This window comes from Haliotis rufescens, unplaced genomic scaffold (genome assembly GCF_023055435.1).
Source record: "Haliotis rufescens isolate VD_foot unplaced genomic scaffold, xgHalRufe1.0.p SCAF_13, whole genome shotgun sequence".
Lineage (NCBI taxonomy): Eukaryota > Metazoa > Mollusca > Gastropoda > Lepetellida > Haliotidae > Haliotis > Haliotis rufescens.
The window spans coordinates 15036427-15180605 of NW_025963813.1; the positions used below are offsets into that span (position 1 = coordinate 15036427).

The 144179-nt window shown below is 41.0% G+C and overlaps 1 protein-coding gene and 1 long non-coding RNA gene across 2 annotated transcripts; one reads left to right on the forward strand and one right to left on the reverse strand.

Annotated features, from left to right (window-relative positions):
• The first annotated feature begins 10763 nt into the window (after window positions 1-10763).
• Window positions 10764-47473, forward strand: LOC124123184. The gene is made up of 2 exons (XM_046486472.2): window positions 10764-10941; window positions 46931-47473. The coding sequence occupies exons 1-2, from the start codon at window positions 10843-10845 to the stop codon at window positions 47135-47137; spliced, it is 306 nt and encodes a 101-aa protein (XP_046342428.1). The 5' UTR covers window positions 10764-10842; the 3' UTR covers window positions 47138-47473.
• LOC124123182 lies at window positions 47453-105577 on the reverse strand. The gene is made up of 2 exons (XR_006859277.2): window positions 105165-105577; window positions 47453-47753 (listed from the first exon to the last, which is right to left on the reverse strand). It is a non-coding gene; the product is annotated as an uncharacterized LOC124123182 (long non-coding RNA).
• Window positions 105578-144179: the final 38602 nt, after the last annotated feature.

Below are 144179 nucleotides of genomic sequence, written 5' to 3' on the forward strand. Positions count from 1 at the left end.
GAGTTCAGATACAACTGTCATTTTGTGGAACAGTCAATCATTCAAGCGGAGGGAGTTCAGATAAAATTGTCATTTTGTGAAACAGTCAATTATTCAGACGGAGGGAGTTCAGATGCAATTGTCATTTTTGTGAAACAGTCAATTATTCAGACGGAGGGAGTTCAGATATAATTGGCATCTTGGGAAACATCCGATTATTCCGGCGAAGGGAGTTTAGATACAATTGTCATTTTGTGGAACAGTCGATAATACACATTAACGAAGTTCAGATGCAATTGTCTTCTTATGAAACAGTCAATTATTCATGAGAAGGGAATTCAGATACAATTGTCAATTTGTGAAATAGTCGATTATACAGACGAAGACAACTGACGTCTTGTGGAACAGTCGGATATTTAGAAGGGAGTTCAGATCACATGGTCTTCTAAACCAAGAGCTCAGACATTGTCGCCTTGTCTTCATCATGTGTTTTCAGTGCTTCGATAATTCGAAACACCAGGTCTTACAAATCTAGTCATGCGATCTTCCTACGATTTCGTATCGGGTGTCTCTTTTCAATTTCCCTTCATTCTGGCTCGCTTAGTGCTGTTCCCTAAATCCAAGCTAATTCCATCCTGCAACACCGTGTCCTGGGTGTACACAAATATACACTTAATGACAGGCACTGGCATAGACTGAAATTTTGTCAAAAGGGCAGACAAGGGTAATCTTTGAGCGTATTCTCAGCGACAACGTCTGCTTTATAATAACTTTCAACAAAAGACTGGGTCAGCAAATATACTGCGCTTTCGTTGGGTTTCATGTTTACAAGCATTTTGGCTAATCTGGGGAAATTTAAGGATTTTTTTCCACCAAAACAGATTCAATTTTCTGTTTTTTTCTAATAGATCTCTCGGTCATTTTGGCCTTTTGAAGTCTAATACGGGTTAATTCAGTTGCTTGTGTAATGGTTGCTTGTTGCAAACCTCGCTATGGAAAACGTCAGAGCCTGGCAAAATGATGCACCGAGTTGCTTGTGGAGTGAGATTTGGAGTGAGTGAGTAAGTATTTATAAAGTTGGGAAGGACAGTCCAATCTAACACAGCATGAATGAGTGAGTCGGACGCAAACACAACTTACCTGAAGTATAGCGAGGGGTACGAAAGGTAGACTAACATCTAGTCTCTGAAAAGAACATATCGTACAGAAAAAACAGTTGTTCAGTTATCTTAATAAAAATATAATAAAAGGGAGCCCAGTGACTCTCTTCATTTTCAGACCTGATACTGCAGTAATCTAGACTTGCCAAACATTATAGACTTGCATGGGCTGTATTTGATATATATTTGTATCAGGGTCTGTAAGACAGACTATACGAAGGGGTAAACTAGCAAATGGCCAAAACGAACGAATAACAAGAATAAAAATATGTGACGTCATAGCGGTCAGGGCATCATGCGGAAATCGTGTATGACATCATATGACAATGTAAGTCTACAATGCTGGCAATTGGACAATTGCCATGATAGATTAGATCTAGAGTCCCCCATATATTTTCTTAGTAGTTTTAGTATGATGTTATCTAAATCGAAGGTTATTTACATCGAATTTATAAAGGCCTTGAACCCTAAAGATGATTGAAGAGCATTTCTTTCCATAAAGCAAATAAGTACAGTAAACTACGTTTATAACGAACACGCTTATAACGAACTGACGATATAACGAACTTACTTTTCTATCCCGACTATTTGTGGTAGTTATGCTGTATATGTGCTTATAACGAAATACGGTTATTACGAACTAAAATTAGTGGTCCCTTTGAGTTCGTTATAACCGTAGTTTACTGTACAGATTTTGTCCTTTTTTAACAGCCTTTCTATCAATTAATGTCACTTGACCACATCATGCGTGTTTGGTTACGATATGTTTATCTACAGAGAAACATCAAGGCAACATATCACATGTGTATTTTCACAGCACAATACATGACGTCGGCTTGTAGCGAGTGGCAGCTGCTGTCGCTTTGAAAGATACATTGCCATTATTTTTCCAGTGTTTGTTTTGCAATGCTGTATGGGCCAATTCAGCAAGAATCGATGTCATTGACCGCGGAGGGGCACGTGAAGGGTTCTAACAAGACAGTCTAAAGTGGAACAGTAAACCCATCTTGATGAAGCTTGGTCAAACTGACCAATGACTACACTGCTTGCAACTCAACCAAACCATCAGCAGTGTTTCTGGGATAAAACCGCATTGGGAAGTTACATCGTTTGAGCTGATCTTACCAGGGCAGTGATGTAGAAACGCGTTGTTTTTTATTACAAGATGTTTTTTAAATAATAACAACACTCATATTTTAACTGGTAGTTTTAATAAAGAAGAAGAAATATCCGGTTTTGCTGCCGTTCTGAGTGGGTGAGTGAATTATAAGTTTAGTAGGAAAGTCTCAAATGGCACAGCCTGAGTGAGTGAGTTTAACGCAACTTACGCATTATTTGACTCACTCACTCACTCACTCAGTTTTACACTGTCCATGGAAATTGACATTTATATCTGAACATCCTTTTCTGTACTCGACAGCACCTTTTATTATCCAAAACTGGCTCCCAGAGGAGATATCGCTTGGATTAGATCAAGATATATCTACACTGTAGATACCGCTGCAATGAAATTACATCACAATGCTTTGCAGTCCATGGTGACGTCACCGGTTACCATGACGTCACAATCAAATGACATCACTAATGGCTCTGCTACTGAAGCTGTTAGCAGTACTTTTTACACTGCTAATTACTTTCTACAAATTGAAAAAGTTGGAAGAATGATGTTGGATGATAATTAAAATCTCACCCTCGTGTCTTTTGATATCAAATATATCAACACTCGTTGATAAAAGTGGCAAAAAATCCTCGGAAAACCTCGGAATTTTTCCACTTTTATCAACTCGTGTTGATATATTTGATATTAAAAGACACTCGGGTGAGATTCTCTATTTCTCAGACCAGCGTTCTATGAACACATATTCACTCGCTCGTTTTCACTTTATTAAAAATCAGCATCAATCCACTCCCATTTACTTACTTGTAAATATTATCAGAGACAATATGATATTGATTTGTGACTTTTGTTTTTACACAGCAGTCCACAATACACCATATATAGCCCGGTATAGCTCGGGTAATAACTGGTCGTCAGCACAAATGGACGATCCACACGGTCAGGGTACGATAACACAGAGTTCATTTTGCCCATCCGATCCTCAGTTCAGTCGACAGGGAACTGGAGACGTGCACTGATCCGGAATCCCCGTGAGAGTACCATGCTAATAGCACCGGTGAGTGCTGTCAAGACTTTCCGATAATACAGTTATTGAAATATGATTTCCAGTTTGATTTGTCTCGTAGATGGATTTGTCTGCGTTGGCAGCGGATATCCTGATCTTTGTGATAAATCTGACCAGTCAATTATAAGGTTACTGTACATTAGAGTACGCTGAGAGAAATAAATAAATGGAATACTGTTGATTTCTGGTAATATGATATAGTGTTGTGGTTTTTCTCATACAGATCAAATGCGCTTGAAATGATGAATGCACGCCCGGGTACTCTCCCAATATCAGTCAACAGATTGGGAGGTACCAAACCTAAGGCACCGGGAACAATGCAGAGTCGGACAACTTGGTACTTGGGATGCAAGCGTGACATTTCGAAAGCATATTTGCCATGTTTTCCCCCAATCTTGTCAATCACATTGGTATCAAAAGGGACAGAGAATTCAATGATATATATGATTTCATTGGATATTTGACAAAGGATAAGATAAGGTTTGTTGGCCTGGATACGTCTGAGGCTGTATACGGGCCTATTCCACAGAATGGGTGGACCTCTGTGTCAAAACCACAAGCATGGCGAAGACGGTAATAAAAAGATCAAGCCACGCCATCATGTCGCTTAAGATACTGTGTTTGTTCTAAAGCTGGGCATCCAATGACAATGTGTTGGACAGTCTCTTTGAACTCATTGCATAATCTACATTCCATATTTACATTTTGATGCAAAATCACACATTGACGCATTGAGTGGGAAGTGACTGGTCCTGAACAGCGACCAAAAAGCCTTCTGTTTCACTTTTCAGGCCAGACGATCGCGACTTCACCCAAGCGAAGGACATTGAGAAAGTTTCCCCCATCCTTGGCTCGTTTAATGCCTTGTTTTCATCATGAGTCTTGACATGTTTCACACGAGGGTCAATTCTATCATGAAGAGCCCCAAAGTTCATCAAACCACGCCCTCCCATTATGATTGGTAAATATTAGCGATTGAGGAAAGATTGAGGCAACGAAAACATAACGTTATCGCCGTATTAGTGGACAGATCGTGGGTTTGAATCCCTGGTTCGCCCCAATTAGAATTCTTGGTCTGAAGGCGCCACTTCCGTGTTTCCATTTTTTTCCCGATAAACGACCTGCGGTCACCCTTCCTTTTGCACTAAACACATCCCACTCACCCACTCACTCAATATCTTTTCAAACATTAAAACATTATGAACGCCAAAAACCGTCATCTCAATTATTCAAATCACCTATGTATAAAACATTCGTTTTCTTACATACACCAAGACGTTTGAACACGTCCACGATTCCATTAACGCCACTATGACGCATCACCGTCAAGACAGCGGTTCCGTTATGCGATTGACACACTCAGACCCAGCAAGATACTGAATGTCAGAACTCATAAATCTATAACCCGATGACACATGGTTCACCTTTCATGCATGGGGATCTCAGTCCTTATCCTAAAGGCCGTATTCACGAATGTCAAAAAAAGCCCTGTGGTCAAATACAGCATAACCTGTCGTGATCGATATGTGCTCCCAAATTCGTACCCAAAGGTCTAGCTCTGGAAAACAGCTAATGGTATGTTCACCCGGACCAAAATGGTGGAATAGATTGTTAACTTCCACGAAAGACATAAGACTGAGTGAGTGAGTTCGGTTCAACGCCGCTTTTAACAATATTCCAGTTATATCGTGTCAGCTTAATGTGGGAGGAAAGCCCGAATAAAGCAGGTATTATACTTTTACCACTTCGGTGAAACCCACGAGCACGGGTATGATGCTGACAAACCTAGAAACATAATTGGGGCGAACCGGGATTCGAACCCACAATCATAGGTTTCTGGCGTGCCCAAGGGACGCAACTCTGCACAGCGAATCACGGCGCCTTAGACGACTGGGCCACCCGTACCCCCGAAAGACATAAGAAGCCAAAGGAAGCCGAATAAAGGAGACAAACCTGTGACTTGCTTTCGTTTCAAAATCAATTTTGTTTTCTTAGATCTTTTAGACGTTAACATTGTTCACCACCGGCCTTTAAATTACGTGACATTTAATAGCAAATATTGACACTGCGACGTTGTTTATTTACAAGAAAAATGGCCATGCCACTTTAAGCTGAACAATGCGGGGCGGTCAGGTAGCCTAGTGGTTAAAGCGTTCGCTCGTCACGCCGAAGACCCGGGTTCGAATCTCGACATGGGTACAATGTGTGAAGCCCATTTCTGGTGTCCCCCGCCGTGATATTGCTGGAATATTGCTAAAAGCGGCGTAAAACCATACTCACTCACTCACTCACCGAACAATGCTTGATGTTGGAAGGAACGGAACACGAGACTGAAGAGTGAGTGAGTATAGATCTACGCCGCTTTTAGCAATATTCCAGCAACATCACGAAAGGGACACCTGCGACTTGCTTCACACTTTGTTACCATGTGGGTAATAGAACCCGGATCTTCGGCGTGAGGAGCGAACGCTTTAACCGCTAGGCTACCCGACCGCCCCCCTGTGGCGTACAAGGATACCCCATCGCCCTCATACTTAAAGGTATTTTAACCTGCATGGATATGTGATAAATATTAATGTTTGATATGTACATTTCATCTACATGTATGTTAGATTGTGAATATAAATTGCCAGTGCAAGAGAACAACCACTCTAAATTAACCACCGAAACAGATTCCATTTGGCGTAAAGGGCAAAATGGCTGTGAAAATTATATGAATATGAATGGACCACTGAAAATCAGTGATGACACAAGGTGTTCGTGAAAAGGGCAAGCATGTCCTGCCCTACAGGTAGAACCCGTCATCCACACAATTTGTAAGTACTGATTGCCTTCACACCGTAGGCACATGTGCATGAATTGAGTTCATAGTTGTGGGTCAGTTGTGGAACTGAATTAAAATCAACTTCAGGACTTCACGTATATTGTCTATTCCAGTACCTTAACCTCAGATACGTTTAACGTTCTATTTTAATTTTTATATGACGACGTGTCAGTGTCATGTCGGAGAAAAACAAAACAGAAACCGAATTAGGATTCGGGGAATGTGTGTGTGTGTGTGTGTGTGTGTGTGTGTGTGTGTGTGTGTGTGTGTGTGTGTGTGTGTGTGTGTGTGATGGATTAGTACCACAGATCAACAGATCCTTGAATGAACAATGTACAGTAAACTACGGTTATAACGAACTCAAAGGGACCACTAATTTTAGTTCGTTATAACCGTAGTTCGTTATAAGCATATATGCAGCATAACTACAGCAAATAATAGGGACCAAACAAGTAAGTTCGTTATATCCGTCAGTTCGTTATAAGCGTGTTCGTTATAACCGTAGTTTACTGTATTCAATTATGCATATAACCCGTGAAGATCCGGGTCTTCAGCAACCAATGCTTGCCGTAAAAGTCGACTATGCTCGTCGTGAGAGGCGGCTAACGGGATCGGGTGGTCAGACTCGCTGACTTGGTTGATGCATGACTTTTTTTGTCATCGATCCCAATTGCGTGGATCGATGCTCATGATTTCAATCACTGGATTCGATTATTTCCAACCGTGAGGCGTTAAACAACAAACAAACAAAATATAATCAAATATGCATATAGAATTGCGACACATTCGACAGGTTGCACATTATGTTTTTTCGAGTCAAAATATGAGGGACGGACGGGTAGCCTAGTGGTTTAAGCGTTCGTTCGTCACGCCGGAGACCCAGGTTCGATTTCCGAAATGGGTACAATGTGTGAAGCCCATTTCTAGTGTTCCCTGCCGTGATATTGCTGGAATATTGCTAAAAGCGGCGTAAAACCATACTCACCCAGTCACTCACCGAGAATGCTTAATTTATTCATGTTTCCTTTCAAAAGCTTTAAAAGTTATACAACAAAAAACATTAAAAAGTTTTGTGAAGATGTTTTGCGGAGGTTGACACGTGAATATAAGCATTATATCATAAGTGATCGTTTCCCCTGATTGTGCGAATTTAATTCTTCTTCTTGAATTGACGTGAAACTATGGACACCTTCCTACTGATTTAAAAAACGCACTTGCCTTTCTTTTTAATTTAACAGATATCATTCGATGGTACTGTCTGCAGCTCAAAGAAAACGTTTTAAGGCGTCAATGATAAATGATCGCCTGTCTATTCGGACGTACCAGTGAATAAAAACAATATGTGATTGATATAATTCATAGTTATTTTGTTGAGGAGGATGTCACACACAGTAATCATATCAAAATGAAAAATGTAGAAAATGGTGTTTTCATGTTAGAGATAGGCACTTTCCCATTTTGCGTTTGTTTGATAGATGATTCTATCAAATTACAACGAAACGTACATTAGGTTTGAGCCGAGCTACTCTTCAGTTTGCGAAATAGTGAAACAGACACGCTCTCAAATGACGTTGACATCTGAATGGGTGTATGGGGACCATCGTGAGTTATTGAGTGTGTGTGCACGTGCCCAACTCTCGCGCTAAGTCCCGCGCTCGAGACCACTCTACGCGCTGAGCAGCAAATTACTTCAGACCATTTCGGGGCTGCATTTCCTGCCAAGAGAGATGTGATCCATATGGTCGGCACGAGTTATGATTTATATGAATTAGTGATACACGTTCTTCTGTTTTGGGTAAGTGAGGTAGGCGGGTGGTTGATATGGATGATTGATGATCTGCGTTTTGTTGTTTACGTTACGTTTTCACCTACTTAAATGTATCATAACACACTGAATTCATGAATTCTAGTTTTAATAGATTTATTCTAATTTTTTTAATGGAAGACCTCTCTTCGAAACAAGTCTGCCTTGTCTCATATTCCGGGGCAATAAACCGCCGAATAAATCTGTAAGAAACCCCGACACTAAAAGGTTGCACGTCAATGACAGAGAATAACCAGTCTCGATCAGTGTCCACCGAAACAGATTCGAATGGACGTGAAAGGAAATTTTGCAGTGAAAATGATATAATTGGATCAATAAAAGACACATTTGTTCCTTTTTTTAACATGGCAAGAAATAGAATAAGTAAAAGTTTATCGATGATTGCCATATGAAAGGCACGCTGACACTTATGAATAACCATGAACAGAAGAAATATATGAATATGCATTTGGGAATAGCAACGAAGATGATCAACAATAAGCACTACTTTCAACTTTCGTGAAAATTAAGACCACAGGCAACTGTTGTGAAAATTATGTTTCTTTGTTTGTTGTTTAACGCCTCACTCAGAAATATTCCAGCTATATGACGGCGGTCTGTAAATAATCGAATCTAGTCCAGACAATCCAGAGATTGACATCATGTGCATCGGTCCACGCATTTGGGATACAATGATACCAACCAAGCCTGACCACCCGATCCCGTTAGTCGCCTCTTCCGACAAGCATAGTTCCCTTTTACGGCAAGCATGGGTTGATGGAGACCTATTCTACCCCAGATATTCACGGGTCGTGACAATTATGGAAAACACCGCGTATAAAACCACATAATGATTCAGTTATACAGTAAACTACGGTTATAACGAACACGCTTATAACGAACTGACGGATATAACGAACTTACTTTTTGGTCCCGACTACTTGCTGTAGTCATGCTGTATATGTACTTATAACGAACTACGGTTATAACGAACTAAAATTAGTAGTCCCTTTGAGTTCGTTATAACCGTAGTTTACTGTATATCAATCTGGTTATTTCCCCTCTTATCCGCTTCATGTATTCCTGTCAACAGTATTAATTATCAAAGATGAATTGACCGCCTCTGAGGTCTGGTAGATGGAGAGCCTGCCCAGAGAGCGGAAGGTCGTAGGCTCGAACCCCTGGCAGCGTCATACTAAAAGACAGACTTAAAGGCGGTTCTTCCTGTTTCACTGCTTGGCGCTCATAAATGAGATAAAACTAGGACTGGTCGGCTCGGAGTGGTATCTGAGTGGGCTAGCGCTATAACATTCGTCACCACTCGCCCCTTTCCGTAACCACTCGCCCCTTTCCGTAACCTGCAAGAAGACTCGTCCCCCTGTCGATGAATGTTATGTGCGAAAATACGACAAACCAATCAGAATGCGCGTATGATTTCAAGTTCTTCGTCAAAGAATCCCTCAGAAATAATTTTTGATTTTACACATGTCTTGCATTTAAAAATATACCCAAGGCACAGTTAAATGTGTTCAAACATACTGTATAATTCCGCATGTCCAGATGTGCTTTACATTGCATCTGAAATATACATTATATATGGGGAAATATATGTGAACCATTACGCAACGAGTTGACAATTGTTTTAGGTATGCCCTTTTGCGCTAAGACGGAACCCGGTCGCAAAAATGGCCATGAGAGGGGCACGAGTCGCTATTCGGCTTGTCCCGGAATAACACGAGTTGGTCACGAATGGCGCTATAAAACACGCATTGGTCCGAACAAGCAGTCACACACGCACGCACGCACACACACACACACACACACACACACACACACACACACACACACACACACACACACACACACACACACACACACACACACACACACACACACACACACACACACACACACACACACACACACACGCACGCACACACACACTCACACGCACGCACGCACACAGAATAAATCCCAAAGGCATTTTACATACATATTCATCAGCTAGAACCTTCACAAAAGTATCCTATAGATGTCTAACAGAAGGGGCACGGGTGGCCCAGTTGTCTAAGGCGCCGCGATTCGCTGTGCAGAGTTGCGTCCCTTGGGCACGCCAGAAACCTATGATTGTGGGTTCGAATCCTGGTTCGCCCGATTATGTTTCTAGGTTTGTCAGCACCATATCCGTGCTCGTGGGTTTCACCGAAGTGGTAAACGTCTGAGACCTGCATCACTTGGGGCTTTCCTCCCACATTAAGCTGACACGCCGTGATATAACTGGAATAATGTTAAAAGCGCCGTTAAACCCAACTCACTCACTCACTCACTCACTAACTCCATGCCCAGATAGACAGGACCTTGAGGCAAGCTCAATATGGCCATTTTATTATCACGAAATTATGTTTAGGCCTCTGATGTTTCTACATCAATCCTCTGACATTCTAAAACTGTGTACTTGTGAGGTAAAATTGGGTTAAAAGTCGCGTTTGTGATTATAGGTCTTATATAGCAACGTGTGTGTGTGTGTTTTTTCAAACAGTGTGTAGGTGAAGACAGCAAACCATCCTATATTTGTGTTCAATAGTTGCCCAAGAATTTGTACTGAGTGATCGCCTGTTATTATCCAGTAATCCCCCAGATGACAGCCACGGGAACCAAGGGGGTTGGAGGTAGGACGGTGCATATGGTGACGTGTGGGAGCCATCTATGACACCACTAATTTGCTTGGTCATTCCTTTTAACAATCCCTACGTCAAATCGACTCGCCCACTCTGGTGCGTTCCCCGTGGGGATGTATAAATGACCGGGTCCCATACAATCCCGCCAGCAGAACATTAGCATAGGCCTAGGTTGTACCTTTCACAACTCGAGAACTTTGCAAGAAATTCCAAAATGAGATCCTCGGTATTCTTGGTAGTTTTGGTGGCATTTGTGCTGCTTTGTCAGGTGGTGGCATGTATGTCGGAGTCGGAAAAATCAGCACTAAGTGGGGTGAGTATTGTAGAGTGTTTTATCGATTACTTTCATCTCATTCAACAATGTACATTGGCACAGAGGGTTTCTTGTTTTAAAACATTATTCAGCATCATGCGTGGTCATATTTGACTTGGAATCATTGAGAATTTGCCCTTTTCATAGAGCCATCATTGAAATGAAGCTGCCACATTAAAAAAACTCATTTAATGATTTTCCTTCAGGGAATTCTGTTTCGATTTTCTTTGGTTTGGAACTACAGTCCAAAATCGTATCTTAAGCGGATCTAAGTAAAAAATCGCAAAAGATATGTTCAATATTTAAAAAATAATTATGATAGTTGTAATACAAAAAATGTAAAGATGCAAAATCTATAAAAGTAAATTAATGTAATTAATTTGTTTTTTTAAAATCACGTTTTCTTGTCGTTTGTGCAAATTGAAGGTACACTCCATGTAAAGAGATTCAGTTCTGGTATTTTTTTGGAACCGTTTGATAATGTGTGTGTATGGTGAGGGGGGGAGGGGGTGGGGGGGGGGGGGGGTGGGGGGGGGTGGGTGGGTGTCGAGTTTAGACACTTTTCAGCTATAGCTGCAAATCCAGATACTTTTATGAACAGATTTAACTATGAGCCGGCACTTTTTTAAAGAAAAACACCTTGCAACAATGTAGTTTTTGTGGCAGGTAATTTCTTTTTTTCCCAGCAGTCTCAGGTATAATTTTTTTTTTTTTCCGTCACACTACCAAATAACGCCCCCCCCCCCCCCCCCCCCCCCCCCCCCCCGAACGAAACTTTGGCATTTGCCTTTATGGAACGGTCAGATTTTGTAACCTGACCGCTTGGCGAAGTACCCCGAAGACGCGGATCGTTGCTCATGGAAATGATCACAGGTTTGTCTGGTTTAAACCCGATTGTTTACAGGCTGTCCTCGTATGGCAGGAGTATCGCTGGTGGGCGTTCGGCAACAAACAGTCACTTAGTTTTTAATGAAAATTGTGTGAATGGCAGGACACGCTTACCCTTTTTATAATTGATTTCATTGATCAATTCATATCTTTTTCATAACTATTTTATCTTTTATGCGCTTTTGAATCTGTTGCGGCAGATAATTGAGATTGATTTCGTTTCTGGCGTGAACGTTTTCAATTGCTCTAAACGGCCGCCCGCACTAACGCCTAAGTCAAATATCTTAGATGAGATAAACTGTGATATTGATAGGAATGAACCGCAAAAGAACTTTCACTTTAGTTTGAGTGAGTATGGTTTTACGCCGCTTTTAGCAATATTCCAGCAATATCACGGCGGGGGACACCAGAAAAGAGCTTCACACATTGTACCCATGTCGGAAATCGAACCCGGTTCTTCGGCGTGACTAGCGAACGCTTTAACCACTAGGCTACCCGACCGCACCTCTTTAACTTTAGGATCTGCTGGTTCAAATATTATAATCGCTCCAGTTATAATCCTTGGCGTGACACTAACATGCCCTCGCTCGTGGATACACCAATATGGTAAACGTCTTTTACCTGCGTTACATCGGGTTTTAGACACATTACTTTTATACGCCATGATGATACTGAAATTCTGTCCAAAAGGGCGTTAAACCAAACTCGCTCACCGAGTACAGCTGACACGCCGTTATAGAAATGAGTGAGTGAGTATGGTTTTACGCCGTTTTTAGCAATATTCCAGCAATATCACGGCGGGGGACACCAGAAATGGGCTGCACACATTGTGCCCATGTCGGGAATCGAACCCGGGTCTTCGGCGTGAAGAACGAACGCTTTAACCACTAGGCTACCCGACCGCCCCGTTATAGAAATGAAATGCTCTTCAAAGCGGCGTTTAAAGATGTCACTTTTCCCTTTCATCATAAGGTGCATATTCTCCCACACATAACATCTTTGTCATTTCCATTTATGAAACGTTATTGCACTACTTTATAGTTATATTTTTTCACATCAACTTTAAATGTCCACTGATTAAAAAGAGACACTGATGACGTTGACATTATTTGTAATTGTATTTGACAGAAACACCCCAAATCCATTTCAACTGTCTCAAGGACACGACGGCTATGACACAAACAGTACTACTTAAAAGGAGACCCAGACAGAACTGTTTCGATCTATCAGAATCTACAGCGGGCGAGTTCGTTTGTCTTGCTTAAACATTGGAACGTTCGACTGTCTGTGATGAAAATAACACCCTCTTTATTACAAAATTCTTCTCTGTTTTTACATTTTCAACATGCTTTGCGTGCAATATGGTTTAAAGGAATATTCTACTTACATTATTTTCACGTATGGTTATAAGCTCAGGCTATGTCGACGTTAAGGTCACATATGATGTTTTTGTTTGTTATTTAACGCCGCACTCAGCAATATTCCAGCTATATGACAGCGGTCTGTAAATAATCGAGTCTGGATCACACAATCCAGTGATTTACATCATGAGCATCGATCCACGCAATTGAGATGCGATGACATGCATCAAAAAGTCAGCGAGCCTGACCACCCGATCCCGTTAGTCGCCTCTTACAACAAGCATAGTCACCTATTACGACAAGCATGGGTTGCTGAAGACCTATTCTATGAGATAACTAGTGTTTCGAGGTAGAGAAGTTGATAGGTAAAATACATGTCAGCCATGATATTAATGTTTCCATATGCCGAAGTCAACAGTAGTTTCATTTACGAGATATAGAGGGTCGTGTGTAGGTGATGGAGTTAAATGTCTAACGCCGCTTTGAACATTATTTCCTATATATCATGGAGTGCCAGTTTAATGAGGGCTGAAAACAGCGCAAAATTGTTACGTTCTCAATGCCGCTCTTCTGTGGAATTTTAACCAAAAGATATACAACAATACCAACCACGATACACGAGACTATTAATATATTTGGAAAAGGACATATATTGTGATAAATTACTAAAAAAACGGTTACAATTATTAATGGCTTCAGTACTCTTGTAAAAGTCATCTCGGTGCATCATCATCATCATCATCCTTCCTGGAAACAGAAAGTTTATGTCGTGGTTACGACTACATCGCTGGATAATGACAGTTATATTCCTACACAGTTCCACATAAATTAAATTAAAAACAAATTCCAGAAAACCGTCTTTTCAGCAGGAACTTACGAAGCATGTGACGCGCTTTGAGACGTTTATTGTTTGAGTGCCTAGCAACAAAGGGAAATTCATCTTTACTGATTCAGTGCAACACGCCATAAAGTATTTTCTTCATCCCCATGCCGTTTTATTTCGTTTCACCACACGTTCGAAATCCCACTGAAACTATTCAATCATAATAAGCCTTTATTTTATATACTGTGAATGTGATGTACTCGCATGTGTGAGGAGATTTTGCATACGTTATGAGATTTATTTGCATTCACGTATTTGCCGAAAACTTGGTCTCTTAAAGTAGCTGTTCAGTGATTCGTGAGTATAAATATATTCTTGAATCAGCTTCCGATTTGTCAGGACTTTCTGGTGATATACTACGGTTATAACGAACTCAAAGGGAGCACTAATTCTAGTTCGTTATAACCGTAGTTCGTTAAAAGCATGTATACAGCAAATTGCCGGGATCAACACAACAGTTCGTTATATCAGTTCGTTGTGTTCGTAGTAGATGCGAACATGAACAACCCAAATACGTTGACGAGTTCGTTCAGGTGAACACTTGAACACTTAGCCTTTGCATGTGTTTGTGACTAGTGCCACAAGTGGAGCAGGATGCGCTCACCTTTACCTGAACACCGAAGTCATCACAATTTCAAAGTGATTCATTGATGCATGCTTATCGTCATACTTTGGACTCCGCTTTTAGACAAGAAATATCTTATGACCATATACATAAGACAATTAAAAACATCGTGCTTTGTCTTTTATCAGAAGCCCATTTAAAAAATGAACAGGTCGTCAGGCTGTTTTCTCAGCTTGCAGAAAACCAAATCGTTAACACGACGGCAGAGCTGTAGTATTGAAATGTAACTCTTCCGTTGAAATCCGGACAAAATTCATAGAATTAATATGAAGAGCTTATTACCGGACAAAATCTCAAAATGTTGATCTCCTGAAAACCCGAACGATTAAAATGACCCGAACGATAATGAGAATATTTGTTTAAATTGTGTGATTAGCATTTAAGTTTTAACTAGGGAAGAACTCACGAAAATAGTTCATTTCATGACCTAAATCAAATAACCAACCACTAATAGGACTCTGAACACCTTGAAGATCCAATTGCAATGTCACTATTTTCAGCAAATTCCTGTTTAAGGGAAATGAAAGGTAAGAAAGTGTACTTAAACAATAATTTAAGGGGAAATCAATGAACAGTAGATGTACCATAAAACATTATTGTTCTATTTGCAAACGTCATTGTGTTATATATTCATCTGAAAAGTGTCACCATAATGTGATTTGTACAGCAAATCATATTTCCCCCAAGGGATATACATTTCTATTAACACCACATGAATTCATTAATGTTGTAATTGTTGAATCAGGCTTTGATCATGCCATGGGCCTTATATCACATTGACAAATGCAATATTGGACGCTCCATTTGTAGACGATACATGAATCTCAACATTCCTCTTTAGAAACATAGGGTTTTATGTCAGTTTTATCCGTTTATTTGTTTACTTGAGAAATCCTTTTAGTTCAATGCCTGAATTGTGACAATAACATTCACATTGTTGACCGGTGTCGATTTATTTCCTTTTTCTCTTTCTTGATACCAACACACGAAATTACAATACGCATACGACCCGTGAAGATCCGGGGTAGAATAGGTCTTCAGGAACCCATGTTTGCCATAAAAGGCGACTTTGCTTGCCGTAAAAGGTGACTTACCGGATCGAGTGGTCAGGCTCGCTGACTTGGTTGATACATGTCATCGTATCCCATTTGCGTGGATCGATGCTTATGATATCAATTACTGGATTGCCTGGTCCAGATTCGATTATTTATATACCACCGTCTGGAATATTGCTGAGTTCGTCGTTAAAGAACAAACAGACAAACGAACAATTAAACAAAACAATACGCACACACACGCAAACACACACACACACGCAAACACACGCACGCAAACACACGCACGCAAACGTAGAACAGTGTTGAGATTACATCCGATTATTTTCTGATGCAAATTGATCTAGACCAGCTTTTCTGACAACGTCCAGAATTTATTTTACTGATAGTTGATTCGATGTATGTATAATTCAGATCCTTATTTTATTGCAAATGGTACCTTAGTATTATAAGTATTTCAAACCCTTGCTAAATTTCAATTTTTTTATAGTAAATTTAAGCAACAAAATACTTTCCATAATCATAAGAAATCTTTTGTTGACGAATTAGTTTTCTGTAAGGCATTTTTATTGTCTTGTAGACTTAAATAAAAGGCCAAAGCCCTTTTTATAATCAAAGATCGCTGTGCAGAGTTGCGTCCCTTAGGCACACAAGAAACCTATGATTGTGGGTTCGAATCCCGCTTCACCCCAATTATGTTTTTAGGTTTGTCAGCACCATACCCGTGCTCTTGGGTTTAACCGAAGTGGTACACGTCTGAGACCTGCATCACTTCGGGCTTTCCTCCCACATTAAGCTGACACGCCGTGATATTACAGGAATACTGTTAAAAGCGGCGTTTAACCAAACTCACCCACTCACTCTAATTAAAGCAACGTCACGATTTGGTAATGTTAACGTCATCTAAAAAATAACTACTGGGTCTATTGGTCTCATATACAACAAAATTCTTGAATCCTTGTTTTAAAAATAAGGGATTCAAGGATTCGTATTCCCTCATATACAAAAGAAATCCTTTAATTTTTGTAATTTTACACAAAGGAATCAAGGATTCGTGTCCCCTCGCATATAATAAATTTATGGAATCCTTTGTTTTTATGTGTATTATCATTCGTCAGTTTTAATTGTTTGAAAACTCTATGGGACCAAGACACCTTCACCATCATCGATTGCACCTACATTTGTAGTACGTGTTAAATTGATTAAAAACATATTTTCCTTATTTCTATTATTATAGCTGAGTAAGTATGATATCAATTAATATATCGTTTTCATTTATTTTAACAGAATCAGTAAATGCACTATCACGTCATTGGGTTTTCTGGTTCATCGATCACATGATTGTCTGGTTTGTTTACAGGCCGCCGTCGCAAGGCAGAAGTAATTCTGTGCGGCGTCTGGCAAAAAAAACACTTCCTTTTTTACAATTTGTAGCGGGTACTACCTGTAGAGCAGAACATTCTTATCCTTTTCGCGAACACCGAGTTTTAGTGGTACATTCATATAAATTACAAGCTTTTTTCCCCGTTACGCCAAATGGAATCTGTTTCGATGAATTATATTGCCTGGCTATTCTCTTGCATTGACAATTTATATTATGTAAAACTGTACTTTAGATCATATCAATTAAAATTGAAACTCTGAAATATGCTCGGTCATTCAGTACTTAATTTTACAATGAACATATTTAAGCAATGAACAAAATCTGAGTATAAACTTATTACAATTTTTGTACCACCACGTCCCTGCCATGCAACACAATAGGACAATTCCCACACAACATAACACATACGAATAACATGCCATTTGGAAACATAACACAAACTTTCTAGCACCAGCGTACAAGATACCATTGTAACCACCACGCCAGTACCCGAAGTTGTCAATCAGTATCGATTGCTCCACCAGGCCCTACCACATTGATCAACCCATTACGGAGACCATGCCAACGTCTTCATTGTCAGTTCCTAGCATGGCTGCTTCCTTTCACAGGAACAATTACTGACTGTGGTGCAGCCTTTCCGTGACCATGTGTGTTTTGCACGTGATTTGCACCTGATTACATAGCCTCGATTAAGACACGCGGATCCGAGACGTATGGAGCATGGCATCGATGTTTAAAGTTACGACCCAAGAAGACGTTTCAAGCTGTAATGTAAAAAACAGGATATGAATGCAGTCACTTTTGATAGTGTTCTGGAAACATTGATAAACTAGTTTTCAAAAGGTCTGACGTATCGAAATTTCTGCTTCATTCGAATGATTTTGAGTAGAAAATAATACGCTTCCTATAAAAAATATGAATAATGAAATGTAGGGAATGGAAAAATGGCTATACGATGTAAGTGGGTGTTATCCGAGTTGCGCAGAAATGACACGCAGAATGAATGATATTTAAAAAACAATCTGGATCATGAGAGCAGTTACGTTTTGACCCTTTCTCCTGTTTATTTTCGTTGGGTTTGTTGTTTAACGCCACACTCAGCAGTATTCCAGCTGTATGACGGCGGTCTGTAAATAATCGAGTCTGGACCAGACAATCCAGTGATTTACATCATGAACATCGATTCATTTTAGTGAAAAGGTAAAAACATGTATTATACATGTACATTGAAAAATAAGAACAATATATATTTCATTCTTAATTGCTCAGTTCATGTGGCTATGCTTGTCCATCAACCACGCGTATTTAACGTGGTTACCCTATTTAGATGTAGTTCTTCATTTAATAATTTGCACCTTATTTGGACACACCTGATGTCATCAGTATTTGTTATACATTTATAAAAAAACATGCTTCTGGTATAACTGTAATCGTTCAATGGACTCCACGTTTACCAGATATTTCTTATGATTTCTTATACATATCTCTGACGAAAACGTATTTCTTATTTATATTTTGAGTGTGTTGCCATAAACTAGGCCACATATTACTCCTCTTATAGCACGTTTTATGAGCTTATTTCAAGATATTTAGACAACCAATTCCTTGCTAATTACAGACAACATAAACAGGTACTTGTTTTACGAGAAAAGTCAGGTCCCTTCCTAAATATATCCCTCTGTTTTGATAGGTTTCGTTTCAAATAATCTCCATGTGCAGTGCGACCAAAAGAAAAATGAAATTTTACGTTGATAGCTTTCTATCATTATTTTACCATTAAATACATCGTTAAAACCCGAAGTTTTGTCATCTCACTCCACTATATGGTAATGCTTGATAATCAATATTACTCTGTAGTAGCTTCCCCCATCACTGACACGCTGAATCCGGTGGTGAGCTGTTGTCCATATCGTGACCAACAAGAGAAAACCTTCAGACGCCGTTGTTCACTTAAGCCTTTAATCAAGCTATTGATAAACGCTGGATGGGTATGTCCGGGTACGTCAATATCAACACACAATTCAATTATTCTCTGTTGCTGAACATCAGCGAATGTTGCAGCATATTGTGTGATATATGATGCGTTATGGAGTAGGTTAAAGGTTTTTTATTTCTGACAGCGACAAAGTCTGATCGATGATTCCAGTAGGAGATATTGAACCAGGAAATAGGTGGACTTGTACACAGATAAATATTGTTATTAGGCAGATTCATTTTACGATATTCAAAATCATAACTCGTGTTACGTTTCTGATTGTATGGTGTTGTTCGTTTAAAATTATACGCCTACTGTGGTGTTTTAGAGGTCGTTTACCTTTACTTGATGGGACACTGCTGCGATGTTTGATTGAAACAAGCTTCCATGAATTGTCAAATCAATATTTTTGGATATTTACGGGGGATGACATTTCAATGAGGAGAGAAAATACTACATTGTATTAATCAGAAGTAACATTAAAGCAAGTATTGTTTATGTATCCATTTCTTTACGGAAAAAAACACTAAGTATCAACCCTTTTTTGTCTTGACTATGAATGTATATATACTGATATGGCATTTCCATAGAGATAACAACACAAATGGATCTGAAATTAATATTCCAACTGAGTCGTTTTTCATTGTCGACCAAATTTGTTTCAAGTAAAAGGTAAGATAAAATATTCCATAGATTTCGTCATTTTTTTTATTCTTAAAGATTACTGTTATATGGTTACTTTGGGAAAGTCATAAATATAGATAAATTATTTTAAGCTGAACACAACACCACTTTAATTAGAAATATGATCCATGGTTGAAAAAATAGCAGTATTTTCTACTTGCCATATTTTTTCTACTTTTCTTTTTAAAATGGGTTCACGTGTAGAGGTCAAGATTATGGAATACTGTAAGGGACATTCTCGCGATCTCGCATTCTCGCGATCTCGACCTTTGGAAACGAGGTAAATATGCCCAAAACACGAGAATGCGAGATCGCGAGAACGCGAGATTTGGCCAAAATCTCGCATTCTCGCGATCTCGCATTCTCGTGTTTTTGGTACATAGCACTTTTTGTCAAAAGTCGACAACGCGAGAATGCGACATTTTGACATGATGCAAAATCTCGCAATCTCGCAATCTCGACTTGTCAAATTAGGCCACAAAATAACGAAATCGCGAGAACGCGAGAATGCGACATTTCATTTTCTCGCGATCTCGCGTTCTCGTGTTCTCGCGTTTTAGACGCTGTCCGTGCGCATGCGTAATATCATAAGGTCAAGCGCATGCGCACGTTAGTAGTCCTTTGGTCATGCTTCTTTCATGCTCTTCATTCTCCAAGTAGCATTTAGCAAACTTATGACTTGAGCTTGAAAATGCTATGTAATTTACATACACAAAGTCTGAGTCATCTCCCGTTGTTACAGTTTCCTATGTACTTTATAATAAAACCCTCAACATGCTCAATATAATTTAACAAAAGAAATTGTGTACATGAATGTCCAATGATAGTGAAAACATTAATGTGTCCGAAAGCTGGAAACAAAACTATCACCGTCAGTGAGTGAGTAATATTGCTTAAAGTCGCATCATCAGTACTACAGTTACAGAAATAATCACAGGCCAGTGAGGTTCTCCATGAGACAATTTTATACACGACTAGCATATTCATGAAAGGCAAAATTCTCATAGACCAATTTGAAATACAAAATTAATTATCATATTTTCATCCGCTCCAACCTGACTACAAAACATCCCTCTTTACATTATTTTATAGTTAAAATGGATAAAATTATCATTAAATCGCCCGCCTGTTATCATAAATGAGCGGGCCACTGTTAAAGAAATAAACGACGAGTGGGGGTACCATACAACACTGCAGGGAGAATAAACCATGATGGGCGAGTTTTTTATTGTACAATAAACAACAACCACGGGTCGTTTAATGATTATATAACATATCAACATTATGTACAGCCTCTTTAAGGATGTTGATAAAATGTACGAGGTTTAAAAATATTTACCCCTATTTAAGGTGGGTATTTCCTGCACATGCTCACACAATCCTCAGGTCGATTACACGTACCTTTTCTCCCAAAACCGATTCTCATATTGTAACCGGGAATTGTGATGGAAATTACAATTTTAAACAGGCTACGGGTGTGAGTGTTTATTGCCAGAGTAGATAAGGACATCCTTTAATGTACAAAACAATAACATTATAAAAACAATAGTGCATAGGTTTCATACACATACATATTCACACCTTCATTCGTTTCATATAAACATACGTCTATATTCTGTACATGAACATGAACTTAATAATCAATGATATACAAAATCATTATCTTAACCCTATAATAAACAAAAAATTCATCAAGGGCGATAACTCGATCCCGACATCACTCATAAGATACAATATAAACCTGGTCCATGTTGTAAAATACACTTAACATTATAAATACAATTACCACTTTCTTGAAACTGCTGTATTTATTCAGTAACTCACATATATTTGGCACGATACACTATTTACAATTCATATTTCGAGACACGACAAACATGTAAATTACCCGTACCATGTGGGTGACACTGGGATGTTTATCGTCTTCATGCAGCCGTCTGAAAGAAGGAGATGTCTCACCATCTATGGAGAGCAACCTGACGGTCACTTCCCTCTCACAATTAATGTCGTCAAACTCACTGCGTTATAATGTTACAAGATCACATTCGAATAATCAGAAATGAGGTCATGATTAATCGTATAATACACCCCGCTTCGTTCTACAATGATCTTAGCGATTAAACGCGTAGTCATCTATAGAGTAAGTGAGAGAGTTGGGTTTAACACCGCTTTTAACAGTATTCCAGTTATATCACAGCTTGTCAGCTTAATATGAGAGGAAAGCCCGAAATGATGCAGGTCTCAGACGTTTCCCTCTTCGATGAAGCCCACGAGAACGGGTATGGTGAAACAAGAAACATAATCAGGGCGAACCGGGATTCGAACCCACAATCATAGGTTTCGGGCGTGCCCAACTGACGCAACTCTGCAGAGAATCGCGGCGCCTTAGACGACTGGGCCACCCTAACGAGGGTTGATATATTTGATGTCAGACCGCCGTCATATAGCTGGCATATTGCTGAGTGCGGCGTTAACAACAAACAAACAAACAAACAAAATCTTTCTGAAAAGTACCATTAGGTATCCATGTTGGTTATTTGACTGTTAGTTGTCAGACAATATTTGTCAAATTCAGTCAGTTCACAGGCAAGAAACGGAGCGTGTTCTTGACTTTATTATGTTACCAGTCTACATATATATTACTGTATATTCAAAAGACTTGGAAAATTTGCATTCTGACATTGTCAAGAGTCACGTGATTTTGAGCAGCCATTTTGAAATAAACTGCATAAATTTGAAAAGCAGAAATTTCTATGAACGTTTTGGTTCATCTCGTCGTTTTGATTTCAAAAGACACGAGCGTGAGATTATATTCATCATCCAACATCATTCTTCAAACTTTTTCAGTTTGTAGACAGTAATAAGCAGTGTCTTAAAGATGTTTGATACAATGGTTCGTGCGCATCTCAGTTCACGCCGTTGCACGCGAGTTTACCGTGACGAATTACCTTACAAAATAGTTACATATAACTGTATAGGCAATAAGCACAAAAACACGAGAACGCGAGATTGCGACACTTAACCAATGTCGCAATCTCGCGTTCTCGCGATCTCGCGATCTCGTGTTTTTGTGCTAATTGCCTATACAGTTATATGTAACTATTTTCAAAAACACGAGAACGCGAGAACGCGAGATCGCGACACTTGACCAATGTCGCAATCTCGCGTTCTCGTGTTTTTGTACTAATTGCCTATACAGTTATATGTAACTATTTTCAAAAACACGAGAACGCGAGAACGCGAGATCGCGACACTTGACCAATGTCGCAATCTCGCGTTCTCGCGATCTCGTGTTTTTGTGCTAATTGCCTATACAGTTATATGTAACTATTTTCAAAAACACGAGAACGCGAGAACGCGAGATTGCGACATTGGTCAAGTGTCGCGATATCGCGTTCTCGTGTTTTTGTGCTGATTGCCTATACAGTCATCTTGTGTCTCAGTCGTTTGAGTTGTCGCAATTCGTTGTGTAGAGTTGCGTCCCTTGGATGTGCTACAATGGTAGGTTTCCCCCCATTTTAAAGGGGCACTGATCTTCAGCAAGATCACTGGTCCGAGACTGGTTGTTGCCTTTGTTATTGTTTTCCCCCCGTAAGTATCCGGATGATATAGCAGATATCAAAACTAGTTCGCGACCTGTGCTGCGCCATTCGTAAGCGCATGTATCGCTTTTATTGATAGTATTTCAGTGTGGGTATATTGTTTAGCCAAAATGTATAAAGTTTCACGAAGGCAATTTTTGCAACGCCTAAATATTCAGTTATTTTACAAATTGACTGAAAATCGGTTATTGTTATTACGAATTCCAAACATTTTTATGTTTTAATTTTATCACCAAGTGACTGAAAATGATAGGATTAAAAGAAAACGAAATTCAAAGTACGTTTCTATAGTTTTGGCTTCTAATACTAGCGGAGCGGTCGGGTAGCCTTGTGGTTATTGCTGGAATAGTGCTAAAAGCGGGGTAGAATCAAACACACTCACTCACTCTAATACTAGGATAAATAGTCTATTTTTAAGCCCTTTTGAACCTCTTAAAAATTGTTAGTCAATCTGGACTTGGATTCAGTCAATTTGTATATTACTGAAATATTTAGACATTTTATAAATTGCCTGAGTGAATCACATTTTACACATTGAGTGTAACATACATGTATACACGCCTACAGGTACAAGAGGAACAAAAATGATTCTATCCAATGCAACAGCAAATGAATGAAAACAAAATGCAAATATCATAATTACGACCCACCGAAGTTTTATGTATACATTTGGGCAGCTTCCTTGTTCTAGGAATGTATCCGTGAATATTCACATATAGGAACAATATCCCATACGTCTGCAACTGTACAAATAAACTTATTCAACGTCACATGGCTCCGTTACATTCAAATATTTTAAAATATATACATATAGCCTTTCTGGATATTATAACCCGTGTTCGTTTCTCAACTGATCACTAAGTTTGTTTTTGATGTTTCACAAAGGTGTCAAGTCTCATCGGTCAGCTAAGATAGCACGTGTGACAATTATGTTCATGATGTCCATGGTGCTTTAAAAATATCCATGGAGTTAGAAAGCAATGAACAATCAATAAACGTATTATCGGCTAATCCTTTGAACCAAGTATGTTGTTTTTACATCGGCACTTCACGCCATGATATGAGTGTATTCCGTCTGCTTAAGTAAACCTACACATGTAAACACTTACAAATCCACTGTGCAAGATAACAGTGATTAATCAATGAACGTATTTTCTGTGGAACTTTTGATGGCGAGGAATGATCCGTTTACAAAAAAGTAAATGAACTGATCACTCCTCTTGCTGGGCTGCGACGTGAATATTACATAACATACATTTCACCTCACTTCAAACCTGGATTCAGATGAAATAATTACCCCAGCCACAAGACATGCCAAATGGGAACCGTTGTCAGGTAATCTGAGTAGTGATACCACTAACTATACCTGTAATAGGTTCATAACTGAGCTTCTGGTGAATGGCAACAAAGACACAGGTGTAGGGTTATGCCAGAAAACGTGGATGACAACAAGAGATAGCAATCGTATTATCCGCGCAATCCAAAATCTGAAAATGCTTTCACTGCTAGGATACCATTTGTTTTAACTATAAAAATAAACTGACGGCCAAAAGAAACGTTACCAACGATATTTCTAGGATAAAATATGACCAACACAAATTGAAGCAGCAATAACAATTGTATTGTAGAAATTCATCATTCAGAACAGTAAAATGCGAATTTACTAATTCAACAACAAAGTCCTTGACCTCCAACAGGGACATTTCTTGACAAGGGGTCATTCGTCCAGTATTCGATCAACAACATTGGTTACAACTTTAAGGTGACGACGGCCCAGACCGTTCAATACGGGATATGACCTCCATGAGCGGCAATGCCTCTTAAAATGCGGCGTCGAACTGAGTAGACAAACGTCCTCACATCGACTGCAGGTATCCGATTCCATTCCTCACGGAGGGCAACGATCAACGCTTGTCTCGTGAGGGGAGGATGTTGACGTTTCCGAAGACGACAGCCCAGCTGGTCCCAGAGATGTTCTGTGGGTGACAGATCTGGTGATTGAGCTGGCCACGGCAGGACAGTCACGTTGTTGGCGTTGAGGAAGTCTCTAGTAATACGGGCTTAATGGGGTGTGGCGTTATCTTGTTGGAACACCGTCCGTTGTTGACGCTGGATGAAAGGAAGAACCACTGGCCGTAAGATATTGTCAATGTAGCGTTGTGCTGTCAGATTGCCTTCGATGATGACAAGTTCCGTCTTCTCGTCCCCGCAAATGCCGCCCCAGACCATCACACTTCCGCCCCCGTAAGGTTCCACCTCCTGGACACAACAAGGAGCCGTACGTTCACCACGTCGTCGATAATCTCGCGTCCGCCCATCAGGTTTGATGAGTTGGAACCTGCTCTCGTCACTAAACAGCACTCGCCGCCATTCCCTTTGTTGCCATCGCTTAGTTTGCCTGCACCACGTCATTCTGGCACGTCGATGTTGACGGGTCAAGGTCATGAAAGGGCGATAAGCCCGGAGACCATAATGTCGTAGTCGTCTGGTCACTGTTTGTCCTTAGCTGTTGGCAGCTGATGACGTCACAGTGAGAAATCTGTTCCTCAGATGAAGTGCCCGTAAAAAGCGGTCATCCTGCGGGGTCGTGACCTTTGGTCTGCCACTCCGTGTTCTGTCTGCGGTTCTGCCAGTCTGTCGGAGACGTGCGACCAGTCTGGTAATGGTCATCTTGGAGCAGTTCATGTTAATGGCAACCGCTCTCTGTGTCGCTCCTATCTGCAGCATACCTATGGCTCTCTCCCTCTGGACAGCGGCCAGTCTTGGCATGTTCGTTGGTGTTAATCATCGCAACCATTGATAGGGAACAGATCCGTGCGTTATTTATACCCGGAAATTGCACGATAATTTGGGAAAGAATGTTTTAAAAAATTGCTGTAAAAACACCAATATTTCCCTAAATCCGCAAAGCCGTGCAAAGAACGACAGAGAACATGAAGGCTGTATTCGTGAAATGTGTTCTTTACTGTTTTTGAACAGGTTGGCATCTTTGTTTCAAAGTGGCAAATCAGTTAATGTTGGTAACGTTTCTTTTGGCCCTCAGCTTTTAACCATCTGGGGTATTTCCAAATAACGACATCCGATGAGCTTCCATCGTTCTTTTTGTCCGTTTGTTTAGGCTGAAGAAATTAATTAACATGCGCCCTTTGTCTGAGATTCAGAGATTACAGGTAACCAATCAGTGTTCTTGAACACGGTAGTCCAGTCTCTTGTCACGCTCAGTTGCGTCAGCGAGCAAATCGGCAGATAGTGAGCCCCAGCTGGCAGTGTTAGACAGCCGAGAAGAAGATTAGTGCCCCTTTAAACCGACAAGCCGGGATATAACTGAAATATAAATACTGTGCAAAGCAGTGTTAAGCCAAACTCACTCACTTATTCAGAGCCATGCCGGTCCCCCAGGATGGATATTGGGGGTACTTTTCCGCAATAAATTAATAGTTACAGTTTGATTGTTTTTTTAAAATCATGGGAGACAGGAGGCATTTTATTTTTTACGTTTAATTTTGTTCTTATAGACCTACTTTAGGCATTTGTGTACAATTGCTGTCGACGGATGCGATTCACATGCATCATGTGTGTTCAGTAGGGCTACGTGTACGGAGTATTTTATCAGATAAAGAAAGTAGGAACACTCATATTAACGATACTTCTATTTCTAGGAATTTAAGGGCATTAGAATAATGTTAGACAGGATGTTTTGTTTTTAGGCGGTAGCGGATGAAAATCTATTAATTAAAGTAGCGAATATGGTATCGTATAAAATAACCAATAACAACATCGGACAATATCATTTTATCCGAATGCTACAAATTGGTCTGTGAGAATTTTATTTTAATGAATATTCTAGCCGTGTATAGAATTGCCTCATTGAGAAACTCACTGGCTTGTGATTATATCTGTAACTGACAGTGTAGCCGCGAATAGCTGAAATACTGCTGATGCGGCTTTTAGCAATATTACTCACTCACTGACGGTGATAGTTTTGTTTCCAGCTTTCGGACACATTAATGTTTTCACTATCATTGGACATTCATGTACACAATTTCTTTTGTTAAATTATATTGAGCATGTTGAGGGTTTTATTATAAAGTACATAGGAAACTGTAACAACGGGAGATGACTCAGACTTTGTGTATGTAAATTACATAGCATTTTCAAGCTCAAGTCATAAGTTTGCTAAATGCTACTTGGAGAATGAAGAGCATGAAAGAAGCATGACCAAAGGACTACTAACGTGCGCATGCGCTTGACCTTATGATATTACGCATGCGCACGGACAGCGTCTAAAACGCGAGAACACGAGAACGAGAGATCGCGAGAAAATGAAATGTCGCATTCTCGCGTTCTCGCGATTTCGTTATTTTGTGGCCTAATTTGACAAGTCGAGATTGCGAGATTGCGAGATTTTGCATCAAGTCCAAATGTCGCATTCTCGCGTTGTCGACTTTTGACAAAAAGTGCTATGTACCAAAAACACGAGAATGCGAGATCGCGAGAACGCGAGATTTTGGCCAAATCTCGCGTTCTCGCGATCTCGCATTCTCGTGTTTTGGGCATATTTACCTCGTTTCCAAAGGTCGAGATCGCGAGAATGCGAGATCGCGAGAATGTCCCTTACAGTATTCCATACAAGATTGTTTCAAGCGTTCGTCATGTCAGATAGGCACACTGTGTGAAAATAGGCATAAGCAGTGGTTTGTAGACTGAAGGTAATGGAGAACGTTACTCACCGGGAAATAAGGTGAGAGAGGTGATACTGTCACTGCTCGATGGATACAAATAGTTGCCTACTCTTGTAGTAATCGATATAATTTATATTAAAACATCTGTAAATATACCCATATTTCTATAAAACAGAGCCACATGGAAGTAAACCAAATTTAACATATTTCCTCAGAAAAAATAGTATCAGGATCCGCAGATGGTAGGTTCGAGTCCGACATTGGCCCTCATGATGGGTTTGTCAGTACCATGCCCGTCATCGTTGGTTCCTCATACGTGGCTATGGCTAGGCTTGTCGTAAGAGGCGACTAACGGGATCGGGTGGTCAGGCTCGCTGACTTGGTTGATGCATGTCATCGTATCCCAATTGCGTGGATCGTTGCTAAATGTAAACTCGATTATTTACAGACCGCCGTCATACAGCTGGAATATTGCTGAGTGCGGCGTTAAACAACAAACAAACACACAAACAAACATTTTACAGTGATACATTCTTTGTCACCAAGTTTTTGCCTTTCACGCCCAAAGAAATCTGTTTCGGCGGACAATTGAGACTGCTTATTGTCTCGCGTTGACGTTTTTGTTCATATTTAACCATACCCACTCACTGTGAACATACATTGTCATTTCTAAACAAAAGTTTCAAGAAAATATCAACACAAACAATCCCCAACAAACACAAACTACAGAGCTCAGCTTGCCTCATCCAAACTGTTTGCAACGTCGAATCACTAACCATTACTTCCTCCATTAAGCATCAGAGTATATTTGATTGGACAAAAAGATAAATACGAGTCTATATCCAGATGGGGCAATGGGGCATTGATCCTTGGCTTCACATTCTCCAGGGACCATGGGGAACGCTTAACTGGACAGCGGACCATCAACGCGATGACCCTGTATGATCATTGCTGTTGGCCATGGAGTTTATTGAATTAACACTATTCGTGCCAGACTGTATTATCAGATGTTAACAAGTCTCATATTGGGTAGGTGTTTACATCAATAAAATAAATGACACGGAATAAAGTCGAGTTTGATGCAACATTCTCTTTTGGGGTCTTACAGTGCTGATGTTGCTATTGCTGTCAGGAATATAACGTCAGGCATTGATTAATACATGTACATAATACCTCAATCCGTCAAATATTCCAAGCCATGATCTTAATGATCCGAAACTAACGCACATGACCCTCCATAAGTGCTCGCTCGATTTCTGGTACTGAAGTGCCGTCGGTTCACATGACGTTCATACTCTGTATGCCAGAAGTCAATAGGAACTTGGTGGCGGTACAGGACACACATCGGGTTAAGTTGAGAAACGCTGGTCAGAGGGAGTAGGTGGAAGGGAGACCCTGTTGGCAAATGTGACCCTAAAACACATGTTACATGTGGTGTCTCCTTAGGCAGACACCCAGCAGTGAATGGGTACCCGGTAGAATAAAATAGTAATGTGACCGTTAACCTTCTAGCGCCTCACGGGGCAGCTTGGCTTGTATACTCCCCAGCAAGCTGAGAATGTAATTCGAAGGCACACTGATCCATTGAATTGGGTTACTACGAAGCGTTGAGCATGATTTAGAGCGTGGATTTTGGGGCATTATAAATATCCTCATTATCATTATTATGTAATCTAAGAAAGAAAAAAAAGAAAAAACTATGCACTTTACGAAGTCGTCAGTTTAACAGTACCTTGACACAATGAGTGAATGTGTGCATCCTTTAATAGTTTCACATTCGTTGTTTCGCCATTGTTGAATTTATGTTCAGGTCATTGCTGGACGCACTCTCCTTCAGTGAAATTACACATGGAACTAAACAGTGGTTATTCATAATGACTGGAACGGTACACAGTTAATCTGCTCGAGTGAGCAATTCAGTGTATTCAATGATGCTCGTGGTCATATTCGTGCCATACCATATCATTCACAGTTGATGATTTACTACAGGCCTCCTTAATGATACTGCCTGTCAAACTCAATACTTGTATAAACACACCATTATACATCACAGCAGGAACAGCCTTCCCTTGGAAATTAGCAGTGAGGTCAAAAGGGGACAAATCTTCGGTGACGATCACAAAGTATATCACGTGCTGGTCACAAAGCATATCATGTGCAGGTCACAAAGTATATCACGTGCAGATCCTAAAGGAGATCAGATCACAAAGCATACCATGTGCAGGTCTCAAAGTATATCACGTGCAGATCACAAAGCATGTCACGTGCAGGTCACAAAGTATATCACGTGCAGATCACAAAGCATATCATGTGCAGATCACAAAGCATATCACGTGCAGATCACAAAGTATATCACGTGCAGATCACAAAGCATATGACGTGCAGATCACATAGTATATCATGTGCCGATCACAAAGTATATCACGTGCAGATCACAAAGCATATCATGTGCAGATCACAAAGTATATCATTAGCAAATCACAAAGCATATCACGTGCACATCACAAAGCATATCATGTGCAGGTCACAAAGCATATCACGTGCAGATCACAAAGCATATCATGTGCCGATCACAATGCATATCATGTGCAGATCACAAAGCATATCACGTGCAGGTCACAATGCGTATCATGTGCAGGTCACAAAGTATATCATGTGCAGATCACAAAAACGTGACTTAAATGATGTCAGATGAAAATTCCCTACTTTGACTTCGACCATCTGTTCTCGTTACCATATGGTCTTTGTTTTTGACGGGTGCCAACTGCGAGGCAGGATATTCTGACCATCTAGCGAAAATGTGGCATCATCCCTGTACAAACATTTGATACATTATTCGTGATTCATCCAACAGACACTTATTGTACAGTCGGAATACAACGAACTCTGCTTCTAGCAGAGTCTTAGGGTTATGAAACAGGGTTTGTCGCTTATATTCATTGAGTAGTTCATAAGAAAATAGATTTTGGGAATGTCAGTTTAATAAAAGTATCATGTAACTGCGTGTGGTGTGCACAACATTTCCTCAATTATTTCCCTCGTTTCTTCATTTGAATCTAACCATCTTCATTACGTCCAAGTAAAGGTCCAATGTTGCCAACTAAATTGGCAAGAATCTTAGAATATCTAACTAAGGACGTCAAATGACGAACGGGGTCTTTGAACGTTCATTATGTGGCTTCTATGCTCGCAAATTAGCTGGAATCGGAAGTCCCACTGTCCCCGGGCCGTTTTTCTTGTCTGCAGAGTCAAGACGCAGTGACAGAAAATTCCCTGATTTCCCTCACATATCCTCAGCAATGAAGAACCTACTTAGGAGCCTATTGTTCCGAAATCCCATGATTTCAGATCTCAGAGAAAGGTCGGAAACAGGCAACGAGTACACAATAGCCTTGTTAGGTATCATTTCCTGAAATATACAACAAAGTAATTTGAGATGACTGTATTGTGCTCAATGTACTGCGTGCCACACCTTCAGTTTGTGTCTTCCATAATGAAGGATTGTTCAAAGATTTGCACCTTGTCTTATTGGACTGTGCCTTTAAAACAACATGTATATTAATCACCCCTTATTAAATTTATATTAAAATGATGGTCTCAAGGTTGAGTAAAAGTGGGTTCAATGATATATAACAAAGTCCCTTTTTATCCTCTGGATATGGTAAATTAAGGTAAACGGATTGTTTTTACCCGTTTTACCTGGTGTCCTCACTGATTTTCAGTGATCCATTTTGATAATTTTCTCTTTTGCCTTTTATGACCAATGGAATCAATTTTGGCGGATAATCGGATAATGATTTATATTCCTGGGTTGGCGTTTTACATTCTGATAATCATAATCATATGGTTACCAACTTTGTATCCTTAATAATTATTTTTTTCAGTTATCAATACATTAAGTTATTATGACAAATTCCTTTGCCTTTGAACATGTATTTCGATATTCGTGACGTAAGGCTCTCATCCGAAAGTGTAGGTGCTCACAACTGATTACAAGAGATAATACAAGACACAGAGTTCTTTAACCAGTCATAATTCACTGAGAAAGAACAATGAATTATCCATATCTTATATCCAATAGTAATAATAACTTTTCATACTTTATTCATGGAAAAATACCCGAGAATGGTTTGGTTTTGGTTTGATTTGTTGTTTAACGCCGCACTCAGCAATATTCCAGCTATATGACGGCGGTCTGTAAATAATCGAGTCTGGACCAGACAATCCAGTGATTGACATCATGAGCATCGATCCACGCAATTGGGATACGATGACATGCATCAACAGTCAACGAGCCTGGCCATCCGATCCCGCTAGTCGTCTCTTACGACAAGCATAGTCGCCTTTTACGGCAAGCATGGGTTGCTGAAGACCTATTCTACCCCGGATCTTCACGGGTCTATCTTTAAGAAAATCAGTTACAGTTAAGTGGTATTGACGTCAAGAACAATTTACATATCAATCCTTGCGTGTTTACATGATGTATTTGTAGAATCAGGGTTGCAGTCGGTGCAATGATAGCATCCACGGAGGACAATCTGCGTGCGTCCGGTTTTCAGTAGACAGATTGGTCAGCAGGTACTCTTGAAATGTCAAGGAAGTCACTTGGTACCAGTCAAGCCAATATTTCATTATACACCTAGAAGTAAAGTTTTGCATCTGCTTTTGATCACGCTCCAATGAGGATGTTGTGGACATGTTAATTTTATTGTTTGAAACCTTACGTGCTTATTTGGGCGATAACTGCAGCTATTTATAAATTCGCCCTTTTCAAATCTAGGCATTATACATTTTCACATCTCTTAAGATTTAAGAATTTAAAAAAAACATTCATTACTTCAATCACATTGTGGAACTTCGTGAAACAGAAACTATTTTCATGTGAGAAATACCTTATTGATGTATATCTTGAAAAATATTGAACGATGTATCGTTTTTGACCATGATAACGTTTGAGAAAAAAATTATTGTTGTAGGGCTACATGGTGACGTTGATAATTTTGAACACAGAAAGAGAAACTTTTGTTAACAATTAGAATAAATTATTTTTAATTATTCACCAGTTGGAGATATCACCGTTTGTGTAATACCAACACGTGCGAAAGGGACTATTTTTGGCCATCAGCTGAGTCATTCGTCACCACTCGCCCCTTTCCGTAACCTGCAAGAAGACTCGTCCCTCTGTCGATGAATGTTATGTGCGAAAATACGACAAACCAATCAGGATGCGCGTATGATTTCAAGTTCTTCGTCAAAGAATCCCTCAGAAATAATTTTTGATTTTACACATGTCTTGCATTTAAAAATATACCCAAGGCACAGTTAAATGTGTTCATTCATACTGTATAATTCCGCATGTCCAGATGTGCTTTAAATTGCCTCTGAAACATACATTATATATGGGGAAATATATGTGAACCATTACGCAACGAGTTGACAATTGTTTCAGGTATGCCCTTTTGCGCTAAGACGGAACCCGGTCGCAAAAATGACCATGAAAGGGGCACGAGTCGCTATTCGGCTTGTCCCGGAATAAAACGAGTTGGTCACGAATGCAGCTGAGTATTTGAATGGAGGCGTTGGTAGCACACTGCAGATGAACATGACGTTTACTGTGGTCCAATACGCTTAATCGATCTACTCACGGTAGACGCTTCTAATTTCCACGAAACTTGTTCCATGAGCGCAGATATGTAATATCGGGGAGTCTATATCTCCGTGGTGATATGCATGCATCTTAAAACTTATAAAGGGTCAGAGCATCACTGATAAACAAAACAGTATGTCGATGTGTCGTCACAACATTATTCGCTCTAAATAGACGTTTTGAAATACACTCGTAATAAAAAGAATAGCATCAGGCGGTGACATGTTTAGTGAGGTGAGGTGAGGTAAAATGGGGTTTAAGGTCGCGTCCAAGATTATTGAACTTATGTTTCGACGTGCATGTACGTGTGTGTGTGTTTGTGGCTGCTTGTACTGATGCCGATTTATAGTGCTGGCCCACTGAGATACCATGCTGTAGTTTAACATGAATTCCCCACTCAGACACAGTATACTGACTCCGAGCCGACCAGTCCTTGTTTTAGCCCCTTAATGCCGAGCACCAGAAAGGGTAACAACAAGTACCATCTTTTAACGTCTTTTTGGTATGAGGCGGCAGGGGATCGAACCCCGGACCTTCCGCTCCCCGGGCGGACGCTCTACCACTAGACCACGTAGGCGGTCGACAAGTTTACTAATCCATAGATCTATATTGCTGTGGCTTGGGGTGTGTATTAAGCATGTATTTGGTCTGCGTGGTAACCCACATAAGAAAACGAAGAAAATGTGCATAAATGCCCTTATGAAACACATCATAATAGATAATTATATATAAATGAAGGTTGTTACATCAGTGCAGTGTTAGCTGTCATAGCTCATGAAATAACCAACATCTATGGATAATTGACATACAAAAATGACTTGTTGGCATTTATCTAACCATTTGAGAATAATTTGAAGAGATATGATATCATGAAGTGTCAGGAAAGCATTAAAGCTTGTTGTTCACATGTCAGGTTGTAACGACATCACGTACATCAGTCACGCACATTGCAAGAAGCGTGCTGGGTTATGGGTCGGTTATTTGTCAGCAACGTCCGGTAAACATGGAAATTTGACACTAAATCCAGTGATGGTAACACATTCATGCTCAAAAGGAAGCCATTTTCCTTTGAAATTATTGTGATTTTTAAAAGTACTTATATAACTAAATATAAGATAGCTACGCGATAAATCGCAAAGAACAATGAAGAACGAAGCGTAGTTTATTTCACGATAAATAGAGAATCTCACCCGAGTGTCTTTTGATATCGAATATATCAACACGAGTTGATAAAAGTGGGAAAACTCCGAGGCTTGCCGAGGATTTTTTCCACTTTTATCAACGAGTGTTGATATATTTGATATCAAAAGACACTCGGAAGAGATTTTATTTATCATCCAACATCATTCTTCCAACTTTTGCAGTTTGTAGACAGTAATAAGCAGTGTCTTAAGTGTAAAAAGTACTGCTAACAGCTTCAGTAGCAGAGCCATTAGTGATGTCATTTGATTGTGATGTCATGGTAATCAATGACGTCACAATGGTCTGCAAAGCATTGTGATGCAATTTCATTGCAGCGATATCTACAGTGTAGATATCGCTTGATCTCACCCAAGCGATATCTCCTGTGGGAGCCAGTTTTGGATGATAAAACATAGTTCAATCATGACGTCATCTCTGGAGATTCGAATATACACTCGCAACTTGATGACGTCAAATATTTTTTAGAGGGGAGTGTCTAGAGAGTTGTTCCCCATATATGTAGCTGGGCTACGCAGATAAACGCAGTGGCCGAACGATCGCATCAACAAGTAGGAGAGATATGGCAATCGGTATCAGGAGAAAAGATACAGATAATTGGCGTGAGGATTGTGAAAATATGCGGGAAATACCAAACTTAACTGTTGGGTCTCGTGTAAGAAATAAACGACTCGTGGTCGTTGTTTATCGTACAATAAAACACTGCAGGGAGAATAAACCAATCGGGGCTGCAACCCTCATGGTTTATTCTCCCTGCAGTTTTATAGTGAAGGATAAACAACTCCCATGTCATTTTTTCTTTAATATATAACGCCAGGGCTATAATAGCTAGATATTGAATACTAAATAAACTAGAAACTATTAGCTACATACTATGTACTACTGAAAATAGATATTGAATACTAAATAAACTAGATACGATAAAACTAGACACAGAAATAATATGTACTAGATGTTACATACAATAGATATTATATGAACAAATTCTTTGTACTAGATATCAAACAAGCTAGATATTATTAGACACGATTCTGTATACTTGATTCTACATACCATAACAACGTAGATTCTAGATACTTTATGAACCAGAAACAAAACAGTATTAGGTATTGAATACTGTATACTTGATACTGGACGAAGAACGAGTCGCTATTCGCGAACACCTGGTGTCATCACTGATTTTCAGTGGTCAGTTCATATAAATTAACTCTTTTGCCCTTTACGCCAAATGGAATCTATATATATACCGTATTCAACATAATAAGCGCTCAGGGCGCTCTCAAAATTAGAAATAGGGGGCGCTTATCAGAATATTATTTTTAGTTGAAAGATCGTAAATTTCGTGGTTTATGCTAACAGCCTGAAATGTTTACATACGACAGATATATTTTTCAAGAATTTAATTGCCCATAATTAATGGTGATATAACACACGAGTGCGTATTATTCACGAATAAATAAGTCTTGCGTACATCGATCAATCGGAAGGGGTGCTGATTGGGAATGTTCACTAGCCAATATATGAGCAAATATCGCCGTGGGCGCTTATTAGAGCGGGGCGCTTATTACGTCGAATACGGTATACTAGATATTCTCTTCTATTGACAATTTATATATATATTTGATCAGAAGGGTCTTGATAAATACACGAACAATGTAACAACACAGGCTCAATACTGCACCAAAGGAACGTGTGATCCCCGTGTTATTTTCACTCACAATCGATGCCAACCCTCACACTTGCTTCTGGATGGTCGTGGGTGATGGGAAACTGATGAATTATTTCCAGAGCGTAAACTGAAAATGATGTAATGCATGCAGTGTGTATGCAAATATGCATCCTGTTTGTAATATGGTGTATGTGTTCCCTGTAAGAAGTTTGCTGTTGAAAGATATAAAAACAATAGGTACTCACTCGATTATTCCCACGTAGAGCTGAAAACCCAGTGAAAAACTTAAATCCAGTTAAAAACGCACTCACTCACTCAATCAATCACGCACTCACTCACTTACTCATGCACGCACTCACTCACTCACTCACTCACGCACTCACTCGCCCATCCACTCACTCAATCACTCACCCACTCACTCACCCACCCACTCACTCACTCACTCACTCACCCACCCACTCACTCATTCGCTCACCCACCCACCCACCAACCAACCCACCCACTCACTCACTCACTCACCCACCCACCCACCCACCCACTCACTCATTCACTGTTTTACAAGTACCAGTTCCGCATACACGTATCACTGATTTCACTGTATAAATTTGCTTGTACTGTCAACAATGTATCTTTATATTCGTGTCCATTTCTGATCGGAAAATTCAACGAACGTGGGCATTGTGTTTAAACCTCGAGATGTCGACAAGCGTCACGCAAAGATGCGACACCGTCAGAGGTGACCCATGTGGGCGCACTCGATTCTGAGTTGCCTAGAGACTTTGAGGACATTAGAGCTGCATCTTGATATGTTTACTGCAGCAATAATGAGACAGAGGGCTGTCAGCTACTGCTGCCGAAGCCATGCAATTCCTGTCCTTAGGCACACGAGCTGGTGTTTTTGTTGAAGTCCTATGCGCATTGGCCACAGCATCAGTCGAATGAAAGAGGACATAGTTATGGAATATTAATATTAGTATGAGCAACAATTTCTTTTTATGTATCCTTACAGAAGTAGTCAGGAAACCGGTTGGCCATCCATGTGTTCAAAGGAGAACCAATTTGCAAAACAAGAGTTGCGTTGTTCCATGATCCGTTGGTCGTGGTTCGAATCTCATATTCTTCCTTGTCGACACCATATCCGCGCTCTTTGGTTTCACCAAATTGTAAAGCATCCATGACCATGATCCCATGAGTTTGACTCATACATGCTGACCGGCCACTGTACGGTTGAGTGAGTGAGTCTGATTTTACGCCGCAATGTCATGACAGGGGACACCAGAAATGGGCTTCACGCATTGTACCAATATATGGAAACGGACCCGGGTCTTCGGCGTGACGAGCAAACGCTTTAACCACCAGGCTACCCCACCGCCCCTATACGACAGAAATACTGTCTGCAGAGAACTGTAGCACCTCCCAAGACCTGTTCATTATAATAATGTGTTTGTGTACAACGTAGATATATGATATGAACCACACTGTACGACATAGTCTGACATCGAAAAGTATCTGCCAAACGTGTAAATGAGACTGTTCACGCATATTATTGACAGTTACTGTCCAAGTTTGAACCCCGATATCGTAGATCTATTATTAGCAATGTTATTTATTTTGGTTTTACGAGTAGAAATATCTGTTGGTCGCTTATAAAATGTAGCGTCCTAATAATCTTATTATACTCAGAAAATATATATTCAATTTGAAATATGCTGCTTCAACCGTTTCTAATTATTTAATTTTTCATTGAATTAATATAAAAATAAAACGTCAACGCCCCCCCCCCCCCCCCCCCCAAAAAAAAGAAGAAAATATATGAAAAAATTATATGAACGTATCACCGAAAATCAGATGACAGGTGTTCGCGAAAAGGGTAAGCATGTTCTAACGGTACAAACCATGTGTATCACCATTCGCCAGCAGATGAAACAGTCGATGTATCATTTTAAGAGTATCCTAGAAACATACAGCCTTCCATTTTACCATTTCTGTTAAATAACATGGAGTCCATTCTTGTCTCCACCGTTGACAGTCAGAGTTTGTTACTTCCCATCTGTTTTATCTCGGTCTCAACCTGATACTCCAGGACCAGAAACAAATGACGTCATACACTTCAGTAATACATGACTCTTCCGCGTAAATGTTCACCGCTGTGACAGAGAGCAAGCGTTTCGAGGGAGACGCGAGACTCAATGCGGTCAAAATGAACAGGCAAATGGCGTGTGTTTGATTGGTTTTGAGGACGATTCACTGGTTATCCGACAATGAAATACGACATACCACAACTGGTTTCAGTTTCAGACGTGGCGTGAGTCAGAGTTGATGTCTGTGACTGTAACGGTATTTTATATCGTACGGAGGCGCCCGAATGACGCGCACGAAATACAGCAGACCCTGTTAACCCGGACGGAGCTTTTGCAGTGGAATCGTCCGGATTAACGAATGTCCGGATTAAGTAACCATGGGTGAAATGAATTTTGAACATATCGACTTTATAAAATTTAATACAATCATCCGAAAAGAAGGTATGCTAAATATACGGGATCCGGAATAACGGAGAATCACTGTGTTCTCTACGTAGTGTTACGATACACATTTGGATGCTTCGACGTTTACAACCTACGTGTAAAAAAAAAAAAACTCTTTAAAAAAATTATGTATTTTTTTCTCCAAATTTTTAAACAAATGTATGGAACCCTCTTCGTGCCACATACATCCATATGCGTTGTGGGCAAGAGATCTCCTTTCAAGTAGATGACAAAATCTCTTTCGTAGAAGATACCACTTATTCATTGTGCACCCAAAGGTGCCATCAGTTAGAGGGCCTGCCTGGTTACCGGGGTTCGGAATAAGAGGGTTAACCGAATACCCAACGAAATACAATGACTCAGTCATGGATTAGTCTCGTGTAGTTTAGTGGTTTGCACTTTATAAATATAGCGGCCGTGATGGGATTCGAACCACGGACCTTCTGATCCGAGGTCGGACGCCTTGTCCACTAGACCAAACAGGTTAACTTCGTCAGCTAGTTGACTAGGTAAGAATGTCATCTTTGGGATGACTCCAAGCCCTGCTACATAAACTCACTGTAATTTACATTTTCACGTTAGTGAGTGTGTATGGTTTTACGCCGCTTTTAGCAATATTCCAGCAATATCAAGGCGGGGGACACCAGAAATGGGCTTCACACATTGTACCCATGTCGGGAATCGAACCCGGGGCTTCGGCGTGACGAGCGAACGCTTTAACCACTAGGCTACCCGACCGCCCCCTTCACGTTAGTAAATAACCCACAACAGCATTTTTGCCATGACAGATGTAAAATTGTTTCTACTAGAATTATATAGAAACTCACACAATGAATACTACCATCTGGACAAGAATTCACTTTTTGAGAACAGTTGGTTTCATCATCGTAAAAGTGCCATTTTACTTACTATGGAATACTGTAAGGGACATTCTTGCGATCTCGGCTTTTAAACGAGGTAAATGTGCCAAAAACACGTGAATGCGAGATCGCGAGAATGTCCCTTACAGTTTTCCATAGAGTGTCTGTTTTCACAAAGCGTGTCTTCATGGTCTTCTTTGGCATCAAGGTGGCCCGGTGGTGTAGGGCGTGTCACAGTGCAGTTCAGAGTTGTGTCCTTAAGGCGTGCCAGGATCCGCTGATCAAGGTTCGAATCCCAGGTTTGCCCTGATTATGATCCGTGGCACCATAGACGTAAGCTTTCCAACGGGAAACGTCCGATACCCGAATCACTTTTCTCCCACATAAAGCTAACCCTTCAATATATTACTGAAATAGGAGTTACACGCAACTCACTCGCTCGCTCTAGAACATCAAGTGTTTGTACTATTTCAAAATGAAATGATACATTTCATCCATAAGAATAAGTATCAGTACACCTTCCAAACATCATTTCTAAATACCAAAAGGCGTTACGTGTTACCATGTCTAGGGCTCGGTGTTAAAGGGATAAAACAAGTCGGCTCGGAGTCTCTTGACTATGAGTGGGGTAACTATCCTTGTTAAAACTGCGGCAGTTTATTTCCGTGGGTTAGTACTATAAAACTGGCATAAGTCCAGACTTGAACATGCAGCCTAAGACATGCACACGTACGCACATATACACCCAAATCCACAAACGCACGCACACAAACGCACACGCACTCGCACGCACACACACAAACAAACACATCTCTGTAATGTTGCAATAGTTAAAACCCATTTCACCTCATCTCAATTCAACTGAACTACTCGTGGTCCAGCGGATGAGGATCAACATAGTTCAAATCGTGACAAAAGCATGAAATTTGGCATATACATGTAGGTCCATTTTGTAACCCTAGTTTCAATTAAAGCATGACTCTCTCGAAAAATGCTCTCAAATGGCGGCCATCTTGAATTTCAAGATGGCCGCCATTGAAATTTGCTCTTGTTTTGTAAATTATCATGTGTTATGTACCTGAATAATCATTTAATTAAATACTTTTTAAAATATATTTCATATTGATATTGTTAGTATATTCTATTATATTTGTGCGTTGTGTTGTTATTTTTATTTATATGGCGGCCATATTTGTTTTCAAAATCGCGTCTTCTGAGATTTTCATGAAGTGTTTGAATTCCTATTCGGTGATTTAAATTTACTTTAATGAAAAATTGAGTTTGTTTAAAATTAAATGTATTGCCCAATTTTACAAATAAGAAACAAGATTTGTATTCAAAAGAATATTTATAATATTTAACTTTGAAAAAGTTACATCAACTCTTTTTTATAAAATCTAGCAGCTTTGATATTTTCTTAGTTCAAAGATCTATCATAAAGCATATGTCTAAAAAAGTACAATTATTAATGCATTTTAAAACTTTAATTTTACCAATGAGTTCCTAAAGTCCTAACTATTGAAACATCAATATCAATTGACACTGTTTCTTGCTGACAGCTTCCCTCACATAAACAGAGCGCCGTGCATGTCAAATTGCTTTCGAGCATTTGCATTGACCTCTTCATGCTTACAATTGCAGTGGACCCGTGGAGATCCGGGGTAGAATAGGTCTTCAGCAACCCATGCTTGCTGTAAAAGGCGACTATGCTTGTCGTAAGAGGCGACAAACAGGATCGGGTGGTCAGGCTCGCTGACCTGGTTGATGCATGTCATCGATCCCAATTGCGTGGATCGATGTTCATGTTGTCAATCACTGGATGGTCAGGTCCAGACTCGATTACTTACAGACCGCCGCCATACAGCTGGAATATTGCTGAGTGCGGCCTTAAACAACAAACAAACACACAATAGTAGTGGATCAGTTCTTGACAGGCTTCAGATGCCTCTGTTAGAGTTGTCCATTGTGGTAACTAGGCTCCATGTGTATTGCACCAGCCCCATTCTGTTGGGTTGGGGAGATCAGCTGTCAGCGACATATCTAAAACACTGTTGCACAAACAGTGCGAAAATAAGAAAATTCGGGACAGAAAAACTCCAATCTCAACGACTTGGATTTCTTTGGCGTCATTCTTACGCCATGTGACTAAGGGGGAAGTGGTTGTAAACCCCTTGAGGTTAAGTCAACACTGCAATCACGGCGGTGGATTCAAGAGGCGATTTGTGTGCCCCTTCAGCAGTATGTGAGAAGGAAGCTAGCAAGGCAATTTACCTGAACGATCAATTTGTGTCAGAAGATTAAACTTCTCATTGATAACTGGGTTCCCCCTCAGTGTAGTTGTATCCTGGCAGTAAAGGATTATTGTTAGTATTTATAACGAGGGGATTTGATACTTTGTTGGAGGAGTGTCTGACTCAGTGGAGAGTGCTTTGAAGTGTTACGCTTTATATTGTTGCAGGATCCGCTGATTTTGTGTTTAAATTCAGGATTTGCCCTAATAATTATGTTTGGTTTGTCATCAACGTCTCCGCACCCGCGCCCACGCCCGTACCCTCACCTTCACTCGCGTCCTCATACTGACCCACATCCTCATCCTCACCCGCTCCCTTACCCTCACCCTCACCCTCACCCGCTCCCTTACCCTCACACTCACCTACACCTTCACCCTCACCCTCACCCGCTACCTTACACTCATCCACACCTTCACCCTCATCCGCTCCCTGACCCTCACACTCACCCGAACCTTCACCCTCACCTGCTCCCTTACCCTCACACTCATCCACACCTTCACCCTCACCCGCTCCCTTACCCTCACACGCATCCACACCTTCACCCTCACCCGCTCCCTTACCCTCACCCACACCTTCACCCTCACCCTCACCCGCTACCTCACACTCATCCACACCTTCACCCTCACCCGCTCCCTTACCCTCACACTCACCCTCACCCGCTCCCTTACCCTCACACTTACCCACACCTTCACCCTCACCCTCACCCGTTACCTCACATTCACCCACACCTTCACCCTCACCCACTCCCTTACCCTCACACTCACCCGAACCTTCACCCTCACCTGCTCCCTTACCCACACACTCATCCACACCTTCACCCTCACCCGCTCCCTTACCCTCACACTCATCCACACCTTCACCCTCACCCGCTCCCTTACCCTCACACTCTTCCACACCTTCACCCTCACCCGCTCCCTTACCCGCACCCTCACCCACACCCTCACCCGCGCCCTTACCGACACTCTCACACTCACCCACACCCTAACCCTCACCCACACCCTCTCCCTCACCTGCTCCCGCATCCACATCCGCACCCGTACTCCAAAGTGGTAAAAGTCTACTCGTGCATTATTTTGGGTTTACCTCTACCCCCAAGCAATCACCCCTTAAGGACTGAAATGGTGTTCAAAGCGGCATTAACCCTATCCACTTATGTAGTGAGTGTGGAGATGAGGTACCCCGAAGATGAAGATGATTTGGAGGCAGTGACGTTGACGACATTGACGACTATCATAATTACAATACCGTCGACGTTGACGTCAACACTGATGAAACAATCACAAATGTCCTCCAAACAATCCTCACAGACCTGCAAGGGATTCCAAGACACTACGAGACAAAGTAAAAGCCCTGAAGATCAACTGACAATCATTCCCATCAATGATAAATGACGTGTGTATGATCCGGAATGCTTCTTCAAACACTGATATATTTCTAGCAAAGTGTTATAACCTTAATGTAAAGGTCAATTGTATCATAACGATGGCCGGTACCTTCGCCAATATACGTCTGGGCCGTGTTACAGTGTTAACTAGGTCGGACGATACCGTTCTGAGAGAGATAGCCTGGCATAACTGATGTCGAGATTACGTTACTATGGCAATGTAGTCGATGTTCTCTTCTGTATTTGTTCGTAAATGTGGGTTTTCGATTTTTCATGTTCAACAACCCGTCTCCTAATATCATGTACAATAACCCGTCTCCTAAAATCATGTACAATAACTCGTCTCCTAAAATCATGTACAATATTCCGTCTCCTGATATCATGTACAATATTCCGTCTCCTGATATCATGTACAATATTCCGTCTCCTGATATCATGTATCATAACCCGTCTCCTGATATCATATACAATATCCCGTCTCCTGATATCATATACAATATCCCGTCTCCTGATATCATGTACAATATCCCGTCTCCTGATATCATATACAATATCCCGTCTCCTGATATCATATACAATATCCCGTCTCCTGATATCATGTACAATATCCCGTCTCCTGATATCATATACAATATCCTGTCTGCTGATATCATGTACAATATCCCGTCTCCTGATATCATGTACAATATCCCGTCTCCTGATATCATGTACAATATCCTGTCTGCTGATATCATGTACAATATCCCGTCTCCTGATATCATGTACAATATCCCGTCTCCTGATATCATGTACAATAACCCGTCTCCTGATATCGTGTACAATAACCCGTCTCCTAATATCATGTACAATATCCTGTCTCCTGATATCATGTACAATATCCTGTCTCCTGATATCATGTACAATAACCCGTCTCCTAATATCATGTACAATATCCCGTCTCCTAATATCATGTACAATATCCCGTCTCCTGATATCATGTACAATAACCCGTCTCCTGATATCATGTACAATAACCCGTCTCCTAACACCATGTACAATAACCCGTCTCCTGATATCATGTACAACAACCCGTCTCCTGATATCATGTACAATATTCCGTCTCCTGATATCATGTACAATATCCCGTCTCCTGATATCATGTACAACAACCCGTCTCCTGATATCATATACAATATCCCGTCTCCTGATATCATGTACAATAACCCGTCTCCTGATATCATGTACAATATCCTGTCTCCTGATATCATGTACAATATCCTGTCTCCTGATATCATGTACAATATCCTGTCTCCTGATATCATGTACAATAACCCGTCTCCTAATATCATGTACAATATCCCGTCTCCTAATATCATGTACAATATCCCGTCTCCTGATATCATGTACAATAACCCGTCTCCTGATATCATGTACAATAACCCGTCTCCTAACACCATGTACAATAACCCGTCTCCTGATATCATGTACAACAACCCGTCTCCTGATATCATGTACAATATTCCGTCTCCTGATATCATGTACAATATCCCGTCTCCTGATATCATGTACAATAACCCGTCTCCTGATATCATGTACAATAACCCGTCTCCTAACACCATGTACAATAACCCGTCTCCTGATATCATGTACAACAACCCGTCTCCTGATATCATGTACAATATTCCGTCTCCTGATATCATGTACAATATCCCGTCTCCTGATATCATGTACAATATCCCGTCTCCTGATATCATGTACAATATCCCGTCTCCTGATATCATGTTCAGTACTCCAGTCTGATACCACTGACATCATGAAAACCATTCCACGAATATTTACGTCCTTTGTCAACTCTGGCTTCGATGGACCAATCAGAGACAAGCGATGTAAGGGTCTTAACAAGGCAGTCTCAGGGTTCAAGTGGGGGTTATTGAGATGACAGGGTGATGCAATTTTACCCAACATATTTTTCTGCAAATACCACGAGTTTCTGACCTTGTCCATTGCTTTAAACAGCACATTCCTTAAATTAGCACATGCATACTGCAGTCCGCATCAATTAAGATACCGTGTTTGTGGAAGGGTATATTACAGTGGATAATACCAACCGTACGTTGTATTTATCGAGATGACAACATGTATATAATTAGCGTGAAATCAAGTCGATATCAAACGAGTCACACTCTTTCTGATTTAATGGCTTGGGCAACCCGATTTGCTGTTCAGAGTTGCGTCCCTTACACTAGCTAGACTCAGCATTCACCTGATGAAGTTGCAAGAAGTTGCTCTGAAACGTCGTGACAAAGAATAACAGAAGTTGCTTTCCGTAAAACGTGTCAAGTATTCATGTTCTCACAACTTCTTAATGTCTATCAAAGACTACACTCGCCAGAGAGTATTATCCTGGTTCGTCCCGATTATATGTCAAGGTCTGTCAGGGGGCACGTGTGGCGAAAGCCCGAAGTGATGCAGATCTCAGACGTTTACCACTTCGGTGAAACCCACGAGCACGGGTATGGTGATGACAAACCTAGAAACATAATCGGGGCGAACCGGGATTCGAACCCACAATCATAGGTTTCTGGCGTGCCCAAGGGACGCAACTCTGCGTATTTAAAACGAATTTGCCTGTATTGGTTTACAAGGATAATATATTATACAGAAGGAAAATGGAATTCTCTCTGTGTTGATTCTTGGTAACAACAGGTCCTCGGTATGCCAGACTTGTCCGATCAGCTTTCGGGGGAGGATCCGGTGGTCAGGACATCTGGTATGATCACTATTTGACAGTGATTCATAAACACAAGGTCATGATAAGCGGTCGGGTAGCCTAGTGGTTAAAGCGTTCGCTCGTCACGCCGAAGACCCGGGTTCGATTCCCGACAAGCCCATTTCTGGTGTCCCCCGCCGTGATATTGCTGGAATATTGCTAAAAGCGGCGTAAAACCATACTCACTCACTCACTCATGTGGAGACCGCCTCTGTGGTCTAGTGGTAGAGCGACAGCCCGTCGTTTAGTCTCTCACTTTCAAGATGTCTTCGAATAAGAAATTTTGGCTGACATTTAGCGCAATTTCCAAATTCGGAAACATTTAACTTGGCCAAAACGGGTACCCCTTTTATGAATTGTCAATTGTTCATGTTCTAACGTGGGTATTTGTTAATGTATAGGAAAGTTTAAGTTTCATGATATGTACATAAACATACGTGTACATGAATGTTGTGCATGTATTTGCACTTGTGTTTTGTACAATGTACTTGAGAAAACCAATTCTTATATTTTTTGGTTTTGCAGCAAGGCAGTAGCTCGGATACAGTTCTGCTCAAGAGATCTTTGAGACAAGCTTACGAGGACCAATTGGCTATGTTACAAGAGGCAGAGGAAAACCTTACTCAACAAATAGCAGCTCTACAACACCAGAGGCAGGAGATCACACAAAGGAAGAGGAGTCACTATATGTGTCTGGTCAACCTCATCACGTGTTACAGGAAACGGAAGTGAACATACCGGAAGTGACGTCCCGGAAGTGGAAAGGGTGTCGCCTGTGACATAACAAATCTGCCCAATTGTAACATGTGTTTGTAGGAGAGGAGTGCCTGGAGTTCCAGTTTCTTAGTAATGCCATAATAGAGATCGAAATAAATTAAAACTGTAATTCTGGTCGTGGATCATTTAAACAAAGAGGATTGCTGGATGTTGTTTAACCTTTCTACCATCAAACTTCTACCTGAAACCGTTCTGGTCTGAACATGCATGAAATTAAGTCTCACTGTTCAACGTGTTATCAATTTATGAAAGACAATGTAAAGACTGAACAAATAAATTGTATTTATTGTTCACATTTCCCTTGTATATTATGTGGACCCGCTGTTAACACACATCATCAATCAGAGAGTTAAAGTCACAATGCACTGCCCCAAGCGTCTTTGAGGCGGGGATGATGACGTCAGTAACACGTGACCACCGACCAATAGCACTGCCGCTGTCTTTTTCTTGGTTGGGGAACTTCTAGGCTTTTCTGTGCGTTTCGGGTGGGCGTTTCGTCAATGCGTAGTAAAAATCGAAGAAGGTTACTCGGTAGTCGAACGGCGGCTTGTCTGTTCTCGGTCTCTGGAACCTGAAACATTTGATTTGAAACGCAAAATGAAAATTCAATTGAAAATAATAAAATACAAATTATCAATGAAAGAAAATAACCAGTCTAGATTATCAGCTGAAAAGATTCCATTTGGCGTACATGACAAAATAGCTGTGTCACAATTATATGAATGGACCACTGAAAATCAGTGATGACAAAAAGTAAACTTTGGATATTACGAAATCGGATACGGTGAAAAACCATTCACACGAAATCTCTCAACTCGACGTATATTGTGACAGTATGGTCCTCCACTCGATAAGTCCTGGCAAATTAATATTTGTCTTGAATATGTCGATATACTTTAGTTAGCATGGTTTCGCTGTGGAAGTACCGATATAACGAAATCAGTCAAAATCACCGATCACCTCTAATCTAATTTAGATTTAACGAACTGCTTTTACGACAATCATGGTATTCGCTATAGCCGTAGTGAAGTCAAATGTACATGCTTTCAGAATTGGTGAACAAAGTTTGATACAGACAGGCAGACCAGGAAATAAACCCCATTGAAACGAACAATACCTTTAAATGCGGGGATGGATTTGATTAAGGTGATGGTTGCCTAACCATTGATGGAATCTGAGTGACTAAGTGAGTGAGTGAGTTGGGGGTGTGGTGTGTGTGTGTGTGTGTGTGTGTGTGTATGTGTGTGTGTGTGTGTGTGTGTGTGTGTGTGTGTGTGTGTGTGTGTGTGTGTGTGTTGGGTGTTTGTTGTTTTAGGCCGCACTCAGCAACATTCCAGCTATATGACGGCTGTCTGTAAAAAAAGTGAGTCTGGATCAGGCAATCGAGTGATTGACATCATGAGTATCCACGAAATTGGGATATGATGACGTGCATCAACCAAGTCAGCGAGCCTGACCACCCGATTCCGTAAGTCGCCTTTTGCGACAAGCAAGGGTTGCTGAGGACCAATTCTAACCCGGATACTTCAGAACTGTTGCATAACCAATCAAACGACACATTTCATCTTCAATACCCTCCCGTTTACGCGGACGGTTCCGTTTCCATTAAAATGTCTTGATTAACGAGGTTCAGACAAACGAGGTTTCACTGTAGATAGGGGTGTTCATAAGCAGCCGGTCGTTGGCTATTCAGGATGGGGTGCCCTGGGAATATTTTGAAAAAAATGTTATATGTTGAAAGTTCCAAAACACAGATAAAAAACCGTCTTGAAGCACTCAGTGAAATATAATCTGTCTCAGGAGTTCCCCCACCCCTCCTACCCATCCCATAGAATATTAAATGGTCAGCCTCTAACATCCAATCCCCCTGGATGGGCTTTTTTCCGATTAACAGGGTCGGTACTACTCCCTAAAATATGGGATTTCCGGACTGATGGGGTTAGGGTCGTCAAAGGGCAAGTATCTTAGATGCATCACATACAGTAAACTACGGTTATAACGAACTCAAAGGGACTACTAATTTTAGTTCGTTATAAGCGTGTTCGTTATAAACGTAGTTTACTGTTATGTTGCGAGACGTTCCAGGCAAGTTTTACGTTTTAAAACGTAAGATGTACCTTGGGTAGGTTCATGGGTATTTGTTGTAGGCAGGAGTCAATAGTACACATTCAAAAAATAGCTATCTACGAATGTCTAATGGTGCCACTTTGGAAGCATTATTTTTAAATTTTTTTAGAAATGTCCCTTTAATACAATGTTGTTGTTTTTTCTCGAAATGTCAAGTATTTTCTCGTTACTTCGATTATATTTTCGTACTTTCGATTTTTTTCTCGTTATTTCAACTATTTTCTCGCTGCTCCGATTTATTCTCGTTGCTTCAAGAAGGGGCAGTTGGGTAGCCTAGTGGTTAAGCTTTCGCTCGTCACGCCAAAGACCCAGGTTCGATTCCTCACATGGGTACAATGTGTGAAGCCCATTTCTGGTGGCCGCCACCGTGATATTGCTGGAATATTGCTAAAAGCGGCGTAAAACAATACTCACTCACTCAATCAATCAATCAATCATTTTCTCGAAGTTTCTATTTTTTTCTCGTTATTTCAATTATTTCCTCGTTGCTTCATGTTTTCTCTCGTTATTTCTAATATTTTCTCGTCATTGCAAATTTATCTAAAATTCTCGGAGTTCCGAATATTTTCTCGTTATTTCAATTATTTTCTCGTAATTTCGAAACTTTGAAATAAACTTGAAATTACGAGAAAATAATTAAAATAACAAATATATTTCGAAATTTCGAGCTTATGAAAATATTTGAAAATACGAGAAAATAATAGTAACAAGAAAAAAACCTTGAAATAACGAGAAAAACTCGAAGTAACGAGAAAGAAGTCGAAATTTCGAGAAAATAATTTAGATAACGAGAAATTTCGATTTAGGTGACACATTAGTATGATTAGTATCAACTATGAAGTGTGTGTCGCTTCAGTGAATATTGGCACTGCATTCGCTGAAGTTGAGTGATGGTTTTAGGAACTCATTAATGATGAATGCGTCAGAAATCCACGAGATAAACACGATAAAAAAATCTTCATGAATAAAATGGATTAAACTTAACATGCTGTGGCAGAATTTCTGCAATGTTACACACAGACAGACAGACAGATAAATTTTGTATACTTGTCCATGATGCCAATAGCACAATGCCATTTTGTTGTACGTAAACTTGTCGTGTAGCACCATTTGAATACTGAATCTACACAGATACACTTTGTGAATTTTATTAATACATTTCAGACACACAACGGGTGAATGAATCGCTGTTGGGGATTTTACGAACCTTCTTACAATAATAATAAAGGGGGACAACTCGCACAACTCCAACAAAAATCCCGATCAGAATATTTTCATCATTCGCAAAGGAATCGAGTCAATGTGCTTACTGATATTAACTGGGTATAGAAATACACCTACTGGCAAGAGAATAAACAAATAATTTCTTTCAAACAGTAATCCAATATTTGGTCGTTCACACATTCAATCGTGTTCACTTCTTGATATTCATTATCTAAAACAATGGTAGTCACGTTAGTGTCCACATGTTCTAAAATAATAAGAATATTAACGCAATATAAGTATTACTTTTTAGTGAATTACTGAATATGAACTGATTTTATATAAAAAGTTCATTGATCATCTTGTATTGTTCCGCGCTTGCATTTTATATAATTTATAAAAGGTCCTTTGAAGATTCCGGGTCTTCAGTAACCCATGCCTGTCGTAAGAGGCGACTAACGGGATCGGGTGGTCAGGCTCGCTGACTTGGTTCATGCATGTCATCGATACCAATTGCGTAGATCGCTGCTCATGGTGTCAATCACTGGATTGGTTTCGATTATTTACAGACCGCCGTCACATGGCTAGAATATTGCTGAGAGCGGCGTAAAACAACAAACAAACGTTTCATGGCGATGCGGGAAATGGACTCGAAAGAAGGATTTTAGAAGAGCTTCCTTTACCGTCAATATTTCATTATCTCGCAGCTTTGGAAGATGGAGATATGAATGTGTGGCAGTTGAATGGTAACAGGTCGAGTTCTGCTGAATGTCCTCATCACGACCGATAAAAAAGTACGCTCCAAGGAGGACACTTGTTACATGTCCAATTGAAGCATTAAAAAAATTAACACTGGTCCGGATTTCAGCTTGTGTGCGAGTTGGTTTTAATCCTGGTTTGAACGGAAGCTCAGTTCCATCACGGCGTCAGTATTCTTTTGGAGTGAGTGAGTCAGGTTTAACGCCGCTTTTAACAGTATTCCAGTTATATCACGGCGTGTCAGCTTAATGTTGGAGGAAAGCCCGAATCGAAGTGATGCAGGTCTCAGACGTTTACCACTTCGGTGAAACCCACGAGCACGGGTATGGTGCTGACAAACCTAGAAACATAATCGGGGCGGACCGGGATTCGAACCCACGATTATAGGTTTCTGGCGTGCCCAAGGGACGCAACTGTGCATGGTGAATTGCGGCGCCTGAGACGACTGGGCCACCCGTGCCTCTCTATTGTGTTGGGGGAAGAAATCGGTAAACACATGAATGAAAGTAACAGTGTTGCTGACAAATCAAAACTGTTAAACGAGGCGAACCCATGATTGGATTCTTGGCAACCTTGCAAATCGAAATGTGAGTGAGTGAGTGAGTGAGTGAGTGAGTGAGACGATACATGATATATGGCATCGCACTGTAAATTATTTGAATCTGGACCAGACAAACCTATGATTGATATTATGTGCAACTATCCACGTTGGCACGCCACCAAAGCTGACCAGTCACCTTTTACGACCAGTACCAGATGCCGGGGATCAATTGTAACCCAGAGTCCCGAAGTGACGGACGTCACGTGAATATGCTTGAATTATGTCTGAGATGAGTAGTATTTTTATATTTGTTCCTGAAATTAGCTGATGAAATATGATCAGGAGCCTGTAGAATAGTTTGAAATATTTACAATATTGGTATTCTATTTTTTATTGTACGTTTCTTTCATAAAGCACGTTATTATCGTTATCACAGCTACCTCTTAATAACGAGGGACGGTCGGGTAGCCTAGTGATTGAAGCGTTCACTCGTCACGCCGAAGACCAGGGTTCGATTCCGGACATGGGTACAATGTGTGAAGCCCATTTCTGGTGATATTGCTGGAATATTGCTAAAAGCGGCGTAAAACCATACTCACTCACTCTTCTCTCTCTTGAACGTGCGTCAGAGGCCATATTAGATTAAGGAGAAGCCTTCCAATTTTGCCGCTTCGATATTTGTGTGTTAATTAATGCATCACCCATTCAGACGAGATGTGTCCTGACAGAAACTGTGTAAATATTGTTCAGTGACGACACGACCAGTGGGGATTCCGGTCAGAATTGGTCCCCAGGAATTATTTTTTGTTGAAAGTGGCAACTCATAGTTCAGGGTAAAGGGGGCGGGTTCAGTGGTTTAGTTTATTGCATATAATCATACCCATATTGCATATCATCATAAGATCAATCACTGGATTGTCCGGTTCAGACTCAATTATTAACACGTCGTGCAGGTGGAACATTGCTTAGTGCGGCGTAAAACAACAAACAAGCAAACAAGGAGGCGCGGGTGGCCATGCCGTCAATTCGACGTGCAGAGTTGCGTCCCTTGGGCGTGCAAGATTACTATGATCGTGGGTTTGAATCCCGGATCTGGTTATGGTTTTTTGTCTGTCATCACCATACCAATGCTCATCACACACATCAAATACCTGTATCACTACGGACTTCGGTGTGTGTGTGTGCGTGCGTGCGTGCGTTCGTTCGTGTGTGTGTGCGTGTGTGTGTGCGTTCGTGTGTGCGTGTGTGTGTGCGTGTGTGCGTGTGTGCGTGTGTGTGTGTGTGCTTGTACTAGTCTGGACTCATGCCGATGTAACATGAATACAGGAGACTGTATACTGTGTCTGAGTGGGGTATCCATGTTAAACAGCGGTGTGATATCTACTTGATAAGTACAACAAACTCGCAACGTAAAGCCCCATTTCACCTCACCAACCTCCGCCTCTGTATTACAGACTCCTAGTCGACCAGTCCTTGTTTTAGTTCCTTAATGCCCACCGCCAGGCAGGGTAACAACAAGTACCATATTTTAATGTGTTTTGTTATGTCGCGGCCGGGGATCGAACCCCCGACCTACTGCCCTCTGGGCACACGCTTTACCACTAGACCACGGCCCTAAAGGTAATAAAGGAATGTATGGACAGTATAGCAGTTTACGGGGGGCACGGGTGGCCCAGTCGTCTAAGGCGCCGCGATTCGCTGTGCAGAGTTGCGTCCCTTGGGCACGCCAGAAACCTATGATTGTGGGTTCGAATCCCGGTTCGCCCCGATTATGTTTCTAGGTGTGTCAGCACCATACCCGTGCTTGTGGGTTTCACCGAAGTGGTAAACGTCTGATACCTGCATCACTTCGGACTTTCCTCCAACATTGAGCTGACACGCCGTGATATAACTGGAATACTGTTAAAAGCGGCGTTTAACACAACTCACTCACTCACTCACTATAGCAGTTTACATGAGTGGCCGTGATGTAACTAAAGCACTTCTCAAAGCGGCGTTAAAACAAACTCACCGACTCACTCACTCACTTCAATTTACACATTCTATAATGCATCGTGATCACTGCTCTTTTGATAGGAATATGCATATGAGGCTAACCTCGCTACGCACTCAATCAAGGAAAGGAAATCCCAAGACTAAGTGAAGAGACGGTCAAATAAGACTGTCTTATAACACAGACTTATCCAGCTTCCTTAGAGATTAAAGGATGACGTACCGAGGACATAGTCATAACGACCATGACAACAGCTTGACAGCGTCTGCACGACGACTGCGGTCAATGACCATCAACAGACAAGTCAGAATCTCTTATGATCCAGTTTAGTTTGTTCAAACCTCTTGGATGTCAACCCGGTAATAAAGCCATAGGGGTAGATGTTCTATTTCGCCACCATTGGTTTACAACTGGGCGCCACTGTGAAACGCATAAATTGTGAGGTGAGGTGAAATAGGGTTTAACGTCGCGTCCAAGATTATTGCACTTATATAGCGACGTGCATGTACGTGTGTGTGTGTGTGGCTGCTTGTACTAGTCCGGACTGATGCCGATTTATAGTGCTAGCTCACTGAGATACCATGCCGCAGTTTAACATGAATACACCACTCAGACACAGTATACTGACTCCGAGCCGAACAGTCCTTTTTTTAGCCCCTTAATGCCGAGCGCCAGACAGGGTAACAACAAGTACCATCTTTTAACGTCTTTTGGTATGACGCGGTCTGGGATCAAACCCCGGACCTTCCGCTCTCCGGGCGGACGCTCTACCACTAGACCACGGAGGCGGTCGAGGTGAAATAGTGTGAGTGTGTTACAGGGATCATCGTGAGTATCATAACATCATGCATCGTAACATACGTGCATCATACATTTGGCGTTTGCTGACACTGCAAGTGCATTCTAAATGATTTTAATCAAGCGTATTAGGATTGCCAACAGTGTTGGGCTCCCTATAGTATTTTTCTCACTGTTCAATTATAGCTTGATGAAGTAGAGTGCTGTCAGGCATGTTGTCTTATGCCGCATTCAGCCCTATTTCACCTATATCACAGCTGCCTTTAAATAATCAAGTCTGGTCCGAAAAACAAGTTGTTGATATTATCAGCAACTTCCCATGCGATGCCATGTCACGATGACACCCAATCAGCCGAGATACCTATTTTACGTCAATGCCCAGCTTGTCATAATGTAAGGTTGTCCTCCTGACATTTCTTTAAAAAAACAGACTACCCCCAACCTAATGCTAAGTCCAGGCCAAAAGAGGTATTCACATGTCCAGGCTAGATCAAGTACCCCCAACCCAATCCTATGTCCAGGCCAGACCAAATACCCCAACCTACCGCTTGGTCCAGACCAGACCAAGTACCTTAAAACCTAATCCTAGATCCAGGCCAGACCAAGTACCCCAAATCCTTATCCTAGGTCTGTGCCAGACCAAGTACCCCGATCTAATCCAATGACCAGACCAGACAGTGTCAGTATCATCTTGCCTTCAGAAGGCTAACAGAGCTTCAGTGCTGATGTAATCTGGCAGCAGCAAAGTCTTGGTGTTGTTCAGCCTGGGGGTATTGGTCAGCCCATGTTCTGGTATAACGCCAGTTCAATTAGCGGCATCGTCCGAGTAACCTTCACGGAGCTTGATGAAGGGTGATGATCTATATCAAAAACAATTCAGGGCATCTAGGACGAGATTGTTGATTGAGCGCGAATTTGGTTTTGTGTTGGAGCTTGATCATCGGTTGGAGTGTGTGTGTGTGTGTGTGGGGGGGGGGGGGGGGGGGGGCTGAGAGTGAGAATGGGAACGGGCGTGTGAATGAGCGTCTGAGGTAACGTGAAAGTGAGAGGGAGCGTGAGTGAGTGAGTGAGTGAGTTTGGTGTGAGTGAGTGAGTGAGTGATTGTGATGGAGCGTTAGAGTGAGAGAAAAGGTGATACTGAGAGTGAAAGTGAGTGATAGTTAAAGTGACAGTGAAAGTGACAGTGACAGTGATAGTAATGAGTGTGGATGTGAGAAGAAGTGTGGGCGAAGAAGAACCATCTACTAATATATTTTGTGCACCAAACGTTATCGATACCTTATTCCCAAATCATGTAAACCAGCTATTCACGTCGCGTGCTGTAACTCATTTTACACCGCGTTTCTGTTAACCGAGGCAGTTTGTCACACAAATAACCGTCTCTACAAACAAGTACTCCTGTATCCGCCGTAGGGCCAACAGGTATCCTTTGACTTTCATTGTGTCTTGACACATCAGTTGATTTGAAAGGATAAAGCCAATTATAACTTATTTCCGAGAGGTATTAATTACACTGACCTACTCCTTTATGACATACATCGTGTACAACCAGTGCAAGCCGAAATCAAGAAATTACCGATGACATAGTGAAAACGCAAATAAATTGAAACTTTTTTTCAATAAAAAAAAGCCGTCAAATATCATCTTCATCGCTGTCAACTCTTTAATAGCTTAGACAGCAGACAATATCCATCTTGATACACGAGGTATCTTTGAAAAGAAAACCAGCAAACCCATGTGGGTATCCCTCTGACATCCAACGTGATGGAGTCAAATCTAAATTCATAAAGCCTTCGATTAAACCGAAGGGCAATGGCGTTCATTTGTCTCAGCAATCGGTGTAAACTGGACATGATGACACCATATTTTGAGAAACGAATTTCATGTTTCTCCTGCTCTTTGAATAACAGCCTTCATGGGCCAAGAGCACACGTCGTGAATACAGATTTCAGTGACAAAAAGTATGTCCTTATTTTGAGGAGTACCCTATGTTCCCGTGTTTTTGTGTTGTTTTTTCAGGTAAACAATTGACTTGCTTGTGCATGTGTTTGTGACGTGTGCCGCCGATGGGGCAGGATACGCTCACCTTTTAGCTAACAGCTGGTATCATCACTATTTGATAGTGATTCATAAACACATGCTCATGATATAGTAGGAATCGTACTATCGACTCTGCTTTATGCAGAGATTTCTATCGGATATGGAAAGGGTTTTGTCGCTTTAATTAAGAAGTGATCAGAACATTTGGGTACGTTTTAGGGGGAATAGACGTAGAAACCGTTGTACACCCTATCTTATCCGCGTCGGGTTTTACCTGTAGACCTCCATAAACACATTTGGGGCGGTCGGGTAGCCTAGTGGTTAAAGCGTTCGCTCGTCACGCCGAAGACCCGGGTTCGATTCCCGACATGGGTACAATGTGTGAAGCCCATTTCTGGTGTCCCCCGCCGTGATATTGCGGGAATATTGCTAAAAGCGGCGTAAAACCATACTTACTTACTCACTCATAAACACATTTGCTTTAATTCTTATAGAGGAACACACCAATAATATTAACTTCGAAGATTGCTAATTTAATTTAAACACAAAAACACTGCAGCCAACAATACGCAATCAGTGACATCGTTAAGCGCAATAACACAACACCAGCCCCTCTCATTCTGGTAACCGTATTCTAAAACAGTCGTCCGTTGGTAGGCGTGGGCTGATTGTTTTTCGGTTCATGGAGACATAAACCAAAACAATTTCTTGGCTGACCAATCCAAAGCCACGGAGTGACTTGCAATGTATTTCCAGTAAGTTACATGATATCACATCACTGACACACTGCTACACATGACATGCATCTGACACAGTGCTAGCCAACCGTGCTTCTGAGTAGAATCTCTCTGCGATTCCACATTCGATGACCGGTTGTTGATTTATTTCGACGGAACATGCGAAGACATTCGGGAATACTTGGAGAAAGCGATTTGGCGGATGTGGTTATTATCTGAAGATTAATGCGTCTGACTATTAAAGAGTTTTTTGCGAGAAAATCGGTGAAATCGCAGGCTTCTCACAGTGCAGACAATTAGTTGACAATCCCAGACAGTGTAACACGTCCCTTGGAAATACTTTTTTAGAGCCGCAAACAAGGTGTCATTCATTCTGAGGTGATCAGATAACAGACGTTTTCAGCCGAGACACGGTCGCATGTATTGAACAATATTTCAAAGTCAGCTTCATGGATGTGTACCTTGAATGTCAGTGATTTAAAAAATGGACCAAACAATCATATACGTTATCAAAACGTTACTAGGCTGAAGACAGTCACCGAAAAATGATGACATCCGTATCAAATACACCATCACCATCGAATAACTATTTCTTGTTTGTTGCATTTTTGGCCACCATCGAACATGGTATACTTTCTTTTGCCCGGCAGTTTATCTGTCATACTAGATTTCTTTGGGCAGAGGGTCATTACTTGTTTGACTGATTTAGTGATTGTGACAGTGGGTCCTGGATTGGTTTGGGCAGAGGGTCATTGATTGTTTGACTGATTTAGTGATTGTGACAGTGGGTCCTGGATTTGTTTGGGCAGAGGGTCATTACTTGTTTGACTGATTCAGTGATTGTGACAGTGGGTCCTGGATTGGTTTGGACAGAGGGTCATTAGTTGTTTGACTAATTCAGTGATTATGACAGTGCGTCCTGGATTGGTTTGGGCAGAGGGTCATTAATTGTTTGACTGATTAAGTGATTGTGACAGTGGGTCCTTGATTGGTTTGGGTAGAGGGTCATTAATTGTTTGACTGATTCAGTGATTGTGACAGTGGGTCCTGGATTGGTTTGGGCAGAGGGTCATTAATTGTTTGTCTGATTCAGTGATTGTGACAGTAGGTCCTGGATTGATGTTGTTGGTCATTGATTGTTTGACTGATTAAGTGATTGTAACAGTGGGTCCTGGATTGGTTTGGGCAGAGGGTCATTATTGTGTGACTGATTCAGTGATTGTAACAGTGGGTCCTGGATTGGTTTGGGCAGAGGGTCATTAATTGTTTGACTGATTCAGTGATTGTGACAGTAGGTCCTGGATTGGTTTGGGCAGAGGGTCATTAATTGTATGACTGATTCAGTGATTGTGACAGTGGGTCCTGGATTGGTTTGTCCGGAGGGTCATTAATTGTTTGACTGAATAGGTGATTGTGACAGTGGGGCCTGGATTGGTTTGGGCAGAGGGTCATTAATTGTTTGACTGATTAGGTGATTGTGACAGTGGGGACTGGATTGGTTTGGGCGTTGGTTCATAGAGTGACAATCGTGCGATTCAGACTAGTTCTGAAGGCGGTTTGTGCTTGGTTAAGGAGAAAGGCCATGTTCACAGTAGCGTTCAGAAAATACGGTAGCGTCATACTCTCCCACGCCTTGTCAGCAAGCAGCGATTAAAGGTCTTCCCGTTAAACTGGCGTTCTCACGTGATGAAAATAACTAAAGGAGACTATTTATCTTTTACCACACAAAAATAATACTCCATACAAAAAATCTGAATATTTCGAACAGCCGACGCCAACAAAATAACGGCTTTAATGTTGCCTTGGGTCAGGGAAGCTTCCTCGGTGGGGAAGCAGTACCTTGTGGCTTCCTGAATGGAACGTTAACCTCAACCCTTTGTCTTACAATGGCTAAATTTTAAGTGTCACCAGACACACAGGAACATGGCGTTGTACGGAATCCAGAAGACCTTCAACTGATACCAGTCTGGCTGGAATAAATACTCTCATCCCTTTCTTTTGATTCAAACCACCCAACAGGATGACCTTTAATAAGATCCCATTGTCAACCAACCAAGAACATAATGTACATTCACTTCACATTGGTTCAGTTGTGTGCGGTGTACCTGGTCACATCATATCTACATCGTATATCTGTGCATTAATTGTCTCCGTCATTGATGTTGAGGTTTTTGTTGATGCAAAGCACCGTTTGATAATGAGTTTGGATATTTTATGAGAGTTTATTTATTGAAATATTTCTTTTGTTAAAAGTGATATTTAAAAAAAAAATCATTTTTGTCTTTTCAGTTTTTAAGGCAAATAGTATTTGAATATGGTATATTTCAATTCTGAAATGCATTCATTATCTGTATAGTGAGTGAGTGAGTTGGGTGAGTTGGGTGAGTTGGGTGAGTTGGTTTTTTTTAAGGCAGGTAAATATTGTGTGAAAACGGAAGTGACGTTCTTTTGATAACTCCGTTCTATTGATAACGCGACCCGTGAAGATTCCGGGGTAGAATAGGTCTTCAGCAACCCATGCTTGCCTTAAACGGTGACTATGCTTGTCGTAAGAGGCGACTAACGGGATCGGGTGGTCAGGCTCGCTGACTTGGTTGAAGCATGTCATCAACCCAATTGCGTGGATCGATGCTCATGGTATTACTCACTGGATTGTCTGGTCCAGACTCGATTATTTACAGACCGCCGTCATACAGCTGGAATATTGCTGCGTAAAACAACCAACCAACCAACTATTGATAACTCATGCAAAAATCATTCTGTTCTATTAGTATTTATTATTATACCGTATCTTTCTGTTTACCGGACAATTAATACATGACTGTCATTCTATTAAACTAATAATCAATACGAAGCCATTCCATTCTCCTGATAATAAATACCAATCCATTCGTTCTCCTGATAATTAATGTAAAAGTCATTTCATTCTGCTGATAATAAATATCAAGCCAATCCGTTCTACTGATAATTAATATAAAAGCCATTTCGTTTTACTGATAATAAATATCAAGCCAATCCGTTCTACTGATAATTAATACAAAGCCATTCTTGTCATGTCATACAAATAAAAATAAAAGACTGTGTAATGTGTCACAGTTGGTATCCATGTTAAACTGTGGCATAGCATCTGAGTTGGTTAGCACTGTGATGTGGGACTTGTGCCAGTCGTGAGTCATACTCGTACATGTTCGTTGCAAAATGTTGGTTGGTTGGTTGTTTTTTGTTGTTTAACGCCGCACTCAACAATATTCCAGCCATATGACGGCGGTCTGTAAATAATCGAGTCTGGACCAGACAATCCAGTGAGTATCTTCACGGTTCTCGTCGCAAAATGAGTTAAATAATCATGAAGGCATAATTAGACCCCACTGCACCTCACCTCACATCACCATAGCTTTACACAAATATTCATAATTGATTAAAGCTGCGATAGAGGTATACATGATTCTCTATTACAACGTCACTACCAGCTTTATATAGGAGGCGTGTAATTCATTGGGTCTGGACTAGACTAACCCAATCTCATTCAAATCAGATCTAAGTTATCGCTGCAGCTTAACAAAGATCTGAGGACATCCCATTACGGGTCACGTCAGAACGAACTTTCGCGAACTTTGACCGACCACTGAAATGAATAACAAGAGGTCGACATCAGCCAATTAGAAAGCAGCTTTCTCGAGCTTTACGGCACTCGTTTCAACCTGGCGACTTCCATTTCAGACTTGGCTTGAAAATTATGTTGACACAGTTCTCGATTAAAATTTTGAAAACTGAACAAGCGAACATTCCGGAATGCCTAATATATGGTTGAGATTGTATGGCAGTGCTTCCCACGTACTGTACAACACCTTCCCCGTTCAAATGTTTATCCCACGGAAGCGAGAGATAGACGATAATTTGGACGGAATTAGTTGCATTGGCCACAACTGTCGTTCGGAATACCCCGTGTTAACGTTTTCGAGGTTGCATGATTAGAAAACACATTCCGACAGTCACTTTCATGATCTGGTAAGCGACGCTTTGATTGGTTGCATAAAAGGTCGTTCTTACGTGACCCGTAATGGGATGTCCTCACATCTTTGTTTAGCGACAGCCAGAACAAAGGTTTGATTTGAATGAGATTGAGGCTAACCATGACACTTTGATAAACGTACCTCGAGGGCGCACGGGTGGCCCAGTCGTCTCAGGCGCCGCGATTGGCAGGGAAGAGTTGCGTCCCTTGGGCACGCCAGAAACCTATGATTGTGGGTTCGAATCCCGGTTCGCCCCGATTATGTTTCAAGGTTTGTCAGCACCATACCCGTGCTCGTGGGTTTCACCGAAGTGGTAAACGTCTGAGACATGCATCACTACGGGCTTTCCTCCCACATTAAGCTGTCACGCCGCGATATAACTGGAATACTGTTAAAAGCGGCGTTAAACCCAACTCACTCACTCACTCAACGTACCACGTCGTCGCGGTACATTGACACACGATCAAATCAGTCAGTCTTACCATCCAATACAAAGAGTACCACATACATATCCATATTTTTTATAATAATAATTGTAATAACAATACATGTGTTTGTTAATTTAATATGGAGATAATTAGTCAAATATATAGTGACTGTCTTAAGCCTTCGGCGGAGATGAAGTTGGGGTAGTAACATCAGTGACGGTGTACTACGTTTGGGCAGTTTAAAAGACAACATTCAAAAGACAGAATCCTGGTACGACTGAGGGGCGCAACTCTACATATCTGTGGAACACACGTAATTTATTTGAGTGAGTGAGTGAGTGAGTGAGTGAGTGAGAATGGTTTTACGCCGCTTTTAGCAATATCACGGCGGGGGACACCAGAAATGGGCTTCATACATTGTACCCATGCCGGGATTCGAACCTTCGGCGTGACGAGCGAACGCTTTAACCACTAGGCTACCCGACCGCCCCGTAGTTTATTTGAAGATATTCCAGAAGTGTGACTTTTGGGGAAATCCTTTATCACGATTGATAATTAAGAAAAAGGAAATGAACGGGGAGGTGAGAATGTTGTTTAATTAGGAACTATTGATGGTTTCTTTCGTCCCTCTCGTATGGTTTCATTTAATTTCTCATTACAGTTCGTACATCTACGTCCATCTTTCTTATATGGCTTCTGTTTCATCAAACATCCATGTATATGATTTGACAGGTTATTTCCGGACTGCAGATTTGACATACAGATTCTAATAATGTTTCAGAAAATTAATTCATCTTCGTTTGTGAATTCAATCATCATTATAGACTGTCATCATAGGTTTGTCACGTAATGGTTCGGATGGTCAGGATCTGGAACGTGCTCATGTTCTTCAGTTGCTAGTTAGCCTTGTAGTGATTCGGTTATATACAGGGCGTCACTCACCCACTCACTCACTCACTCACCCAAGATAAGGCTTCAACCTTTACAAACACAACAAGCATCACATAAAATAATTATGTTTTTTTAGTCCACACTCGTGATATTACATATCTATGATTTTCGGGGGATTTGAAAATAAGTTCAAAAATATAAACGGGACAAATCCGTTTTCATTATCACAAGACACGATGCTAAAGCATTGTACGATTCTAACTATATCGTAAGCCTCTGTTAATGAATCACTATTAGGTGAGGTGTGATGGGGTTTAACGTCGCGTCCAAGATTATTGCACTTATATAGCGACGTGTATGCACGTGTATGTGTGTGTGTGGCTGCTTGTACTAGTCGGGACTGATGCCGATTTATAGTGCTAGCACACTGAGATACCATGCCGCAGTTTAACATGAATACCCCACTCAGACACAGTATACTGACTCCGAGCCGACCAGTCCTTGTTTTAGCCCCTTAATGCCGAGCGCCAGACAGGGTAACAACAAGTACCATCTTTTAACGTCTTTTGGTATGACGCGGCTGGGGATCGAACCCCGGACCTTCCGCTCTCCGGGAGGATGCTCTACCATTAGACCACGGAGGCGGTCAAATCACTATTAAATTGTGACCGAAAGTACGTGAGCGGAATGTATCGACATTTGAAATGTTTATTTTCAGTTAATATAAAGAAGAACACACCATTTAACATTTGCTTTTACACATCCTATTTAAAATATAAATCCTTCACTAAATATTTTGACATTCCGTTTCACGCACACTCTCGCCAACTTGTATGGAACCAGCTTAGTAACAATTGCATTGCGCAAGCGGAGAATAATTCCTATCTGTAATTCAAAGCGAGGAGTTGTTCTCGAATTTGCAGCTCCAATATTGCTTTGAACCTTTCTTGAGCTTGAGACTATAGCATCCTTCACTCACATTCCCCATGTCGCATTGGTATTTCAATTTACATGCAGAACAATATCTTTCCGTCTCAGACGCACATCTTAAATAATGCATAATAATGTGTGTACCAATATTGCGCTAAAATTATTACCCCAATGACTGGATCAGAGTTCACTCGATTTTCATTCTCATCTCCCTGGGGAGTATACAACCAAAACTGCCTTATTAGACACTAGAAGGTAAACAGTCACATTACCATCTCAACCTACCGGGTACCCATTTTTAAAACTGGTTGAACAGAAGCATATTTCGAATCCTGTCACTTGCCTAAGGAGACACCACATGTGCTACACGTGCTTCAGTTTGAGGCAGGACCGAAGCTCTAGAAACTCAGGGGTCAAGATGTCGAACACGGTCACCCATGCAACTACTCTACGCCATCGACGCTATTTTCATCTGACCGGTGACCTCTAAGCTGTCCACAGGCCCACGTGAAGCCACAGTTTAGGCACGACTGTCCAGAGTGAGTGAGTGAGTGAGTTGGGGTTAACGCCGCTATTAACAGTATTCCAGTTATATCGCGGCGTGTCAGCTTAATGTGGGAGGAAAGCCCGAAGTGATGCAGGTCTCAGACGTTTACCACTTCGGTGAAACCCACGAGCACGGGTATGGTGCTGACAAACCTAGAAACATAATCGGGGCGAACCGGGATTCGAACCCAAAATCATAGGTTTCTGGCGTGTCCAAGGGACGCAACTCCGCACAGCGAATCGCGGCGCCTTAGACCACTAGGCCACCCGTGCCCCCTACTGTTCAGAACACGCGTCAACTCCAACCAGGTGCGATCGAGGGAATGTTATTTTTGGACAGTAGTGTAGCTATCATCAAATTTCACAGACACATGAAAAGTCACGTACTTGTTAATGTTGCAATTTTCCTATTTAAGATCGCTTCATTGTCCTTTATTTTATATTGATTACTATTTTGATGTGTTTATGATATAATCGGTATCGCACGACTCTGCTTTCAGCAGAAATTATCTCATAATTACAGATAAGGTCGTTTTATTGATTTAAAAAAAATATTCCAAATGTCAAACAATGATACACAGAAGAACCCGAACAGACTCGGATTTCCATAGGCGACATTTATACGCATGTCCTACGTACTTAAACTGGTTCAGCATACTCGGCAAATGCCGTTAATTTAACAGCTGCTCTCGGCGTTTAGAGGGTCATATAACCCGCGCTTTGAAATCCCGTTTGACGCCCACAATGCCATTACGAAAGGATGTAAAACATCTCCAGGTACCTACCGCGTTAATCTTAAGGACAGTTTTTAACTCGTTTAAAAGACTAGTCTTTTTGTCTAATTTAAGCCATAATTGCCTCTATTTCAAACACATTTGTTTATGTTTGTAAGATCACGGTTGCTATGATACTTAAAGTTGGAATTGGAATTCAGTTATTCAAACTTGACACTTTTTGTTCAGGACAATTTACGTTTTTCATAACCTCTTAAGGCATTTATTTTAACACCATGGAGAAACGGAATTTGACTTTGAAAACGTAATACACTGTACTGTAAATTAAACATTAAGTCTGTATTTCAGAAAAAAAGATGAAACTGTTTCCACTTGTTCAAGAGCATAAATGATGTAGAATTAATAATAATATATAAATTTATGAAAATATTCATACACCCTTGAGGATAATATGTTTGTAAATATTGAATAGTCTATGGTTTAATTATTGTTCAGTGTTGATATGTTATTAACGAATATACCTTCTTAACACCGATGAGACGAAAATGCAAACTTATCTTACAATTTTGATCGATGCCTCTTAGTCTTAATGTTAATACTTTGGAAATATATATTTTTAAATAGTTTTTTGCGATTTAATTATAAACTATATTCAAACAGCTACTTTTGTTGGCAATACTTTACCGGTTTCTCTAATATGCATTTAGTGAGGGTCGCATTGGAACAATTGAGCCTGAACCATATATTTCGTCATTAATGTGTTTAATCATACCATAACTAGTTTGTTACAAGTATTATCTTAATCACTGATCTCAGCGAACGAACACTCCTTTCTGTAATTATGGGCTATAAAAGACTCTTGAAATCACGTACATATATGACCTTGCCAGAAAGAACAGTGACGTCATTGACGTTGGAACCTTCACAAGCATAATCCTACATTATCATTACAAGTCGAAAGTTTTAGCCTCTAACAGAGCTCACAGCAAGCTATCTCTCCCATCTTCGGTGCCAGAGAAATGAGCAACGCAACTCTTCCTCTAAATATGGCCATCGAGCTGATGGGAATCCCCCTCAAGGGCTGATGGGAACTCGATTGACATTTTGTATGCTTTGATTCCAGGCCTCTGTGAAGCCCAATTGACAGGAGCAAGAATCCTTAATCGCCATCTTGGCACGTTTCGGAATAATTATGTCGTTTGACAAGTTCATTCATCAGCGCCTTTGGCCCCCATTAGAAACAGCCTCCAACGTCGAGGTGTTCAAGTGTAGCCAGCGGTAGAGATCTGTAGTTGAAACGAACGGATGGAACTTGAGGATTGACATGGATTGAAAACATACGGTGGTCTTGCTTTAAATATGCATCTTCCCTGGGCAAGGGAGTTAACTGAATATAAAAGTCCAGTTACCACCCTTGCCGAACTTGGCTGGAATTCGGGAGTTACAGTTTGGATGGACTAACGAGTCTAAGCATAGTCCCAAAAGAAATCGCGTAACGAACTTGACATCCGGTTCGTTAACAACATGGATTTCAACATACAGATGCTCGTCGACTGAAGGATTTGCAAAGAATGTGTACCGTCAAATGGAAACCGACTGATATTTTGCAAATCTTTTCATGTTTTGGATCAAGGTGCTCAAGTGATTTGAAGCACTTCGCGGGGTATTGTTTTATTACAATATAGATCTGAATTATTGATCAGATCATCTTCACTGGGCGCTTTCATTTTGTTTGAAGCAAATGCAAGCGATATGATCGATGGAATATTGTTGGTCAATAGGATGGACGAATAAGTGACATAATTCGTAATAGCCACTGGTGGCGCTACGATCGAGCCTGGAAATTCCAGCCTAGTTTGGAAAGGAGGGAAACTGGGTTTTTATAGTCAGTTAACGCCTATGCCTGGGGAAGATGAAAATATGTTTTTACCTGCAACCATGTTCTGTATGCAAAGGCGAACCGAGTTACCTATCGTACCAAACCCACAATGCAGGTGAGGTGAGGTGAAATGGGGTTAAACGTCGCGTCAAAGATTATTGCGTTTATATAGCGACGTGCATGTACGTGTGTGTGTGTGTGTGTGTGTGTGTGTGTGTGTGTGGCTGCTTGTACTAGTCCGGACTGATGCCGATTTATAGTGCTAGCTCACTGAGATACCATGCCGCAGTTTAACATGAATACCCCACTCAGACACAGTATACTGACTCCGAGCCGACCAGTCTTTGTTTTAGCCCCTTAAGCCGAGCGCCAGACAGGGTAACAACAAGTACCATCTTTTAACGTCTTTTGGTATGACGCGGCCGGGGATCGAACAATGGACCTTCCGCTCTCCGGGCGGACGCTCTACCACTAGACCACGGAGGCGGTCCTCACAATGCAGAGCTGCGTCACTCAAGGTTCCCCAGCTCGTGGGTTTAAATCCCAGGTTGGTCAATTATTATATATAGTACAAGGGACGGACGATTTAATATTTTGGGGCAGGGTAAGGGGCTGGATAATTTGTAATCACGTTTCACAAAACTATACATGATAAGTGTCCTGAGAAAATGTGTTATAAATATTTTTTGGGGAAAATCGGCTCCTCCTTCGACAGAAACAGAATGCGTTTTTTATAATGACTGACAAAAAGTCCTGTCTTTAACAAAAAATCCCATATTGTTTCCTGGGCACCATAATAAGTTCTAGGCCTTCACCAAAGCGAAATATCTTCATATTGATTCGCGTCTTACGTCTAAATTACACGGTTACAGAAGGCCTTAACGTGTAGTCGTAACATCCACGTTATATGTAACCCACAAGTCGCCCCAGTCATGTACATTGATCTGTCAGCACCATACCCTTGCTTATGGGTTTCACCGAAGTGGTAAACGTCCGAGACCTGCATCACTCCGGGCTTTCCTCCCACATTAAGCTTACACGCCGCGATATGACTGGAATGCTGTTAAAAGCAGCGTTAAACCCAACTCACTCACCATACTTGTCAATGGCCTGCGCCACATTAGGATTCTTCCAACATTTAGATGATAGTATTTTTCATGTAAGAGCGACAAATCCCTTACGAAATAATAACATCAGCCACAATGAGAGTTCATTGTACGATTCCCACAAAATCATAAGCATGTGTTTATGAATCACTGTCAAATAGCGACGTTTAAGTACTCACAAGGTAATACATACATACTTAACATTATAATATTATCCTTTTCTTTTAAGCATTTAGTCAATTCAATCTTGCTCAAAATCTTTGAAGGGTTGGGTAGCCATGTGGTTAAAGTGTTCGCTTTTGTTGCAGAAGGCCCGGGTTCGATTTCCATGTGTAAGCCCATTGGTGGTGTCCACCTCTGTGATGTTGCTGGAATATTGCTAAAAGCGTCTTGAGAAGAAACTCGACGCTCTAATTATGTAAGCTTCTGTGTCACATATATTGTATTCCTCTATCCATTCACCGACCGCCTCCGTGGTCTAGTGGTAGAGCGTCCGCCCGGAGAGTGGAAGGTCCGGGGTTCGATCCCCGGCCGCGTCAAACCAAAAGACGTTCGAAGATGGTACTTGTTGTTACCCTTTCTGGTGCTCGGCATTAAGGGGCTAACACAAGGACTGGTCGGCTCGGAGTCAGTATACTGTGTCTGAGTGGGGTATTCATGTTAAACTGCGGCATGTTATTTCAGTGTGCTAGCACTATAAATCGGCATCAGTCCGGACTAGTACAAGCAGCCACACACACACACGTGCATGCACGTCGCTTGGACCCCATTTCACCTCACTTCGCCTATCCATTCACCAAATCAACAACAACAGAACAAAATTGTCTGCCATCGATAACCGCTATTTCACGCTTATTCATACTGTCTCTCTAACACAGATATCACGAGAAAGTCTCACTTATACCACATTTGTGTCTTATCCTTTACGTTCGCAAGTAAGATGTTAACTCAGAAAATGAACAGCCTGTTTCCTGTAATTACCAAAGTCAGTGGTGCAAACCATTTTAACATATCCAGACAGCACACGTACGTGTTAAAATATACTATTTAGAGAGCCATTCGAATTCAAGTCACAAACACGTCAATGTGTAATCCATTGGAAAATATATTGTGACACTTTCTTTGCAAAAACCGGCACGGCTGTTATGCTTGTGGTTTTGAAATGGTGTTTTTTTTTTATAAACTAGTTTCGTTGCAACTTGTTAAAAGAAATGCCACGTGGTTGCGATAAGATCTCACTTCTAAGTATTAGATCAGGCATCCGTACCTGACGGGAACGACCACAGGCTTCCATTATCCTGGCGTTATCTTGTCCATGTTGGTTCAACTTCTTCATTTTGGATAAGAGTTCTCAATGTCTCGTCACATTCAGCCACAACAAAATAATGAAGCAATTCCCCGTTGTACATCTGCGGCTAGTGGAACCTCTGGGGCCTGTGTCAAACTCATGTGGCGGCCGTTGCACAATACTGATTTTGAACGCGAATGGGCAGCAAATTTGACAAGATGACAGGGTAAACATATGGCTTAGGATTGTAAGCCACAACGCGACCGCTTCCCTGTCAAAATGTTTAAGACTTGCTCAATGCTGTCATCACAAGGTGCAACTTATGAGGTTATTTAAGAAGCGTATGTTGTCAAGTCTAGTCTGAGATTAGTGAATTTATCATTCAGATTTCGTGTTTTAACAAATCTTGGCTCTCTCTCTCTCTCAAGGCTATTAGGAAGTTGAAGTCATCCCTCCATCTTGTCTCGTTTGTATTGTGCTCTCTCTCTCTCTCTCTTTCTCTCTCTCTCTCTCTCCCTCTCTCTCTCTCTCTCTCACACACACACACACAAGCCCTAAAATCGGACCCTTTTAGCATAGAATCTATTCATATCTTGTCTATTCTTATGATCGCTGCGGCGCATTGATACAAAACATGACGGTCAAGCGTGACGTCATCCGGCTTCCTGTTTACTACTCATACCTGGTGTGTCCCTCCACACAAAATAAGTTACAGCTATATCTATGGATTGTCAAGGCGATGATGATGATCCAAACATTCAAAAACAAAGAAAATTTATTTAACACTCTAAAACCATAATGTTTCGACACAGACGAAGGTGAATTCGACCGAAGCGCGAGAAATTTATCAATGAATTACAATAAGGAAAGTATTCGTTATAATAAGGCCTGAGGTCATCACCATGGTAATACTAACTCACAGACCTGGAATTCGATCTCAAACATAGGTTTGATACCAGTAAGGTCAAATGGGTTTCTCATATTTGAGCTGTAGTTAACATCTTTTCCCCGAAAGGAAGTGAAGTGAAGTGAAATGGCGTTTATTATTGAACTTATATAGCGACGTGCATGTACGTGTGTGTGTGTGTGTGGCTGCTTGTACTAGTCCGGACTGATGCCGATTTATAGTGCTAGCACACTGAGATACCATGCCGCAGTTTAACATGAATACCCCACTCAGACACAGTAAACTGACTCCGAGCCGACCAGTCCTTGTTTTAGCCCCTTAAGGTCGCGTCCAAGATTATTGAACTTATATAGCGACGTGCATGTACGTGTGTGTGTGTGTGGCTGCTTGTACTAGTCCGGACAGATGCCGATTTATAGTGCCAGCACACTGAGATACCATGCCGCAGTTTAACATGAATACCCCACTCAGCCACAGTATACTGACTCCGAGCCGACCACTCCTTGTTTTAGCCCCTTAATGCCGCGTGCCAGACAGGGTAACAACAAGTACCATCTTTTAACGTCTTTTGGTAAGACGCGGCTGGGGATCGAACCCCGGACCCTCCGCTCTCCGGGCGGACGCTCTACCATTAGACCACGGAGGCGGTCTCCCCGAAAGGACACAAACCCCCAAGTGGAAACTGGTTTGTGGTGTACATTCTGCAGCACACTTCCCAATATTGTATTACGATATATAAGATAGATGCGCGATAAATCGCAAAGAAAAATGAAGAACGAAGCGTGGTTTATTTAATAAAACATTGTTCAATCATAACGTCATTTCTGCAGATTCGAACGTGCGCTTGCAACTTGATGAGGTCGTATATTTGACGATGTTATTTTTGAGAGGGGAGTGTCAAGTGCGTTGTCTCCCATAGACGTAGCTGGGCAACGCAGATTAACGCAATGGTCGAACGATTGAATCAAAAAACGGGATAGATGTGACAATCGGGAATGAGAGAAAAGGGAAAAGATAATCGACGTGAGGATTGTGAGAATATGCGGGAAGTACCCACCTGTACATAAAATGGTCTTGTACGACATTGCCGAGGTCGGATTCTATTGAGGGAGTCATCATTATCTAAATACCGGTTAATATCTTTTTAAGCTTGTACATTATAGTAACATCATAAGAGTCTGTACATAATGTTGCTATCTCATATAAGAAATATACTACTCGTTGTCGTTTATCTTAATTACAATTAAACACAGGACGAAGAATAAACCACACGGGGTTGCGCCCCTCAAGGTTTATTCTCCCTGCAGTGTTTTATTGTAGATAAACAATTACCACTTGTCGTTTATTTCTTGAATAATCAACAAATATATATTTTCAGTTATTAATAACATAAGATCTGTTGGAATCCTTGAGGGACTGTTATCTGTTGGAATACTTGAGGGACTGTGATCTGTTGGAATACTTGAGGGACTGTGATCTGTTGGAATACTTGAGGGACTGTTATCTGTTGGAATACTTGAGGGACTGTGATCTGTTGGAATACTTGAGGGACTGTTATCTGTTGGAATACTTGAGGGACTGTTATCTGTTGGAATACTTGAGGGAGAGTTATCTTTTGGAATACTTGAGGGACTGTAATCTGTTGGAATACTTGAGGAACTGTTACAATGTTATCTCTAGTGTAGCATCTTAAACCATTAGTGATGTAGATGTGATGATGGTTGCCGACGACATGCGTTACTATAGGCCTTTCTACAGCATTAAGCTGACACGCCATTCTGTAACTGATACGGCAGAGGGAAAGTGGGTTAAGCCCTGGCCCAAATGCGTGTAACATACAATCTGTTCTGCGCGTTATCTCTCCACCAGGAACTCTCAGCATTTCATGACCAGACTGAGAACGATTACAACAACCATCGACAAATAACATCAGATTAGGACCTTTTAGGTCGCGATTTGCCGCCCTCATCACATCGGGACAGTTTGTATAATAATTTTTTGTTTGTTTGTTGTTTAACGCCGCACTCAGCAATATTCCAGCTATATGACGGCGGTCTGTAAATAATCGAGTCTAGACCAGACAATCCATTGATTGATATCATGAGCATCGATCTACGCAAATTGGGATCGATGACATGTATCAACCAAGTCAGCAGCCTGACCACCCGATCCCGTTAGTCGCCTCTTACGAGAAGCATAGTCGCCTTTTACGGCAAGTATGGGTTGCTGAAGACCTATTCTATCCCGGAATCTTCACGGGTCCAATAAACAAACGTTGATTACCATTAATCACAACCAGGTCTAATTATGCTAAACGGTATTTACAAAGACTAAACAACTATTTTACAACTTTTAAAGAAAATCGACAAAATTCTTCCAATATTCATAAAGAATATCTAAAAATCAATTTTACGATTTCGACTTCACCATGAGCAGTGTTGAGTGAGTGAGTGAGTTTGGTTTTACGCCGCTTTTAACAATATTCCAGCAATATCACGGCGGGGGACACCAGAAATGGGCTTCACACATTGTACCCATGTCGGGAATCGAACCCGGGTCTTCGGCGTGACGAGCAAACGCTTTAACCACTAGGCTACCCGACCGCCCCAGCAGTGTTGAGGAAGCACTAGCAAATGTAGTAATGATACAAATGTAGTAATGATACACATGTAGTAATGAGACAAATGTAGTAATGATACAAATGTAGTAATGATACATATGTAGTAATGATATAAATGTAGTAATGATATAAATGTAGTAATGATACAAATGTAGTAATGAGACAAATGTAGTAATGATACAAATGTAGTAATGAGACAAATGTAGTAATGATACAAATGTAGTAATGATATAAATGTAGTAATGATACAAATGTAGTAATGATACAAATGTAGTAATGATACTAGGTGTTCGTGAAATGTGAGCATATCCTTCCCAACCGGAAACATCAGTCCCAAACATATTTAAAATGCAGGAAAAGATTCAGGGAAAAAGCCACGATTAACTTTGAATTACGAATTATCTGCCCCGAGTGAATTAATTTAGTAAGTCGAAACCTTCAATCCTTCAAGAACAAATAACCTTTTATTCCGAGATGCGGGTTATTCTCATATTACCCATAATCCGTTTGCAGAGTAAAGTAGGTTTCCTGATTTCAAATGGAGGCTTCAGATCGGTTACTCTATTTTATTGTTCTTAGTTTAGGAAGCACTATCAAATAATGATGACACCAGGTGTTCGCGAAAGGGTGAGCGTATCCTGCCACACCGGTGGCACCCGTCACAAACACATGCACAGGCAAGTCATATGTTTACCTGAAAGACGAAACACGGGATTATGTTGTTCAGGTCAAAATAAGGAATGCATAGGACTTCGTTTGTGTCACTGAGGCGTCAAATTTGGAAATGTCCTCCACGTGTCTATCATAAAACCATATGAAAGCTTTGCTGAGGCCTTGAACTTTGTGGTTCTTTTACAATGTCGATAAAATTATGGTGTGTTTGCATACCCGATAAGGGACGTTCAACCACTTTAACATCCGGTAGATGACGTCGTTTCCAAATACACTCAAATACTCAATTATAGTGAGTGAGTTGGGTTTTACGCCGCTTTTAACAGTATTCCAGTTATATCACGGCGTGTCAGCTTAATGTGTGAGGAAAGCCCGAAGTGATGCAGGTCTCAGACGTTTACCACTTCGGTGAAACCCACGAGCACGGGTGTTGTGCTGACAAACCTAGAAACATAATCGGGGCGAACCGGGATTCGAACCCACAATCATAGGTTTCTGGCTTGCCCAAGGGACGCAACTCCGCACAGCGAATCGCGGCGCCTTAGACGACTGGGCCACCCGTGCCCCGCTCTCAATTATAACCTCCAGTGCTTATCGCCAATCTCCAAGAGACATTATATGCAGGAAAGGTACTCATTAAAACAACGACAAAGGAAATAAATCATTTACAAAACAAGTAAATGGGGATATTCGCCAAACTGCTATATGACTCAGATGCCAGTCTGTCAAACGATAAGTGGTTATGGTTATAAATGGTCGTGTGGCCGTCAAAGGAAAGAGGTATTCAAATGGTGCAATGTTCGCATGGTTGACACTTTAAAACTTTTCGATTAGGTGGAAAAGTGGCGGTTTAAGTCCCCTGCGAGAAGACTCAATTCTTACAATCAAAGGCACGTCATATGGGGATTTCAAAATCGTTTGATGGGCCTCTGTGTGCACGTAATACTATGTATTATACATTCTAGAGAGAATGCGTATGTCAAAGTATATCCATTTGTCATTCTGTTGTCATCAGCATATATAAAATGCACATAAAAATGACGTATTCACCCATGATAGTGGCTAAAAGTGAAACTGTCAAGAAATAGTTATCAGATGGAGATGTATTTGATACGGGTATCATAGTCGTGTTTTAGACCTAAAGTTTGCAGTGTTTCAGCGATTATTTTTAACCTATGAACGATGTGATGACGTTTGTCATTTTTTGTCAAATCTTATTTTCATGTGTACACTTGGTTTTGCCCAGCAGTTTACTTATAGACGGTCACACCGGTTGCGATGACGATGCATGAGTGAGTGAGTATGGTTTTAAGGCGCTTTTATTTATATTCCAGCAACATCAGGGCCGGGGACGCCACGAATGGGCTTCACACATTGTACCCATGTTGGGAATTGAACCCGGGTCTTCGGAGTGACGGGCGAACGCTTTAATCACCAGGCTACCACACCGCTTCTGACGACGACGACGACGATGATGATGATGATGATGATGATGATGATGACGACGACGATTATGTTGATGATGATGATGATTATGATGATGAAGATGATGATGATGTTTATAATAGTTCATGTAATTTGACCTGAATGGGGATGTTGATGGGGTTGTTGATGGGGATGGGATGGGGATGTTGATGTTGATGGGGGATGTGATGGAGTTTGAATGGGGATATTGATGGGAATGGCGTGCCGATGGGGATGTTGATGGGGATGGTGATGGTGCTGGTGCTGGTGCTGGTGCTGGTGCTGGGGATGGTGATGTGATAGTGATGTTGGTGGGGGTGGTGATGGTGCTGGGGCTTGGGATGGTGATGATGGTTATGTTGATGGTGATTGTGATGGGGATGGATGGTAGCATACTTTAAATTAACATTTCTACAGTGCTGCACATTGAGCTGAACCTGAACCTGAGATGGAAGATTGCAACGCGACGCGGTTGTGGCGAGAATGATGATGATATTTGTGTTAACAATCAGGGATTCACGACAGCGAGGCTATTAAAGTGCTGATAAAAAAACATAAACTGGTACAACTATTCCAGGCTATTTGTGTCGCATTAAACTACAAGGATTTCACCGTCGAACACAATATAGACTAGCAGCAATAGTAATCTAATGACATCGATCTCCTGTCATACACTAAACACGTCTATTTCAGACTGACAACGTTACGGAGTTCATGTATGAAAGCAAGAATGTAGGTTTGTGATTACCTACAAGTATCTAATTAGTCCGTTTCGCAATAAGGACTAAAATACATTTCCAATCTTCGAAAGTATTTTGTCTATCGGCCTGGAGATCAATGGGATTTGGGAATTCGTCGATTTGTCCACGTGACCATCTTACGACCCCTTGTGAAAATATGACATTTTGACGTTCTTGAACTGGGTCACCATTTGGGATTTCTACTTTGTTGTCTGCAATCCCTTTCCTTCACACCAAGCATTAGGCCATTGCGCTCTATCTTAACATTAAAAGAAGGCAGATTGACGTTGGCTTGCGTTGCTCCGTGGTAATGGTGAAAGTGCCGTGTTGGTTTACAGACAGCGCTGACAAGGTAATACTCACAAACACGGAAGTTTAAAACTAGAAAGGTATTCTCTTTGAAGATTATGTGTTGTTATTATTCAAAAGAGATAACTTAAACCGATATGACTTCTTAAGCCAAGTAACTTAAGTTAGAAATCCAAAGTGGTTTTTCATTTGGACTTTTCTGGTACGTCACCTTTTTTTTTACAATGAATGAACATAATGTAACTATATGAAGCTATATGTAGCTATACCCTCAGCACACAAGCCGAACACGTCAAAGTAAGCATATTTAAAGCAAACACAACAAATTACAAAAAGAAAAGGTTTATAAAAAAACCTTTGTCATAAAAAATATTTTTTATATCTGGAAAACTAAGTCAGAGTTTAAGAATGTAAATGATGCTACAATAATGTCCATTGTCAGTATTAATTATATTACCGATAATGGCTTGGATGCTGCTGCAGTTTTTTCAGTGTTTATCACTGAACGTTATCACATTGGTTCCATGGTACCATTGTTTGCGGATGTGCTCCGTTATATCAACGTCGTATGGAGGCTTGGACGCAAATAATTGAAGATTGCCTTATTTATTGTTCATAACGATGTAATCTGACCTACATCAGCAAAAGGATTTATGAATAACCCGCAACTCGGAAATGCGGATTACTTGTTCCAAGTAGGCTGTTGTTGAAAGTTCCTCGACTTACTAAATTAATTCACTCGGGACAAATAATTCGTAATTCAAAGTAGATCGTGGGGGTTCACTAAATAATTCCCTGCATTTTTAAATGTGTTTAAGACTATGCTTCCGGTGAAGCAGGATACGCTGACCTTTTCACGAACACCTAGTATAATCACTATTTGAAACTGATTCATAAACACATGCTCATATTATGGTCGGAATCGTACAATGGACCCTGCCTTTGTAGAATTTTTTTGAGAATATGGGAATATTTTGTCGCTTTAATTTATATAGAAATATTAAAAAAAACACTTTTAATCGAAATGTTAATAGACCTAGTGGCAGGACATATGATTCACATCAAATATCAGAATGCAGATGCAGAGCCTGGGCCGATTTGATATGGTACTTCGCTTGGTTGACACTCATTTCTGTAACGTCCAGCAGTACAGAACCATCAACAAAATCAACACCGACATTGAGATTATGTCCCACACCCTTAGAAAACTGTGGAATGCCTTGTTTTTTAGTCTTGACATGCTTCACAAGAGTATCATCAGACAAATAAATGTGTGCAGAGTGCACAAAACAATTCTATCATGAAAAGCCTCCACAATAATCAAACCACGCCCTCCCATCATAATTGGTAAATATAAGGGATTGATGGAAGAGCCCGGATTATTATTATTATCATCATCATCATCATCATCATCATCATTATTATTATTATTATTATTATGAGCAACTATGTTCGTACATGAGTATGACGTTACCAAGATGAGCATACATATACAATGTAGGAGAAAAAAACATCACCCACTATACAGACATCGATCTTCGTAACTGAAGGTCTTTGGTTAGAAGACTAGACACATTAGTTGACACGTTCTCTCACTCTAGAGTTGGGTCAGCGTGTTCCGGGTACATGGTTCGCTCATTGACTTAAACACACTTCAACCAAAGCCGTGATGGGAAGAGTGACATGTTAATTTCCACGGCGACACACACCAGGGAGATGGACGATTTGTAAACACGCTGTTCAATAAATCAATTATCTTTAAAAGAATAGGCGTGGGTTTAACCATGATCGCGATAAAGAAGAAAGGAAGGCGAGGTGGTGGTGGTTATGGTAGTTTTATTGTCCAACGACAGAATTATAAATGATGTGTAATGGAGTCGCCTGACTGACTGACTTAAAATAAATGATCAGATATTTTTCAAACGATTTCTAACCATGATAAACGACATACTATTAGCATTATCCCGTATTTAAAGTTCCAATGTTCTATCTATTGTACAACGATAGTTGCCGAGGGTCAACATGGTGGGAATAGCCAGGGCTGTTATGTTTGCCTTTCTTTATTAATGTTGGCGTGTAGACATTGCAACTTTATAATCAATAACACTACCTCTGGGCAACGGATAGAATAAATAATGAACTAATTAATCGTGTCCGAAACGGTTGTTTAGCAAAAGTCGTGACATCCTCGACAATTAGTCGGGGTCATTTAGTAAATCGATAAACAGATATTCCGTACAATTCTGGTACCCCACTCTTGTCCAAATGTGTGTGTCATCGTAGGTATATGAGATCCAAGTAAACTTGAAGACCAGCAAGGCTTCTCTCATGAGATCTTTTCCCGTCTCGATTTGTGCAATAGCCTCTTTTTTGGATCAGATTCAGAGGCTGCAAAGGCAGCAAAAAACAGCTGCATCGATTGTCGCTAAAACTTAGCCTGGAGTCTATATCTGGCCTGTTTTGAAATTCATCAGTGGCTACAAGACCAGGGGAGGATACCAGTCAGTACACAAGATCTCCCCTCCATATCCTCAAGCTCTCACCCCTGTGTGTATAACTTCTAGAAGTCTTCGTTCAACTGACAAGTTCCTCCTTACAGTACATCCCTACAAGTTAAAGAACTTTGGTGCAAGATCTTTCCAGCATTCTGCTGCAGCGTTATGGAACTCTCTACCCATACGCTTTAGATTAACCGCCTTTCAATCTCGACCTTAGACTCATCTATCTCCACAATATTTACATTTTCACTGTTTGTTTGTATCCGCTAACAGCATGACCAAGAGGAGTGGAGTTACAGCGCTTGACAGTTGGCTTGATTATCTTTCTTCTTCTTTTTATTCTTATTCTTCTTATCATGATTATTATTATTATTATTATTATTATTATTATTATTATTATTGCTTTTATTATTGATGGTAGTATTATGAATTCAATGTTTATGTCATATTTCGGCACTTCAAATTAAAGAAAGTCATCGATTCATGACAAAAGGCTGGAAGACCTTTTAATACGTCACGGTGGAATTCTCTTTCTGCCCACGCCAGCAGCACAATATCTTGATTAAACGTATTTCGCAAAAATCAATTTATTGAGTAAACAGTGTATAGTGGCCAGTGCGTGGGGACACACACACTTTGTAAAATGGACACTCGAAGGCTACTTTTATCGATTATGTGTGTGTGCACGTGTGCGTGCGTGTGTATATGTGCGCGCGCGCGCGCGTGTGTGTGTAGCAGAGATTTCTTAATATTATGGAAAGGGTTTTGTTGCTTTTATCCCAATTGTACCAACTATGTGTTTGATTGTTTCTTTGTAGTTTAACGCCGCACTCAGCAATATTCAAACTATATGACGGCAGTCTGGACCAGACAATTTAGTGATTGATCTACGCAATTGGTATCCGGTGACAAGTCAGCGAGCTTGACCACCTGATCCCGTTAGTCGCCTCTTACGACAAGTATAGTCGCCTTTTTACGGCAAACATTGGTTCCTGAAGACCTATTCTACACCGGATATTCACGGGTCATTATACCAACTTACTCTGAGAAATTACAGCTATGTTCAAAAAGATTTCGGCCATTGAAGTGACAATGGTGTACATATAACAGAATTGACTTACTGTCATATGGTGATTGTTTTATGAAATGACACACAAGCAATCCTACCTGACCAGGTTATGGATGCGACAAGAACTATGTATGTCTTATGAATTATCTGGGGAGTTATTTGGTTATGAGGAGTCTATAGGTTGGCAATAATCGGCATTTGTTGAGAAAAAACTTGTCCAAAAGGGGCAAAACATTAAGGCATTTTCCCTGTATGGCGTGCATTTTATCATGCTTGGGTTTTTAAAAGAATAAATTCTTCAAATTAGTACTGGAGTGAAATAAGTTTGGTTCAGATTTTACTGAGATAAATGACTCCATGGACATGTAGATGAACTAAAAATGAGCTAATTTTTTGTTTAGTTTAGTCACATGTTTACAAGGAGGGTTGGGTAGTTTATAGCGTCCGTTCGTGGTGTGATTCGACACATAGTCACTAAATTAATAGACATGCACAACAATGACAGATTTGCCATTTCATCTGGAAATACTTAGATGAGTTCTTGTCTCTTAAATATTGTAAAAGGCATGCTCATTATGTAATAGTGAGTGAGTGAGTGAGTTGGGTTTAACGCCGCTTTTAACAGTATTCCAGTTATATCACGGCGTGTCAGCTTAATGTGGGAGGAAAGCCTGAAGTGATGCAGGTCTCAGACGTTTACCACTTCGGTGAAACCCACGAGCACGGGTATGGTGCTGACAAACCTAGAAACATAATCGGGGCGAACCGGGATTCGAACCCACAATCATAGGTTTCTGGCGTGCCCAAGGGAAGCAATTCTGCACAGCGAATCGCGGCGCCTTAGACGACTGGGCCACCCGTGCCCCCTATTATGTAATAAGTATATCACTAATCACTGAGTGACTGATACGAGCTTTCCAGAGAGGAGTTACAAACATGTTCTCTGTAATTATACCAGTTAATCAAAATCAATTAAAAGTTAATTAATTTTATGAACTTACTAATCTAATAAATGATACTGTCTTGTCATAAGCTTTAAAATGACATGTCACAAGCTGAATACATTTCCAAAAATATATTTTCATATTTTTCAAAGTATATATATTAATTACTTGTTTAAATAGAGTCAAATTAAAATATTTTCCCCTCGATGGATTCACTAAGACTTTTAGTATAGTGTTCACTGATGTTGACTGAGTACAAAACAGCTGGATTTATTTCTGTTGCAATTTGTTTAGGGACAAACTGTATTTCTCCTGGCCTATTAGTGTGAAGCCCATTTCTAGAGTCCCACGACGTGATATTGCTTCAATAGTCTGCCTGTGCCACTCACTCACTCACTAACTCACTCACTCACACACTCACTAACTCACACACTCACTAACTCACACACTCACTCACTCACGCACTCACTAACTCACACACTCACACACTCACTAACTCACATACTCACTAACTCACACACTCACTCACTCACTTACTCACTCACTAACTCACACACTCACTCACTTACTCACTCACTAACTCACACACTCACTCACACACTCACTCACTAACTCACACACTCACTCACACACTAACTCACACACTCACTCACTAACTCACACACTCACTCACTATTTCATGTCCCTACAATGCCGGTCGTGATCGTCAATAAATCATGCAATTATTGACTTAAAGTTTAATACATTTTTTTCGAATCTTGAGGAGAATAGTTCCCAAGGCACCTTGTACACAAATCCTACTTTGACACGGCCTACACCTCGAGGTCACAACATAATCCAATGGTGTAGATGTGTTCTGAATACCCTGTGTGTACTAATAAGCCGTAATGTATTTTCACATGGAAATATTGAAGTGCAGATATGAATTACCACTGGGCCACAGGCAAGCAACATTTCAAACATACGCCAGATGCTGTCACTGTATGTAATTAGTTAATCTGCTCTAATGAAGCCCCAAGCAGTTATCCACATGTGAAATTAGGACTGACATGAATATGCACTTTTGTGTCAATTCCAGCCTCTTGAAATGTTTATGAACCTTTTAACTGTCACCGTCGTCGTGGTGAGAAGACCCCGTTGACGACGTTGACCACGGCGCAGAGTGTTAGCTGAAACGATCAAACCACTCAGGTACGGAAGCTTGTTGGGTAAATGCATTAAGCTATTACTCGGATTTCAGTCAAGGGCATTATTGGTTTTACTATAAGTCCATGTTAAACGTTAACGTAACGGCGACCTGAAGCACCAAGTTATCATTTCAAAGTTGAAATACATCAGGCAGATGTTTTTAGACAAATATATATATTTTTTGAAGGCGATGTTAATTTTAAATACATTTTAATGTTTCTTTAACTGTATCTGGCATCGCCAGGGTGATTTATTCCATATATTTGAACAAGCCATTTCATCTTCAGAAAATGGTCCATTAATATGTTTACATTCTTCTAACACACAGACATGCTCTTATCAAAAAGAACATTTTAACAGAATATATCAAAAGGGATACTTTTCGGACAAGTGGTTTCATGATATCTGTAATGCCAGCGTACCCAAAGAAACTTCGAAAATACGAAAACCTGACTGCATTTATACAGAGATGTATTACACCATAACTATTGTTAGTTAATCCGGACATTTGTTAATCCGGATTATTTCATTGGGAACGCTAACTTCCGGATAAGAAGGTTTCACTGTATATACACGTTTAACAAAAGCCGTTAACGTAACTAAGAGAGTCAGTGCATCCGCCAACTGTTATTTTCTCAAACTCCAGTCAGCTATTTACGAAACTGTGTTCACAGGCAACAAACAAACACTTATGCTAATTGTGCGAATGTGCGGTGCTTCCGGTAGGTAGGAACATGCTCAAACGTTCTTGAACACCAGGGCCCACTTGCACAAAGCGATCTTAGCGCTAAGACGATCGTAACTCCCATACTTTAACATAGGCTTACAATAGTTGTAGCGCTAAGATCGCTTTGTGCATGTGGGCCCTGAACCCACTTGCACAAAGCGATCTTAGCGCTAAGATGATCGTAACTCCCATACTTTAACATAGGCTTACAATAGTTGTAGCGCTAAGATCGCTTTGTGCATGTGGGCCCTGAACCCACTTGCACAAAGCGATCTTAGCGCTAAGATGATCGTAACTCCCATACTTTAACATAGGCCTACGATAGTCTTAGCGCTAAGATCGCTTATTGTAAGTGGGTTCAGGGCCCACTTGCACAAAGCGATCTTAGCGCTACAACTAGTGTAAGCCTAATAGTATGTTAAAGTATGGGAGTTACGATCATCTTAGCGCTAAGATCGCTTTGTGCAAGTGGGCCCTGGTGTTATCACTGATAGTCTGTGATCAATTCACATACATATCACTGCTATTTTGCCATTTACGCCCTGATTTGGTGGATAATCGAGACAGATTATTACAAGGCCTTGACGTTTTATATTAACAGAAATACATTATTTTACAAACAATATGCCATAATTAAAAGGACAGCAAATACACACAAATAAAGAAGCGCTAAATAAAAAATACACCTATCAATTAATTACTGGCTTTTAGTCCTAATTTATAATGAAATGACATTTTTTGAAGAAACAACAAACATCAAACAAAACTGACGACAGCATCCTGTGTATATTAACTGTCGATGGATGTCAAAATCAGGCATAAATGTTTTGTGGGACAACGGATATGGTGTATGGTCGAACACACAAATTGATCCTCTGTGGTGGCAATAAAATGATGTGAATAAAATCGACAAAACCCTTTCCAAAATCATAAGAAAACTGCTAAAAGCAGATAAAAGCGACAATACACAATTCCATTATCATACTTTTTCTACTAAAAGCAGTGTCCATGGACCAAATCCTACTGTATCATAAGTATGTGTAAGGTGTGTTTGGTAGGGAGGCGGGGATGAAAATCTAATAATGGATTTATTATGGCCTGAAATTTTCCTACTCAAAATAGCCCTACCAATGTCGCTGTTAACACCTGTGTCCGAGGAACGAGGAATCCTTGAGATCAATGCCCTGTTGGTGCCCGCTATGTCAATCAATGTGTTTTGGACAACGTTCAGATAAGAACTCATCATGTTGTTCAACAGCACGTCCTAATTGATTGATGGAGTGATCTGACAATTAGAACTCTTAAATGGGATTTCCGTGGAACATGGATACTTGCCTTGGGTGTGACATCTAAATTGACATTTAATGAAGGCTTTGTTGGCACAGCGATTAATGGCAGGTGCATATTGGCCGGAGACACCAGCGGTGTTTGACGCTTAAATACTTTGTAATTCAAAACGTGGAAGCGACGATTCTTAACCGTACTGTTTGCCAGGCTTGTATGTGGGGTTAACGTTTTGAAGGCATTAGTTGGGAATTGATTTTATATTATTATATTATTCCCGCAAATTCGACTGTCTATATGTGTCTGTTGAAAAATTGTTGAAAAATTGATCCTAACCACTACCTGTATAATTACATGGGAAAATAAAAGTCAATGCAAGAAAATAGCCAGTCTAGATTTTCCACCGAAACAGATTCCAACTTGCGTAAATGAACATTAATATTAGCAACAGGGATATTTATGTACAATTACAACTATGTACAATTAAAAAAAATGTTTCTAACTGCTTAGCGGGTCGTGCTGTTTCTATTTATATTCAGGGATGTAATTATTGATTTTATCCAGTAACCTTCAATATTGATATAATAATGATTACATTTTAACGGGAAATATATTTCTAGTATCTTATTGATCTTATCATTGCAATTGTCAGTTATATTCCCGTGCTGCTTTCGTTCAATTGCCTTATATATTAATTTTCTTTAATTTTGTATTGTGATGAACTAAGTAAAATAACGAAAGGATGTTTCGCATCCTGAGGTTTTGGCTGTCAGTACCAAACAAGCGCTCGTGGGTAATCGTTTATACACGAGGACACAGATCCATTCGTCTAAGTCGCCACAAGAGAGTTAACTGACTGTAAAAGTCAGTCCACCCTTGCTGAACTGGGCTGGAATTATGGAGTTATATTTTGGCTGGATTAACGAGTCTATGCATAGTCCAATCAAAATCGCGTAACGAAATCAACATCCGGTTCGTAAACTGCGGTGCTGATTTCGGTCGATTGCAGGATTTGTAAAGCTTGTGTACCGTCAACTTAGCGTCAACAGATATATTTCAAATCTTTTCATGTTTTTACTCAATGTGCTCATGTGATGTGATGCATTTCGCAAAGTGAAACCCGTTTTGTAACAATATATAGCTTGATTATCGATCAGATCGTCTTCACTTGGCGACGCAATTTTATTTGAAGCAAATGCAAATGATATCAGAGGTGCAACCTTATTGGTAATAGGAGGGACATAGAAGGCACATAATGCACTGCTGACGCAACGATCGAACCCAGAAATTGCCGCTAAGTTCGGCAAGGGTGGAAACTGGACTTTTACAGTCAGATAACTCCCTTGCCTCGAGAAGATGCAATTCGCTGTGAAGGGTTCCTTAGGTGAACCAGAAATCTATGATCGTATGTTCGAATACATTGTATTTATCTCTTCGTATGCATGCTACGCGCACACGAGAGTACGAGCAGCTCCTTGTTTTCACACAAGGTCCAGACGTTGATTCATCACGAAGACCCGTCCATAATTCATCACATTGGTACAGTTTGTACTCCAATTCTGTCGTCCTGGTGTCATCACTACGTGATAATGATTCAGAAACTCACGCTTATCATATTCATGTAATGAGTGAGTGAATGAGTATGGTTTTATGCCGCTTTTAGCAATATTCCAGCAATTTCACGGTGGGGGACCCCAGAAATGGGCTTCACACATTGTACCCATGTCGGAAATCGAACCCGGCGTGACGAGCGAACGCTTTAACTACCAGGCTACCCGATCGCCCCTCATGTAATCGAAATCGCACAATGGACTATATGGATCTTCTTTATGATTATAAAAATATTTTGGTCGCTTTTATTTAAGCATCGTAAACCGTTGTAACCTAGTACTGGCATTTACATGTATTTCTACACAAAATAAAATATGTGGGCAGTGCAGTAGCTTCTATCCTGGTCAGATCTAATTTGTCTTTATATTTGAAGTGGCTTTAATGAAACTAAGCCGGAAAACACAATAAACATGTAGCTGAGGTCGTTTTATGTAACATAATCCTAATATAATGGCATTTAAAAAACCCTTTTGTCTAAAATCAGGTTTGAAAAAGAAAGTTTTGAGGAAAAGTAGCCAGCTCCCAACCGTTGACGAAGATGTTAACTGACATTCGATATTCATTGATGGCCTTCTGTTGGAGGTTTAACTACACAAAACCAGATTTCCCCTTAGCACAACTGCCATGGGAATTTGTGTGCACCAACGAAAATAAGATATAAATCCTGTAACGTAAGCTCAGTGAGGGTTCATGAAAACCAAACGCTCTCCTTAAACCATGTTAACGTCCACAGATCCTTCAGCGACATCGGCACGACGAGGTGATCAGTTCTGCATGTCTCCTGTGTTTCCTACAAATAATGGACTGCCGGACGGTTGTGAATGGGAGAGGATCAAAGGTAAATCTCTCAATCGCCTGCTTATCAACGCTCTGATTAGGTCCCAGATGAGACGGTAACAAGTCATGATGGTTCTCCTTGCACGTTCAACGCCTCCTGATAGCACACCTTATTGGTCTCAGAGGTGAGCTTGTGGAATGGTTAGGGGAATAATAGATACTTTGATACGATAGCAAACGTTATGAGGGAGGGTTGAGTAGACAAGTTGTGTGTACTGGACAAGTAGAAACGTATGGTGCTGAAGATGTTCGGAATGCACTGTATGTTAGAGTGAGTGAGTGAGTCGTTGGTTGGTGGTTGGTTGTTTAACGCCACACTCAGCAATATTCCAGCTATAGGACGGCGGTCTGTAAATAATCAAATCTGGACCAGAAAATCCAGTGATTAATATCATGAGCATCGATCCACGCAAATGGGATCGATGACATGCATCAACCAAGACAGCGAGCCTGACCACCCGATCCCGTTAGTCGCCTTTTACGGCAAGCATAGTCGCCTTTTACGGCAAGCATGGGTTGCTGAAGACCTATTCTACCTTGGAATCTTCACGGGTCGCGTTATCAATAGAACGGAGTTATCAAAAGAACGTCACTTCCGTTTAATCACAATACATACCTGCCTTAAAAAAACGCGTTTGATAGTACTTCAGTATATCAATTATTAAGCTTAAACGACCCAGGTTGAATGCATGTACATTTTTTAGATTGGTGAAACGAGTATGGACTGAAAACCATAATCAGGTCCAATCTGGGATTCGAACACAGAACTATTGATCATGGCATCATTTCTTGTTTTAGTTTGTTTGTTGTTTTACGCTGCACTCGGCAATATTTCAGCTATTTGGTGGTGGTCTGAAATAAACGAGTCTGGACCAGACATACCAGTGATTGACATCATCCACATCGATCCTCACAATTGGAATACGATGACATGCAATAAACCAAGTCAACAAGCCTGATCGCCCAAACCATTTCATTTATTAGTCTTCTCATACGGTAACCATATGTTGCACCTGCATTCTAACCCTGAATCCCCAGGGTTTTGTTTTGTTTCAGGACAAAAATGTTGCTAATATTGGCATGACGTTCATTTGTATATGAAGTCAAATTCGTAGGCGTAGAACATACATACATACATACATATTAATAATAATGTCATTTTCTGCAAGAACTTTATGAATTAGACGTTATACTTACAATACACCTGCGAGGTAAACTGGAATACGCTCGTGAATTATTGTAATATGATCGTTTGCATTATTCTTTCGTCTTTTGAAATTATCCGTTTGAGCGACTTTATGGATGGAAATCATAATTTGAATGAGTAGTAAAGTGTGCTCGGTTCGTTATCCTAACGTTATTCAAGAGATTAATTGATTTCCGATAGTTTCTACTCTAACAAAATACTCTATACACAACGAGTTTGGACATTAACCTTCGCGTTCAGCGGTGCAAATGATGTTTTTAAATGTATTTCCTCAGGTTAATGCGTTTTAGATGGAACAGGTTACACCAGGGGATTGTCTAATTTATATTCCACATAAAAATCAGAAATTGTTAAGAGTGAGCGCTTTCCCTCTGATTGGCAACTCAGGAAGAAAAAACAAAATTAATAACACTTTTTAAAGAATATAAGAAACGTGATATCATTTAGTTTTGTAAACAATTCATCATCATTTGACTCGTTTGTGATGTGTTTGTTTGTTTGTTTGTTGTTTAACGCCGCACTCAGCAATATTCAAACTATAGGACGGCGGTCTGTAAATAATCGAGTCTGGACCAGACAATCCAGTGATTAATATCAAGAGCATCGATCCGCGCAATTGGGATCGATAAAATGCATCAACCAAGTCGCCTTTTACGGCAAGCATGGGTTGCTGAAGACCTATTCTACCCCGGATCTTCACGGGTCGTCTCGTTTGTGACTCTAGGTCGAGTGAGTGTGTTGTAGTCAATGCCACTTTGTACATCATTTCACAGTAACACCATGCCGTGTCAGCCCAATGTAGAAATAAAACCCAAAATGACTTTTCAACTTTTATGAAACCGACGAGAACGCTGAAAATAAAAGGCTGATTTCCCATTTTATTAATCAGATTATTCTCCTTGGTTATTGCCTTGTCTACTCTGGTCACAAGAATGATTTTGTATGTTATATTCGTCTACATGCGTTGCTCAGGTTTCCCCCGGTTCAATACATGTCAAATATGGCGACTGTTCTTAATATCACCCTATTGAATTTTTAGAATTCTACATGACAAGGCTATTTATCACACCGCCCACAAGCATCGAGACAGATCGGTTTCCAGTGCAAGGCAAATTGAAGGTCAATGGTGTTTTGACCTACGAAAATCTGAAATCATTTTCAATATTAAATTTACAAATTTATCATCTCGGTTCTGGAGAGTATATAACAGCGACTAAGTTTATAATATTGATAACCAATAACTGCATCAAGGATGTTTCACAAGAGAGTAGCACTCTTTCAAATACATAAAAGTGGCAAAACTCACATTCAGAAGAAATCTCTGCCAAAAGCAGAGTCGATTGTACGATTCCGAAAATATCTTGAGCAGGTGTGTATGAATCACTATCAAGGAGTAATGATACCCAGTGTTCGTGAAAAGGTGAGCGTATCCTGCACCACTGCTTCATGGGGCTTCAAAAGCGTTGGTTGAAATAACATCTAAAATGACGTCATAACAATGACGTTAAAAAACCACATTGGTTGAAAAAACGTCAAAAATGGCCAACCACGAAGTAAGTTTTTAAAGCATTGGCTGTTATCACACCACAAATTGCCAACTACTTATTACCCTTCCAAGGCATTGATTGAGATAACGTCAAAAATGGCCACCCACTCAAAATTTTCCATTCTATAAGACAAAACTGAGCAACATGAAAGTTTTCCTGTCTTTTGGAGGGTGAGGTGAGGTGAGGTGAGGTGAGGTGAGGTGAAATTGGGTTTAACGTCGCGTCCAAGATTATTGCACTTATATAGCGTCGTGCATGCACGTGTGTGTGTGTGTGGCTGCTTGTACTAGTCCGGACTGATGCCGATTTATAGTGCTAGCTCACTGAGATACCATGCCGCAGTTTAACATGAATACCCCACTCAGACACAGTATACTGACTCCGAGCCGACCAGTCCTTGTTTTAGCCCCTTAATGTCGAGCGCCAGACAGGGTAACAACAAGTACCATCTTTTAACGTCTTTTGGTATGACGCGGCCGGGGATCGAACCCCGGACCTTCCGCTCTCTGGGCGGACGCTCTACCACAGGACCACGGTCTTTTAGAGGGACGCGGGGGTTAGACGTTTATGGTGTCGCAATTCACGGCGCAGAGTCGTTCATTATTGTCATGGTCTGTGATATTAGGTTACAATGCCCGAGTCACGGGGTGGCTGAAAGGTTCAGAGCCTAACTATGATGAACTGCTTTGATCGAGTCGGTTGCTCATCAATCGTCAACATAATCCCCTCCGACGTCAACGCTTGATCCCACTGGTTTAGGTTTCCTCCCAGTGGTGTAAATTGTTCTCCACAGCTTAAATGACGTCGTCATCATTTTCAAAATAGTTGCCGGACAGGTATTTCTTAAAGTCTGGGAAGATGTGGAAATCTGACGGTGCCATATCTGGTGAATACGGAGGATGTTCAATGAGGTCAAAGTCACAGTATTGCACCATGGCGACAAAGGACTGGAACAAACCACTTGGTGAGTTTTACAACACGTTTAACCTTGATGTTCTTACGCAGTTGCATAAGCAGATTGGCATAATATTGACCAATAAAGGACCTTTCGGGAGGTACATGTAGTTCACCAGCAGGTTTCATTTGGAATCTTAGAAAATGTAAGCCGTTACCTTGCCACTGATGGACCAGACTTTGCCGTCATCTGGGCAGGAGACGATAGATGTTTTTTAACTGCTTTGACCGTTGCGTAGTCTCTGGCTGATTGTGGTGAACCCAAGACTGATCAATGGTTATAAATCGCCCAACAAAACAAGTTGGTTCTGCTCCAATACGACGGACCCGTGAAGATCCGGGCTAGAATAGGTCTTCAGCAACCCATGCTTGCCGTAAAAGGTGACTATGCTTGTCGTAAGAGGCGACTAACGGGATCGGGTGGTCAGGCTCGCTGACTTGGTTGATGCATGTCATCGATCCAAATTACGTGGATCGATGATCATGATGTCAATCACTGGATTGTCTGGTCCAGACTCGATTATTTACAGACCGCCGTCATATAGCTGGATGGAATAATAGCTGGGTGCGGCGTTAAACAACAAACCAACCAAATCCAATGCGACGTAACACAATACGAGGTATGATGAAACGGAAGAGTTTCTGATCAGGAGTCAGAGGTCTTGGAACCCAGCTTACTGAAACCCATCCATTCCTCAAGTTCTCATCTGTCTCATGAGAGATGCCAACTGTATTAGCAATGTAACGTGTCGTGAGTCCTCGATCATCCATAATCATATCATGTATTTTATCAATATTTTCTCAGTGGTGGAGGTTGAAGGTCTTCCAGGGCCCAGTTCCACAAAGCGATCTTAGCGCTACGATTGTCGTAAGTCAGTGTTAAAGAATGGGAGTTACGATCGACTTAGCGCTAAGATCACTTTGTGGAACGGGGCCCTGATCTCGATTCGTCTTCGAGGCTCTCTCTTCCCGCCTTGAACTCCGCTGACCATGTCTGAACTGTGGCGAAGGAAGGAAAATCGTCACAAGTGGACAATATGTCCTCATGAATGGCTGTTGGCACTTTCAATTGGAGATACTTCATGACGGCGTTGTAGGCAATTTTGCCAATTTTCATCAACCGAATAATACCAACTTTATTTTTATGCCTGCAGAAATATTTTGCCTGGTTGTGTATTAAGTTCAAATGTAGCATGGGACGTACTTTACGTCATACGTGGAAAGTGTTATGGTCGTGATGCACATCCTTTGTAGTGAGGCTCAGAACTCTTCAACACCCGATCCATGCACGTGGGTTTCAATGTGGTAAACGACTTGAAATACAGTCCAAGACTCACTCACTCACTCACTCACTCACTCCGATAATAGTATCCGGCATTATGAGCGTCTCTGAGAACATTGGATAGGGGTTAATAATTCAGGACATTACTTCCAGAATATAAACCCGACAAAACCTTTTCAATAATCATAAGACAACTCTGCTAAACGTCCATTGTACGATAACTACACAATACACCATGAGGACATTTGTATGTGGTTATAGTTTGAAAGGAAAGGGACTGAGGCAAGCTTAGAGGCAAAGCCATGTCCCCGGAGATGTCAATAAAGCAATGAAACTTTGTCCAGTTTTACATGATGGAATTCTTTGCATGAAGCAATGAAAATACTATACATAAACCATTATTATTTTAAGAACAACAAAACACTGTAATGTAAAAAATAGTTTCAAAAATCGAAAGCCAAAAGTAATTAATTGATTAATTGATTATGTTTCAACTTGAACTATCTCAAAACAGTTTATGAACTATAAACAACAATCACCAATGTAAACTTAATGTTGAATGATTATCAAAATGACGATCACATCGGCGAACAAAGTAAATACGTTATTGTCAGAAATTGTGTCCATCTTTGCGTCAGTTAAGAACAACAATTATCTACGTGAATGCAAATCTCTTCCGCGTGAACTCCTCTGGGGGAACTTTGAATACCGATTAAGAAGATAGAAGTGATGTTTACTTAACATGATGGCTCTCAGACAAAGAGGTGAGGGTGAGGTGAAATGGGGTTCAACGTCGCGACTAAGATTACTGCACTTCCTATAGCGACGTGCATGCACGTGTGCGTGTGTATGGCTGCTTGTACTGGTCCGGACTGATGCCGATTTATAGTGCTAGCTCAATGAGGCACCATGTCGCAGTTTAACATTAATACCCCACTCAGACACAGTATACTGACTCCGAGCTGACAAGTCCTTGTTTGAGCCCCTTAATGCCGAGCACCAGGCAGGGTCACAACAAGTACCATCTTTTAACGTCTTTGGTATGACGCGGGCGAAGATCGATTCTCCATTTTTCCGCTCTCCGGGCGGACACTCTGCAACTACACCGCGGAGGCGGTCTTATGTAAGAAAAGCGAAGTTGGAAATAAAATACTCATGTTATGTATATAGTATTACTTACAATGTGAACTGATTAATTCCAGGCTATTTTAATGCTTTAAATTGTGTTTATTACTTCATACGAAATGTCATATATCCATCATATCAGATGAACAAGCTTATAATGGATAGGCAAGATTTTTTTTATTTTTGTGAAATAGGAGATATAGAATACATTGGTATTTGCACTAAATGGACCATTCTGATATATCACCGCACATTTATATTTTCGTTCTCGTAACTTTTCATTTATGACTATTTCAAGAACTAAATAATTAATTGTAAACGAATATTTTTATAACATAATGGGTTTTTTTATCACAACCAGATAGACCAGATCAATATGCGTTTCAAGTAAATTTATATGCTGGATAGAGTAACGAAACTGAGGGGTAAAAGAAAGTTTACCGAGACTGTTTTTATGTAACTGAAAGAACTGATTTGATTATGTCTAATATTCCATCTTCCATTCCTGCAACATCTTGTAAATAGTAATCTGTGGCTTGGTAATTTTGTGTGAAAATAATGGTTCAACGATGACTGGTGAAAGAAAAGAATTTGCAACCACATGGACCGTCACATTTGAAATGTGTTCCGAAAAATAGCAATTATATTTATTTTCGAAGATAAGATACCAATTGGCTTTTGAGTATTGTGCGAAAAAATGTTTTTCAATTTTCAAAAGTTTTAAATCAAGTTATATTTTAAAAAATATAATATAACCACATAGAAATATTCTTTGAGTGCAGGTTAAGCGCCAATGCTGTTCATTTGTTTATATAATGTCGCTAACTTGAGACAGTTTGTTTGTTGTTTAACGCCGCAATTAACAATATTCCAGCTATATGACGGTGGTCTGTAAATAATCGAGTCTGGACCAGACAATCCATTGATTAATATCATGAGCATCGATCCACGTCATTGGAATCGATGACATGCATCAACCAGGTCAGCGAGCCTGACCAGCCGATCCGATCCCGTTAGTCGCCTCTTACGACAAGCATAGTCGCCTTTAACTGGCGAACAGAAATGATCCAGTGTCAAAATCCATGACACCATTCCCACTGTAAAACCGACGAAGAAACTATCCTTATTGTAATGTTCATTCATAAGGCATGATTAATGTTTTCGATAATGTAGTTCTACACCAAATGTCCCGAAAGATGAAGATGAATGGTGGTTAAGGTACCATGACGACACACTTTACTCTTAAGATCAACTCAAATATTTCGGAGCTCTGGAGTGTGTTTATGAAATTACCACGAAGTAATGTGCCTATCCTCACCAGGAAATAACTCAGGAATTGCCTGTCCGTTTATAACCATATGAAAAAGCGGGGGCTGAACAGAAACAACTCTAAAATGAGACGAAGCATACCAGCATTTTCATTCAATTTCAAACAAAATAAGTTAAATGTAAAAAAATATCGGCATTTCAGATTACACAAAATTGATTCCCAATCGGGTTTTTTTTAAACAAATTTTTTTTTGTGCAGATAACAAAAAATCCCCAATATCATCCTTGTGTGATTTCCTCATCCTTGATCGCTGTTGCAACACCACGTGCAATGTTGAAGGTCTTTAAAAACAATATGGTTCCCAGGAATGACTGTTAGTGTTCGCGCGACCATTACAGATAACCTCTTATTGACATCGAAATGTCACGATCGGTTCCTTATTCCCCCATGTATTTTATGGGTCTCGTGAATACTACACCGTCTCGTTCATTATTCATAGAAATGACGTCAGGGGGTGGATATTTATCGCAGTGATTCTCTTGAGTCATAACATAAAGCGAAAAGGGGGTTAAAGAGGTTTGGATAAGGGCATTTCAAATCGATATCTTTGACGTATGAGCTGAAGAGTAAACAATTTATTCCATAATCCGATGTACGCTAATTCAAGCGACCAGTCCATTTTCATATAATTCATAAAATATCTCTGCTGAAAGCAAGCCCTGTGTTGCTGATTTGTCATTCTTTTGATAAAATTAACAGAATATTCTTATTTTAAATTTTATTAGTTTAAAATGCTGGATTTGAAATGTTCGTTGAACGCAAATGGCGATAGGGTTTGGCAGTGCAAAGGGGCCACATCTGTTGACTAAAAGGAACATTTCCACATATGAAACATGTCGTGATTTCAATTTGTTTGTTTGTTACTTTGTTGTTTAACGCCGCACTCAGAAAAATTCAAGCTAAATGACGGCGGTCTGTAAATAATCGAGTCTGGACCAGACAATCCAGTGATTAACATCATGAGCCTCGATCTACGCAATTGGTATACGATGACATGCTTCAACCAAGTCAGCGAGCCTGACCATCCGATCTCGTGAGTCGCTTCTTACGACAAGCATGGGTTGCTGAAGACCTATTCTACGCCGGATCTTCACGGGACCATGATTTCCAAGGGATGTGAATCAAGGTATAAGGATTTTCAGAACATGCCCCGTAAGACAAAATAATCGCGTATTTGAGCTTAAAACACTTTTGCGATAATAAGCCAATTATATCTTAAAGAATTATCTCTATAAACCTTGTGTCATTCGAATTCAGAGGCACAGCATCATGTTTTTAAGATTTATGAAATATGTTTTGAATATGGAATTCAAAAGACTATATCACGAAATTCAAACCCCGGTAGGTTTATCCAGTAATTTTGCTTATTGTGAAGACTCGATTATTTACAGGGCATGGCATCGTCCCTCACTCACTCACTCATCAAATAAATATTGGATGCATCTGATATATTTTCTGGCAGTCGTTTTTTACTATTGGCGCACATTCCGCATTGGACGTCTTCCTTTGAATTGGGTTAATATCTGAATCTTATTTACAATAATAAACACGATACATCTACACACGAAAGACAAATCTACGTGAAGCTTTCAGAATATTTTATGTTAGGCGTGTCAAAGTATGGTTTCTATCCATACATGTATTTTTGCAGGTTAGTTTTGACGTCACACATTTGACACATATACTTTGAACGCTGGTGTGGGGCGGTCGGGTAGCCTTGTGGTTAAAGCGTTCGCTCGTCACGCCGAAGACCCGGGTTCGATTCACGATAGGGATACAATGAGTGAAGCCCATTTCTGGTGTCCCCCGCCATGGTATTGCTGGAATATTGCTAAAAGCGGCGTAAAACCATACTCACTTGAACACTTTGGGCAGCATACGCTCACCTTTTCGCGAACACATGGTGTCATCACTGTTTGATAGTGATTCAGAAACACATAGTCATGATATAGTCGGAATCGCTCTATCGACTCTGCTTTGTGCAGAGATTTCTATATGGAAAGGTTTTGTCACTTTATTTGACCACTTTAATTTAAACACTTTAACATGATAAATAGGGAATTATTCCGCTACGATCCAAATTAATCTTGAATGCCTCAAGGGAAGTTGTGATTGTGCAGCTTAAACGTTTAAAAACACCCGAGAGCAATCCACTGACTGAAGTGTTAATATCCTTGAGAGATTTTAAACTTATTTTGCCAAATTCGTTTATCTAATGAGATTTATCTCGTTGAAATGTATTTTAGATCACCGGCTGTGACCAGACCCTTAATATCCCAGCCCCTCCACTTGATAGAGTGAGCTGTCATGAATCCATCTGATCGAGCAGGTTTAAAGAGAGGTGGTCTGCACTTAACCTGCTTGTTACATCGAATACAGTTTGCTATTCTTAAAGAACATACTTCCACACTTAAAGAAAGTACTTGTATGTAAAATATAATTGCCTTGGATGTGAAATAACCGAGGATTACTCTCGCAGCGTCTTCTCCTCGACAAGTTGCTCGGGGCTAAGAGGAAATATTAGTATGGCAAGTTAGTTTGTTGTCATGGTAACTTTCAACTTAGCGTTCCATGAGAGTAAAAGAGATGTGTGTGAAAATATATAAAAGTACATGTGAGTGATTGTTGTTTTACGTCTCAGAAGGCAATATTCCTCCTCTATCACGTCCGCTTGTACATAATTGAATCTTTACAAAGCAAACCAGTGGCTGAAAACACGAGCACCAATCCACATCATCGAGTCAGCAAGTCATCGATCCTGGATCCTTAACCACAAAGCGTTCGAAGCCTTACGACATGTCGTAACTCTATAGTTTATCATAGGCTTACGGATATCGTAGTCCAACGAATGCTTTGTGGGTCGGGGCCTGACAATCCAATATTAAGCGCCCGCGGACGACAAGCAAACGAGTGCTGGGGATCTATTAAAACCAAGGATTCCAGTTGGTGAGTGTGTGAGTGAGTGTGGTAAAATACGATTTTTCGCAATAGTCCAAGTCACGAAAAACTTTCCTTCAAACATTGTTCCACTTCAGGTGGGAAGTCGAAACCGGGTCTTCAGTGTGACTCGATTATTTACAGGGCGCCGTGATATGGTTTGAATATTGCGGCGTTGAACAACATTCACTTTTCAACTCACTTTACGAAGCTTGTGGACATAGTGTTTGGGGTGAGTGAGTGAGTATGGTTTTACGCCGCTTTTAGCAATATTCCAGCAATATCACGGCGGGGGACACCCAAAATGGGTTTCACACATTGTACCCATGTCGGGAATCGAACCCGGGTCTTCGGCATGACGAGCGAACGCTTTAACCACTAGGCTACCCGACCGCCCCTCAGAGGGCTAGGAGAAAACATACCATTGTGTTTCCTCGCATGCAATTCGAAGCATCGACCTAAATAGGCGCCGTGGTTTTCGTGGATGAAATTTTGGGGTTCTTTCCTTCTAATGTATGCGTTTATCTTTTTTTTTTGCATGGCTTGATACGTTTTGAGTACATGTACTTGAATAAATGCAGTAAAAAATTAAATTGGAATCAGTTAAATGGTGTTGTAAATGTATAACGTCCGCGTCGGTTATCCGCCGACATTCCATTAAGCAGAAAAGGCAAGATAAGGCGAAACATATAATAAATGATCACTAAAAATCAGTAATGACTCCAGGTGTTCGCGAAAAGCATGTCTTCCCTACCGGCAACAGACCCGTGAAGACCCGGGGTAGACTAGGTCTTCGGCAACCCATTCTTGCCGTAAAAGGCGACTATGCTTGTCGTAAGAGGCGACTTACGGGTCAGTCTCAACTTGGTTGGTGCATGTCATCGTATCCCAATTGCGTGGATCGATGCTCATGATATCAATCACTGGACTGTCTGGTCCAGACTCGATTATGTACAGACCGCCGTCATATAGCTGGAGTATTGCTGATTGCGGCGTAAAACAACAAACCAACCAACCAACCGCCAACACCGCCACTCACACAATTTGCAAGAAAATGCAAGTGTTTGTCAGCTGACGTCGTACCGCAGTACTCTTGCCATGTGATAGCGGCCAGGACCGACTCCGTGGTCTAATGGTAGAGCGTCCGCCCGGAGAGCGGAAGGTCCGGGGTTCGATCCCCGGCCGCGTCATACCAAAAGACGTTAAAAGATGGTACTTGTTGTTACCCTGTCTGGCGCTCGGCATTAAGGGGCTAAACAAGGACTGGTCGGCTCGGAGTCAGTATACTGTGTCTGAGTGGGGTATTCATGTTAAACTGCGGCATGGTATCTTAGTGAGCTAGCATTATAAATCGGCACCAGTCTGGACTAGTACAAGCAGCCACACACACACACATACACGTGCATGCACGTCGCTATATAAGTGCAATAATCTTGGACGCGACGTTAAACCCCATTTCACCTCACCTGATAGCGGCCAGGAAACAATGGAGTCTCATCCATTTCTAATTTGACTTTACCGGCTAAACCACTTAACATTACAAGACGTAAGTAACTGAAATCCTATTCCTCAATGATCACTGTGTAATTTTCATGATTGTATATTTGTAGCAGATAACGTCCGGACTTATTGCAAGATTCTGTCGCACAGCCCACAAATACACACAGAAAATCACATTAACTTGGTTGATGTTGCAATTCCGTCTTGAATGTAATAAGCCACTGATACCTCTTGGGTTTAATTTGAAACAGTCCTTCCACACAATACATTTTAGTTCTTAATGATGAATCGCTTCTCTTTTACTAATAGGTTACCCGGGGAAACGCAAATGGAAGATGCCGAAGAGTGCGGATCAATTTCTAATTGTATGTAAGACATGATTCATCATCCGAATATATCCAAGCGACGTTCGTAGCTCATTCACCAATATTATTTGTTCAAACAGCATGATGAGATATGTAATCATTATCATATTTCATTGAAGGCGTTCGAATCTGTGTGCTCTGAGCTTAAAAGGATGCTTATATGGTACCGAGTAATACGGATAGTTACCCTGCCGGGCAAAAGTAAGTATCACCCATGGTTGATGGTGGCTAAAAATGAAAGGCAAGATGGGACGTATTTGATCCGGGGATCATAGTTCTATTTTGGGCCTTGAGTTTGCAGTGTTTCGGCAACCGTTTTAAGTCCGGTAACGTTTTGTTAACGTCTGTAATTTTTTGGTCAGATCCAAATTGGAAGTGTGTACCCCTTCTGCCCAGCAGTTTATAACCATACTCATAGCCAAAGGTTTTGCAAAGTCGGGGGTTCTGTATCTGTAAATTGTAACCATTTTGCACAATAATAAAAAGCAAGTGTTGGATGTAAAATTATTGTTTGTGAGCCAAATCTGACCAATGCTAACATTGTTCTTATAATGAAACAGTTAGATCATACCAAACCACCGTATAACGGAACGAGACCTCGTCAGTATGAATGACTTCTATGTGTTTGGTTATCCAATAATGGCTGATTGATATGTTCACAGGGACCATGGAGACACCAAAGAAGTGAGTGAGTGAGTGAGTATGGTTTTACGCCGCTTTTAGCAATATTCCAGCAATATCACGGCGGACCACCAGAAATAGGCTTCACACATTGTACCCATGTCGGGAATCGAACCCGGGTCTTCGGCGGGACGAGCGAACGCTTTAACCACTAGGCTACCCGACCGCCCCCACACCAAAGAAGCAACTCTATGAAATGCTATAAAACTCAAAAGCAATGCCACTTTGCCACTTCTGTCAGTAAAGAGGGTGTTCCCCCGTTAGCATTCCCATCCTATGTGATACGCCTGGGCATTCTCGTGACCTGGGCATCCCGATAACAACAATGACATGGTCACCTCCTCCAGTCTTGTCATTGATGCGTCAAGTTTGGTCTGTCATAAATCTTTTTAAAAGTTTTGCTGATGATTTTAATATTTTAATCTTGATCAAACAACTTTGGAGATAGAGTCGTATGACGATCTTTGAAATCTTCGTTTCATGTGCTCGTTTCAAATAGGAATAAATCTCCAATAAGAAGCAGAGTTCATTTACGAGTCCAACTACATAAAAACATGAATTTATGAGTTTATATAAGATAGCTACGCGATAAATCGCAGTAGAGAACAATGAAGAACAAAGCGTGATTTATTTCACGATGAAACATTGTTCTATCATGACGTCATTTCTGGAGATTCGAACATGCCCTCGCAATTTGATGACGTCATATATTGGACGATGGTATTTTTTTAGAGGGAGGTGTCAAGTGAGTTGTTCCCCATGGATGTAGCTGAGCAACGCAGATGAACGCACTGACTAAACGATCGCGTCCAAAAGTGAGAGAGATATGACAATCGGGATTGGGAGAAATGGTGAAGATAATCGACGTGAAAAATGTGAGAATACGAAAACTACCAAATCTCCCCCCCCCCCCCCCCCCCCCCCCAACACACACACACACATAATGTGGAGTTGACCGACATTGCCGAGGTCTGATTGTATTCGGGGAGTCATCATTATTTAAATACGAGCAAATGTTTTCTGACCTTGTACAATTTATTGACATTCTTAAAAACGCTGTGCATTTAAACGACGTTTATTCTCCCTGCAGCGTTTTATTGCAAGTTAAACAACTCCCAGTCGTCGTTTTATTCCCTAAATAAGAATTGTGGTTGGTTTCTTTCCTGCTTCTCCGACTAGTTTAGAAGATAAAACAATTACAATCTATTAAAAGACATATAATTTTCTAAATGAATCTTTATGTTAGCCGTAAAGTTCTATGATCCAACAAGTGTACAGACGATGTGGTCATTGAATATACTGCCGCTGTATCACTGAGTCACTCTTAATCGAATTCCAAAATACGTCACGTCTCACTGTAATGAGTTAGTACCAGACTGTCGGGACATTCCTTCAACAGCGTTCCTCTGGCATAATAACTAGTGTCATCGTGTGTTTTTTGTCAATTAATACTTCACCATTTCGTATTTTTCTAGTTTGCAGCTTCAAAGTATTCGAATCCAGGTCAATTGAAGGAAAATAAGGAAGTGAGGCACAATGGTATAAACGACTGCAGTATCCACCGACTGGAGAGCCACATGTCGGGAGAAGAAAGGCTTAGATAACACCGAAGCTACATTTTATAAAGAGGACATAGTTCTAAGGCCTCGGGAGATCAATCATCTGAAAGTTCACACACTTCTTCAAGCTGGTCATTTCCTGATTAGCGAAACATTGTGATGGGAAATATGGACTTAACGGCTTGGTTGAACAACATTGATGGACGAAGGGGCCGTCTTACATATGTAACAGGGGACAGCGTTTGACGGTTCTTTGTATTTTGGGGATATTGTAAAATGGTCGTCGGTATTGAGAGATCGACAGGGAATATGAATGGGTAAAGTATTATGTAAATCTAATTCGGACGTATTCGTATTCGTTTCACTGTCATGTGAACATTGCATAAGAGTAAAACATACATTGCGTCAATTAAACATTTCAAACACGCTACTGTTAAAAACTCGGCGGGGTGGAGGGGTAGCCTAGTGGTTAAAGCGTTCGCTCGTCACGCCGAAGACCCGGGTTCGATTCCCGACATGGGTACAATGTGTGAAGCCCATTTCTGTTGTTCCCCGGCGTGATACTGCTTGAATATAACTAAAAGCGTCGTCAAACCAAACTCACTCACTCACTAAAACCTCGGACATTGTCGCGATCGTTTGACAATTGTTGATTTTGCACTGCTGGTCAAACAAACGAACCGCGAACGCGAACGCGATCGCGAATTCCGCGCGCATGGCGCGATTGAAGGGGCGTTTCTTTGATCAGTTTGCGAATGAAGTTTCCCAGAGTGGTACATTCGGCACCACTCGCCTCTTTCCGTAACCTGCAAGAAGACACGTCCCCCCGTCGATGAATGTTAGGTGCGAAAATACGACAAACCAATCAGAATGCGCGTATGATTTCAAGTTCTTCGTCAAAGAATCCCTCAGATATAATTTTTGATTTTACATATGTCTTGCATCTAAAAATATACCTAAGACACAGTTAAATGTGTTCAATCATACCGTATAATTCCGCATATCCTGATTTGCTTTAATTTGCATCTGATGTATAAATTATATAATAAATGGGAAAATATACGCAATTGTTTTAGGTATGCCCGTTTGCGCTAAGACGGAACCCGTTCGCAAAAATGGCCACGAGAGGGGCACGAGTCGTTATTCGGCTTGTCCCGGAATAACACGAGTTGGTCACGAATGAGAGTGGTAGTGTGCTGGAATTAGATTTATCTGCCCTTGTTAGGAACATGAACATGGCGGGCTTGATCGTTCAAGATGTGTCTGGGTGAGACAGTTTCTACGAGGCTTAACGTAGCAATATAAGGGCGCCGAGAGTCAAGACAAGGCCTTTTTCGACCTGACTTGTGCGGATTAGATATCTATTTGGCCTTCAGATAGGCCTCTTTCACGACATACAATAATGATATAATTCTAAACATTCGTTAGCCAGGAGCTACCGGGTGAGGTGAGGTGAGGTGAGGTGAGGTGAGGTGAAATGGGGTTTAACGTCGCGTCCAAGATTATTGCACTTATATAGCGACGTGCATGTACGTGTATGTGTGTGTGTGGCTGCTTGTACTAGTCCGGACTGATGCCGATTTATAGTGCTAGCTCACTGAGATACCATGCCGCAGTTTAACATGAATACCCCACTCAGACACAGTATACTGACTCCGAGCCGACCAGGCCTTAATGCCGAGCGCCAGACAGGGTAACAACAAGTACCATCTTTTAACGTCTTAATTGGTATGACGCGGTCGGGGATCGAACCCCGGACCTTCCGCTCTCCGGGCGGACGCTCTACCACTAGACCACGGAGGCGGTCCCAGGAGCTACCGGGAGGACAGTGATCCATTCAGATAATTTTCATCGCTAATTTGACTTACTTTTTAAAGGATAATCAAGACTGGGTATACTCTGGCTTTGATGTTTCATATTTAGTGCAAGAACAGTTATTCTAGGGTCTGCTACTTATTGCCGCTGACACAAATTTGACCCACTGTATTGTGATTGTTCACCTGAAACTCTGTGTGTGCGTGCGTGCGTGCATGCGTGCGTGCGTGCGTGCGTGTGTGCGTGTGTAAATAATTGATTATTCATTGATATTCCGTGGTCATTTTCTGATTTCACAAATTAGTTCTGTGCGTAACGATTTCCCTATCATAATCTGCGCTTTAATTTTAAAAATCCCCTTTGGAAAGACAACGTTGGGAGTTTCACTATATGTGACCCACGAGGAGAAAGGGGACCGTGTGGGTGCTAGGATACAATTGAGCTCTGACGTCATAAAGACGTTTGACGTCTACTTACTTCAGTGTGAGGACTGTACAATAATATCTTATTCTTCTCTCGTTTGTTCGTAATGTAATAAAAACATTATTTGAAAACCTTTCAGCATACATATCTTCTTTCAATTCAGACAGTATGTCTAAAAACTGTAATTATTTCATAAATAGTTAAAAGTCGGAAAATCGCTGTAATAAATATATATTGAAGCTTGTGAACTGTATTTTTATGTGCCGAATATCCTGTTGTTTTAAAATAGAATGAAAAGTCAAAATGTGATTTTCACCAATATGATCCCTTATCTCCTGCAGTAGTGGGGGCGGTCGGGTAGCCTAGAAGTTAAAGCGTTCGCTCGTCATGCTGAAGACCCGGGTTCGATTCCCGACATGGGTACAATGTGTGAAGCCCATTTCTGGTGTCCCCCGCCGTGTTATTGCTGGAATATTGCTAAAAGCGGCGTAAAACCATACTCACTTACTCCCGCAGTAGTGGTTCACATATATGGATCCACTGGAGGGGAAAATTATGAAAAATGTGCAATCATGGTGACAGTATTCACGCGCAAAGGTTCATGCGAAGGTGCGAAGAAAAGCTATATCACGAACGTTGAACCTGACCTTTATATACATCAGAGGGAGTGGTTGAGTGGGGATCCCTCGTCACAACGAAGGCCCGAGGATAAATCGTTATATGATCATAAGCACAACATACAAAGCCCCGCTGTTGGTGTTCTCTGCTGTGATACTGATGACAACCCGATTCCTCTTTAAGTGGGCTCTTAAGATTGGGTTAAGTTTCACGGGGGAGATCGGGTCGCCTAATTGTGATAGAGTTTATTCCGTAAAGAGGCCACCGGCTCATTATACAGTGTACAGTGTTTGTTTGTTTGTTGTTTAACGTCGCATTCAGCAACATTCCAGCTATATGACGACGGTCTGTAAATAATCGAGTCTGGACCAGACAATCCGGTTATTGACATCATGAGCGTCAATCCACGCAGCTGGGATACGATGACATGCATCAACCAAGTCAGCGAGCCTGACCACCCGACTCCGTTAGTCGCCTCTTACGACAAGCATAGACGCCTTGTACGACAAGAATGGGTTGCTGAAGGCCTATTCTACCCTGGATCTTCACGGGTCCGGTGCACAGTGAGATATGTTAACACTAACAGTGATACGTTGTCGCGATGTTTGCTCGTTACACTGAAGGCCCGGGTTCAATGGCCACAAAGGTTCAATATGTGAAGCCAATTCTCTGTTTCTCTGTGTCCCTTGCCCTGATATTTCTGGAATGCTGAAATGAACCGGCGTGAAATACACTCACACTACTTGTTTAACGATGCACGGAGTGAGTGAGTATTGTTTAACGCCGCTTCAGCAATCTTGCAGCTATTGGCGTCGAGAAATGTCCAGCTTTGCAACATGTGAACAAAATATACTTAAAGTTATGTTGCAAAATGATTGAAATATTAATCACATGTTACATTCAAAAGTGAAAAACTGACTGTTTAAATGAATTATATTTTGTCATAGAGAAGGATTTTAATGAATTATCGTTGCTTCACAACTGCAACCACATATTGAATTTCAGTTAAGACAAACTTATCACCTCGCGAATTTCTATATTTCTTCCGCCCGCCAAACCATTTGGTCACAGACTAAAACAGGAAATTATTCATATCCGACATTAGATACGTGTATTTTAAAGTGCTTAGACACAACAAAGTAACACTCGTAAGAAAGTGCATATCTTTCATGTTTTCATGTGTTTACAAATACCTACATAGTTACCAATAAATGCTTTTTAGATTATGTTTAAGTGGTTATTTTAGCTATCGATATTCATACAGAGGTGTCAAACGTTTCGTTTGACAGAGACGTATCTCCATAGAAATAGCTATCTGCACATTCACTTGTATTTATACATACTTGAAGATCTTTATATGATGTTAATTCTTTAATTACAAAAGCATTCAATAACCCGCATAAAAACACTTCACCTCTTTAAATAAAGATAACATATTAATAATCTGACATTGTTTTTCATTTTATGAATAATCTTACGAAACTGAATACAATATTGTTCTTGTTAAAATCAACCCTCTTGAAGACGATTCAATTTTTCTTTCCGAAAGAGGAAGCTAAGCGCGTCTACCAGTTAAGTTTTTACGACAAAATCTCGCATTACTAACGTCGAGTATGACCAGCATGTATAAATCTTGACATGTATCAATCCGTATGAAAGAATTTATTTCTAAAATCCTCTGCCAATAATTCAAAAACTCTATTACTTTTAATTCACGATGATATATAAATTAAAAGTTAAACTTTGTAAACGTTACCTTATAGTCAGTGTAAACGTAGTCATCTTCAGCTATACTCCTTGTCGCGACACAAGTCCACAACGTCACGCAACACAGAAGAAACCAACAAAAAGTTCTCGTAGAGGCCATTGTTAAGGCGTGGAAAGACTTCACAACTGTCGATATACGCCTGGTCCCAAATAGTGCTAGGATTCGCCTCCGATCTCACACTCAACAGCTTGGATCACATTTCCAGAAGCCAGAAAGGCGTGATATAGCAATACAGACGAGTTTGTACCCAGTGTGAAGATCAATACTGCGATAGAGAAATACTAGTAATTCTGAAGCCCCTTGCAGTAAGCTAGCCCACCTTAGTTATATAGTACCTTAGTTATAAGAGGGTGAGTCCTGTTCCGGGCTTGACCAATATAGACGCAGGCACGCCCATGGGTTGTATCGGGGATTCAATGAATCAATGGTTTCTGTTGTTTCAGAGAACATTGATTCAGATTGGTTGATTGGAGACAGGTCGATGAGGTCGCTTGGATTGGACACTATTGTGTGAAATAGAAACATAATGGCTTGGGCGATGGTGGGTGTTAACCAATGGGGAGTTACCTCGCCAGCCAGATGGCGATGATGCAATACCTTCAGGCTCTACTGTTATGCTGTGATTGCTTTGGTGGGATTTTTACTGAGGAGTAGCTGCTCATCTTGCTCAGAAGTTAATGTCGTACCACGTTTAACCATGCCGGAATACGAGCGTGTGTTTGTACCGAAGCATGTATAGGAGTGAGTGCCTTGTACTGAAGCATGTATATGAGAGTGTGCTTTGTATTGAAACATGTATATGAGTGAGTGCCTTGTACTGAAACATGCATATGAGTGAGTGCCTTGTACTGAAGCATATATATGAGTGAGTGCCTTGTACTGAAGCATGTATATGAGTGAGTGCCTCGTACTGAAACATGTATATGAGTGAGTGCCTTGTACTGAAACATGTATATGAGTTGGTGTGCTTTGTATTGAAGCATATATATATGCGTGAGTGCTTTGTACTGAAGCATGTATATGAGAGTGTGCTTTGTATTGAAACATGTATATGAGTGAGTGCCTCGTACTGAAGCATGTATATGAGTGAGTGCCTCGTACTGAAACATGTATATGAGTGAGTGCCTTGTACTGAAACATGTATATGAGTGAGTGCCTTGTACTGAAACATGCATATGAGTGAGTGCCTTGTACTGACACATGTATATGAGTGAGTGCCTTGTACTGACACATGTATATGAGTAAGTGCCTTGTACTGAAACATGTATATGAGTGAGTGCCTTGTACTGAAACATGTATATGAGTGAGTGCCTTGTACTGAAACATGTATATGAGTGAGTGCCTTGTACTGAAACATGCATATGAATGAGTGCCTTGTACTGAAACATGCATATGAGAGTGTGCTTTGTATTGAAACATGTATATGAGTGAGTGCCTCGTACTGAAACATGTATATGAGTGAGTGCCTTGTACTGAAACATGTATATGAGTGAGTGCCTTGTACTGAAACATGTATATGAGTGAGTGCCTTGTACTGAAACATGTATATGAGTGAGTGCCTTGTACTGAAACATGTATATGAGTGAGTGCCTTGTACTGAAACATGCATATGAGTGAGTGCCTTGTACTGAAGCATGCATATGAGTGAGTGCCTTGTACTGAAACATGTATATTAGTGAGTGCTTTGTACCGATGGACGTCAATAAGGGAAAGCATGGTCTGACCTACCGGTACCTCAAAAGTGTATATGATGATGTCGGAAAGACACCTATTATCATCATCGTCTGTGATCCATTATCTAACTTGAGCATGTTTACACCATGACAATATCCTATTGAGGTGCTAGAAAGTATCCTAACGTTCAAGGCAAGCTAAAAATCAGCAACATACCACCACTGTGATAACCCATCAAACAAGTATTCAAAACAGACACAGAATTGAAATTGAAGTTTAAGTTGTTCTAGATACAGGGTTTCAAAGAAAACCCCACCGATTGTATAGCATTACGATGGCCGTTCGCGGTTGATGATTTTTCAGAGGTATGGCAGCATTCCATTCCTCAACAAACAGTATGTATGATTCTACAATGTCATTTTAAGAGGAAGCGAATTGTAATGCCACAGTCAATAATATTTAATCTTTTGTTTGTTTGTTTCTTTGTTTTTAACGCCACACTCGGCAATGTTTCAGCCATAAGACGGCGGTCTGTAAATAATCGAGTCTGAACCAGACAATCAAGTGATTGACATCATGAGCATCGATCCATGGAATCGGGAAACGAGGACATGCTTCAACCAAGTCAACAAGCATGACCAGCCGATCCCGTTAGTCGCTTTTTACGACAAGCATAGTCGCCTTTTACGGCAATAATGGGTTCTGAAGACCTTTTCTAACCCGGATCTTCACGGGTCTCAGCTTGGTGTGGACCAGGCAAATCCGTGACTCCATGCATGATCAATAACCTTAGCCATCGGGAACAACGACACGCAATTAACACAGTCACCTCACCACCCGAGCTATTTTAGTCGTTTCATAAGACATATTGGTTACAAGGGACAGACTCTACCCTGGAATCCCCACAGGTAATGATTATCGGGCTACTCTCATATTCTCTGCTGTCATTAACATATATATTGTTTTGTGCTAACATTACCAGAACAATGACAACATGTATGTCTTCTCATAATCGGGGTTTCGTTTGCTGCCAAATGTTTGCTTCATGTGTAGGGTTGCGTCCATTTGGCGTGCAAGAGTCCTACAGTGGTAGGTTCGTACACTATATTGGCCCTGATCATGTTTCTAGGATTGTCAATATTATACTCGTGCGCGTTTCACCAAGTTGGTTGTTGGTTGGTTGGTTGTTAAACGCCGCACACAGAGTATTCCAGCTATATGACGGCGGTCTGTAAATAATCGAGTCTGGGCCAGACAATCCAGTGATTAATATCATGAGCATCGATCCACACAATTGGGATCGATGACCTGCATCAACCAAGTGAGCGAGCCTGACCACCCGATCCCGTTAGTCGCCTTTTACGACAAGCATAGTCACCTTTTACGGCAAGCATGGGTTGCTGAAGACCTATGCTACCCCGGAATCTTCACGGGTCCGTTTCACCAAGTGATCAACGACTAAAATATGCATCACTCGAGCTTCCTTCCCACATGCTGACACGCCGTTATATAATTGAAACAATGTTCAAACCGCGTTGAACCAAATTCTCTCATTCCTTATTGTCCCAGTCTGGTTTTAAAATCTAAATATGTATGTATTGGACAGTTGTATCAAGGGCCAAATCTGCAGTGACCAAGACATCCACTGATGGTTCTGGAAGAGCAAAGAATAACGTCTGTTTCGCGAACACCCGGTGTCATTGTTGTGATCTTTAAAATTATTTTCCTGTGTTTGATGGAAGGATATGAATTAAAGTCATGAACGTCTTTGCTTTGGCGAGAAGAAATTATTCAAAACGTGCTTCATTCCCACAGAAAGACGTGATTGACGGTAATGCATAACTATTATAGTGTCATTGAACTAAGCTCTCTCTGAGTAATTATAATTTTCAGTAAACGTACATTTGAAATATGATATTAAGACGGAAGCGAATCGTGTCTAGTGATATTTAATGTTTTTGTCCCTGAGAATGTTTCATTTTTTTTAGTGAAAGGGTTTCGAGTGGGAATATCTCATTGGAATTGACGTTAGCTTTATGCATAAATGAATAATTCTAATGAAATTGAAATTTTGCAAGAAAAGTTTTTAGCACATTGACCATTCCTTGTTTAATATCAGTTTCATGATATTTTTTTACGATGAAATGTCACTATAGGAAGAAATGGAGAATAAAAAATACAAATTGTCACCATTGGTAACCTGGACACAGGTGAAAACGCAGATCGATTCGTTTAGCTTAATGTCCCTTCCTGCAACAAGCCATTTCAGTGACAGGTTGGACCTAGCCAAGATCATCGGACGCAGATTTAAGAGAGCTTAAAGTCTCACTGCGCATGGTTGCGATTGTCGTGTAGGAAGATACAATGACAACATGGGCACCATAGAAACATGCACAAAACAACGAGAATAGTCATTATTCGGACGTGTGTCTAATTAACAAAGACACATAGTTTACAACACGCGATAGTCATCAAATTCGGCCAACCACATCCATTCATCAACCTGGCTCCGTCTGTGGTTCTTCCGGCTTGGACGTGTACCACCCTTTAGCCAAAATGACTTTCGGTAATGAGGTGCGAATTTGAAATTCGGGCCAAACATTTGCTTGACCAAGACATGCCTGATCCAAATTTTCTGAGAAATAATTACAATGCCATTTGTTTGTTTGTTTGTTTGTGTGTGTGTTTGTTGTTATACGCTGCAAACACTATTCCAACTGTTTCAGGACGGTCAAGACTAAATTTTCAAGCCGCTGTCGTGTGGCCAGAGTACTGCTGCCCGGGGTCAACCAACAAATAAACCAATGTTTTGTGTGTGTGTCGGTGCATCCAGAAGGGCAGAAGATGCTTACCATACACCTGTCACCATTTATTTTCACTGACCCATTCATTTTTTTTTTACCTTTTACGTTCAATGGGATCTGTTTCGGCATATAATTATGATTATCCTCCACAATGCGTTTTGCAGGTGGGTATTAAAAACGACACTGTTTGTCTGTCCGTGCGTCCGTCCGTCCGTCCGTGCAAGATGTCGTTTCCGGAGAAGATCTTCAATACCGTCCAATATGTCTTTACCAAACTTGGAACATAGATACATGTAGGGTAAGTGGTGAAGTGGTGCTTTTTGTTTGTTTGGGATTTTTTTAAACATAGTTTTCGAGTTTTCCATGGCAACAAATTTGATCTAGACTGAAAATGGCGGTAGTGTTTGTTTCTGGAGCAGATCTTCAAATCCGTACAATATTTTTTTCACCAAACTTGGCACATAGATAGGTATAGTGGTGAACTGGTGCCTTTTGATTTTTGTGATTTTTAAACAAATATTTTTTTATATTTGGGATTTTAAAAAAAATATGTTTTCATTTTTGGATTTTTTTTAAAATATAGTTTTCGAGTCTCCATGGCAACAAGTTTCACGTATTTATACACGAAGAAGAATTTACGGTTTCGTGGGATATCGATGACTTTTGTTTTGTTATTTAATGGCGTTGCGTTTTATATTTTTACGATGCATGATGAAAGAATTCGAATGTGTCAGTAAATTGGGTTTTACGCCGCTTGGAACAGTTGAAAGCTCAAATTATTACAGCATAATTGCTTTGTTTAGAGGAAACCTCAAACCCCAAATCGCAGACAGTCAGGGATGAGATTGTGACAGCCGTACTCGCCCTCCATATCATTATCCGAACGCATCTGGGATTCAAACCAGCCCAACACAAGAAGTGACGACTCGCTCAACCACTGGACCACAGTGTCAATGAGTGCAATAAGGTCACTGATGATTTTTGTTGCCCTTCACGGATTATATATTCTGCCGGAAATATTAATTGATCATGCTTAAGTTATACGCGAATCACGATCGAGACCTGAAATATCTAAACATTGTAATTTTTCATGTCAACAATCAGAGGGGAACAATATTAACCAAGCAAAACATGGTTATATGTAAGATTATCCCGATATCCTGATATATTGTTAGTTTGATTTATTCGGAATGAATGAGTATACGAAATTAAATGAAGAAATTATGTAACTCACCTGATAATATAACAGAATCATTCTGGTTTGGTTTACATGTCCCCCCACCTTTTTGGCGGTTGCTTGTAGGTATGTTTACAGAGATATAATAGACAAAATTCTTTCCGTGAGCATAATAATCTTCTGAATCACCATCAAATAGTGATGATACCTGGTGTTCGCGAAAAGGTAAGTGTATTCTGTCCCACCGTTGGCAATTGTCAACAACAAATGCAAAGCAAGTCAATTGTTCACCTGAGAAAGCATGGGAAAATATAGGATAAGTCAAAATAAGGAACTGCATCAGACATCAGCAATGCGTCAAATTTCGAAATGTCCTCCACATGTCTACCACAAAGCATTTTGAAAGCCGTATGAAGCTTTTTTTTTTTTTTTTGTTATTTAACGCTAAACTAAGCAATAATCAAGTTATATAACGGAGGTTTAGAAATAATCAGACAATCCAGAGATTGACATCACGAGCATAGATCAACGCAATTGTGATACGATAACATGCATCAACGAAGTCAGCGAACCTGACCACCCAATGAAAGCTTTGAAAACGCACAGAGGATTGTTTAGGATATATTAGACATATAACAAATATTAATGAAGTAATTAACGTTTCAAGTGCAACATAAGGATGCGTGTTGGGCCCGTTGTCTGAGTTCGAATCCCGTTTGGTGTTTATGGAAGCGGACAAGATCACGAAAACACACCTTCCGTCATTAATATTACCAGAGCAAACTGTTCCTTGAAATGCAAATGCACGTGCAATCCCTGGAACCCTGGAATTGGAACGATGCCACGACTGAGTTTACAAGAGAGCGTGCTCTTGGGCTGCTCGATGCAGGAACCTCGAAGACAGCCGTTGCAGGACGGTTCCACGTCAACCAGTCAACCATAAGCCGTCTCATTAGCCGCAATCAGCAAACAGGAAGTGTTGCGGACCGCCCTCGACCTGGACAACTTCCGGTCACAACACCCAGACAAGACCGACAGATTCGACTTGCACTGTTCAGAATGGCAACAGCAACAGCAGCGAACACAGTCGGTAGACATGGGGGACAAATTCGACCCATTACGGTCATTCTACGGCTGTGACAATCTGGAATACGCTGCCGACATCCTTGCCGTGGTCCAGCGTTGCAACCCCGACACCGTCAAGCCCAACGTCAATTTGCCCAACAGTATGGCTGACAACCATGGCTTTTCTTTCGTAGAATTGTGTTTTCTGACGAGACACGTTATTGCTTTTCATTTGTGGATGGTGGAGAACGTGTGTATCGACGACGTCGTGAACGTTACGCCAATGCATGTGCCAGGGACCGAGATCGATTTGGCGGTGGCAGTGTCATAGTTTGGAGAGTAATGAACGCACGTTTCAGGAGTGACCTTCACGTAAACCATTTTGATCTCACAACACAGCGCTATGTGTAAGAAATTTTCAGGACTAAAGTCGTTCTATTGTTGTGACGTTATCAACGACCCCAACGTCATGTGATCTTTCAGCATGACAATGCTTGTCCACATGCAGAAAGAGTGGCAAATGCCTTCGGCCATCAAGCTGGAATCACTGTGATGATCGGGCCTGCCTATTCACCAGATCTGAACCCCATTGAACATTTGTGGGATGAACTTGGGAGACGGGTTTACTGACGTCAGCCACCGCCAGCCAACGTTGCAGACTTGACCTTGGCCTTGCAGCAAGAGTGGAGGAACATTACACCGCTTTTAGTAATATTCCAGCAATATCACGGCGGGGGACACAAGAAATGGGCTTCACACATTGTACCCATGTCGGGAATCGAACCCGGGTCTTCGGCGTGACGAGCGAACGCTTTAACCACTAGGCTACCCGACCGCCCCCACCCATTTTGAACCCTCTGTACTGATTGGAAACAGTACATGTCTTCTGTCTGAGATTGACTGCATATTCGCCATGTCATTAAGAAATAATTACAATTGCCTCACAGCCATGTCTCTTGTCATTTTTCTTCCAAACGAAAATCGGTTGTTAGTGTATACTTTGATTTTTAAGAAAGACGTGAGTCACTGCGATGACTCACACGCATGCAACAAATGCATCGGTCTTTACGCAAGGTTTTAATTTTGACATGATGAAATAACCTACATCTTTATTCGTATTGGAAACATGTTGGTGTGGAATAACATTCCAGTCATTCTTGCCCCGAGACACGAATTTTATCTTTATGTGACTCACCGGTTGTTTTTTTGGTGCAACGTTTCAGTAATTATATTCTCATTATTTCTAATCCAAGAAGATTCCAAAGAGCGGCATACAGCTCAAAAGTAGTTTGGTCAAGTTTACAACATTCAAGGCCTCAGCAAAGATTTCAAAAAGTTTGTTTGTTAAGATGAACATGTGAATTTCCTTTGCCTATGTTTGTGATGGGTGCCACCGGTGGTGCAGGATACACTAGTGAGTGAGTGAGTATGGTTTTACGCCGCTTTTAGCAATATTCCAGCAATATCACGGCAGGGGACACCAGAAATGGGCTTCACACATTGTACCCATGTCGGGAATCGAACCCGGGTTTTCGGCGTGATGAGCCAACGCTTTAACCACTAGGCTACCCGACCGCCCCGCAGGATACACTAACCTTAGTGATAGTGATTCCTTAACACATGGTGATGATGCAGTCGGACTCGTTCAATGGACTCTGCTTATAGCAGAGATTTCTTGTGGCAGTGGCAAAGGTCTTGCCGTTTTTATCAAGATAGTTAATAATGGTTGGTTTCCAATTGAGTTTTTTATTATAGAATTTCAAACAAAAATGTATTATCATTAGTTTGGGAGTCTGCTTGTTGAGAGCTCATTTTGTCATTGTTGTTTTACGCCGCACAATGAGGAATATCCATGTACGCAGTTGGGATCCCGTAAGTCGCCTCTTACGACATGGATTGCTGAAAATCAATTCTAACCCTGGTTTTGCGGGGTTATTTTTCTTTTAGTAAGTGGGTGAGTATGATTTAACGCTGCTTTAAGCAATACCAAAGCGGGGGATATACAAAATGGCTTCACCATTGTATCCATGAAAGGAATCGAACCAGGGTCTTCGTCGTGACGGGCGGGCGCTTAAACCACTAGACCACCCCATCGTGTTATAACATATACGTGTAACATATTAGAAAAGACTGTGGTCAACTAACTTTTCTACTTGACTATAAAAAACCCAACATCTTTCTACAAATTTGAACGAACTTCAAACAATGCCACGACTTGACTCACACAACATCGTCATCCTTGGCCATCCAGATCACCAGATTTGAACCCAAATGAGCATTTTGGGGATGAACTCGGCCGTCGTCTTCGACAACGTCATCCACATCCTGAAACACATATGACTCAAACACTGAAGGAGGAACGGAGCTCGAGAAGGATTCCCTTGGGTAGAAATCAGAGACTTTACAGTCAATGCCATGGCGTTGCCGTGCGGTTTTGTAAGCACGTAGTGGAGATATTGAACTTGACGTCACCACTGACCATCTGCACGACATCCGAGTGTTAGGAAATCCGGAACATCATGCAGACAAACTGTGTTGCTCCAATTATGTAAAATTTCATGTTTCACAGAACAGCTGTTCATTCCCTACCATGCTTTGTCATATGCCCATTAACGGTTGAATTAAGTAAGGATAAGAATTAATGGATGAACAACTTCTTTATTTCAATTAAGAGCGACGTTTCGATGTAGGTTCTAACACCGTTATCAAGCAAGTGATATACAGAGTGTGGTTGACAAGTATATATACAAGTAGGAGGCAATGTTTATACAGAAGAGTAGATATTGTTATACTGAAGTAGAGAAGGCTGTTATGTACACACAAGGGTAGTGATGACAATCATCGGTGAAGTCAGTGACATAAACAAAGGATGAAGCCAGTATCATAAACAACGGGATTATGTCTGATTGGGGTCTTTGATGAGTTGATGGTACGCCGGGGGTATGTAATAGCCTTGGTCACGGTTGACTGATAGCTGGAGTCTTTTGATGTTGATGGTGAGGTGAGGTGAAATGGGGTTTAACGTCGCGTCCAAGATTATTGCACTTATATAGCGACGTGCAGGTACGTGTGTGTGTTTGTGTGGCTGCTTGTACTTGTCCGGACTGATGCCGATTTATAGCCTAGCACACTGAGATACCATGCCGCAGTTTAACATGAATACCCCACTCATAAAGTATACTGACTCCGAGCCGACCAGTCCTTGTTTTAGCCCCTTAATGCCGATCGCCAGTCAGGGTAACAACAAGTACCATCTTTTAACGTCTTTTGGTATGACGCGGCCGGGGATCGAACCCAGGACCTTCCGCTCTCCGGGCGGACGCTCTACCACTAGACCACGGAGGCGGTTGATGTTGATGGCTTTTGAAGAAGAAGAAGAAGAAGAAGAAGTTTCCTGATTTTGAAGACTTTGAGGTTGGTGGTGAGGGCTGTGACTCTCTCCCACTGAATGCTGTGGCTTGGGTTGCAAACGGTTGAATTGTTAAGCTATGCAGTTCTCTCTGTGGAGAGTCGATTTCAGGATGTCCAAGTAGATTTACAATGAAAATACAAGTGACGGCTGATAAGCTCTGCCCCTAACTACGAAGGGTGTACAAGTATAGTACATGCTTAACACTTATGCACGTATTGTGTACATGATTACGGGCTGCATTTGAATATAAATAAAGCTACAAACCCTTTCCATATCCAATAGAAATCTCTGCATTAAGCAGAGTCGATTGTACGATTCCGTCGATATCATGAACATGTGTTTAGGAATCACTATCAAATAGTGAGCGTATCCTGCCCCACCGGGGGCACCCGTCACAAACACAAACAAAGGCAAGTCAATTGTTCACCCGAAAAAACACGGGTACAAGTCAAAATAGGGAATTGCATCGGGCATCATTCTTGTCACTGATGCGTCAAATTTGGAAATGTCCTCCACATGTCTACCATAAAACCTTTTGAAAGCTTTACTGAGGCCTTGAGGTGAGGTGAGGTGAGGTGAAATTGGGTTTAACGTAGCGTCCAAGATTATTGCACTTATATAGCGACGTGCATGTACGTGTGTGTGTTTGTGTGGCTGCTTGTACTAGTCCGGACTGATGCCGATTTATAGTGCTAGCTCACTGAGATACCATGCCACAGTTTAACATGAATACCCCACTCAGACACGGTATACTGACTCCGAGCCGACCAGTCCTTGTTTTAGCCCCTTAATGCCGAGCGCCAGACAGGGTAACAACAAGTACCATCTTTTAACGTCTTTTGGTATGACGCGGCTGGGGATCGAACCCCGGACCTTCCGCTCTCCGGGCGGACGCTCTACCATTAGACCACGGAGGCGGTCTACTGAGGCCTTGAACGTTGTAATCGTGATCAAACAACTTCTGAGCATGACGCTCGTTGAAATCTTGGTAGAAAGAGCAAGCTCTTGAAGCATGAAGCATATTTCTGCTGGCATCAACGTGATTAGAGAGCTCTGTTTATGGAAATGGACATACAGGTTACATACAACCAAATGTTTTCCCATAGACTTCTATAGTAACGTTATATATTTTTTTTAAATAACTAAGCATTCAACAGCTATTACCTGTACGTGTGTGCACAGTTTGGCCTTAGAGCAGCAATAAAAAAATAAAAAATGACTAGCTTAGCCAGCTCCTTTTCCGAGTACAGGAAGCTAAACACACCACCCCCAGTTTCGCACCAAATGTCACCTACTTGAAAATAGCTGTGGTCACATTCAGCATAAGTCATCATGTTGAAAAAGACGGTACTAAATATAGAAAAACATGGTCAGTTTTAATAACTGGATGGATGTACATTTGATGTAAATCTTACAGAATATCCTCCAATCACAGCCTGCAGATATCTCTCGATCTGCACTGAAGGCTCCCTACGAAAACCGCACTGTCCAAACTGGTTCTGATTTGGTGTAGTAGAACCTGTATGGCTTCCTTTGCCACTATCAAAGGGTTGGCAGCGAATTCAATTGGACAAGATCAGGAAGACCTTCAACTGCCACCACCAGTGACACTGTTGATAAATTAAACATGATCAATATTGACATAACATAGACAAAACAGTAGGCTTCTCTCGAAACAGATTCGAGAACATTCTGAGAAGGACACCGATTGGTGGAACAAAGCCATTATAATGCAATTCTGCAGGCAACTTCGTCAAGAATGTCAAGGTTAAACTGTCTGGTACGCATTATGCAAATGATGATAATGTCATTTCTGTTTCTGTTGAGGACTTTTTTTACACCAGCAGGAAGACACCTTCTACGCCAGTGGGATCCAGGCACTCCAGTATTGTCGGCAGAAGCGTGTAGACGTTGGTTGGGATTTTGTGACCACCTCCATCAATGCAGTCCTCCTTAGTTAGACTCAGCCACCCCCGCCTTCTTTGAAAATATTTTATGGTCACAAACTACACATATCAAATACCCGTGGAGATCTGCTGTCAACGAAGCCATGCGTTTGCAGGTTCTAGGGATGCGAAATTGAATTTTCTTTCTTCAGTAATAGTGGGCGGTCATCTCATTTCAGAACGATGATTCAGACATATATGTAAATTTCATTCACGATGAGAATCGTGTCATCTTGACTTTCAAGAGTGTTCAATTCACTTATTTAGTGTATGAAATATCATACAAGGGAGTTACATGCGTATAAAACATCAACGCCAGGAATTGTATCAGTCTTTGTTCACCTATAAGCTGACAAACTGAGACCTGATATGAACATTTAGCTCTGGATTTTGTTTGTTGATATATCTCTGTGTTAGAAGGTATCAATTTGCCTTTCTCTGTTCCCTTAATTTCTTCGATCAGTATATCAGAATGTTGGGCAATAGTTAGCTTTGTAACCATGGATGCTTTGTAATAACATGTCAAATGAAATATGTATAATAGCAAATGTTAGGCTTGACTTAAGGATAAATATTCATTGTCTGTAAGATGTAATGGCGAAATATCAGGGATATAAAGTAACATGACATGTGAAGGACATGTGAGATGTGTCTTTTTTTTACCAAGTTCGGGTTGAAATGTCACCCGGCTACCTTGCTCTAATTCCATATAGATGTTTGAGGAGGTGAGGTGAGGTGAAATGGGGTTTAACGTCGCGTCCAAGATTTTTGCACTTATATAGCGACGTACATGCACGTGTGTGTGTGTGGCTGCTTGTACTAGTCCGGACTGATGCCGATTTATAGAGCTGGCACACTGAGATACCATGCCGCGGTTTAACATGAATACCCCACTCAGACACGGTATACTGACTCCGAGCCGACCAGTCCCAGTCCAGCCGGCGGTCCAATTTCCAAAGCAAATTATTTATGATATTTGAGTAAACAGGTAAACAATGGACCAGTGAAGCCCAAATCCATTCGGCTCCAGTAAGCACAAAAGTGACAAGTGATATCATGTCATTTGACTGGCTAAACAAGCAATTTCTTTTGCATTCATGTTTACAAAAACCCAAAAATAAATTAGGCTTCGCCCACTAAAGAAAGGGACTGTTTTGGCTTATAACATTATGTTGTTGGGGGGGGGGGGGGGGGGGGGGGGGGGGACTAACTGCGCTGAATGATGTAACTGATTTCGGATGGTTGTGTAAGTTTTAACTGTTGACTTGTGACTACTTGTGCTCCCAAGGCTCCCCATACTTCTACTCCCATATTTGTCGACTCCACTTAATCAGACCGCATGTTCTCGAGTTTTAAATGTGCAAACAAGGGAATTGACCCTTCAATATAAGTTACAACATTCTCAGGCAAAAATCAGTTTCCCAAATGCCTTATGATAATTTCTATTTCAGGAACCACAACCGTTTCATTTCCCTACACCAATTTATCCAAATTGTTCAATTACAGGAACGTGTTGTAGAACGTGGACTTGTGGCTGTCAAACCTCATCATACTGCTACCAACCTGTTGGTTGTATAATCACAGGTGACTACTCTGTTGTTCACAATTAAAACCTTAGTTATTCAAATATGACCCAAAATATCGTGAAATAGCTGTGACCAATTGGGATCACAACTTTAAATCATCATCGATGCTGTCGAAGCGTATGCAAAAAAAATGGTCGAAGAGAGAAGATCGACCTGTTTTTCAGAGTGGGTTAAATCAGTTGAACGCATGGTAGAACGCATGACAAGTTTGAAGTTGTTGTTGGTTGGTTGGTTGGTTGGTTGTTTTACGCCGCACTCAGCAATATTCCAGCTATTTGACGGCGGTCTGTAAATAATCGAGTCTGGACCAGACATCCCAGTGATTGACATCATGAGCATCGTACCACGTACGCAATTGGGATCGAAGACATGTTTCAACCAAGTCAGCGGGCCTGACCACCCGATCCCGTAAGCCGCCTTTTACGACAAGCATAGTCGCCTTTTACGACAAGAATGGGTTGCTGAAGACCTATTCTACCCCGGAATCTTCACGAGTCTGAAGTTGTGGTATAAGAGACACATCAAATAATGCCACATATAAGGTCAGTATGTAAACTGAGGAACATATCCGCCAGAACCATGCACCAGTACCATCAACTTTTGAACTCTAAATCCTGAATAACTGTCCATTCCTCCTTTGTATCTATTTAATTCCGTAGAAAGGGAGATTTATTGCTGGGTCCTGTGAGTGTTCCACCAAATCCCTGTATCAAGTCATTTCCAAGAGGGGGCGGTCGGGTAGCCTAGTGGTTAAAGCGTTCGCTCGTCACGCCGAAGACCCGGGTTCGATTCCCGACATGGGTACAATGTGTGAAGCCCATTTCTGATGACCCCCGCAGTGATATTGCTGGAATATTGCTAAAAGCGGCGTAAAACCATACTCCCTCACTCACTCATTTCCAAGAAATCTCTACTCAAAGCAGAGTCCATTGTACGATTCCGACTGTATCATAAGCATGAATTTATGAGTCGCTACCAAATGGTGACGTCAGGCGTCGGTGAAAAGGTGAGCGGATCCTGCTCCACTGATCTTCAAACACGGGAACATGAAAATAGTGACATCATGTCGATCACTTGTACATCACACGTGAAAATATCCTCCACCTGTCCACCATAAAACGTTTTAAAAGTTTTACTGAGGCCTTAACTAAAGGCTACCAACGAGTGATTGTTTATCAGTATGGGATGTCATGCTGCAAAGTCGGAGACAGTTACAAACTGTTTCTGCCGACAGTCTGTGAAGTCCAACTATTTTGGCTGTAACAGTGGCTGGTCGGAAGTGATGTCTCCAGTGCGTGGTTCTATTCCAGCGATCGGATAGTGGTTACTCGGGGCCTACCGCTTCTAGTCAGATCTCTATTGGTGCGTTTGTGACCCTTGAAGATTCCGGGGTAGAATAGGTCTTCAGCAACCCATGCTTGCCGTAAAAGGTGACTATGCTTGTCGTAAAAGGCGACTAACGGGATCGGGTGGTCAGGCTCGCTGACTTGGTTGATGCATGTCATCGATCCCAATTGCGTGGATCGATGCTCATGGTGTCAATCACTGGATTGTCTGGTCCAGACTCGATTATTTACAGACCGCCGTCATATAGCTGGATTATTGCTGAGTGCGGCGTTAAACAACAAACCAAACCAAACCAAAATGGTGCGTTTGTCGCCAACGTTACTAGAGACACCAGATCGTGATTCTATGAACGATGAAAGGGCGAGTGACTTTCGATTGTAATGTTCTGGTTTCGATCATTCCAACGATCATTTTTCGAAGCTTGGCATCTCTAATCTTGATGCACTATGAATAATTAAGTGGGTTTTTTAAACAATAGACAAACGGACAAGAAAAGCATGTATATTGATTATTGACCGATGATTGTATGGTCATGAATGTATGTTTTAATAAATTGTGCGTATTCTGATATATATTTCATTATGTTTGATAAGCTGGTGTTCCTTTATCGAACGTATGCAATCTAATGGGTTATAGGCATGTAGGCTATCGATAGATCAATGTTGTAATGCGTAGGTATCTTTTAATTACCAATCAGAATCAAGGTGAGGTGAGGGGAAATGGGGTTTAACGTCGCGTTCATGATTATTGCACTATAGCGACGCGCATGCACGTGTGTGCGTGCGTGTGTGTGTATGTGCGTGTGCGTGCGGGTGCGTGTGCGTGCGTGTGCGTGCGTGCGTGCGTGTGTGTTAGCTGCAAGCACTTGTCCGGACTAATGCAGATATTACAGTGCTTGCCCACTGAGATACCATGCTCGGTTTAACATGACAACCCCACTCACACACGACTCCGAGCAATTCCTTGCTTTAGCCCCTTAATGCCAAACGCCAGACAGGGTAACAACAAGTACCATCTTTTGGTATGACGAACCGATGACGAATCCCTTCCGTTCTCCGGGCGGGCGCTCTACCACTAGACCACGGAGGCGGTCCAATCAGAATCAAGCATTCTTTGGTGGCATGGTAAAATTCCCATTGGCCGTAGATACCCAATGTTTCTTCCATTTGTTGTTTCGCTTCGTAAGGTTTTCCTACACGTGTAAGAGGGATAAGGTATCGATTCATTTAGAGCAAAAGAATGAGTAAAAGAATGAGTTGGGTTTAACGCCGTTTTTATCAGTATTTCGGATATATCACGTCTTGCCAGCTTCATGTGTGAGGAAAGCCCGAAGTGATGCAGATCTCAGACGTTTACCACTTTGGTTAATCCCACGAGCATTGCTAACAAACCTAGAAACACAATCATTGGTTTCTGGCGTGCCAAAGGGACTCAACTCTGCGAATTGCGGCGCCTCAGACGACTGGGTCACCCGTGCCCAATAAGAACAAGAGAAAATATGGAATTGTTTGCCCGTAGTTGGTTTCCTGTACTCTAGTTAAACCACTTCTTATACCCTATACGACCCGTGAAGATTCCGGGGTAGAAAAGGTCTTCAGCAACCTATGCTTGCCGTAAAGGTGACTATGCTTGTTGTAAAAGGCGACTAACGGGATCGGGTGGTTAGGCTCGCTGACTTGGTTGATGCATGTCATCGATCCCAGTTGCGTGGATCGATGCTCATGATGTCAATCACTGGATTGTCTGGTCAAGACTCGATTATTTACAGACCGCCGTCATATAGCTGGATTATTGCTGAGTGCGGCGTTAAACAACAAACCAAACCAAACCAAAATGGCGCGTTTGTCGCCAACGTTACTAGAGACACCAGATCGTGATTCTATGAACGATGAAAGGGCAAGTGACTTTCGATTGTAATGTTCTGATTTCGATAATTCCAACGGTCATTTTTAGAAGCTTGGCATCTCTAATCTTGATGCACTATGAATAATTAAGTGGTTTTCTCAAACAATAGACAAACGGACAAGAAAAGCCTGTATATTGATTATTGACCGATGATTGTATGGTCATGAATGTATGTTTTAATAAATTGTGCGTATTCTGAAATATATTTCATTATGTTTGATAAGCTGGTGTTCCTTTATCGAACGTATGCAGTTCTAATGGGTTATAGGCATGTAGGCTATCGATAGATCAGCGTTTGTAATACATAGGTATTTTTACCAATCAGAATCAAGGTGAGGTGAGGGGAAAGGGGGTTTAACGTCGCGTTCATGATTATTGCACTATAGCGACGCGCATGCACAGCATTAGTTATATCACGGCGTGTCAGCTTAATGTGGGAGGAAAGCCCGAAGTGGTGCAGGTCTCAGACGTTTACCACTTTGGTGAAACCCACGAGCACGGGTATGGTGCTGACAAACCTAGAAACATAATCGGGGCGAACCGGGACTCGAAACCACAATCACAGGTTTCTGGCGTGCCTCTGGGACGCAACTCTGCACAGCGAATCGGCGCGCCTTAGACGACTGGGCCACCCGTGCCCCCGCTTGTGGTAAAGACCATCCAAGGGGAGACTACCTGCTCCGGCGTCCGCGCTTTGTCGCTTTGCAATAACATGTACTCTGCAATATATTTCCCTCATATATTGGGATCTCGGGAAACGAAATAGCAGACCAAGCGGCCAAGCAAGCACAAAAACAGTACACTGTCGTCTTTCTGTGCAGAGTTGCGCCCTTTAGACGCGCAAACAAATTATGATCGTTGGTTCGAATCCCGGTTCGCCCTGATCATGTTTCTAGCTATATATATATAGGTTTGGCAGCACCATACCGTTTCGGTCCATCACACCAAAGTAGCAAACGTCTAAGCCCTGCATCACTTCGGGCTGTCCACATTAAGTTGACATGTCGTGATATAACTGGAATACTGTTCAAAGCGCCCATTGAACTGGTCTATCAGGCATCCACATAATGATTTCATTACCATTTAGAGTTTTTCATATTGTACAAATACAGTGATGCAATACAATTCGCCTAGTGTACACTTCAGCCCATTACCATTCATCCTTAAGGTGTACAATTATCAACGAAGCAATTTGTCCGATTTACAAGACAAGTTCTTTTCCAAATATGTACAAAATTTAATTATATTCTTAGTCAATCGACCTTATTTCTAAGGATTCTGATATTCTGATCACGATTATCGAAGCTCGGTTTTCGATGGATCTCTTTTGTTCTACCCCATGCAATTGCATGCAACTCACGCTCAAATGCTTGATTGCAATTCTATCGTCAATTTATCTGCCAAAATGTTTTAACCGAGTTTTGTCATAATATATTTTTTTATTTCACATGATGAGTTTTGGTCGACGCGAGTATAACAATGAGATGTAATCACAGGATCGAAATGGTCAAAATAACAGAAACATAAAAAAAAATACTTGGGAGAGTGAAATCAGATTGTGAAAAGGAAATTGTGTAGAGTGTATTTCAAGTGTGTCCTGAATTCCTTGTGATTACGAACGGTCGGTATAACTTTAGTTGTTTTGTAGTATGATCGAAGCTATTCTCTGGCGTTGACGTTATAAAAAAAATACCTTATTCAACAACGTTCCAAATAAATTAAATCATGTTTTCTTCATTGGTTAAAAAACAACAACATTTCGATAAACATAAGAAATGCCTACTAAAAGCAGAGTCCAAAGTGAGCTTCCGACTAGAGTGAGGTGAAATTGGGTTTAACGTCGCGTCCAAGATATATATATATATATATATATAGCGACGTGTATGCACGTGTGTGTATGTGGCTGCTTGTACTAGTCCGGACTGATGCCGATATATAGTGCTAGCACACTGAGATACCATGCCGCAGTTTAACATGTATGTGGCTTCTTGTACTAGTCCGGACTGATGCCGATATATAGTGCTAGCACACTGAGATACCATGCCGCAGTTTAACATGTATGTGGCTTCTTGTACTAGTCCGGACTGATGCCGATATATAGTGCTAGCACACTGAGATATCATGCCGCAGTTTAACATGAATACCCCACTCAGACACAGTATACTGACTCCGAGCCGACCAGTCCTTGTTTTAGCCCCTTGATGCCGAGCGCCATACAGGGTAACAACAATTACAATCTTTACAAAATAATGACAGATGGTTATTTATGGAGCTAATATCATTTCTTGCCGTTTGTAATGCTCTCGAAAATGTTTCATTATAAACTGTAGATTTCTCATTCAACTCGTCAATCGAGACTGTTCCTTTCGCAAAGGCCACTTTGTTACTTGACCAGCGTGTTTTCTTTCGCTTCCTTCTCCGGTCTCTTAGTTTTCAAGAATATTTTTTGTTAAAGTCGGTTTTGTATATAATCAAATCTAAATGAAAGATATAGACTTTTCGTGACCCTAAATATTTTTTGATACTTTTGTTTATATTTTTTAAGATTTTGCAAAACGAAACTACTTTTTAAGTCGCAAATACAAGGGGTGGTGAACTGTCCCTGTGTCTAAGTGTGTTAGGTAGGGAGAATTTACGTTTCGAGGTTTTACATTTCTCTCGAAGTAATTTAATTTTCCGGTTGACAACTACACAAAAAGTATATAATAAATAGGATATTATATCTTTCTCTCTCCGCTTAATGATTGATGCCTTGGATCACGCTCGTCCCAGGATGTCAAACCGAAAGTGTGATCAGAATGACCGGATGCACGTTATTTTAGGGCTCACTTTCACAATTATATTTGTTATGGGTCGATTCCCAAATTGAAACAATATTTTAACCCTGAAATACGTACGAAAAAGAATTTAGAGTGAAACAAACAAACAAAAATGATATTTTATACCATCAACAATTGCATTACACAATAAACTAAGTTTACAAATCAATACAAATTACTGCACAACATTTACAATGGCGGTATGCAAAAGAATGGGAGTACAATATTCAAAGGCAGTATCAAATACAACATTTGATGGGTGTGGTGTTATCAAAAAGTTAAACGATAATTATATTCACCTATCCACAACAGTGGTCAAGCTTCCGATTCCCAGGCGGGGAATCTGGGGTGATAAGTGATCTTCACACAAAAGCTGGTCTTGATTTAATGTCGGCTGAAATGAGATTTGAAATGTGAGATGAGACAGGCACGCTCCACTTATATAATCTAACTAGCTTCCAACAGTTTCTGGACAGTCCAAGACCAGTCCAGTGTCACAAGAAAACCACAGACTATGCCACATGTTTATTTTACGCTTGACATTAATACATGCTATTCCGGAAGTTTACATATAATTCGAACATCTAAATATAAAAACTTCCTCACCACTGCTTACATTAAATAGCATTGCATTCCCGACAACTTACCATTGTCCAAATACAATGCAATGGACGTCTACTATATCTTAACAGAAACAATCATTGTTTAACAATAAATTACACTGCCATACAACATATATAATTTTACAAAGGCGTCAAAATGTAATGATCAAGATTACCATAAAAGCTTTTTTCGTTTACGTTACGTGACATGAGTGAGGACTTCGATTTCTTTTTTAATTCCTGTTAATGTTTTGTTTGTTTGTTGTTTGAAGGCGATCTATGAATAATCGAGTGGGGACCAGACAATTCACTGATTGACATCATGGGCATGGATCTGCGCAACTGGGATACGATGACATGAATCAACCAAGTCAGCGAGCCTGACCACCCGATCCCGTTAGCCGCCTCTTAAGACAAGCACGGATTGCTGAAGACCAATTCTAACCCGGATGTCTGTCAAATCCATCAATGCATATATTTATTTGCTTCTCTGTATATTCTTAAGCGTGCAGAAATAACGAGTTGAAGCGAATGTTATTAATTCTAAACAACACAGCCCTTGGATGATATTAATCAATTATAAGATAATTCCTAGTTATTAAACTGTTGTGCTTCATACACACGTACTCCAACGACTGTAATGAGCAGCTTCAAAATTCATAAACACGAACCGTAAAAAGATTCAAGAGTTTTTCATTCAGGTACAATCCTGACAAAAAAATAACAGTTGAAAATAATATCTTTATATCTTTATACAATTCAAACTCCTTTAACTCGATATATGACACAAGTCGATTTAGTATTGTCCCGACAAAACCTCAAATTCACTGTGGTAATTGTAGAATATTGACACTCTGCTTGAACTGTGGATAACCCCCTTTGTTTTCGATTATTTCAAGGACTTTGAGTCGACGATACTTTGCTGTATTCATATTACCAGAGCAGTTAGTGGAGTTTACAACTCACATTTATCGTGGCGCCTGAGAGCAAACGTTCTCCTAGGACTAAACTTTGAAATGTTCCCACCCTTGAGATAAACATATATGCTGCACTTGACCAGTCGTAATGGGACCTCGACATTTACTTTCGACGGGTACAATATTTTATAGGGGAGGGGGAGGGGGAGGGGGAGGGGGATAAGGTTCCCCTTTTCACGAACACTTGATGTAATCCTTGAAAACTACGACTGACAAATACCTACCTCTTTACCGCGGTACAGTTCCGAACACCTAACTCGGAATTTCCGCAAAATTACCGTGGCACGTTTGCGGAATTTATAAGGTACGCGAAACATACGTCCAACGTTTGTTGCATTAACATGCTGCGTTTGCAGAAAAAATCCAGACATCTGCGGAACTAACATATCTTGCAGCTGCTGCATCGTAACATTTCACAAAATAAAGGTAAATTTAATTGTTTATCTTCGGCTCAGTGGCCCACGCATCAAACAAAAGTAAGGTACTATTGAACTTGGATTATAAATTACAATTCAACATAAATTATACCTTTGTAAAAAAAGGAACCATTAAGAGCAAACGAACGTGTTTTCATTGCATGACCATGTTTGGTTTCCCGTTGGGATTTCAGTATTCTGAGAAAACATGCTAAGGGAAATTGACTGGCCACAAACGAATACCTTCATCAGGAAATAACGTTTGCGTGGGCTTTTCCATGCATTTATATCCATATAGAAGTAGCGTCACAAATACTCTCGTTAAACTAATAGTTGCAAATCCAAGTACTATGATACAGACATTTCGAGTAGTTTATTTCAAGTGAACGATTTGAAGATAATGGTTTTAGTTCCCCCTGTATTTGCTGCAATTATCCCTGCTTCAAGCTCCCACCCACCATCTGCACTTTCGTAGGCTTTGAAGCGAAACTGGGATCAATCAGAAATACAGCCGTTAAAACCGATGCTGGGCAGATGTGAAAGGGTCATCACGCCTCCGTGTGATGTCTCTCTCTCTCTCTCTCTGCTTGCTTCTAAAATATATGTTACTGCTTCGTGTCTTGCGTCTACGTGTCGATTCCCAAATTGAAACTATATGTTAACCCAGAAATCTGTATGTGAAAAACCTGAGTGTATACAATCAACAAATTATTACAAACTTCACCAGAAACAGAGGTGAGGTGAGGTGAGGTGAATTGGGGTTTAACGTCGCGTCCAAGATAATTGCACTTATATAGCAACGTGCATGCACGTGTGCGTGTGTCGGCTTGTACTAGTCCGGACTGATGCAGATCTATAGTGCTATCTCACTGAGATACCATGCCGCAGTTTAACATGAATACCCCACTCAGACACAGTATACTGACTCCGAGCCGACCAGTCCTTGTTTTAGCCCTTTAATGCCGAGCGCCAGACAGGGTAACAACAAGTACCATCTTTTAACGTCTTTTGGTATGACGCGAACCCCGGACCTTCCGCTCTCCGGGCGGACGCTCTACCACTAGACCACGGAGGCGGTCACCAGAAACAGAGACAATGTAATACAGTTACGATCTTTGTTTAACAATAAAATACACTACCATATAACAATACGTATATCGACACGTACATAGACACATGCATCGGCACATACATCTTTATAAATGTTTGGCGGTTGGGTGGCCTTGTGATTAAGGCGTTCGCTCGTCACGCCGAAGGCCCGGGTTCGATTCCCGATAAGCAGAGTAAACACAAACTCGCTCGCTCACTTTATAACGAGGGATGGTCAAAAAGTTGCCTCGTGAACGAGTCAATGTAGTACATTGTTTAAATAGTTCATTGCAAGTATATTTGGTCTGTTTAGGCCGTTTGTATCGTATTGGAAAGGGGTCCAAATGGACACGGAAATGGAACAAAAACGTTTACCGAGCAGTCATCAAGTTTTTTAACTTTAGAGTGAGTGAGTGAGTTGGATTTAACGCCGCTTTTTACAGTATTCCAGTTATATCACGGCGTGTCAGCTTAATGTGGGAGGAAAGCCCGAAGTGATGCAGGTCTCAGACGTTTACCACTTAGGTGAAACCCACGGGCACGGGTATGGTGCTGACAAACCTAGAAACATAATCGGACGAACCGGGATTCGAACCCACAATCATAGGTTTCTGGCGTGCCCAAGGGACGCAACTCTGCACAGCGAATCGCGGCGCCTTAGACGACTGGGCCACCCGTGCCCCCCTTTAACTTTAGAGAAAAGTACTCCCCAAGAACGCCATGACCGCATAAGTGCCCTAGCTGCTCCACTGTTATACGTTGGGCAGCTGTATTTAAGACTGGGAGAACAAGCCTTGACGATGACCAAAGGTCTGGACGTCCCTCAACTTTCATTAATGAATATTCAGTCAAGGAGATAGAAAATCTTATACTGTCAGATAGACGTATTACTACTGCTGAACTTGAAGAAGACACAGGCCTAAGCCATTGGACCGTTCAAACGATTATTCATGAACATTTACAGATGAATAAGCTCGTTGGGTGCCAAAGTTTCTCAATTCTAAGGGGGAAAAAACTGACATTGCCAGAGACACTTTAGAGCCTATTGAGGAAGATTACGTCAAATTCAAAAAGCGATTAGAAACGGGTGATGAAACATGGGTCTGCCACTATGATCCCAAGTCAAAACGTCAGTCCATGGAATGGCACCATTCCACCTTTCCGGCACCAAAGAGATTCAAGTCTTCAAGATCAGTGAAGAACGTTATGGCCACTGTATTCTGGGATGCAAAGGGTGTGATCCTTGTTGATTACTGAGAGAGTCAAAAGATGATTACCGGTGCTTACTATGCTGATTTGCTTCATCGCCTGGGAGAGACTGTCACAGAAAAGCGGCGAGGAATACTGACTGCTGGAGTTCTACTCCTTCATGACAACGCCTCTTCCCACACCTCTCGAGCAAAGGCTTCTGTGCGACAATGTGGGTTCGACGAGTTTCCGCACCATCCAGACCTGGCACCAAGTGATTTCCACCTGTTCCCTAAACTGCAAGAATAGTGAAGCTTTACAATTAAGTCAGGAAGAAGTTTTCTGAAGCCACCCTGAAAAATCCATCCGCAGCAGCTTTGAGTGAGTGGGAATGGTTTTACGCCGCTTTTAGCAGCTTTGAGGTCATCGTTGTCGTCATGGCGTTTTTCCACGATATGAGTAGTGTACTGAAAAGCAGGGAGATTAAGTTGAAAAATATGATCAAAAACACTTTCAGAATTGTTGCTTTGATTGTTAGGCCCTCGTAGGTCACGAATATGGCCTTAGAGACTACATGAGCGGAAAATTCGTTTAAAAAATCTGTACGGGATATTTTGTAAATATGTTCGCCCAATCAACATCACGTCGGCGTGCTCAGATCGCGGTATCATGTCACGAAAGAGACAGTAAACAAAGGAATGACCGCTTAGTGTTATGGGATAATCACAGGAAAAGAATTCCATGACAGAACAAGGGATGTTGAGTGGTTGTTTTGAAAGGTTTTGATATCACTTTCGATATCCGGCTGAATTAATTCATTAACACGTGTCAAATGGGAGGAATATTTGTCGTAGATCAAAGCTTAACGTGTAACAAAGCATTTGGATGTTGTTCCCTGTCATCACGTTAACATGGATGACTGCATCCAACCGATTAAGACCCAACCAATGAAAATGGGACAACCGTGGCATTTCAAAAGGGTATGTTTACACCGTGAAATCGAAACCAGAATAATATAAATAATTGCTATGTTAACACGGACAGGGAACATCCATACGTCATTTTGAGGTAATATACTGTTTAAACATCAAACACTTCCAGTGACGGGATTGGAATATATAATTGTTATTGCCTGCGTGAAGGTAAATATTTGTTCACATCATTGTGTTTATGCAATATCAGGAAGATACATTACAGGAGAGTTTTTAAACATTAGACACATGTTGTTTCAACACAACGTTGGCTTCAAGCAGACTCGTGTTACTGATTTAATGAAGGTTGGTATGCACATAGCCATGTAACATGCAGATGGGTCTGTCATTGTATTTCGAGATGACAATGTTTGAAGATAATAAAAGTCGACAGCACATGCATTTTTCATATCTACCAAACCAATGAGCAATTTTCATGCTGTCCAGGTCAATTTTATTTTTTGAGTGCGTGAGTGGGTTGGGTTTAACGCTGCTCAGGCGTTTACCACAAACGAGCACGGGAATGATGCTGACAAACCTAAAACGATAGAATATGGGATTCGATCCCGTGATCAGAGGATTCTGCCACGCATAGGGTACGCAACTCTGCACATCAAATTTCGGCGCCGTTAACGACTGACCCACAATGACCCCCATTGCGACTCTACGACGGGGATTTTTGGATTCAAAGTCAAAGTCACAAAGTATGAAAGTCATGTAGATAAAAGCCACAAAACAATATCCATAATCATACGATTGTACGATTCCGACTATAACATGAGCAAATTGATAGAAAGCGGTAAAAACAATTTCCAATCACATACGAAATCACTACTAAAAGTAGAGCCCATTGTACGATTCCGACACATTATTGGCACAGACGCAAGCTCTGTAAAGAATTAACTGAAGACTGTTTCTGTTACAGTACAGAAAACGGGGCCGGCGTTACAGTACCTCTGGAAATATTAACAACCAAAACAGACCCTTAGGGATCTGGTGTTAATATGTGGTAATGACAAAGTATGAATGTGATGCCCATTGGGCTATAAGATGCATTTGGATATACTGTTTTCCCGCGATTGACCATCCCATGGTTTGAGGTGGTGAGACGAAATGGTGTTTAACGTGGCGTTCAAGATTATTGCACTTATATAGCGACGTGCATGTACGTGTGTGTGTTTGTGTGGCTGCTTGTTCAAAGTCAAAGTCACAAAGTATGAAAGTCATGTAGATAAAAGCCACAAAACAATTTCCATAATCATACGATTGTACGATTCCGACTATAACATGAGCAAATGTTTATGAATTACTGTTAATCAGTGATGATACCAGGAGATCACGAAAAGATAAGCGTATCCTGCTCCAGCGTTGACACCGTCACAAACACGCTTGATTTCTTTTCATTCTTACAGATTTGTTTCATCATTTTGGATAGATGAGTCTTATCTGGAAGGAGGGGGACATATCAATATCATGAAAAGTAATACTTTTATTGCTTTGAAATTTCAATAATAGTAAAATTGTTTTTTTAAATTTAAATGAAAGTAGATAATCCCAAATTTTAAATTCATGAAGTGCTAGAGAATATCAATGTTTGTCTTTGCTCATTGCTCAAATGCATTCGTAGATTAACTTTATCCTCTTCTTATGAGGGGCAGTCGGTTAGCCTAGTGGTTAAAGCGTTCGCTCGTCACGCCGAAGACCCAGGTTCGATTCTCGACATGGGTACAGTGTGTGAAGCCCATTTCTGGTTTCCCCGCCGTGATATTGCTGGAATATTGCTAAAAGCGACGTAAAACCATACTTACTCACTCACTCTTCTTATGAAATATCTGCAAATGGCAACCCCAGCTTTTGGAAAATGTAAAATGTTAAACATTTTCAATGGATAAACTAATGACAGAGCTCTTTCCACAAACATATTACATGCATGCTTAGATCCGAGTCAACTGTACGACTCCTACCATATCATAAGCGTGTATTAAATATTTCATCTTATTTTCGAAACAACATGGCTTTATGTATTGGTTAGACCCTTAATGATCCGACACCATGGTCTGAGTGCTCTAACCCATTAAACCATGGTCCGTATTCAAAGGACCACAGCATCAAAATGTGTTTTGATAACCGTATTCTAAAATAAATTCAAGAACGTGACTATGAGAACAGTGTGAGTCTCTCTGGCGTGATGCACGTGAAATATGTTACCTGTGCCTTTCGCACGTGCACCCCGTGCCTTGGCAACTCGGGTTATGGAATGCATGTCCCTGGGCAAGTACACATTTCACATAGGGCCAACTCGAGCACATTTATCAATCACTTGAATATTACTTGACCATATTTATGGGCCTGTTACGAGCAAACATAACCCTGATCAAGATAAGAGTAATTTCCTTCATTTCTTTGAACGAAAAGCAAACTATTTTAAGTTTACAATGAATTACAGTAAACTACGGTTATAACGAACTCGAGGGGACCACTAACTTTAGTTTGTTATAACCGTAGTTCGTTATAAGCAAAAATACAGCATAACTATAGCAAATAGTCGGGACAAAAAAATCAGTTCGTTATATCCGTCAGTTCGTTATAAGCGTGTTCGTTATAAACGTTCCTTACTGTACATTAAAAGGTACTGCATTGATCATATGTTCCACCGTCCAAAAACGGATAAATTATTTGTCTTAATGAAAGTAAATATCTATTTGTTAATTACATAAAAAAAACTCCTTTCACATCGCAGAGGACTATAACATTTGTTAGCCTTCGGTGCTTCGGGTTCGAAACCCGCTGGCGACACGAGTTTTGTGAAATTATCCCCCATCAAGGGAAATGTTAGGGGAAAACATAACGTTCTGTCATTGTCAAGTGGTGTTTAACTAAAGATTCAATTGGCCTAAGACAAGTGAACCATGGTTTAAAGCATGCACGGCCGCGTCATACCAAAAGACGTTAAAAGATGGTACTTGTTATTACCGTGTCTGGCGCTCGGCATTATGGGGCTAAAACAAGGACTGGTCGGCTCGGAGTCAGTATACCGTGTCTGAGTCGGGTATTCATGTTAAACTGCGGCATGGTATCTCAGTGAGCTAGCACTATAAATCGGCATCAGTCCGGCCTAGTACAAGCAGCCACACACACACACACACGTGCATGCACGTCGCTATATAAGTGCAATAATCTTGGACGCAACGTTAAACCCCATTTCACCTCACCTCACCTCACCTCACCTTAAAGCATGCAGCAAACAGAATCCTAGTTTACATTTGGGGACTGTCGAATACATTCGAGTTATCAGTACTCCGAAACAAGAGAAGCGATATCAGATTTATAAGACCATGTAGTGCTCATAATTGCCGGGACCATAGATTACCGTTCTGTGGTCTTAACTGACATATAGAGTCAAAGGCATTAAATTGTATGTGTTGTATGACCGCAGTTATCTATGCACATTTTCTACCCGTGAAGGTCCGGATAAGTAACAATTTTTAGCAACCCATGATAGCCGTAAAAGGCGACTATGCTTGTAAAAGGCGACTAACGGGATCGTTTGGCCAGGCTCGTTGACTTGGTTGATGCATGTCATCATATCCCAATTGCGTGGATCGATGCTCATGATGTCAATAACTGGATTGTCTAGTCAAGACACGATTATTTACAGACCGCCGTCAAAAAGGTGGAATATTGCTTAGTGCGGCGTTAAATACAAACAAACAAACAAACAACATACATTTTGACACAATGAGATTTGCTTCAACAGCAGGCTACCGACATGGCTACTGACCTCTCAGTCACCTTTAGCAATGTTTTCACATTCTCAGATGAGTGGTCAGAAAACTACATGCTGCGGGTAATCGGGATATATGTTAACGATCAGTGGTTAACTGTTCTGTTCGGTATATCAGGAAGATCATGGATGTGGAAAAGGGAAAGGCTTGATCTATTTCTCGATAAGCTCCCCAACACATTAAAAGTAATCTGTTGAATGACACCCACAGGAAATTGCCGAAATGAAGCCGGAAGTACTTGATTTATGGCGGCATCAGCTTGTCTTGTTCTGAAAGGCAGAAGCAACTATAATTTTCTTATCTGTCATACTGGAATCTTATCGATGCATAAACTGCTTTCATTGACATTACTGACCGATTTAAAGTCCACGTTCGTGACATATACAGCAATGCCAAATATATATATAAGGTCAGTATGTTAACCGATCACGAAGAAGACATTTACGACGTATAAAAGAGGCAAAACCCTTTCCAGATTCAAGAAATGATATTATCTCTGATAAAATAAATGTCCGTCATATGATTCTGATTATGTCAAAAACATGTACCAGGACAAATTGTCAATTTAAAGTAGATTCGCTGTGCAGAGTTGCGTCCCTTGGGCACCCCAGAAACCTATGATTGTGGGTTCGAATCCCGGTTCGCCCCGATTATGTTTCTAGGTTTTTCAGCACCATACCCGCGCACGTGGGTTTCACCGAAGTGGTAAACGTCTAAGACCTGCATCACTTCGGGCTTTCCTCCCACATTAAGCTGACACGCCGCGATATAACTGGAATAATGTTAAAAGCGGCGAAAAACCCAACTTACTCACTCACTCTTGGGCGTTAAGCGACATACAGTGTTCACGTTGAGCCTATGGGTTCATATCCCTGGGGTGGGGGGCAGGGTTGGGCTGGGAGTTACTGTGAGAATGCCCAGCCCTCTTCCGACCCTTATTTACCGACCGCCGTGATAGAGTCGGTACGTTGCAAACTGCCGCGTTGCAGACAAAAATAGCTGAGGATTATTATAATTCATATTTCAATAGATAGAAAGCGGTAAAAACAATTTCCAATCACATACGAAATCACTACTAAAAGTAGAGCCCATTGTACGATTCCGACACATTATTGGCACAGACGCAAGCTCTGTAAAGAATTAACTGAAGACTGTTTCTGTTACAGTACAGAAAACGGGGCCGGCGTTACAGTACCTCTGGAAATATTAACAACCAAAACAGACCCTTAGGGATCTGGTGTTAATATGTGGTAATGACAAAGTATGAATGTGATGCCCATTGGGCTATAAGATGCATTTGGATATACTGTTTTCCCGCGATTGACCATCCCATGGTTTGAGGTGGTGAGACGAAATGGTGTTTAACGTGGCGTTCAAGATTATTGCACTTATATAGCGACGTGCATGTACGTGTGTGTGTTTGTGTGGCTGCTTGTACTAGTCCGGACTGATGCCGATTTATAGTGCTAGCTCACTGAGATACCATGCCGCAGTTTAACATGAATACCCCACTCAGACACAGTATACCGACTCCGAGCCGACCAGTCCTTGTTTTAGCCCCTTAATGCCGAGCGCCAGACAGGGTAACAACAAGTACCATCTTTTAACGTCTTTTGGTATGACGCGAACCCCGGACCTTCCGCTCTCCGGGCGGACGCTCTACCACTCGACCACGGAGGCGGTCCCCATGCTTTGAGGTGACTTGCAATAATAATGTTCATCAGAGGAACATGTTTATGTCGGTTGATGAAGTGGCACGAAGTGATTGCTCCTAATCCTGGAAAAGTTTGCAGTTATAAATTGGTGTGACCGATTTGACGACATTGATAATACCAATTTTTCAAAGATTTTTCAATTGATTCCGTCGTAATGTTCACGGGGTGTTGCTGCCTGCGGAGTAAAGTATCAAACAAACAAGGAAATATCGGAGTTGGTTAAATAAAAGCGACAAAACCATTTCCATATTCAGAAGAAATATGTTACAAGTCGAAACAGGGAATTGCATCGGACATCATTTTTGTCACTGATGCGTCAAATTTGAAAATGTCCTCCATGTGTCTACCGACATACTTTTTGAAAGCTTTACCGAGGCCTGGAATGTTGTAACCTTGATCAAACAACTTCTGAGAAAGAGTCGTATGACGCTCTTTGAAATCTTAGTAGAAGGCGCATGCTCGATTGTATCTCAAAAGTCATGAAATGTAAACACCAAAGGCTGGAGCTGCTGGAATATTGCTCGAAATGAAGGGAAAGTTGACTTTTGGAAAGTTGAAGACTTCACTCTGGTTGTCATACAGACTTGTGGAGAATGTTTATAATGGATGCCGTCTTGTCCAAAGCGCTGTTGTTATGGGTTCGACTCCCAGATTCGCTTATGACAGTCGCCCTACCACAAATCTAGTTGTTATTGTATCAAAAACGTTCTTCCACCTTTTCTTCTCAAATATGTTTTGCAGTTTCTTCATCGCTGGTGTTGTGTATATATAAAGTAATAATTAAATAAGTAATTCACGTTGTTATGTTGAAGAGAATCCTGAACAAGTCGAGCAATATGAGGCCGGGCGTTGTCATGTTGAAAGGTAATGCCTGGGCAATGACGACGCAAAAACGGTAGAACAGGGCCGATGATCTCGTCGCGGTAGCGCTGTCCAGTGAGATTTCCCTCTACCACTATCAAACGGGTCCTCTGTCTTGCTGTAATCCCACCCCATACCATAACGCTGCCGCCTCCCAACCGATCTTCTTCCATGACACAATGATTGACGTAACGTTCACCTCGACGTCCGTACACTCGAATCCGTCCATCGCTGTGGCTGAGGTGAAAACGAGACTCAAAATGGGACGTCTGGCGGGTCTTCTGGCGACAATCCCTGCACATCTGAGGCGACGACGTACGGTTTGTGAAGATATTCGTCGAAGGCGAGGGATGCTTCTTGTTGTCACTGTTGCTGGCTGGAATCGATTTCGTAGGTGTGTTGTTCGAATCCAGTTGTCTTGTCGATTATTGGTTACGCGTGGCCTGACACTCCGAGGATGGTCTCTGACTGCATTCGTCTGTTGCCAATGTTGCCAATGTTGCCATAAACACCAAATGGTGTTTCTGTGGATGTTAAATTGTCTTGCAATATCACGTTGACTCGATCCTGCTTCAAGCATACCAGTGGCTCGCAGACGCTCATTTTCGGACAGGCGTGGCATTTCGTAATGTTGAATAATTGCGTCATTCTGTTGTTTTTCCGAGTGGCTTTTGTCAGCACGATGCTAAACAATGCATATGGAATCCCGTTAACGCACATGTTTTTATACCCATTCTTGTGTAGTGAAATGCATGGGGCTTGCATAAAAGTCAACTTTTGCATGGAATGCATGTTTTTCTGTAGCAGTTGCATTTTTGTGACTTGATTCCTAACATGTACTACAATACTGAAATCCAAACTTTACTTGGTTTGAAAAATACAAGTATATATATATATTCGCATTCCATTTAAATGTCAACGACCGTAGGCGAAGAAAAGATTATAACTATATATATCATCAGGTGGGCGCCTTAATCTGGCGAATTAGTCACGGATAATCAAAGGTTGAAGTGGTTAGTATGTATCTAACTTCTTTATCGGTAAGTATCTAACTTTTTCAATCGCGAAAGGTTTTAATTAACTTTCAAAATCGCGAAAAGTTTCACTTTAGGAATTGCGAAATGTTTGACTTTATCAATCGAAAAATGAAAGCAAGCGTGCTTGCAAGCATGAATATTGCATTTGTTGTATACTCAATATTTTCACTAAAATCTCCTTTAATATATAGCCTTCTCATATGTTTGCCAATCGTCCCAACATTCTACGAAAAAGACCCTTATTCTATCCAAGCCAGGTCCCAAGTATTTTAAGAACTGATTAAATGTGCATTGTGTGGTGATCTAAGAAAATCTATCTGATTAATTTACATGATTAAATCGGTCATCAGTTTTCAATCTGACAAAGATATTTCAATGTAAATCATAATTTCTCGGAGGCCACTGATTTATTCTGTCGCCATATTTATTTTTACATTTAAATAAAAAAAAGTGTATATTTGCCGCCATGTCAAGAAATAGAGCTCTGTCAACTCCTCATTATGCTCTGGTAATACATTTGAGTGAATACAGTTCTGTTCTGTCAGATTGTGTGTCATCTTTCATCTGGCACAGCAGACTAGAGCGTAAGACACAAGCATTCTACATGTATTTTACAGGCTGCCATGTAAATACAAAATGTCCACGCCAAAGAATAAGTAGTCTCAAATGATCTGCAGAAAGAGATTCCATACGGCGCAAAAGGAAATGAGTGAGTGAGTGAGTCGGATGTTTTAAGCCGCTTTTAACAGTATTCCAGTTATATCACGGCGTGCCAGTTTAATGTGGGAGGAAAGCCCGAAGTGATGCAGGTCTCAGACGTTTACCACTTCGGTGAAAACCACGAGCACGGGTATGGTGCTGACAAACCTAGAAATATAATCGAGGCGAACCGGGATTCGAACCCACAATCATAGGTTTCTGGCGTGCCCAAGGGACGCAACTCTGCACAGCGAATCGCGGCGCCCTAGACGACTGGGCCACCCGTGCCCCCATCTGCAGAAAGAGATCCAATACGGCGCAAAAGGAAATGAGTGATGACAATTATGAGAATCACCACTGAAATCAACGATGACACCAGGTGCTCGCGATAAAGGTATGCACGTTTCTCTCTACCGGAAGCACGGTCACTCACAAACGTTTCAATTAAAATGGAAGTGACAGTGAGAAAGGAGGTGAACACTTCACGTAAATTTCATCGTGTTCCAAAGCAGCGAGTCCTGTTTACAAGCGACGTTTCTAAGCATTCCTGAGCAACGCATCCCATTCTGGGACAAGCCGAATATAGAGGTTACGGAAACATGCGAGTGGTGACGAATGGCTTCTAAGATCAAAATGCATGGATGAGTGAGTGAGTGTGGTTTAACGCCGCTTCGAACAGTTTTCAAGTTATATCACGGCGCGTCACTTTTATGTGGGATGAAAGCCTGAAGTGATGAGTGAGTGAGTGAGTTTGGTTTTACGCCGCTTTTAGCAATATTCCAGCAATATCACGGCGGGGGACACCAGAAATGGGCTTCACACATTGTACCCATGTCGAGAATCGAACCCGGGTCTTCGGCGTGACGAGCGAACGCTTTAACCACTAGGCTACCCGACCGCCCCTCAAGTGGTGTGAGAAGATGGTGAAAGTAAAATAAATTTACTTCATTTTGAGATTATTTGTGGGCACGGTCCAAGTGCAAAGGTCTCATAAAGGTCAACATATTTAAAAAATAGCGAAAAAAGGAATATATGTGTTGAACCCTGCTACCAACAACATATATACCAACCACCACATTCTATGACATTTTGAAAAACCAAATGTTTGATCATGAGATCGTTTTAGCTTTCAGTATGGCTGAAGGGAAAAGGTCCACCCAGCCATTTCAACGTGTGTTTATTCATGTATGGGAGGCCATAGGCCCATGTACATTTCAGTTATATATAGTAATATACAATTGAGACAATTTACATTGCAAACAATCTTAAGGGTATAATATTAGGACTTGGTACGTAATAATACGGCTTCCTTCACATACTTAGCTACATTTCTGTGTATAGTCATTTTTGCTATTTAAGAGATTACTAAAATTCTTGATACATGGATTGTTATAGAATCTTACAGGAATATACTTTTGTCTTAATGTTGCGTAATACGGGCAGACAAACACAAAATGGACTTCGTCCTGAATACAACCATTGTTACATAGCTGGCAAAAGCGTTGTGAAGAATCAATATCCTCTGTTCTGCCCAGATTACTCCGTATAGGCAATTCACTCAATCGCAACAGGCACATCATACGTCTATGGTCTCTATTTCTGAAAGCTGTAACATAATATTCCATATCCAATAATATCTTGACGTGTGAATAATACCTTAATTTACGAGACTCATAAATTTTCATCTGTATACTCTGTTTGTTGCAATCCAACAAACGTTGTCTAAATAGCTGCAAGAAACACTTAACATCACCAATATTCTGTTCGTACCACACATTACCAAATCCATAAATGTCGAGTAAATATTTAACATGAGTTGCCCAAGTATACCATTTTATACGTTGCGACACGTTTATGTTGCTTTATGTTGCCACGTTTGGGTGTAACGTTACCCAAAACACCTTTCCAGCAACAGTGCATTTTAATGCACTTTCATGCATTATTGACATACCAGTCATATAGTCTGATATTTATATGAAGTTGGTGCTAAATTTTTCATTTAAATACTGTTGATTTTGTTACGAGGTTCCTGACGCGTGTCTGAAAATGTCAGTCACGAAGCAGAGCTGTTTCGAATATCCTAATCTGTTTTTTTATTGAAGTCCATCTTTTTATTCATTGGTTTCATTAACAAAAACATGGGGTTGAACATTAGGACAAAAATAAAAAATAAAATTGACTATTTCTGGCAGAATTACTCAGTAGGGTAAATAAACATAAAATTTCATGAAACATATCACTCAAGAAATAATAGCAAAAACATAATGTCATGAGTGAGTGAGTGAGTTTGGTTTTACGCCGCTTTTAGCAATATTCCAGCAATATCACGGCGGGGGACACCAGAAATGGGCTTCACACATTGTACCCATGTCGGGAATCGAACCCGGTTCTTCGGCGTGACGAGCGAACGCTGTAACCACTAGGCTACCCGACCGCCCCTGATGTCATGAAGGGTGTTTATTGACATACATGTTTCAAAAGATAGAGGTATCATCTCGACATATGGGAGTCTACTATCTCGTTTTCCGGCAGCTTTTCAACTGGTATATCACAGCGAGATGCTTTCCACTAGAGACAGTTTTCACAATATGGGCCTGCCTGATGAGTGTTGCTTCTGCAGCTGTTTAACTGCATCACCGGTTGATATGTTTGCATCTTCTCCACAACAAAAACATATGGCAAGTCACCTTTGTGTAACATCTGAAAAGAATAATAAAAAATACCTTTATATGCAGTAAAGAAACATTCATCAACTGTTTTAATATTTTCGTTTTAGATTTAACATTGAATAAAAGCCACAAAAACCCTTTCCATATCCGAATCTCTGCATACAGCAGAGTCGATTTACGATTCCGACTATATAATGAGCAAGTGTTTATGAATAACTGTCAATCAGTGATGACACCAGTTGTTCGCGAAAAGGTGAGCGTATCCTGCCCCACCGGTGGCACCCGTCACAAACACACGTAAAGGCAAGTCAAGAGTTTACCTGAAAAAAAACACGGGAACATATGGTAAGACAAAATATGGAATTGCATCGGGCATCATTTTTATCACTGATGCGTCAAATTTGGAAATGTCCTCCACATGGGTACAATAAAACCTTTTAAAAGCTTTACTGGGGCCTTGAATGTTGTAACCTTGATCAAAGAACTTCTGGGCAAGTGCAAAAAATAGCAATTACACTTCTCCACTCACTAAAATTTATATTTTGTAACTCATTCGGTGAGTGAGTGAGTGAGTGAGTGAGTGAGTGAGCGAGAATGGTTTTAAGCCGCTTTTAGCAATATTCCAGCAATATCACGGCGGGCAACACCAGACATGGGCTTACATTATCTCTATGTCGGGAATCGAACCCTGGTCTTCGGCGTGACGACCGAACGCTTTAACCACTAGGCTACCCGACCGCCCGTACATTCGATGAGATAATCTGGGTTTTCTACAATAAAAGAAAGGACGTCAGAGGACGTCACTTCTGTGGGGGAAACTAGGGGTGAGCGACTCCCTCACAATTTCTTCGTTAGCATACATGTGTCCTGGAGTTGTGAATGAGTTGGGTTCAACGTTGCTTTGAACAGTATTTCAGTATTCCACAACGTGTCAGCTTAATGTGGGAGGAAAGCTCGAAGTGATGCAGGTCTCAGACGTTTACCACTTTGGTGAAACCCACGAGTATGGTTATGGTGCTGACAAACCTGGACACGTAATCGGGGCGAACCGGGATTCGAACCCACAATCATAGGTTTCTGGCGTGCCACGCAAGTCTGCACAGCGAATCGCGGCGCCTTAGACGACTGCCCCCGCCCTTCAATGCTTAGAATAATATTAAAACGTACTGCAAAAAACACATATTCATAAACGGATAAACTATTTGTCTTGATGTAAATAAATATTTTGTTGTTAATATTTTTTTATTTCGGGCGTGTCCAAGGGACGTAACTCTACTCAGTGAATAAGACGACTAGGCAAACCGTGCCCCCTTGTCCTGCAGGAAAGAGAGGACGCCCACACATGAACCAACACTCCTCCTATGTCTTCTAAAAGGTAACAAACCTATGGCTTGGATAACCTGTTTAAAAAGGTATTCTGTATTATTATTCTAGTTCCTCTCCACACATGATGCATGCAGTCTCCCACTTTTTCTGATAATAAAACAGTCAAGAACATAACTATGAATAAAAATAAATTTCCAAGAACAATGATTTCAATAATATGAATTCTGAAATCGTTTGTTGTTTTTAAAACTGAATAACTTAGAGAATTTCTTATGTCGACCGCCCAACGTCTTCCCCCAATATCTCAATCAAATTTTGAGAATTGGTGAAACAATGAATAAATAAGATATGTATGACAAAAGATTTGCATCGAGAGGGCATATTAAAGTGTCAGATTATTGCAACAAATGTGTGTGTTTTTTATCTTTAGTATCTCCAGTGTTTTTATTCTTCAATGCTGGTCGATCTACGTCTGTTTGTCTCCTGCTGCCATAGAGCCGTGTTACGGACATTCATCTGAATATGATATATATCAAGTTATAATTATAAGAAATTTAAACATATTTTATTAGAAACTACTTGTTTTGTGAACATATTTTCACATAAAACTGAAGCAGGGAAATAAGATACTTACAGTATTCCCATTTAAACTGTATGTCAAATTCTTGATGTACTTTTATTTAATATCATTTAATATTATTAGCAATATTCCAGCTATATGACGGCGGTCAGTAAATAATCGAGTCTGGACCAGACAATCCAGTGATTAATATCATGAGCATCGATCCACGCAATTGAGAATAGATGACATGCATCAACCAAGTCAGCGAGCCTGACCACCCGATCCCGTTAGTCGCCTCCTTCGACAAACATAGCCGGTTTTTACGGAAAGCATGGGTTGCTGAAGACCTATTCTACCCCGGATCTTCACGGGTCCCATTTTAATATCAAATAGATCTACACATATTCTATGTATCATCATTATGTTCAAAGATGTTATTTTTTAGTCCTTTCTACATAGTTAACTGTCTGGAAAGACTTCCGCCCGTATCCCCCCCAAAAAAGTAATACATGTATGCATAGCCGCTCAATCCTTATAATCTTCGTTTGTTCATGGCTGGTATTCCTGACCTAAGTTACTATACGGTCGTCGTCAACCAGCTCAAACACTGCATCTCCAATAGCTGGAGATTTCTTTCCCTCGACGATTTCTTTTGACTCTTTGATAACGTATCATTGAACGCAGGTTCATGGAGGAATCCAACCTTCTCGGGAGACAACATGTGTGCGTCGAATGCAGCTTGCCGCCATTTGCATGGAAAGGAGGGGAACCTCGATTTCATAGTGTGATTTTAATTGGTCGTATAATAACTGAGTGGATAATCGAGTGTATCTATCGTAATCTCCACACTGTGAAAGCATCGCTTTGAAGTTTGCGTAGCGAATCCTTTCGTTTTGACGGCCGAATTGCGAGATCGATTTGTTATAATTAATTATTACATTCTGTGAACTCGGCGGAATAAAAATTTTTTTTTTTTTATTCACATTCAAGAAATTTATGGTCTGGGAATCCGTAAAGTAATAAATTAAAAAAAGCCAAAAGATAAGTTTTAGGTTTGAAAATCAACCAGAACGACATTTTGACAATTTTTTTAGGTACACTATTTCTTCGAAGATTTCAAATAGCGTCATGCGACTCTTGCTCAAAAGGGTTACAACATGCAAGGACCTCCTCCGTGGTCTAGTGGTAGAGCGTCCTCCTGGAGAGCTGAAGGTCCGGGGTTCGATCTCCGGCCGCATCGTACCATAAGACGTTAAAAGATGGTATTTGTTGATGACGCTCGGCATTCAGAGGCTTAAAAGGGGCACTGATCTAATGCAATTCCCCGGACTGGTTGTTGCCTTTGTTATTGTTTTTTTCCCCATGAGTACC

What these genes read in the sequence shown, in the direction of transcription:
- LOC124123184 (XM_046486472.2), top strand. Translation starts at nt 10,843, where the DNA reads ATGAGATCCTCGGTATTCTTGGTAGTTTTGGTGGCATTTGTGCTGCTT. An exon ending in AAAAATCAGCACTAAGTGGG is followed by an intron (nt 10,942 to 46,930) that starts GTGAGTATTGTA and finishes TTGGTTTTGCAG; the next exon opens with CAAGGCAGTAGCTCGGATAC.